General features: G+C 35.1%; 4 protein-coding genes across 15 annotated transcripts; 3 read left to right on the top strand and 1 right to left on the bottom strand.

Moving 5' to 3' along the window:
- Window positions 1-1,645: 1,645 nt before the first annotated feature.
- On the top strand, window positions 1,646-23,070 carry LOC106052336 (TATA box-binding protein-associated factor RNA polymerase I subunit B-like). 2 transcript variants are annotated; one of them, XM_056044808.1, is made up of 16 exons: window positions 1,646-1,841; window positions 4,838-4,940; window positions 5,546-5,649; window positions 5,800-5,912; window positions 7,497-7,638; window positions 8,762-8,911; window positions 10,655-10,758; window positions 11,553-11,649; window positions 11,769-11,898; window positions 12,303-12,453; window positions 13,505-13,551; window positions 13,678-13,774; window positions 17,647-17,759; window positions 18,249-18,341; window positions 19,654-19,767; window positions 22,694-23,070. In XM_056044808.1, the coding sequence occupies exons 1-16, from the start codon at window positions 1,752-1,754 to the stop codon at window positions 22,996-22,998; spliced, it is 1,953 nt and encodes a 650-aa protein (XP_055900783.1). In that variant the 5' UTR covers window positions 1,646-1,751; the 3' UTR covers window positions 22,999-23,070. The 2 variants fall into 2 exon arrangements, with proteins under 2 accessions (XP_055900783.1, XP_055900789.1); XM_056044814.1 differs by having other exon boundaries at window positions 1,647-1,841; window positions 7,569-7,638.
- Window positions 23,071-24,931: 1,861 nt separating this feature from the next.
- Window positions 24,932-35,082, top strand: LOC106052340 (sorcin-like). 6 transcript variants are annotated; one of them, XM_056044769.1, is made up of 11 exons: window positions 24,950-25,068; window positions 25,253-25,350; window positions 27,217-27,421; window positions 27,765-27,839; window positions 29,171-29,246; window positions 29,377-29,401; window positions 29,533-29,554; window positions 31,479-31,629; window positions 32,613-32,744; window positions 33,267-33,352; window positions 34,666-35,082. In XM_056044769.1, exons 3-11 carry the CDS (start codon window positions 27,218-27,220, stop codon window positions 34,690-34,692), a joined length of 798 nt encoding a protein of 265 aa, XP_055900744.1. In that variant the 5' UTR covers window positions 24,950-25,068; window positions 25,253-25,350; window position 27,217; the 3' UTR covers window positions 34,693-35,082. The 6 variants fall into 6 exon arrangements, with proteins under 6 accessions (XP_055900763.1, XP_055900744.1, XP_055900755.1 ...); XM_056044788.1 differs by lacking the exon at window positions 25,253-25,350 and having other exon boundaries at window positions 24,932-24,951; XM_056044780.1 differs by lacking the exon at window positions 25,253-25,350 and having other exon boundaries at window positions 24,960-25,068.
- A 10,730-nt stretch (window positions 35,083-45,812) lies between these two features.
- LOC106052335 (ecdysone receptor-like) lies at window positions 45,813-118,091 on the bottom strand. 5 transcript variants are annotated; one of them, XM_056044746.1, is made up of 9 exons: window positions 117,868-118,091; window positions 115,296-115,558; window positions 83,101-84,127; window positions 58,517-58,777; window positions 52,652-52,792; window positions 51,513-51,856; window positions 50,579-50,740; window positions 48,555-48,777; window positions 45,813-47,749 (listed from the first exon to the last, which is right to left on the bottom strand). In XM_056044746.1, the coding sequence occupies exons 4-9, from the start codon at window positions 58,758-58,760 to the stop codon at window positions 47,493-47,495; spliced, it is 1,371 nt and encodes a 456-aa protein (XP_055900721.1). In that variant the 5' UTR covers window positions 58,761-58,777; window positions 83,101-84,127; window positions 115,296-115,558; window positions 117,868-118,091; the 3' UTR covers window positions 45,813-47,492. The 5 variants fall into 5 exon arrangements, with proteins under 5 accessions (XP_055900721.1, XP_055900693.1, XP_055900701.1 ...); XM_056044718.1 differs by lacking the exon at window positions 83,101-84,127; XM_056044726.1 differs by lacking the exons at window positions 83,101-84,127; window positions 117,868-118,091 and adding an exon at window positions 117,090-117,203.
- Window positions 118,092-130,719: 12,628 nt separating this feature from the next.
- On the top strand, window positions 130,720-134,102 carry LOC129928787 (uncharacterized). 2 transcript variants are annotated; one of them, XM_056044687.1, is made up of 2 exons: window positions 130,720-133,508; window positions 133,966-134,102. In XM_056044687.1, exons 1-2 carry the CDS (start codon window positions 132,039-132,041, stop codon window positions 133,984-133,986), a joined length of 1,491 nt encoding a protein of 496 aa, XP_055900662.1. In that variant the 5' UTR covers window positions 130,720-132,038; the 3' UTR covers window positions 133,987-134,102. The 2 variants fall into 2 exon arrangements, with proteins under 2 accessions (XP_055900662.1, XP_055900655.1); XM_056044680.1 differs by lacking the exon at window positions 133,966-134,102 and having other exon boundaries at window positions 130,720-130,947; window positions 131,125-133,789.
- Window positions 134,103-134,530: the final 428 nt, after the last annotated feature.

Below are 134,530 nucleotides of genomic sequence, written 5' to 3'. Positions count from 1 at the left end.
ATGTCTCAGTACAAAACTACTGATGACCTTATGTCACTAGCTGCTCTTACTTTTTTTTTTAAATTCCCCTTTCAGACCTTGTGGTCTATAGGGCAGATGATGGAAAGATCATCTGTTTCTGTTGCCTATGGTTGACAAGGGTGTCATGTGGCCAGCACAACGACCAACCGCCTTTACTTTTCCCCAACTAATGTCAGGTACCCATTTGGACTCGGAGGAGCCCAAAGATCCCAAAATTAAAAATCCCAGTCTTCACCAGGATCCGAATCCAGGACCCCTGGTTTGAAAGCCAAGCGCTTTACCACTCAGCTGTTATAGCACAGTGCAGCACAGGCCACTGTCCTGTTGGCAAATATTTCTCACGGCTATGGCGAAATTTCGATTCAGGGTCCCTCAGCTGCGACGAAGAAGAGGAAACCGTGCCTCATATTCTGTTTGACTGCTCCAGACTTGCTGATCTCCGTCTCGACAGGTCTGGGAAACCAAAAATTCTCGAACTGTATGAATACACTACGCAATACAGCAGGGTTTCTGTCCAGGGCTTTAGCAAGAGAGCATTTGAGCCTCTCAAGCCCTCACTCAATGATGATGATGACAACTCAGCCACCTCGCCTCCGCTCTTACTTTAGTACCCTAAAAAAAGTGTCTATTTGGGAAGTACCATATCAATAAAAGGGACACGGTGGCTGAGTCCAAAGCATGATTGTCCCGTCCAAGTTAGGACGTCTGGTCACCTTAGGGTTATATTATCTGTTATGACATGATTAGGAATTAGGTATTTGTTTCGGGAATAGGGGGAAAGTTTTACTTAGTGACAAATGATGTGATAGATCTTTAAAAAGTAAGAACGTTCTTAGAGACACTAGAATCAAGACGCTTTCTCATTTACAGTAAGAAGAATTATATAGACGGATAAGAAATAGAGTACATCTGACGGTTCCCTTATTCAGTTATTGAGTATTAAACGTACTTTGTTGTTTCAACACCAGCATCGACTCCATTTATCGATTGTTGGCCTTTCGTCTGTGTTGCTGTTGAGTTCGGCATTACGGGACACACTTACTTCCTTTGAGTTTGTTTATAGTTCAAGCATGGTTCAAGTACTCATCACCATGGAAGTGCTTAATATATCTCACTCAATTTGTCTGATAAAAATTTTAAACATGTTCTCCCGCACCCATTTTTGGATCAATTAAGCCACACAATTATTTAGTGTAACTTAAAAATGATTAAATAAATTTTAAAAATACCAATCAATCAGTTAATTAATGGTGATTATTGATTGTGTTCTATACTAACAAAGAAAATTAATCTTTCATTATTAAGCCATATGGCTAAATATTTTGATTTTGGGTTTTGTTCCTTAGATAACTGTACATATTTCTCCCACACCCATTCTCAGATCTAGTTGAAACTTTCCACAATTATTATGCATAGTTAGTTTTTATGGTTAGGCTGGCCTAGTGGCACTGATCATTCTACAATTTCTTATAGCGCTAGATCTAAATATTCTGACAAGATGATTGATAAATAATTATAATATTATAAAAATATTAAGATAAAAGGCGAAAAAAAATCAAGTTTCATTAATTCACAAAAAGCAAAAATGAAATTGTATTTAATTTAAACGAAAAAAAAATCTTATCTAGACTAGAATCTTGTCTATATAGATAGACTCTAGTATAATCTATATAGATCTAGTACTATAGAGCTAGATCAGTACTGACAGTAGTAATTTTAAACTTTAAAAAATGCCTTTTGATTGTCACGTCTGTGGCAATAAAGATTACGATGAACAGGATGGGCTGTACTTTTGTACAGAATGTGGAACCCAGTCGCAGGTGAGAAACTTCAAAGTAAGAGGAAGAGCTGAAGAGGAATAAAAGATTATTAATATTTAGATCTAGAGTAGTTTATGCTATTCGGACACCTATAGGCCCAAATTTGAAAGTTTGACTTTGACAGCGCATTATTTTACAATGGTTTGACATAGAAAAGAAAATGACGTATCAAAATCTTCTTTAGTTAAAGGAGAATAAGGATGGCTACTTATATTTGTTCCTCAAACCTATATTTGTTATTATATTTAAGGTCAAAGAGGCCGTGTGTTTTCATTTAATTCGGACACATTTGACCCACATTATTTGATTCCGGACATCATAATTTATTTCGGACAGTCTCTATATTTAGGCATCAATAAACTCAGATTTTAATTCTATATTAACATTAACTAAATTTTAAGATCCCCAGGCATAGCCCCTCACGTGAAATCATTATGATGTTTTCAAACTATGCATAAATACGAACACAAAAAATAAAAATATGAACACACTTATTCTACCAAAATTAGGTCACTGGAATAGTGATTTCTGCACCGACTTTTAGACTTATTTTATGTTTGTTTATTTTATGTGTGTTGAATGTTTGGGGTTTGCATGATTAGATGTGTGTTGAATGTTTGTGTTTTTTTTTTTGTTTATTAATTTAATAAATTTCTAATACAGATGATCTTTTCTAGTATAGTAGGCCCCTACAGGTTACGATAGCCATTCTTGCCTAACTGAATCCTCTATATTCTCTATATTATATATAAATCTAGATTTATCTAGTAGGTCTAGATCTAAGCATTTAACTTCATTCAATGTACCAAGCTCACTCCAAACATTTGCCCATTTATTCTTTATTTTAAAAAAAAAAAAACAAACGAACAAATATAATATAAGATCATTTTTATTGATGTCCAAAACTGGCTGTCCGAAATAAATTTTGGTAAGAAAATCGTAATTTAATTCGGACACCGTATTAATTTTTTTTTTGGTATGGAATTAGAAAACTTGGCTTATGAATCAAATAAATTAGCTCCAAAAACAGAATAAATGTTGCCGGGCTCATTAGTATAGACTTAGCCAATCAAAAAATATAGTCTTAACTCTAGGAAGAGGTAAAGTCATCTGGGTAACATAGGAAAAAAACAACAACCTGACTAACAAATTTGAAATTCGTTTTTCTTACATAAAAAGACAGCTAAATGGAAGGAAATTGGGTTAGAATCATTGGAAAATGGACAAGCACATTATACAGCGCGCTAGTTGTATAATACATATTAAAATAATTATTTAATGACCACAAAAAAACAGCGAATGTCCGAATTCATGTAATGTCCGAAATAAATAAACTACTATAGAGCTAGAGTGTCTAGACATACCATAGATCTAGATCTAGAACTAGTAGTAGAAATAGAATGAGTCAATGACTAGAATCTAGACTGGTAGGCCTAGAGCTAAGAGTAAGAGTTAGAGTAGTCTACTTAACTTATATACTATATAGAGTTATAGACTTAGAATTTAGAACTTTGATTGAATCTGAACACTCAAAATTTTGATCTAGGACTCTAGGTAGTAGGCAGTAGGTAAGTCTAGTCTAGATCATTCAGTAGATGTATGAAAGATTGAAATGTATGGCTATGGACCACCAGTGACTCTATGGAGTATGGTCAGTATGGTAATTTTTGTCTTCCATCCATCGCATATTTACCATTATAATTTACAATTATCATCTTTAAATGTTTAGACACTTTAGACTTTATATCTTTATAAAATAGATCTATACCTCTGAAATTATTAGTCCTAGGAAACAAATTCAAACATCTATAAACTTGTTGATGTCATCTATTTTTCAATAGTATTAATAGATATTGATGTGTAACAATATATTAAATATATAATATATATATATTATTTATATGTTGTATTGTCTCACTCTATGCATATTTACAATAAAATGTGATGCCATAGACATTGAGGGTCAGTTCGATGAGGTCCAGCCCTGTCACTGATGTTATCAAACACTATTCCCTGCTTTGAAACTTGATGAAAACTCTCAGTACGCTAACGAACGATTCATAGTTACTTTATTTTATTTTAAAATGTTATTATCTTCAATTTTCTTTTTTTTACATCAGTTTCTTTATACACCAACTCAAGTTTGATGGGAGGTCAGTGCTACTTTTCCCACTCTCAATTGCTTGATTAGACAAGTTTTACTTTTAGCTTACCTGGTTAACAAAAAAAAAACACAAAAGGAGATACAGAATAAAGGTTGTGCCTATCACTGTGTTTGTTTGTTAATTGTAGAGATCATTTTTTTTTGCTTTGGTAGGCTTTAGATTGCCTACTACTTTGTCTTTTTAAAATTTGTAGCGCATTAGTGATTTGTGGCAAAATATTAATAAAATAATGTAAAAGAAAATGTAGCGTGGCTCCACAAGTCTAACAGCTCAATGTTTGTGGCTGACTCAGTATTTGATTTTGACCATGAAGGTCAAGAAAAATAAAATATTTTTAAAATATACCTCCTTTACACAACACATATCATATACATTGTAAATTAGTAGCGCATTTCTTTTTATCTTAATAACTAATGAATGTTAGATTTTTTTATATTTTCTTCATTACCCCCCCCCCCCTTGTCCCCCATCACCAACCCCAAGAAAGAATCCTGGTTAAACAAATGTAGAGATGTACTAGACTTTATAATATTCCTATAGGCTTTTAGATCTACACTTAGAAGATGATGCGAAAATATTCCTGACGTCGCATTAATTAACTAAACTCTTGAATGAATGTGGAAAGGCATGAAGACATGTAAAATCCGTTCAAGATAAATAGTTTACATAATTAAAGATAACTAAATTAGAATAATAATGCAATAAATTTTAAATAACATATATACATACTATTAAAATAATAAAACTTATTAATAATTGTTAAAAAAAAGAACTACCTGGCGTTTTCTACAGCTTATTATAAATATTATATGTCTTAAAAAAACTACCTAGGACCTCCATGTTCAAGAAGTTGATTTCTGTGCTGATGTTAATGCTATTCACCAAGTAAAATCATCACAAAATGATGGCGCCACAAGAGGAACATATAGACCTAGTAAGTATTATAGGTTCCTACAAACAAGATTACAGATGAAGCATTCAATTTTTTCTACAGTATGTGCACATGCATGATACATAGTCTACAAGAATTTAACTGCTTGACTTTTGAATCAAGGGTATGGTAGGGTGGTGTAGAGCCTTATATTTTGAAATATTGATATTTTTTAGCCATTGAGATGATTCAGATCCAATGGGTATACATTTATTTAGAAAGCAAAGAATTCTTACAAAGGACTTGGATCTGATATGCATTTATTGCTCTAGACACATCCAGAATGTTGGTCCTGATTGATGCTTCCAACAACCATCCAATGGGTTTCAAGATAACTTTATTTTACTTTACACATCCAAGTTAGGATGTCATTTTCTTCCTTGAGAAAATGTCTCAAACATATTGTGAAAATGGTAAATAAAAACTGATACTTTCAGGAGTGGTTTACATTTATTAATAAATATTCTATTATTTAAATATATACAACATATATTGAGCCTAAATGAAGGTCACCAGTATATATATATTATATACTCTTTACAATTGTACTTAACCCTAGAGAATTAGTTTCATCTAATAAAAGACATGCTTTATTAAACTATTTTCAGAAGTAGATTTGGGAAGGCCTTGGACTATATATGAAGCATATCAAATAATTATTATTGCTCAAGCTGAGGCTCTAGTTGGTTTAGGGGCCAAAGAAGAATTAAAGGTATCACATTCCATCTGAATTTTATGTGAACTAAAAGTTTGAAATTATTCCAGTTTGTGTTAAAATAAGACTTTTAAAACTAAATTCTAAGTTTTCTATTTTGTTTGTCTTGAAATATTGAAATAATTTATTCTTTTTAAATTTTATAAGGATATTATTTTTACCATTTGGGCTAATTATTTGTCTCTACTTGGCGTGGCCTTTTGTGATGATGAAAGGATTGTGCCAGATGTTGTTGAGAAATTCAGAGTAGGAAGAGCAAGGTAAGTAATGATATAATTTGTCATGAAATTATTTCAGTTAGCTTAGATTGTAAGCTATGCCATCACACTTTGTTAGGTTTCAAAATGCCTTTTAGAAAAACACCATAATGAATAAACATAGAAATAAATTTAACAATTTTAACTCTTTATCTCCGTAATTATTTTCCATGTTCTGACAGAATTGTTAATTTTTCACATATGTACATATGTACCCTGTTATGTTTAAACTTCAATAACATTTTTGTTTGTAATCAGAAAACATTACTTTTGGTATAGAATGCATTCTCATTTTATATTACACACATTAAAATTTATAAAACCAAAAATTAATTTAATTTAATGAGATCAAATCAAAGATGGTATCATTAATTAAGAGAGAAATAGTTAACAAAATCTTTGATCTAATGCTTTGTGAAATGGCAATCTTCATTTTATTTCAGTGCTACAGATTACTGTTAGGTTTATACATGTCTGCATATTTACACCTTTAGCTAACTGGGTTAAGGCTTTGGTAAAGTAAAAAAGTAAAGTACCCCTCTCAGACCTTGTGATCTATGGGTTTTTGTAAGTACAATTAATCATCATGTAATATTGGTCAATTGAAATAGACCAGTTTAAAACAGGTCACATCTTTATTTAAGTCACTTACACATAAAAGACAAAGTAGAACATATGCAATGACCAATTTTGTTTCTTGATTATCCTATTAGTAAATTCTGTTTCTAACATTTGTACATCTTCAAGATTCATTTTCTTTTAGTTTTTGAAATTCAACTAATAGTCCTGTGGGCTTTTTTTTCAAGTCTTCAACTATTGTACTAGAAAAAATATAAATTAAAATTTTGTACTTTATGATATATTTATAAGTATTCTGTTAGTAAACATTTTTCAGTGTACTTATTGTAAATTCCCAAAAATACATTTAACTCTTTGACTCCAGAATTATTTTCACATTTGGGCAAAACTAATATTTACCCCTTTTGGCTTGCAAAAAATGTACAACTGATGGAGTATGAACAAGTCAACAGCTGTAGCTCTAGGAAATATATTATGATCTAAATTAATTCAAAATATTTTTTTTTACTTATATTTATTTCTATTTTTATATAGTTTTATGTATAGCACTTTTAAAAACACATAAAATGATTATCTGGAGCTCATTATCCCACATCACAAAGATCTGGAACATCAATGTAAAGAAAAAAGAGCCTTTTTAATTTTAAGACCCCAAACTTTAAAAACATCTTTCTTGGTAGTAACATGTTTTAAAAAAAAAATTAAAGATGTTGCAAAGGGAAACTAATTTAGATAAAGTTTTAAGTATAGAAAAACATATTTGGGAAAAAAAATAGAAAAAACTAACTTTCAAAGCACTGATGATGGAAACATTGATCTGCACATCATAGCCAAGTGAAATCAACGCTGGGCGCATCGCTACAGAGTCAAAGAGTTAATTATTTAGTTAGCAGTATGAGTTCAATACTCATTAACATTTAAATACATTGTAAAAATCATATTCAGATTTTCAGAACCTGGAAACATTTGTACAATTCAAAATTAATAATTTTAAAGTTTTTTTAACAGCTGCAAATCGGATATTACTCATTTCCAACTACCAGTATCAGATATAAACAGCTTTTTTTTTTTCTTCACAAGAGAACTACGCCGAGGCTCATTTGACACTCCTCTTAACAAAAAAATGAAAAAGACTACAATATTAGAAAAGGTATTTTTTTTTTTGCTTGCTTATAAATCAACAGTTAATGTTTTAAACTATTCTCACAAAAATTATAAATATAAAGGTGAAGCTGAGTGCTGAAACAGTGATGCCTACAAATTACATAGATAAAGCAGCACTCAACAATTGTTAATTAAATGTAGTGAAATAAGAGAAAGTACTGACACTAACATTTATCTAGGAAAATAATCTTGAATAATGAATGTCAGCCTCAATCAAGTTTTGAAAGTATACCTAACTACTTCACTGTTTAATTATACTTGTGTCTTAAATTATCTTAATAATAATACTCTTTATTATCCGTGAGGAAATAGTGTCTTAAAGTTGTGTATTACACATAAAAATACACAAAAAGTGATAATGTTCATAACAGAGTTAAACCTTTCATGTAATGTTTACATCAGAAAGTTGAATTTTATTCAATGATTTAATTGCTAAGGGAACATGTGAATTCTTTTGTCTGTTTATTTTTGTGGTTGGTGTCTTGTATCTTCTCTGTTATGGTAAAATATTTGTGTCTATAAAATAACTTCTTATTTCAAGTTATTATTAAATTACAAACAGGTGAGAACACTCATATAATACAAGTTATACTTATCAAAATTCTTTTCTCTTTGCTCATACAGACAAAAGCCAAAAAACAAATAAAACACTCAAGACAAAACTATCGTTTAAAGTTACATTGCAAGTATCATTTATTGAGTTTTCTCTTCAGTAACAGTGTATATTGATAATGGTTGGTGCGCCACTTAGTGTAAATGTGAAATGGTGTGACAATACCTTCTCAACAAAACATAAGCATTCTAAAAAAAAATTTTAAATTTATAAACCTTCCCCACAATCCTCAAAATCTAGTGCTATTTTAAATGTGTACCTCTCAAAGCTTCTCGCTGACATCCACTACCTGGCAAGTTTCAAATCATAACTAAGTTGTTTGGTTTGGTTGCATAGCATTTTAGCACTGACAACTCTATTCAAAAGTCAATCTATCATACCTCTCAAAACTTCTCTCTCTTGCTCTTTCCTAATTTTCTTACAACTCTATTCAACAGTTATCTTAAAGGTGAAATATTTGTAACATTGGAAATGTTTAAAGATATTTTGTTAACAGGACAGTACAAAAGAGAATAGCTTATTTGATGAGATCCTAGAGAGTGAAGAAAATACTGATGATTCTTTTATTAAGAAGTTTGATAGCAGTGATGAAGGAGAATCAAAAAACAAATCACAGAAAAAGTTCTATAGAAAGCGCTACGAAAAGGTAAAAAATTTGCCTAAAAGAAGTTTGAAATAATTACAAAGAAAGTTATGAAAGAATGATTTAGTCGACACATTTTCATTTATTTTTATTTGAGAAGTATTTGTTTCCCTATGTTATTATTATCTATCGATATAACAGAACACAAGCAGAATTGTTTAATTTATCACCAAAGGGACACAATATCAAGTTGAAAGAAGTTTAATGCTTTCAAATTTAATCCACAGAATAACAATGTAAATCCCAACCATGATAGGAATTTAAATCATGGTGGTAAAAACAATATAAACTGCATACATTTTAGTACAATAATATGATTATAATGTAGCTTGATTTGCTGCACCAACAACTTTAATACCTGGTTGGGTGTTTCTTTTATAGTATATTAAACAGGTTTTTCTTGAGACTGCAAAAACTCTTAAAGCATTTCTTTGAATATTCTTTCAAGCTGGCTGTTTATAACAACAGGTCAAGGTCTCAACTTGAACATTCTCTGGTTTATTATTTCCTGTATGACTACATGTATGATTAATGATAAATGATAGAAATAGAAAATTACTGTAATACATCTAGAAAGAATGATAAAAAAACAAGAACAATAGTTCAACATATGTTGTCTGTCTGTCCTTTGTGTAGACCATCGTCTGTCCCTCCTTTTCTAGCAGGTCTCATCTTCTACTGTCACTAAGTCCCACCATAAACTACTCTATCACTGACCAAGACTGTCATCTACTGACTCAAGACTGTCATCTACAGACTTAAGACTCCACTGACTTAAGACTGCACAGGCTGTCACTCTAAATAACCAAATAACCAGGATATTTCTAACAACTAGCTAATGCGCAAATTCTATTTATTCTTAATCAACTACCTTCTAATGCTATAACTAATAAAAAAAAATTCTTACCCTTGTCCTTTAGAACTACTTCCTATATGCTTCAGTATCTGTAGCACACGACACATGCCCCTGCTAACACTAAGTGGCAGTGTGTCCTGGTCTGCCCTAAACATCTCTCAATATAGGCTTAGTATCTAGTATCTAAGCCATGCCTAAACTAACACTAATAAATTCTCTTTGTCTGTCCTGACCAACATATCAGACGCTCTACTTGACAAATATCTGACATTGCCCCAACCTTTGTTTGGTCTCTGACAAGTCTAATAGTGAGCCTTGATAACACCTAATCTCACTCACACACACATAACATTGACAATAACATAAAAGATCTAATGTGGCAACTCCAAATGACTCATAGTTTATAAATCCAGAATACAATTATTCAGATGGTAGATAGGGATTTAAACTAAGAATGTGTTATTTGGTGACTATTTCAACTTCAGTCATTTGATTCTTTCATACATTCATTAGTTTTATTATATTTCTAACAAATTCTTTAGACAACTCTATACAAATAACAAAGATTAAACTCATTAATCTTCATTTATATAGATGTTATAAGCTCCTTCACATGTAGGGTATTAAAAATGGTCTCTTTCTGCTGTCTAAGCTGTCTCTATTTTGTTTTATGTAAGTTGCCAAATGGATCTATTCTTTCCACCTTGTAAATTATAATCTCAAAAAAAAAATAGCTTTACAATACAAGTTGATAATTAAAAAAATGTTACATATACATTTGAAAAAAATATTTATGTCTTTACATATGCTTCAAGATAGAACAAAACTAATTTAGTATGGTATAACACTATGTTAATTTGATGTAAGATGATGCATTTGTTTTAAAACAGGCTAAACTATCACCAGAATGGATGAACTTAGAGAAAACCATTGCAATTTGTTTTATAGGTGTCTTGCATACGAATCCAGAAATTCTTCTCCATGATATTGTAAGGTAAAAACTTTTCAAGCAATAAAAACACATTGTTGGTATTTCATAAATTTTTATTTTTTTTAATGCAATACTTTAATGAGGTCAATTTGTTTGACTTTGTGTTGTTTAGCGGTGTTACATCATTAGGTCTTAGTGTTAGAGCAGGTGTTTGGTTTTAGTGTTAGGATTAAGCCTTGGAGCATGAGTTAGGTCTTAAGGTTAGTAACCTGTTGGACAAGTAGTTTGAGACAAAATGAAATTAAAAAAAAAAAAAAACTTGAAACACAAAATGTTTGTTTCAGCAAACCTTAAGTTTTGGACAATAAAATGTAATTTAATCATCCCTTTTAAACAAAAAATTGTAGTTCAACCATAATTTGTTAATATATATATGTTGTTTGATAGAATAATATATTGAAAAAATTATATGTTTTTGGTCTAAGTGATGAAATATTTAAAAATAACTCTGCTTGATATGTCAAGGTTAGATTAATATAATTTTTTCTACAAATTTACAAAATGCATCAGATCAAAAATATTTTCCCACTTTTCTTCACCATATATTTTAACCAATTTTAAAGACTTCTGTACCATTCTTGAGTAGTTAAGATATTTTCTGCCATAATATTTCTATAACATTTTGAGGTTGTAACTGTTTAAATATTAATCTAGATTATTGTACCTTTAGAGTATATCTTAAACTGCCTGTTTATTCCCTTGGGAATTCAATTTTTTAAATGTCATTCACATGCTTATTAGATTTATTGTATTTGTATTTATATGATTTCTTATTATATGTGGTTTATTTATTTAAGGTGGATATATGAAAGCAAAATTCCTTTTCTATCTACATCTCATCTCCTCCCATCCAACATGGTTCTGTCTGGAGGTGACCAGTCTCTTTTTAAAGTGGTGAGCTACACTATCTGAGCAGACTTTAGAATTTTAGGTTATGACATGTAATAAACAAGTTTATATTTAACATTTTTATTGCAAAGTAAAACTATTGTATTTGATTTGTATTTACACAGGGAAAGTTTGATACAAAGGTTCTACTGAAAGAGGTCAACAAACTCTGTACATATTTAGTATTGAAAAGTCTACCAGCTCCAGATATTAAAGAGCTAATTATGCGCTTTGTGAAGGAACTATATCTCCCAAGTAAACTGACTATTTCTTCTCAAATTAAAACAAGTATTTCATATTTAATTCCAGTGTTAACATTTATACTAGAATTAATACACAGGGTTGAAGAGAAATTGAAATCAAAGATAAAAGACTTATCCTTTGAGAGCTTCTTAAATGTCACAATCTCACTTTTACTGCTGATCAAGTGTTAAAAAAACAACAAACTGTTTAACTAAATTTTAATAAATCATTTCACAAGTATTCACTTATCCTATTTGGTTTTCATTAACAGAATTCAGAAATGTGATTTGAAAAATTGATTAAATGCAAAATGTCTCTTTGGTGTTTAAAATAAAAATGTCAAATGCCTACAGATGGAAATGTTTCTTGCGCTTGTTTAGTAAAACATCTTTTACCCTTTGATTTTGAATGTTCAGATGAAGTGATGCACATAAGCTGTAATTTAGCTGACAGAATACCTTATCTATCAAGTGCTAAGACACATTACATTCGACATGATCACCAGGCCATGGCTTATATCATTCTTGGTCTGAGGCTTGTGTTTGGAATTGATGATTCAACAGAGTAGTAAGTATTTTCAGAAGTATTTTTTGTCATCAGTGATTTTACAAAGAAATATTCTTTTACATTGTAAAGGAAAATGTATTGTTAGGCCTAACAAATAGTTGACAATATAGTAAAGAAGAACACAAATTATCTTACACCTGGGCAATATAATAGAAGTGGAAAATAAATTATCTTAAAATTGACAAAATAAAAATTGAACAAGCTTAGGCACGTCTGTGAACATTAATGTATTCTGTGTAGGAGGCTCTTTTGTCTTGTTTAATTTACTTCTAAATGGGTAATTTCCTAGCTAAAAATTAAGATTGTTCTAGATTTTGTTTGCCATGTTCTCTATGCTAGTATGTAGAGTTTGTTAATCATTAAATGGGTAATTTCCTAGCTAAAAATTAAGATTGTTCTAGATTTTGTTTGCCATGTTCTCTATGCTTGTATGTAGGGCTGAAATTTAAATTATTTAGTTTGTTAATCATTAGATTTTTTTACTGTGTGGTGTTGAGAAATCTACAAAGAACACTCCTGCATAAGATTTTGGTGTATTGAGATGCTTACAGAGCTGATCCAAAAGCTATAGATTGCATTACATTGATTACTTTTGATGAAGTATAACAAAAAATACCTTTTAGGGTAGCAAAGGAGAAAGTTGATATATTCAAGTGAAAATGTTGACAATAATTCAGACAATTTATTAGAGAAATTTTATTTTGCAACAGTCTGGGAAAACTTCTCTCAGTAATATTTAATATATATATTCTTGAAGCATTGTTAAAAACATATATGAAATTAAGAAATAAATTGGTAAAAAAAATGTATAACATTATGAAAATTTGAGCTAATTTTGTGTTCTAGAGAAATTAAAAATTAATAAATATAGGAAAAAATGGCCTGTTATGGATCTTAAAGTAAATTGGCATTCAAAACAAAAGTAATTTCTGTCAATGTAAGGATAATATCTAAAGCTAATATTAAGCAAGCTACATATCAGTGTATGTTCTAATTTGTACTAGGTACTATATTACTATTTATCATTTACATGTGCTCATCCTTTTTGCAGCTTGTTATCAGAATACTCTTCAAAACTTCAAGAATGTTTACACCCAGGTACATTTTTTTACAAAGTTATTTAGTTTCTAGTTTAACCAGATTTTTTTGTTTTTGTTTTCTTGTTTCAAGAACAATAGGAGTGTATTTCTTAAAAATCATGTGTTAACATTTTTTTTTATAAAGACACCACGAGGCTGTTTATCTGGACGGATTGGAAAAAATTACATATTTATAAAAGTTCTGAGGTCTTTGATCTGTACAAAGAATTAACTTGTGATGTGTAAGTCTAACATCGAAATGTTTTTTTTTCTATTTTTTTATTTTTGAATAGTTTGTCTCAGTTTAGCTTTGATTAACTTTATGTTCATAGACATAGCGAGGAATTCTGTGTATTTACATTATGTAAAAATATCATTTTTAAAATTTGTTCTCAGGCCTACTATTAAAAGACATTTGTAATAGATCAACAGATGAGTCACACAGAGGCTTCATGTTAATAAATATAGCAAAAAAATTTGACAAATAAGGATGTTTTGCTTTCTAAATCCATCCATCCCAGTGGCGCTACAGCCCATGGAGGGCTCTGGCCTGCTTTAACACATCCTTCCATTCAGATCTCTCCTGGGCCTTTCGTCTCCATGCCCTAACCCCAAGCTGCTTCAGATCTGCTTCCACGTCATCTATCCATCGCATTCGGGGTCTGCCTTTGGGTCGCCTGCCTTTTGGTTTTTGCCTGTATACAATTTTCGCCCCTCTGTTGTCTGACATTCTTTCAAGGTGACCTGCCCAACGTAGTCTGTTCTTTTTTATTTCGTTCACTATTGGTGGGTCTTCATATAATTGATATAACTCATGGTTAGTGCGTGTCCTCCACCCTGTTTCATCCTGTATGGCACCATAGATTTTCCTAAGAATTTTTCTTTCCCAAGTGTTAAGTAAATTTTCAGATGTCTTTGTCAGTGTCCAGGTCTCACTTCCATACATTGCTGCTGGTCTTATTATAGTTTTGTATATTATTTTCTTGGTTTTACTTGAAATCATTTTGCTCTTAAGTAAATGGTGGGTGCTATAAAATGCCCTGTTGCCTGCTGCTATTCTTTCTTTTATTTCTGTTAGTAGGTCATTTTTGAAATTAATAGTACTTCCTAGATATTTGAAAGTTTGGACGTTTTCAAATTCATGGTCTTTGATTTTGATATTTTGTCCCTCTGTTTGATTGTCTCTTGTCATTGTGATGTACTTGGTTTTACTGTCATTGACCTCAAGTCCTGCTGGTTGAGATGCTTCTTCTAGTTGTATGAAGGCTCTAGCGATGTCAGAGGTTTCTTTACCCAATAAGGCAATGTCATCGGCATAAGCAAGGTATTGTAGAGGTTGGCTGTATATCGTCCCTGTTGGTTGTGGACCCATGTTTTCTCTCCTGAAGTAGTTAGTAATAGTTCCCCTTGTGTTTATGTGTATATTTCTTATAACTCTCTCCAGTGTTAAATTGAAAAGCATGCAGGAAAGTGCGTCTCCTTGTCTTAATCCTTGTTTAATCCTAAATTCCAGTGAGTGTTCTCCTTGTATTATGACTTTGCTTTTTGAGTTGTTTAATGTCATATGTATAAGTCTTGTCAACTTGTTGGGTATTCCAAAATCCTGTAGTGTGTCATATAGGTATTTCCTTCTGATACTGTCATAAGCCATTTTATAGTCTATAAAGAGTTGGTGGATTGGTATGTTGTATTCATGGCATTTTTCTAGTATACATCTTAGTGTGAAGATGTGGTCGGTTGTGGATTTGTTGGGTCTGAAACCACATTGGTAGTCACCTAAGATTTCTTCTGAATATTTTCCAAGTTTCTTAGTTATAAGCCTAGACAGTATCTTATAAGTCACATTTAGTAGAGAGATTCCTCTGTAATTACAGCACTTTAACTTGGATCCTTTTTTGTGTATTGGGGTTATAAGAGCCGTTTCCCATTCTGTTGGTATTACTTCTTCTTCCCAAATTCTTGATATTAGTCTGTGTATTTGGGAATGTAAGTCTTTCCCTCCATATTTAATTAGTTCTGCTGTGATTTGGTCCTCTCCTGGTGCTTTGTGATTCTTCATGGTCCTAATTATTTCTGATGTTTCAATGAGTGTTGGAGGGTTCACTAAGGGATCTGCTCCCCCATGCGGCAGTTCATATTCTCCATTGTCTCCATCTTCAGTGGTATTTAGGATCTCCTCAAAGTATTCAGCCCATCTCTCAATGACCCTGCTGTTTTCTGTAATAAGCTGACCATCTTTGTTCTCACACATGTGTGATCTAGCTTGAAATCCGTTCTTTTCATCTTTAATTTTCATATACATTCCTCTCATGTCTCCCTCCTTTGCTAGTTCCTCAATTTGAGTGATCTTGGACTTTTCCCATTCCCGTTTTTTCTTTCTTAAAACTTTTGTGGCCCTTCTTCTTGCTTCATTGTATTGCTGTCTAGTGTTCCTGGTTTCTCTCTGTAGCATTATCATTCGGGCATTGTTCTTCTCTTCTATAGTTTGTCTGCATTCATCATCATACCACCCTATTTTCTCGTTCTTTTGTTTAAATCCAACTACCTCTTCTGCTGTTCTTTTGATAGCATGCTTTATTATTTCCCAATGCTCATTTATGTAATTTTCGCAGTCCTTTTCTAATGTTGTCAGTTGTGTTTGGAGTGCCATTCTATAAGTTTCTGCAACAAGTGGATCCTTTGTGAGTTTTTGACTATCATATTGCTGTGCTCTCTTTCTTTGGTAATTGTGTATGGTACTTATTCTTTGTCTAAATTTAGCTTTTACTAGTAAGTGGTCTGAGTCAGCATTAGCTCCTCTGAAACTTCTTACATCTAGTATGTCTGATCCATGTCTCTTATCTATGAGTATATGATCTATTTGATTCTGGGTGTTGCCATCAGGTGAGATCCAGGTTACCTTGTGAATATTCTTATGTTGGAATTTTGTGCTGCTGATAGACATTCCTTTTCCTGATGCAAAATCCACTAATCTTATGCCATTATTGTTGGTCTCTTCATGTAAACTTTCTTTGCCAATTATTGGTCTTAATGCTGGTTCCTTTCCAATTTTTGCATTGAAATCTCCTAGGATTATTTTGATGTCATGCTTTGGCGCTTCATCATAAATTCTTTCCAGTCCATCATAGAAGGCTTCTTTTGTGTTATCATCTGCATCTTCAGTAGGGGCATGAACATTGATAAATGATATGTTGAAGAATTTTCCTTTCAAACGTAGTGAGCAGAGTCTATCACTTACAGGTTTAAATCCAATGACATTACCTACCATTTCCTTTTTAACAGCAAAACCTGTACCTAAGTTGTTAGTGCTTCCACCACTATAAAATATAGTATACTCCTTGGTTCTGAGAATGTCCGAGTCTTTCCACCTGATTTCCTGTAGGGCTACAAGGGGTATCCTATATTTCTTTAACACTTCAGTAAGTTGGGCTAGCGCACCTGCTCTATAAAGGCTTAGCACGTTCCATGTCGCAAAACAAAAATCATGTCCTTTTCCAGGCCTAGGTTGTTTTCCGTTGAGATCTGTCCGGGTTTTCTTGTGTGTATTAGCTTTCGTAACAGTATTTTTTATATGACAGAGTTGTTAGCCCTGTGCATAACCATCTGAGGGGCTGCCCCTTTCAGCTCTCTGGATAGCTGCCTTTATTTTCAGGTAAGGTGCCCTAGCCTTTGTGGATCCCTCCACTTCCTGCAAGGCAGCAGGTTTGATTTTGGTCCACCCCAGGTATTTTATTTCCCCGGTACCCACCATATCTGGAGGGCATTCCCCTATCCGCCACCTGGGGAGGCGCTCGATGGGAGATCAAAAACTCCACACGAGTTTGCTTTCTAAAGCATTCTAGATTTAAAACATGTACCTGTCAGGTACAGGAAAGAAAACAAAACAATCCACAGTGGAATCTGCATTTTTTTTGTGTGTGCTTGCTTTGGATGTACCTTCAGAATTGAAGATTATTACATCCTAGCCCAAACCTCCTGGTGGCAGGCAGGGTTCAAACTCTAGATTCCACTGTAGTTTTAAATGCACCATTAGTGTCACCCATTCTATGTCTATCAGAAATCAACTCGCCTTCTTAGAGATGACTTGCTAAAATCATATTTTTCTTATATGCAGAAGCAGTGCTAAAATGAATCATCTTGATTCTCTGGTGTCATCTTATACTAATCTTGGATTTGACAAGAAAAAACTTACAACCTTTGCAACTTTAAATATACATCAGCGTCCAGGTTTTGTATCAGTTTTTTTTTAAATAAATATTATTAAATATTATTCAAAAACTAATGTACCATAATAATCCTTACTTTCAATTTGATAAGGCAGATGGTTGATTTAGTCCTTTTTATATGATATAAGCAACAATTTCTTTCCCTATTTTTCATTAGTTCATGCTTGCTTTTTTTTTTTAAACCTCTACCTTTGGTTTATTTCTCTGCACTTCTAGATTCTATTCTGTTCTTGCTTTGCTAAACACTATTGAATGCATTATGTTTTAAGGAGCTTAGCAATGTGGTTAATGACAGTTCTAATATTAATATTCCACTTTTAATATCCTGTTATCGGAAAACAATTTGGTGACATGTAAATAAAACCTAATTTTCTTTAGCACATTTTTTTTTTAGAATGTCAAGGTTTATTTCTTCATTTACCTTAAAACCATTTAACATTGAAATTCTTATGTTTCATTATAATTCCAAGTCTAAATTCTAATATTTCAGTTCGTTGTTTTGAAAAAGAATTTAGAGAAAGCCTGAGAAAACCTTTAGATGCAGCATTAGAAAGATTTGAAAATTTTAATCAAAAAATAATTGGCAAGTATTTTTTTTTTCTTGTAAATTTATAGCAGTGAAACTATTCCATTTTTTAATTCTTCAGGGTCATTACCAAAATATACTATGGATGTTATCTCATGGACAGAGTAATATTTGTAAACATTTGCAACCACTGTTACTGAGCAACAGTATTTTAGTTGGGTTCAACAGTATTTTAGTTGGGTTCAAGTTCTCCAATCATTTTTACATAGCTTATATTAAGTCACTCTGTCTTTCTGTATGGTAAAAAGTTTGTAAACATTATTTCTATGACACCCAATCTCGGATCATGCTGAAATTTTGCACAATTATTTCTTTTATTTTCATATGCACCTCACTAGAAGAGGTTAGTATGTTGGTTTGAGCCAAGAGTTTGAATTCAGGTCATTCCCCCTTTTTTATAGATACTATTAAAAAGAGGTTACGGTAAAATTCACCCAGATATCCCTTTCTTTCTCCCCCCTCTTATTTTCCTTAACTGGTCCAGATGAGTGATAGAATCATAGTGTATTGATAAAGCTAAAAACATGAAAAAATAATTGGTCAAATTATTTGTAATTGCACAGATTTATTATTGTTAGTCTGCATCTATTACAAACTTAATTACATGACTAATCCAAACTAATTGATACAATTACACTTCTTATTAGTTATGTTTTTTTTTTTTTATTTTTTTTTTTTTTATGTTATTTAATCGGATAAATCAAATTAAGACAAAGTTTATGTTCCTTAATAATCCACAATGATATCGAGTAAAAATAACAGAAAGGTGCTATTTAAGCAGTGCCTTTACCTTCATTATTCATTTCTTTATTATGTTTAGTCTACAAAGAGAGATCTTAGAAGTAGTGTCTGTCATATCATTATCCACAAGACAGTATTAAAAAAAACATCACTGAAATAGTGACAGAACATAGAAACATTTTATCATTCTGCTGTAGCCTAATCCCTTGGGGAGTACTTAATAAAATGTTGAAATGGAGGATTATTATTATTATTATTGTGGGAAGCGTGGTCGAGAGGCCAAGTGCGCTTGAACTTGGCTTGGCTTGGCTACCTAGAAGGGGGCTCGAGGTTCAATTCTCGACTCGGGCAGAGTTGTGTTTACTGAGCGCCTAAAGGCAGCACGGAAAACCAACTCCTAGATACCCCCTCCCCCCCCACTGGTCCACAAATGAGATTGGACCAAAAAGCGCTCTGAGCATGCTATATAGAAGCGCTATATAAAAGCTATAATAATTATTTTTGTGCTGTACATTTGTTTTTTATTCCTCTTGTTTTTATTTATTGATCTTTTAATTTTTTTTTTCAGATAAATCTGATGGTGCAGAACAACTTTGTAGATTAAAGGGAGAAAACTTCATTAATTCATCACTATGTCATATAGTAAATGTAGATCTATTTAAAAAACAGACCACAGATAGGAGTGAGTTTTTTTGTTTTTTTTTGCCACTGTTTAATTTCAGAATATCTTTGGAAAATGAAAATAAAGTGAAAAATATTTAGCACCTTCAATTTCCATCACATCTCCCCTAATCATCAGATAGATCTTGAGTCATCAAACCCAAAGAATAGATTAGCAGAGTACTGGCAAGTGGATGTGATGTTATAGTAGTGACTAATTGGTAGGCTAATGCACACTGTTTTCCTTTTCCCATTAGACTGTCACATACCCATTGGGGATCATGAACAAATGAATAGAAGAGGGGTCAGCATCTTCTCTTGATGTTGCTTCTTATATGCCCTTATTGCCTCTTTTTCTGATGTTCTCTTCATCTTGCAGACCTTCCAAGTTCTGAACACCTGTTTCAAAATGTCCAAGCTTTAATCCAAGTGCTGAGTCAGACTTAGCAGTCTGAGCTGGGATCAGTAGAGATGAGGCATGGAAACACATGGTGACCAGACAGAATAGTGGCATAGAAATGGCTACAGAGATTTAAGCATAGCTTTTAGATCAGTGGTTCCCAAACTTTTTTGTCTCGTAGACCCCTTGCCATGTTTTCTGGTTTTTGGTAGACCCCCTGCTTAACTTGCAAATTTTTGCAAATTCATCAACATTTTTTTAAAAACTAATTTCTGTTGTGAGTTGAAAAGTGAAAAAGTGATTTAAAGCTACATATAAAGTTATAGAGATCTATCTTTTTATTGATAAAATTCATAAAATAACAATATTTATTGAAGGAATCTCCAAACACACTGGAAATGTTTTTTTTTGTAGGTCTATCACTCGTTGCTGTGGATATTATATTTCAAATAGGACTTTGTTGTTCTACGAAGTAGTGCTTAAAACATTAAATATTAATTAATTTATATATTAATTTGCCTTAAGTATCATTGTTAAAGTTTTTGCAAAGAGCAGTTTCTCATGTATTTCTTGATTTTTCAAGTGTTGCTCAAATATTGAGTCCGCGAAGATGTTATCACTAACAAGAGCAGGGGCGAAGGCATGTAACTGTCGCATAAATCAGTAAGCTTCGATCAGGAAAGCCTTTTTAGCCTTGGCTGGCTACCCACCTAGCAGAAGTACAACTGAATTCAAAACTCTGCTGCCTTGCAACATGGGAAAGGTTTTGTGGGTCAACCCAGAGGAAAAATAAGGAGCCAGCAATCCTTAGACAGTTTGCAGCACACATCACTACTAGTAATTGTAATTGAGCCTGTAATACCGCTGATCCCAAACTGTATCCATCTCGTTTGCAAAGAATTACATTAGAAGCTTTTAATTTTATAACTCATGCCACCGAAATGACAGTGAGCTGTATTGTTGCTTAAAGAAATTCTTTTAATAATATCACATGTAGGTTTGTGCAAAACAGTTTTTAAAACTAAAATGGCTGGTAAAAAACAATCTATGGTGTTTTCCATATTTTGCCAAAAAAAAAAAAAAAAAAAAAGTAAAGTTCCCCTTTCAGACCTTGTTTTTTTTTCCAAGGGTTTACAAGCAGGGTGTCATGTGGCCAGCACAACGACCAACCGCCTTGACTTTTCCTAACTTAAGTCAGGTTCCCATTAGAGATGGGTGGACTTGGGAGCCCTAAAAATCCTGATATTCAAAATTCACAGATTCGAACCTATGACCCCAGGTTCGGAAGCCAAGCGCTTAACCACTGCCACCGCTCTTCCTATTTTGTTATAAGTAAACAGATTTTGTAAGACGTCCACAAACCATCATCTTCTCTATATGATGTCGAAGAGAGATTTTATGGGCCTTTTCTGAATTTTATCATTGAAATGCTTTTCAATATCTTTTTATCATGGTGACATTTGTCTCAGATGATCCTCCAGCGTAATTAGTTTCATATCATCATGAAAAATGGCAATTGGCAATTGCTAGTTTGACAAGGAAGGAATGAACAATTTTAACTAATCACACTATACAGTTTACATTTCTTTTTGCTAAACATTACTTACATGTAGACAAAATTAAGTTATTTAAATAAATATTGAAATTAAATACAACAATTTTTCGTTTGAATAGCAGGATAAATATTTTAAGGATTTACTTAGGTACAAATTAAAATTATATCTTAGTGTGAAGAACTACATTAATGGGATGTAAAAATTAAAGTCACGACCTGCTTAAATGAATATATTATTGTAGACCCCCGTAGACATCTCATAGACCCCCAATTTTTTTTTCGTAGACCCCTTGGAAGTCTTCGTAGACCCCTGGGGGTCTATATAGACCTTTTTGGGAATCACTGTTTTAGATAGATCACTGAATCATTGGGAGCTAGATCGCTGAATCATTGGGAGCAACTTTATTGGGCTTAATAAAAATAATATTAAAAAAAAGTATATGGCGGTGTTGCCATTGTTTGGCAATTTTAAGTAAATAAAGCATATCCTTGACAAGAACAGCCTTCTTCAAGTCAGTTTTTAAGATTTCAGACAATAGACATTGGCATTATTTAAAGGGAATGGATAAAGAAAAGTTACTCCTGTAAGGTAATAATAGAGACTGTCATTTGTATTTCCAATTTCCTGCTATAAGGTTCAGATCTGAATATTTCACTCGCAGTATCAGGAATAAGGATACAAGTTGGGGATGTTTTTAGTATTTATTAAAAAATTTTCCCCAATCTTTTCTAAAACATATCCTTTGGCTCTCACCTCGATACCACCACGTCATTGTTTTATGTGACTGCCTATTGTCTGGTTCTGTAATCTATTATATATATAGTTCGTCCATTGTGATGTGATAATGACCACTTTTGTCATCCAGGGGGCTGAGTGGGTAATCTATTAGAAGATCTTTGTCATACAGTTTTGTAAGTACATTTACCAATCATAATTCATTAGACTTAAATAAAAAATAATAATATTTATGTATTCTTTTTTTTTTTTTACAGTTCAGACCACTGAAGCTGAGATGCAATTAATAATTTCAAAATATCTACCCCCCAAGTCTGAAGTTAGTCAGTATAAATATCTTTCATCAGGGGATGACCTGATTCAGCATCGACATCAAAATTACTTATGGCTATTGCAGATGGCCAGTCAAAGTATCTGCTGCAAATTGATAGAATTAGACAGACTTGTTGTCAGATTCACTGATTACTTGATTGCTGCTTCCAGTAATATGGATATGTCTAATACTGTATGTACCACCTGGGGAACCAAAGTAGTTACTAAAAGAAAGAAAAAATTGTTTTGACATTTAATTAAGATATATATTAAGTTTCCTATTTATTGTCTTAAAATACCAATAAAAATGTTTCATAAATGATTCTTATGTTTTCTTGTGGAATTGTGATGAATGCTAATTGAGTTTAAGTCATTATAAAATTGTAATGAAAGATGCAAAAGTTTTCCTCAAAAGCACTTATATACTACTTTAAGGCTCATCATAATTGCTAGTTGTTTTTTAAATTATTGTTTATATTTATAAAGTAAAAAAAAAAATAAAAAAAATAAATTATATTGGAATGTAACAGCATTTGATTCAAACAATTTTGTTCACAATAGAATAGTAAAGATATGATATGAAGAACTTTTTTTTTATTATGTGAATATTATGTGGGAAGCGTGGTTGAGAGGCCAAGTACGCTTGAACTTTGCTTGGCTACCTATGAAGGGGGCTTGAGGTTCAACACCCGACTCAGATCTCGCCCCCTACCCCACCCCCCTCCCGGTCAACCAATGAGATTGGACTATAGCGCTATAAGCATGAAAGTAGCACTATACAAAAGCCATAATTTATTGGGAAAGTTGACTTTAAATTGGTTTGGGGAAAAAAAAAGAATAACTCAAAATCTATCATCATAATTAATGATCTGTGAAAGAAGAGGACTTGTAATAATAATTTTAAAAAATCACAATACCGGTAGCTAACATTTTAGAAGTATGTGTGATTGGTTTTAAGGTCCCATGATCAAGTCCTGGTGGAGACAAAGGGAATTTTATTTTTGAAGTAGGTTAAAACACCTTGAAGTCATCTGGCTCTAAATGGAAATTAGAGACTGCTGGGTAAAGTTAAAATTAGTTAAACAACTTTACACCCTTGTAATTCACAGAATAAAAGACCTAGAAGTATACTATGAGAACATGCTTGTTAATTTATACAAATCATACAAGCATAGCAATGTATGAACAACAAAACCTGATCCTTGGTTAACATGACACACTAAAATGCTTTCTTTTAGCACCAATAACACTCTGGATTCAATATAGATGATTTACTGTTGCAATACCAGTTTTTTTAGAAAGCTTATATCAGCTAATGAACTATTTGAAATTAATTTTGTTTGGTATCTTAAACAAGGGAAAGAAATTGTACTTGACTGATATGGTTGTGTAAGTTGAATTAGTCCCCTTTGTACTATAAAAACCTTCTATTTTATAAGCACTTCTCTGGTACAGTGGTTAGTATGTTGGCGGAGGCTTGAGCCCACAAGTTCGAATGCAGGTCGTCAAACTTTTTTTTTTTATAAATGCATTTAAAAATATATTATGGTAATATTCACCCAGATGCCCACTTTTTTTCTCCCCCATCCCTTTCTCAACTGGTCCAGAAAAGTGATAGGATCATAGCATTTTGACAAGGCTAAAAGCATGAAATTGCACTAGACAAAAACAATTGGCAATTGGTAAAATTATTTGTAATTGTTAGTTTAGATCTATTACAACTTGTAATTACATGACTGATCCAAACTAATTGATACAACTGCGGTTAATATAAGCTTGTTTTTTGTGTGTTTTTTTAAATATTTTTAAAATATTTTCTTTTTTTTTTAAAGAATGCTAATCCAAATTGTTACACGGAATAAATAGGTCAGTTTTATATCCAAGTCAAACATGAAAATTTAGGAAACATTTTTACAAAACTTGATGATTTGTTTTATTTATTTGGTGGGGAAGGGGATTGAAGAGGAAATGTTGTTATTGTCCAATCACCAATACAGTATCTCCCCACCTACCCTCCTGTGATGTCTTACAAAACCAACCATATTTCATGCGTCATAGGAAAAAAAACAAGATTCAAGATGCATAATAAATAAATAATTTATATAGGTTTATGATTAAGAATCTAAGCTCTTTTCAAAAAGAAATTTAAAAAAATCAGCTCTTTTGAAGTAAAAGTTATAAATATTGTATTATCCTAGCAAAGGTAAACAAACACCAATAAGGAAATCAAGGCATAAGCTGAAAAATCGTATTGATTCAACTGAATTCCATAATTACAAAAGAATTCAATTACCAAAATACTTAAACATCTTTATATCTGGTCTACTAGCATCTAGGCCTAGAATTTAGAGACTTTTGTTCTTAGCCTTTTTCTTGGATCTAGATCTATCATTTTTAAAATTAACTTAGACTAATCATTGTCACATGATTGTGATTGTTATATATTGATAATTTGATATTTTACTATTTAAGTATTTAGACTTATCTAGATCTTGTTTATCTAGTTGAAACTGAAAGTTTATTATTTGATTCAATCCCTTGGGTTAATTTGTTGCCTTTCTTCCTGGTGTAAGAAATAATTTATTATATCTAAATTTAAAAGGTAATTAAAATTAAATGTCTTTGATCTTAAATTTAGATGTGAAAAATAATAAATTTAAGTAATGATTAGACTCATTAAAGCACTAATTTTTTGCAGGGGAAAGTAAGAAAATCAACATATTTCAATAATAATATTTTTATATAGAATTAGATTTAGTTTAATTACCTTAGTAAAGTAGACTCTGAAATAAATTTCAATCGCTGTAAATGAATACATTGCTATCAAGTCTCAATCAGTTGAGTTAGAAAAGATTAAAGTGATTAATTAATCTATGTAAAAAATTTAAAGTATAAGTTAAAAAAAAAGAATACCTTTCAATGTTTTACTAATTTATCATCAATATTAATTTTGAGCTCAACTTTTCTGCATTACATAATTTTTAGAATCATTCTCTTATCCTTACCTTTAAGTTGTTCTTTAAATGTGTCTAGAATGACACTATGGCAGAGTGGTAAAGCACTTGGCTTCCAAACTGAAGGGTTTGAATCCTGGTGAAGCTGGGGATTTTTTAGCGGCCCCCGAAAGGGGAAAAGACGCTATTAGTTTTGTGCGAAATGTCTGTCCATCTGTCCGTCCGTCCCATTTAGATCTCGTAAACTAGAAAAGATATTGAAAATCCGACATCACAATATTTTAGACCATTCAAAGTTCTGATGCAACGGCTACTTTTTTTTTTTTCTAAACGCGAAAAATCTCATTTTTAAAATCAGTTATGCAAGCAGTTTTTTAAAGAGAAAAAGCTAATTAGTATGCATTATAAGTTATACCTAATTTAAAATGAATAGTAATCTTGTAAACTTCATTTTCCTGAACATTTTTTTTATTGCGGAAATGTTTTTTTTTAGCATTCGAATAAGAGATTGAGCCTTTTCAAAACAATTAGATCAATTATAAGACCAGGGGAGGAGCGGTGGCTGAGCGGTAAAGCGCTTGGCTTCCAAACCGGGGGTCCCGGGTTCGAATCCTGGTGAAGACTGGGATTTTCAACTTTGGAATCTTTGGGCGCCTCTGAGTCCACTCAGCTCTAATGGGTACCTGACATTAAGTTGGGGAAAAGTAAAGGCGGTTGGTCGATGTGCTGGCTACATGACACCCTTGTTAACTGTAGGCCACAAAAACAGATGAACTTTACATCATCTGCCCTATAGACCACAAGGTCTAAAAGGGGAACTAGTTAGGCCAGGTTCACATCTAACTTTACATTCACTTTCACCTATCCTTTGATCTGCGGGACCGTTGGGGCACTACACAAGATCTGTTAACCTTCTTTCTCCATTCTTATCTCTCATTTGTCTTTGATATAATTTCATTTGGATGTTCTTTCTGAAAATATTGAAGCCTGCCTGGGTGGACCACTTCAGGGGCCGATTTTGAGTTTGTGTTTCCACACAAACTGTCTTTTGTAACCTTGTTAATTTTAGGATCCTTAGGGTGTTTGAGCTCTAATGGGTACCTAACATTAGTTAAGGAAAAGTAAAGGTGTTTTGGTTATCAGGCTGGCCACATTACACCCTTTATAACTGTGGGCAAAAGAAACAAATGACCTTTACATCATCTGCCTTATAGACCCCATGGTAGAAAGGGGGAACTTAAATACTGGTATATCTTGATAAAGCGTTGATAAAATGTATCCAAATTATCCCTGTCTCTAGTAATTGATGACTGTAGTTTTTTTAGTCAGTTTTTTGTTATTTATAATGTTCATGTTCCTCTTTTCAAAATTAACTTACAGTTGTAGTATAAACTCAATGCACTTAAAATTCTTTACCTTAATATAGTGATGATCCTTTTTTTTTTAATGCTAAGATATTCTTTGATTCAAATGCCTTACAACAAATTTTTCTCATGGTATTAAATTATTTACAGAATGTCTTATTATCAAGCTAGTGGTAACTACCAGCCGCAGCCTGGAAACTATATGTACCAGGGAGGACAACATCAACAAACTATGTACCAGTATGCACCCCAACCACAGCCACAGCAATATCAAATGTACCAGCAGTCGAGTCAACATTATGGATCATATGGGACTTATTATACCAATAGTGTATTTAAAATTAATGCATGGGAGGTAACTGCAGTTTTATCAGTAGTCTAATTTTGATAGGAACTTCTTTCTTCACATTGAATTTATGTGAATTGACTATTGTTAAAATGTAATTGTGATACAAACTGTAATAGTAATTATCACCTAAAATATACTGCATCGCTGTCATAGTAATTATCTTATGAAAGATACATGCATTGCTGTAAATGTAATTATCACATAAAAGGTGCATTGTTAAGTCTTATAGTTAAAATATACTGATTGGTGAGACATTAAAAACAGAAAATATTTTTTAGGTAATTTCAAACATATCTTAATGAATGTTACCTTATAATAATGAATATTAATAAAAGCTTCATCTAATCAGGCATATCAACTAAGACAATCAAGTGATCTTGAAATGATTTTTGTTCAAGAGATGCAAAAAAATCCAGAAAATATGGCAAGTTTGTCTAAATTTTCAATTAAAGATTTGCATTATTTTATTTTACAACTTCTTATCTTATAGATTACAGATATTATTTCAAAAGAAGAGATAATTACGTCCTACACATTTCGTGTAATCTAGTCATGCATGTTAGTCAGTGATCTAAACTCTGCTAAGTCATTGGTTTTCCTGGCTGATTCAGGCAATCCATTCCATTCTCTAACAGCACTAGGGAAGAAGGAGTACTTGTACAAATCTGTCCTAGCAAATGAAATTTGCCTTTATCTTTGTATCTTTCTGAGTATTTTATTAGGTTATGTTTTTCTATGTGTAAATTATGATTCAGTGTTTTATTTATTATTGTTACTTTACGTGGCTGAGTGATTAAGCGCTTGGCTTCTGAACCTGGAGTCCTGGGTTCGAATCTCAGTATAGACTGAGATTTTGAATTTCGAGATTTTTAGGGTGCTCCTCATCCCGCTTCAGTTGGGGAAATTAAAGGCAGTTGTTTGTTTTGCTGGCCACATCACACCCTGCTCATTAACCTTTGGTCAAAGAAACAGATGACCTTAACAACCTCTGCCCTATAGTTCACAAGATCTGAAAGGGCAACTTTACTTTTTATTCTTCTGTCCAGAAGAGTCTCTAAATTTAGTGATTTTACTAATGGTGTTACTCTAATCAAATGGGATTATTCCTTTCTTATTAAACTTACTGCAAAAGGCAGTTCTTTTGGGTGAAATGAGAGTTGGTCAATGTAACAAAGGTGTCCCACAAAAATGCTTTAAAAACCAGCTTAGACGCCAACATGCTTTAACCAACATAGAAGAGAGCACCAGGCTGCAGGCAGCTTCAGAACAAGACAGCTGGAGATCATGCACAAAGGCTGTGGAATACACATTTGAGGAACGAAGAAAAGCCACTGCCAAGGATAGGCGAAGATGGTGAAAATAAAATATCGACCACCTGTGGAAAATGGTTAGGTCTGTGCTGGATGAGGCAAAATATGTATGTCACAGCTGGGGCTGCATAGCAATGGGAAATACTGCATTCCTCATTAATCTCAGACTCAAAGACATGCCTTATTATTATTATAATGTTATTTTGAGTTGAGGGGTCCCAAGAAGAGGATGCATATTCTAAAATTGGCCTAACTAGGGTTTCATGTTCTTGTTTGATTTATAAAAATTTCTTTTAATAAAACCTAATGCTTTGATTTTGTAATAATTTCATCAATATGGGGATTCCATGATAACTTGGCCTAGATGCTAAAGTTTCCTTTTATTTGTGTATTTTTTTTTTTTGTACATTTTTTTTATCCTATTGTCTTCAATTAATATATACAGATGAGAAATGCCATTCAAGCCGAGGATTTGATGAATGTTTTAAATAATACACCAAGCATCAGGAGCTATTTTAGAAGTGAGAATTTATAATCTAGCTAATTCTGAAACAAATAATAATGGATGAGCAATTTAATAAGAATAATTTTTTTTCTTCTTGCCAGCTGTAAAACAATGTAAATTTTATTGATACTTTTAATTATTTCCAGCCAACTGGAGTAGAGAAATGTGCAGGTAAGCTTTGTTATGAAGCTAGGACAAGATAGAATAGTTTGATAGTGTTTGTCCTGAGAAGATATATATTCTTACAAATGTTAATTTATATAAATTCTTGACTAATTTTTTTTTTTAAATTTGTTTTCTAGCATAATGATTGCAATGTTAGATGTATCCTTTTTATTCTGTGATGCTCAATGAATTGGTGACTTTGCTTATAAAGTTAAAATAGGAGTCAGCACTAAATGGTGAGAATGTCAAGGTCAGGGTGATGAGATGTCATAATAATTATTTATATATATATATTTTTTAATGTTAGGATGTAAATTCTGTTGAAATTTAGATTGAACTTCCACTTAATATCAGTTGAAAACATAATTTAGGATTTCTATTGATAAAAAAACAAAGGTATCAGAGTCTTCTATGTTCAGGTACATTTTATTAAGCCTTTTTTAAATTGAATTATAACAAAATAACAAAATATTCTTTTTTTAAAACCAATATCCCCCAATCAGCCCAAATTATGTCAAAATTTAATACAAATTGATCAAGACAAGATAAGATTCTTTCATTGATTCAAACTTAATGGAAATATAACTTTATTACAAGAAGTTTTTCATTTGTAGGTCTATAATTATTAAATTATAATAAAAATAAAAGCATACAAGAAATGACATAGAAATGACAATGATAGAGAGGCACCCAAAATTAGCCTCTGCATAAACTTGGATAAGACTAAACTTTTGCGAGTGGGATATAAGGCAAAGGGTTCCCCCATCAGACTTGGCGAGCTTGAAGAGTTGAACAAGTTCACATACCTTGGCAGCATCATAACAAATGATGGGGATGCATTTTCCAAAGGCTGCAGCCTATTTGGACAATCCAAGCCATTGGACTCGAGATAAAAATACACCTTCTCAACACAATTGTCATCCCAACACCAACATATGCATGAGAGACATGGAAGTTGTCTATCAAAATTGAGAAAAGACTAGATGTGGCTCAACAAAAATGGCTGAGACGGATTTAGGGAGTCAGTTACACAGATCGGGTCTCAAACAAGGAAATCTTATGCTGAACTGAGACTTGACCACTTAATGAGTTTGTGACAGAGCGTCGCATGAAGTTTGTGGGACAAGTCCTATGACAGAATGAATTACGCATACCAAGAGTTGTGATGACATGGAGGCCAATATGAGGGAAGCGCAAACATGGAAGTCCTTGTATAACTTGGGGCCACACTTTCATGGAGGACCTCAGAGCAGTGGACAACTGGTGGGAAAAGGCTTCAGACATTACAAGTGACAGATCTTTGTGGAGACAGCTTGCTGCCCAATGCGCAGAACAGTGCGGGAGGACCTAAGTCTAAGTAAGTAAGTAATAATTATTAAAACTGATATAATAGACACAGTAGATAATGCAATACAGTACTGTCTACTAAAACAAACAACACCTATGCTTTCAGAAAGATAATAGTAATCTTTAAGTAAAGATACTTTCACAATTTGACAATTTTATAACAAATTTTTATGGATGCAAAGCCACACCCAAATGTAATTATAAAATTAGCTATAAAAAAAAATGCATGATAGTTATGACTGATTTTATTAAATTTTCAGATTTTTCTGTGATGAAATAAGTTTTTGGAAAAAATTTCTTGAATAAAGAATTGGGCAGTAATCAGATCAAGATATCTTGTTTAAAATTGTCTAGTTATTTTTTCTTGGACATTAAATGTTTTAAAATTTAAACTCACTATAATTTTTTATTCAGCATCATTGGTAGATTTCATTGTTTCCTGATATTAGATCATCAAACTTATTTGTTAGATAATTAATATATTTCATTGTACTTATTATTTTACACTCTCAATAAATATTTGTTAGATAATTAATATATTTCATTGTACTTATTATTTTACACTCTCAATGACTGCACTTTAGAGATGCACTTCACCTACTCCATGGACCTCTAGCCTTTTAAATACAACAACTTTATACTTTTATTTAAAACTAAAATAACATTTTTAGACATTTTTATTCAAACAATTTTACAAACTATCAATGATCTCAATAATCAACTTAACCATATCTAGCGCTCTCAGGATGGCTTTATGCAATGGAATGAATTTTTAGAACTACAGCAATGTCTAGTGGCATGGTTCAAAGTTTTCTGCCAATATGACTTTGATAGGTCAGGCTTTATAGATTCTACTGAACTAATCAATGTCATTAAACAATTATTTGGTAAGTGACTTGTTAAGTACAGAGCTGCCATAGATAGTGATAGCTTATAGTTATGGATGTTTATGCAGAGTTATGGATGTTTATCCTCTGCATAGCTAGAACAGTAATGTACGTCAATCTTAATTGCATATAAACATATAATTACATATATCATTGCCTTTGTTTGTAGAAGCGCTAGAAAAAAATTTAGAGAAAAGATACCAAATGTTGTACATAGGCATTTATGAAATGGAATTAAGCCTAGCTAATTGAAAACAAAAAAGTTCAGATGCACAAGAGTAACATTTTAAAATAATAATGGCAATGTCTTGGATTCCGAAAATTAAGGATGTGTGCAGTGATTCACATGACTATGCAGACCCTGTTGTTACCTGCATATTTTGCCATATCTTGTGAAGACTAAGCCATTTGTCTGCTGGTGGTCTATTTAAGTTTTCTTTCCGTCTTCAATAATGGCTTTTCTTTAAGTCTCAAATGTTTGTCACACAGTCTTTGTGAAAGCTCTCCAACTGTTGCTTTCAGAGACCATCTGCTGCCAGCTACTTTCTTCTATGCCAGTGAGGGCAAAATGAGTTGATCTTTATATTGCTTACAGGGGGCACCTCTGTTACGACATCCTTACGCGAGCTTTTCTTATAAAATATTTTTAAAAACTGATATAAGCTATTTTATTAGCCATTAAATGATTACCTAACATCAATTTAAATGACATAGTATAGTATAATAGTAGTAGGCATAGTGGCATACTATTATAGCAATTTTTAGAAACTATTTATGGCATGTTACTTCTAGGCACTCTGGTAGTCTTGCATTGCTGAGTTCACTATCTTCTCTGGTCCTGCTGTACACGTTTAGCATATTCTTTGTATTCTATTTATATTTACAATAAATAATATTTCATATTTAAATTTCATATCATAATGAAATTATACAGATTCTTAAAATAATAAGTCATAAAAAAAATGTTTAACTACCATTTTTAGGTTACCAAATTCAGCCTGACACACTGGAGACTATTTTAAAAAGATATTCCAGGGTTGTTCCCCCTCACAGTCGCTGTATTATAGCTTTTGATGACTTTGTTGCTATTTCTGTTCGGCTGAGAGCTTATACAGGTAAATGGCTAATATTAGAAAAAATAAAATTATGTTTAACAGAAAGCTATAAAAGTCTGCAAAACTTTTGCAAGTGAAAGCAAAATAATGTGAAATTTAAACAAAAAATTTTTTATTTTAAGATTTTACTTTTATTTATTAAATGTTCAAAATGGAATGAATGTCCGCTTGAGATTACTGTAAAACATTCAGAACTTAAACATTTAATATCAGAAACTTGAGATATATTTTTTTAATCCAGAGTCTCTTGGAAACTGGACATGAGATTCCTTTCCACAAAAGCTAATGCAATGGAAATCATTTCAGTAATAAATGTGGGCAAATCATTACAAATAGGACTTAAAATTTTGTGTAGAGAAACCTGATTTTATTGTTTGAAATATCTTAACCAATGTAATATTATATGTATTATAGGCTTATTTGTAGAAAAATATTTATTCCATACATTCAGATCTATATTCTAGTTAAGCTTAATTAAAAAAAATGTATATATGAAAGTTATTAGTACTTTACTATTATAAGTTTGTTTTACAGATGCCTTCAGAAGACGTGATAGTTTAATGCATGGTGGACATGAGACTGGCAGTTGTACTCTAGGATATGATGATGTAAGTGGTCCATTAAATGAATCTGAAATTATATTTTTTTTAAATCTTGGGTTTTTACATTGCAATGTATTATATGTAACAAGAACATTTCAATTGCAACACATAAGGCCATTATATGGAAAAAAACAAATTGTTACTATATAACATTCATCTTTATTTGCAAAATGTTGAAAATTATAATGTCACGTTCCCATCAAGTGTACCTCTTTTTAGCACAGCATTTCTTCAATTGTTATGTGGTCAACAAAATGTTCAACCACTTTTACTTTCATCTCCTGATACCAGGAACCCAATTACAGATTGGCTAATTTGGGAATCTTTAATCCAGAAGTCAAATTATGTGCAAAATCCTAATAACTCTAACAGAACTCAAACCCATGACCTTAGTCTAGAACTTAGCCTCTTCACTTTAACATATCTTTACATTGTCATGAATATTATTTTTTACTTCTATGACACTAAAATTCGCCTCTGGAGATCTAAAGTTTGAAGTATTTATGATAAATAAATTATTGTAAGTTATAAATAAATATTTTGGTGCATCTTACTGTAAATTAAAGATGTGAGCTTGTTCTTGTAAATATTGTGGACCATAATGCCTTTAACTAAAATAAGTTCATAATTATTTGTTCAAAGGCATAGACCTAATAACTGTGTTTTTAATGTACAGTGAAGAAGACAAGAATAATCTTATCTTATATAATACAGATGTTACTTCAAAATAGAAGATGATTACGTCCTACGCGTCATGCATTCAGTCATGCAAATTAACCAATGACTTAAATTCTGCCAAGACACTGGTTTTCCTAGCTAGCTCAGGCAAACCATTCCATGCCCTAAAGCACTAGGGAAGAAGGAGTATTTGTACAAATTTGTCCTAGCATATGGGATAAGGAATGTGCCTTTATCTTTGTGTCTTTCTGAGTATTTTATTAAATTATGTTTTTGTATTTAAAGATTATGTTTCAGTGTTTTTTGTATAATTGCTACTTTACTTTTGAGTCTTCTGTCCTGAAGGCTTTCTAAATTTAGTGATTTTACTAAAGGTGTTACTCGAGTCAAATGTGAATATTTGTTTGTTATTAATCTCACTGCTCTATAATGTATGCATGTTATCACAACATTCAAAGTTAGAACACAATTTACAAAAACACATATCAATAATTGAAATAACTAGAAAAAAAAAACACTCTCCATCATGGTTCAAATACTCCAATCTTAAATTAAAAACAAAAATAATAAGGTAAATGAACTTTGCATTAAGTTTAAAATTATTTCATCTGTAATGATATTTTGTTTGACCTTCATTACAGTTCCTACGATGTGTATTGTGTTTGTGAGATGCTAGCTACAAGCTTGAGACCAGAATAACTGAAGAAATATTCAGAGTACTTTTTTTATTTCAAAAATAATATTCAGCATTTTCAAAGACAAGAGTCTATATTACTTTCCAGCTTAAGACAGTGAAAATTCATTAAATTAAAGTCACGTACATAAAACTTAAGATTGTAAGATATTTCAATAAAAAAAACTGTCTTAATGTATTCTGATGTTAGGAACAGTTGTACATCTTTTTTTTTTAACATTGATATATTAATGTAATAAATAGAGAACAAACTACGGTAAAACCATTGTTTCTTATGCTGGTTAGTTAAATTATAATTGGAATGTAAGCCCCAAGTTGTATATAGACCTTTTAAATATTTATTAATAAATTTCTTCAAAGAGAACATTAAGTCTGAGATTAGTTTTTCAATTGGTACAAATTAAACTACTATATATTTTCTCTCTATATGTAGAACTGTTTTTTATTGCCCCATTGTATTGCACCATTTTCATGTAAGTTTCACATAATATGTACAAGAATCAATGGTCATTTTTGTGTTTGTAATTGTACAGAAATAACCAAAGTAATCATCAGATACAACTTGTTACTTATTTAGGCAAACATGATGATTATTAAATAGTTACTTTAAAAAAAAATTAAGGCATTTTCTATACTTAGCTATATTTTTGCATTTTCTTTTTCAAAAATACTAAATAAGCTGGGGAATAGGCCAGATCAACATAAAGTTGGAAGTTTATAAAAAAAAAAAAATATTAAAAACAAAATAGCTAATGCCTATATTACTTTTATAAAACAAGACATTAAATTTTTATTATTTTTCACATAAATTATGTTTACACAAATTCTGTGACATTGTTTTTAGAATATGATGCCTACATTTCTTAAATTCACTTCATTTAGTTTGAATTTCATTTCACTGATCTTTTGAATGATTCCTTTAAAATAAGGAGATGGTAAAATTACCTTTATGGAATAAATATACACTGAACCAGGAGGGGATTGCCTGGTTATGCAGTATGCACACTGGAATGTCATCTTGGGTCCTGGGTTCAATCATGAATTGCTGCCATCATCCAGCAGGAAGTAGATTATCTTCAACTCCAAAGGAACATCCAAAACATGCAGACATTTTTTTAATCAAGTTTTTTAAAAATATTTTCCATGTTGTAGATAGAAGTCAACTTACACACCATCATCTATGTCTCTTTCTATCATGGTGGAAATTGTGGGTTTTTTTCCATATTCATAAAGGAAAATAGATCAAAGCCATTTTCACCAAACTCAAAACTTTCTCAAGTTTGTTTTTTTCTCAGTCCAACACATTCATTGAGATCACTGTGGTGTCAGTACACCTTAATGGATAACTTGTTTACAAAACTAGGTCTGGTCTCTGTTGACTTTTATGTCCACCTTCTCTCTCTCTTTAGTTCTTGCTATAATGAGGGGAGCATAGATTTACTTTGTTGCTTTGATAAGTGTCATGTACGAATTTTTTTTTTATGGTGGAGCCTTTAAATGTAAAAAAAAAGTTTCAGTATGTTAAGTGATTTAATTTTAACCATAGATAGAACTCTAGGCATTTAGAAGAACAGCAGAGCTTTTAAAAATCAATTTTCAGGTTCAACATTATTAGCATAGCGAAATATTGTATATAAGCAGGATATATAAGCAGTTTAGCAGGATTTCACTACCTCTCTGAGCAGTAGTGCTAGATTAGTAAACAGAAAAACATGGTACTATCTGCACTAAACAAATGTATTCAAATTAAAGTTAAACTATGAGAATTTCATTCTTGAGACAGAAATTGTTTCTCTATTACAACTGGTCTGTCTTTTGAGATAGATTGAAGAAAAAAAACAAATGCCTTTAAATGTGACTGATTAGATTTACTGGAAAAAAAAATGTAACAAAAATAAATGACCTTCTAGTTAGTGCCGCCCACTGAAAATATCCTTAGAATTTCTATTTCTTTATGGGCTATTAAGTTAAAGATATTGGGGGAAAAAAATCATCTTGGATTTCATAAGTGCTGTTGAACTCAAATAACCACAGATCATAAAGTTGGAAACATGAGACTCTATATAGATCAGTGGTTCTTAACCCTGTTTATGTCACACTTTATTGCATTCCCTTGTGTTTCGATGACCGCTCAAACCTTAAATTATTTTCATTTCTACTAAAATAGTTTTCTAAGTTAAACTATAACTCTCTGCTGTGCGCACTTTACTGGAGATAGTAAGAATAAACTATAACTCTCTGCTGTGCTCACTTTACTGGAGAAAGTAAGAATAAACTATAACTCTCTGCTGTGCTCACTTTACTGGAGATAGTAAAAATAAACTATAACTCTATGCTGTGCTCACTTTACTGGAGATAGTAAGAATAAACTATAACTCTCTGATGTGCGCACTTTACTGGAGATAGTAAGAATAAACTATAACTCTCTGCTGTGCGCACTTTACTGGAGATAGTAAGAATAAACTATAACTCTCTGCTGTGCTCACTTTACTGGAGATAGTAAAAATAAACTATAACTCTATGCTGTGCTCACTTTACTGGAGATAGTAAGAATAAACTATAACTCTCTGCTGTGCGCACTTTACTGGAGATAGTAAGAATAAACTATAACTCTCTGCTGTGCGCACTTTACTGGAGATAGTAAGAATAAACTATAACTCTCTGCTGTGCGCACTTTACTGGAGATAGGAAGAATAAACTATAACTCTCTGCTATGCTCACTTTACTGGAGATAGTAAGAATAAACTATAACTCTCTGCTGTGCGCACTTTACTGGAGATAGTAAGAATAAACTATAACTCTCTGCTGTGCTCACTTTACTGGAGATAGTAAGAATAAACTATAACTCTCTGCTGTGCTCACTTTACTGGAGATAGTAAGAATAACCTATAACTCTCTGCTGTGCTCACTTTACTGGAGATAGGAAGAATAAACTATAACTCTCTGCTGTGCTCACTTTACTGGAGATAGGAAGAATAAACTCATCACGAAAACATATATTTGTTGAACCCTAAACATTAATAAAACTCAGCCATGTTTCATTTACATGTTCCGGATGGTCATTCAGAAAATTATTACATCATTGCCTAAACCTCTCGAAACACAACAGAGGAAGCAGAGAACGTCGTTATGCTGGCCATATAACACCTAGCTTGTTAACCTTTGGCCATAGAAACATGACACCTTTACATCATCTGCCCCATAGATTGTAAGGTCTGAAAGGAAAACTTTACTTTACTATCACAAACGAAGAGATTAGAGACAGGGTTACTACAGCGTTGGGACCCCAACTTGACATGGTAACTATTGTTAAAAAACAAAAAACGCAAACTAAAATTCAAAGGCCTACGGAGCTCGCAAAAACCTTCGTTCAGGGAACAGTACCAGGAAGATTAAGAAAAAGCGACTGGAAGACAACATAAAATTATCGACGGTCCTGACATTGAAAGAGGTTCTATCCAAGGCAAAAGACAGGAATGGAGAAATACGGTCGACAAATCGTGTGTGGTGCTCCAACAGACTAAGGGATAGGTGAAGGTGAAAAAGGCCTACACACACACACTTCCTAACAATGAGTTTGCAGCAATGTTGTCATCCAGATAAGTTAGAGACGTAGATTTATTAGACATTGAAAATTTATCTCGATTCTTAAGACCAACGAGGACTGACTTGTTTTTGGTTGGTTATAGGCAACCCTTAGGGTTCTCCGATGAACACCAAAATGGTTCTTCCAGGTTTAGAACCACTGCTTAAATCATGGACTAGAAAATGTATGCCGTGTTCTTGTGTTTCATTAACACATTCTCTGGTGCGGAACTTTTATGCGTGTGTGGTTTATCCTTACTTATTCACTCAGTTCACCTTGACCCCAAATATTAAACAGAAAACATATTAGCATTAAGTGTAAAGCTTAATGCATGATTGATCTTTCTCATAGTGCATTGAAGAATTATACACTTACCATAGTTTCACAAACAGCTCATTTATTTGTTGGCCTATAGATCTAGCACGAGGACTGTCGTACCCCTAACATCCATTTTGGATGCATTTTAGTGTAGCAAGTACACATAGCATAGCAGTTACTACCGCGTTCTCTATAACCAGTTGGCGTAGTTTTTCCTAAAATTTTTACGTAAGACGCTCCCAAGACTGTAACCCCCTCCACTCCCCCAGCTAGGGGGTATAGGCAATAAGTCTGTCATCTCACTCTTCGCCTTGTCAACAAGTGTTTGTAAGTATCCAGTGCTTCAGACATTCTCCTGCCGTTTACAACGCATCATTTTCTCCTGCTAAGAAGCGCACAGATCACATAAAAATTAATTAACAAAGGAATTGTATGGCCCGATGCTTAAGTGTGAGGAACATTTGATGCAGTCGGGAAATTAAGTTTGAAATGGTCGTCGAGATGATCAGCTAGTCGTCTTACAACAGGCCTGTTCATTCAATAGAACAATATATAGGGGACATCATTCAGGCGAAATTTGACAGTTATGACGTATGAGAGACGTGTTCTACAGGGTGGCCAAGAGGCCCTGGGTCATGCTGAACTTGACATTTGAATCGAGCGCTCGAGGATGTATCAAATGCTTAGTATGTTGCTATTCATAATATTCTATTTATATTATTTTTAAATAAAAATTATAATATAATTTACTTTTCGCTAAGTACATCCTGTATGTACTGCTACAATCATACCAGACCTCTTATCTTGGCTACCTCGTATAATCGGATTGTCTAAGACGTAACGAAATTTTTTTAAAGTTCATATTGAATCTGGTTGCCGAGCCTCTCGTGAAAACAGAATGAAAGGTCCTACTTAATTCATTTATTTTTTATAATGTGTTTTTACCCAGCAAAAATGGGGTTAATCTGAAAAGCAAATTCAACGGATATTTGATCCTTTATAATAAAAATAAAACAACGCCTGTTTGACAAACGCTGAGCAAAAGAATTTCTTTGTAAACCAGTGAATTCAAAGGCCGATACTTGATCATTATGAAGGTGAATCTGTAGAAGCCAGTGAATTCAAAGGCAGATACTTGATCATTATGAAGGTGAATCTGTAGAAGCCAGTGAATTCGAAGGCAGATACTTGATCATTATGAAGGTGAATCTGTAGAAGCCAGTGAATTCAAAGGCAGATACTTGATCATTATGAAGGTGAATCTGTAGAAGCCAGTGAATTCAAAGGCCGATACTTGATCATTATGAAGGTGAATCTGTAGAAGCCAGTGAATTCAAAGGCCGATACTTGATCATTATGAAGGTGAATCTGTAGAAGCCAGTGAATTCAAAGGCCTATACTTGATCATTATGAAGGCGAATCTGTAGAAGCCAGTGAATTCAAAGGCTGATACTTGATCATTATGAGGGTGAATCTGTAGAAGCCAGTGAATCCAAAGGCCGATACTTGATCATTATGAAGGTGAATCTGTAGAAACTAAGCAGAACTAAGAATACTTCAAAAAAAAAAAAAGTTGAAGAAAAAAAAACCTGAAGATCACTACAATAGTTTATTATTTGACCGGGTTATTTACACAAACTGATGTGTAACAAAACAATGAAACAAAAAGCCAGCACAAAATGTATATAGGTCATGTCCAACAAATGTACATGTATATCTCTAGGACAACTGATAAACAAAATAGCTGAGTCCAATAAGAGAGTTATAAAGTGATGACACTATCCTAGTTCACAAGTGCCCAGGTCAATGGTGTACTAACAAAAGGATGAATTTATTCAACATGCTGTTGATGATTAAAAAAAAAAACTTGAACAACTAAGAAGGTGTAACCTTGCTAAGAAAATCTGATCAGTCTAGAAAAGCTGTAGCAATTATTGATGTTAATTGAATATGGTCCAAACACAATGAAGCAGAGAGAGAGCTTTGCCCACGAGACACATTAATTTGGATGTTTGTTTTAATTAACCTTAAACACAAATAGTTTAACCGGGGAGGGGGGGGGGGGATCTCGTAAACCAAATTAAATAATTACACAGAAAATTGGCCAACTGGTAATGTCATCTACATTTCAGCAAAGCTCTGATTATCTACTGTCAGTATCAAAGGTCTCATAGCTATATCTTGTGACCATATTTACTCATTTTAAAGACATTTAAAAAAAAAAGTTAAATCTCTGAAACAAAAACTGGTCACATGATTCATCTTTGAACACAGCAAGTTCTTATTTTAAATATTCTAGTCACACACAATGCTTAGATATGCACTTCTAACCTTTTAGCTGCAAAGTCATTATGTCATAAAAATATTCAAAAACGCATACATTGTGTGGCATCTATTTAAAAAAAAAAGTCTTTAAAATATTGTAACATCTCTGTTTACAACTATACAAAGAGGAAAGTATTGGCCATTAAAAATGTGTACATGATAAAATCCATTACAAAATAAAAATATCTGCTTTTAACATTGCCACAGGCTCAAAAAAAAAAAAAAAAAGAATAATTAATTCTCTACAATAACCAACAAAACAGATTAAATTAGATGTCTGCAACTACAAATAGGATGTGCACTATCAAAATGATGATGAACTGTTTAGGTCAACACATGTACATATTTACACAATAAAGCCCACTCAGGTAACACTATTTTCTTAGGACTTCACTTGGAGAGGAATGATAACATGGTGAATTAGATGTGGTGAACATGGAACCATAAAAAAAAAATTCACCTTGAAGAGAGTTGAGACAATACACAATCGGATGTACAATGGCCAAGTAGAACAACAACATATTTCCTCAATACACAATCTGATGTACAATGGCCAAGTAGAACAATATACTTGAAAACCAACCTTTTTTTTTCTTCTAATAGCTGCCCAAACTTCACACATACGAACTTACACATTCCATACAGTGTTTTCTTTCAATAGAATGGTTTGTTTCTATCAATGTTTTAGTTCTGCTTCTATAAAGTGTTATGCTTCTATAGTGTTTCTTTGTTTCTATAAAGCATTTTGTTTCAATGAAATGTTTTGTTTCTGTAAAGCACTTTATTTATGTTTCCATAAAGTATTTTGTCTATAAAGTGTTTTATTTATGTTTCTATAAAGTGTTTTGTTTCTTTTCAGTTTCTAGTGTTTGTTTCTATAAAGGGTTTTATTTCTATAATGTTTGTTTCTGTTTTTCATAAGTGTTCTGTTGCTTTAAAGTCTGCTTCTGTTTCTATGAAATGTTGAATTTCTGTAAAGTGTTAGCAGTGTACACTACAGCATCAGTTTAAAGAAACAACTGCATAACAAACACTTTAGGACAATGAAACATAAGGCACAGCCCAAATCTTGACATTGAAAAGGACACACAATTCTAATGTTCCCCAGCCTGGAGACAATCTATGACCTAAATAGTTTCCCCTTCCCCTTGTTCTCTTTTCAAGACTGGCAAGAACTTTAATGGTTTTTTGATAAGAACTCAAGTCCTCTATTTACATACAAAGACAAATATTATGCAGCACTGGTAGGCTTCAACTAGAGCAGAACAAATATAAACATAGATATCACAAAGAAGAAATGTTGAATCATTACTACCAAGAAAAACTGAAATAAGCCTTTTGACCACTAGAACAAAAAAAAAAAAAAAGAAGTGGTTTTCATCAACAAATGTAAACAATTTCTGTCACTGACTAAATGAACTTAAAAGAAATATTCTCTATAATCATTTTAGTACCAATCAAAAGAACACACTTTAAAAATAAATGTTATAAATATATATATAAAAAACTACAACAATAATTTAGCAACTTTTTCTTATAACAAGTGATACCAAAAATATAACAACAACCGAGAAAACAAAACATCTAGTTTCAAATCTGCAATGGACCAAAACTATTCTTCCATTTTTTATTGACACTGAACACAGCAACAAATTGTGACACATTCAAACTCAATGATTTTGTCCAACAACCAAACCTTGACATTGATGCAATGTTTTGTACAAACAACTTTCAGCTCAACTACCCAATAATGACAATGATCAATGAGATAAGAAAAAAAACAACTAAAGAATAATAAAATTAGACTGATTTTGAATAGTAGCGAAAACAAGAGAAAAAAAAAAAGGCTTTTAACGGAAAGGCACAGGTATTAAAACAGTCTATATACAAAATAAAATTAAAAAAAAAAAAAAAAAAAAAACTAGTTTAAACAAAAATTAAACTGAAATGAAAAACAATTGCTGGAAACTGCCTATTTTAAGTGAGGACTTCACTACTGGTAACTATTACAATGTGATGAGCACATTATGCATTGCCCCCCCCCCCCAACTTTATTTTCCTTCCTCCCTAATATTTCTTCAGGCTGACATGATTGGGTTCAAAATAAATTGCAGCTGCCAATACATACAAATGTGATGAGTCAGACTTACTTTAGCTCAACAATGTTTAATCCAAAGGTCAACATATAAAATTTGAAAGCCCAAAAAACTCCTTTAGTAAAAGTAAATATTAACTATTACTTATTCTAATGTAAGGTACCGTAATAAATGTTTGCAAATTCTTTTTATCTATTTTTATGACTTTGACTTCAAAAAACTAATTTAAAAATGCAGTTATATTTTGTTGATAACAAATATTTTAAAAGACAAATATCAAAGACACAGAAGTTTATACAGTAAGAGAACCTCCTTACTTTAAATACAATTTCAGAAAACTACTAATGACATACTCTGTTAGCCCTTAAAACTTCAATATTTCTTTTAGGCTTACCTTAAATAAATGAGCATAAAATTGCAAACATTAATTTAAAAAAAACAACATTTTATAAACATTACAGGGCATACTTCATAGTAAAAATATTAATCAACCATTTATGAATTAATGACATAGCATTTATTTTTCACACAAACATGTGTAGATAATTGATTTGGGTTATATAGAACCATCTGATTGGCTAACACATTTTGGTTCATGTCAAGAATTTAACATTTGCATACAACTAAACAGCAATGCAAGTATTTTCAATTGTTGATAATTCTGACTTTAAAACTAAAAATAATTTTTGTTTAACCATTCTGGAATTTAATTGTAATTATCCTATAATTTCACTTCCATAAGCTATAGACCACAAGAGTATTGGGTAGCCCTTTGAAAGAATGTCAGAGCATAGAGAGAAGGGACATAGTGTACCAAGAATAAGCTTGAGGCAGGACCAAGGCAGACCACAAAAAAGATGGCTTGATGATGTAGATGTAGGTTAATGGCAACCCCAGGTTCTGGCAAAGCTTAGACATCTGAATGGATAGATGTGTTGAAGCAGGCTAGAATGTCCCATGAGCTGGAGTGCCACTTGGATGAAGGGATAATATGGCCAGCACAATACCCAGTTCAACAACTAGCAACTTTTAATTTATCCAGATATGTTTCTTTTTCTCCTTATGAGACCTAACATTCCATTGTTTTACACAATCTCTAGTAATAATGAAATGGTTATAACATGAGAAGTAACTATGTGAGGGTAGATAACCCAGCGCTTATATAGTTTTACTTAATACACACACTTACTTATGTGTTTACACACAGACACTAAAAAACAATGAGTTGAATGTTTCTATCACATGGACACTTTAGGCAGTTGTCTAACTTAAGAGATCATATTCTAAGATAAATTCAATTAGATTTGTTTGACAAATTTTTGGAAGGGTTTCTAAATGTAGAAATTGAGTACCGGTACACAGATTTCTTTCTTGATTCAATTCTATCCGTGAACGTTGAGACCAAAAATGGTTCTAGCTTGGAATTTGGTTGAATTAGTTGTTTCTTTTTAAGGGTGCCCTCATGTTTTGAAGATTAAAAATGGGAGCGCTCATGTTTTGAAGATTAAAAAGCATTACATCCAAAGTGACAATAGGAAGGGCGAGAAAGACATGAAAGAATCATAAAACAAATGAATTTGAGCAAACATGTTGAACAAAGTATTTTATACATGAACAGACATTTTCATTTCCTGAGCTTATAAAAACACACAACAGAAACTAGTGACTATGATCTCTTCAGCAACTCAGATCTCACAAACTGTAAATAGAATAGAATACAACCTTGTATAAGGAGACTTGCTGATAGCACTCAATCTTTTCACAAAATGATTGCAGTCTCTCCCCCCCCCCCCCTTCCCCAAAGTTATTTTGTTTTATTTATGCTATAAACAACAGGGATGTACCAGTCATAGAACAAACTTTGGTGAATGTTTAAAGTCAAACATATAGCACATGATCAACATGATAGAAAAGTATAAAGAAAGGACTTTACTATCAAAGTTTTGTAATAGCCAATGACTTAGCCAGGACACAGTTTTATTTTGAAAGTAAATTAAGTATTTGAAACAAAATAGCACATAAATTCTTAAATTTAAAGTCTTGATATAATAGATTTAACAAGATTGAAATTTAACCTCCAAGTTATTTATAAACTATTGAAAACCAAAAAATGTAAAATAAATTAATTACAAATAATTTTTACAAAAGGGGGAATGTTTTAGGTGACAGAGTATTCAGTTTTTATTTCTAAAGTGAAGATAAAATAATTAGTATAATGTTCACATGACTATAATACACAGCACACCTCTGTAATATAAGAACTGAAACTAATTCAAATCTTGTAATGACAATTAATGTTTCTTCATAATAAAACAATGACACAAAGTGACACAAAAGAATTTGAACCAGATATGTTTCTTAAAAATGTTGAACATACATTGGCATTTATCCAGAGTTTTTTAAATACTATGAGCCTTTAATAAAAGTAAGCTATATATATTCAACAGAAAAGCTTGAGTGAATTTCTCACTGAATCTGTATTATGTCAAGGATAAGAATTCACACAGTATAGGAACTGAAATGCGTAAAAATATAATATAGTCAAGTCCAAGTAAATTCCTTTTAAGACCTAAAGATTAAAAAGATTTCCTGTAGCTCAGGGTCGTGTGTGGCCAGCACATTGATGAGTAACTTCCTTAACTTTTCCAAACAAATATGCAGCTAGTCTGAGTAGACTCAGAAACATCCTGAAATAAATATCCCAAGCCTCCACCGGGATTTGAAATGACAATTTAGTTAGGTAACGAAGCCCCACCATGCATCAGAAAATATAAATCAATCGATTTTAAAATACAAAACAAGTTGTAAAAAATAATTTTAACAGAATATACAAATTTGAATTATTGCAAATCTAAAATTTAGAAAAAAAAAAACTATTAAAAAACTTTAAAAGACCGGACAGATAGAATAGTTAGAAAAAAAAAGGGGGGGGGGGATAGAAAATGATCTACAAAAAAAAACATTTTACCAATAGACTCTGCAAAAGCCTAAAGAGTAATATCTAACAGTTTAAACATTATTACTGCATCATAATAGGAGCATGAAAAGGCATGTTTATAAGAAAACATTATTGATTAGGTGAAGATTTTCAGTCTACTGCCTTGTCGCTAAAGTACAGTATAGTACTGTAGACCAAAATAAACATAACACTGACAACAAAAATGTATATACAATTGATGACTGATGGTAAAGCTTCTATGATGTGAATGAAGAACCAAAATTGAGTATAGAGTTTGCTCAAACAAAGCGTACTAGACCTGATAACAACATAAGCCAGTCTGTTGAAACAGCTAGTCACAACACTGACTACATGGAACTCCAAGACAAAGTAAAAATAGGAAATATTTACTAGCATTATTGAATACACAGGATCAAACTCAAAGAGAACATTATTCTCATAACCATATTCACATCACAATGTTTACATTAGAGTGATAGGGTTCACTAACATTTGACTGGGTTATATATAGTTTTTATAAGTCCATATTTATGCCATACATATTTTTTTTTATTATACTTTTATGTACAGCCTGCACAATTCTAAGTTAACAAGAATGTTTTGGTTCCACTAAAATGTAGGATGAATATTTAAAAAAATGCTGCCATCAATATTTTATCCAATATACTTTTTTTTTTAGTTAAAAACAAAATCTTTGAATCTGACCAAAACAATATACTGAGGTAAAAGTGCCTATTAAAATGAACCTACTTTATTAGTGCACAATGTTAGTGAGCCATTTTCTTGAATCACAATATCCCAAATGATACATGTTCATATTTTAAAACTGCAATAGACAAACTCAAAGCACTCATGTAAAAAGGCAATATGTTAGTTTGTATTATGCAAAGGCCATTGAATAAAATCTTCTACAAAATATGCAGTAGTTTGGTTGTACAAGTCAAAGAGATGAGAAATAGTTGGCAAAGTTTTTCTAGAGACACAAAATCTCTTTCAATTCAATTTCTGAGAACCACCAGCTTAAATTTTGTTTTCGCTATCTTTCCTAGCTGAAAAAGTGAGTGCTGTCTGTCACAAGTTTATCAGCTTAGAATTTCTGCCATCACATTAATAGCAGGCCACTCCTAGTCTCTCAATAGGGGAGAGTATATCTCCATTAAAGGAAATAAGCACAAACATGGGCTAGAGTCCTTCATTTCACTAAGCTGTGAGACTGTTGAATCCATTAACTTATGTTGTACAACTCAGTTTAAATGTTTTTGGACATCTTGTTATGCATACTGCAACCACAGTTACTTCCACTAGTAGAGTCTGTGCTAACGACTTGAAGGAATTTTTCAGGCACACTAAACCAATGTCCCCACCGCAGATAATCCTTCATGCTACACAATGAATCAAAGAACAAAACATTATTTACAAACTCTGAAGCAGGAAACTGTTGAGCTGAAGTACATTAGAAATATCTTGTGGTAGTTATAAAGACATTGTTCTTAGTTCCCTTCAGGAGGTAGGAGAATGATTTCCTTAATGACTGATGGGATATCTGGTCCATCCTTCTTGATGTCCAACTCCAACAAAACTTTGGAATGTTCCACACTGATGGTTCTTAGATCTGACAATCGAGACAAAAAGCGAGCTAAAGCATTCCCACCTTTGCCTCGTTTGGCATTCTCATAGGCCTGCAGTAACTCCACATAGTCCCCTTGTATTTTCTCTACCTTTTGCTTGGCCTCCAGTCCAGGACGCTCTGTTGGACAAAAAGGAAAAAATATTATTATAATAATTGAACTCTGAACATAACATTGTGAGAAACTAGTGAGAACAATATCCCCACATATAGACACACACACACCAAGGTCAAGGTGAAATCATTGAAACAAGCCTTTACTCAGCTAAAAATAACCTGTCTGGTTGCCAACTGTAAGAAAAAAAAAAGGAGGGGGGGGGGGGGCGCTCCATAGTCTTATGCTTTTCCACAAACTCTGTACTGTAATGGAAAGTTGCCCCATTTAACAGAATGACTTAACACATGTGATGAATGCTGAATTGACATTTTGGTCAAGTGCAGCATAAGTGATAAAAAAAAGATGTGAACATTAGAGAACTATAATCAGAGAAGTCCAACTTTTGTAAGACTTCTAATAAACAAGTCAAAAAATTAGCAATGCCCAAAGTGACCCAGTGACATATTGTTATTTTATTCTCAGAGGAATTATAATGCCTGAAAATCAGATGAATGGCTGAAATCAGGTAAATGCCACATCAGTAGCTAGGTGATAAGTTCCTCTTAACTAAATGATTGGAAAAGGAAGAAAAAACTTTTCAAACACAAACAATATTATAAGTCAGTTTGTCAGATGATTTAAGTGGGACAGCATCAAACTTGTACAAATATTTTTAATCCACACACACACACATAAAGTGAAGAAAATATTTGTAAAACAGTGACAAGAACTTAAGAGTTGCCAGTTATTTATCATGTTTCCTTTAGTTGTCTCATTTTTTACTTCTCTATATCTGCTAGTACTGAACTTCTCCAGCTAAAGACTCACCTGAAAAAATACAGATAGCTGTAAATAAAGTATATTCAGCATTGTCTGTTTTGACACTGGCCATATTGTGACAGAATTCAAACAACAATTCAGCATAGTGTCCCAGGCCAGCAGCCTTCATGTTATCTACACTGCATGGCTGCCCGTTACCAAATACAATACAGCGTGATTCCAGATCATAGCATCTGGCTGCTCTGATGGTCATCACCTCAGTAGTTGAGGACTGCAAACAAATGGAAGAGCGATTTAGCTAGGGTAAAATATGGCACATTGATAAGGTAAAACTTTTCATATTAAATAAATACAACAATTCACAATGCCATTTATACAAGAACCATCTAATCTTAAGATATTTCTAATTCAACTATATAACCCTAGACTTCAATGAGTTAAATCGGGAATCATAAAAAAAAATATATAAAAAATTCCCTAGACATTTTATATAAAATGGATTCTATATTACAGAAAAAACAACACTTCTATTACATTACATTATTAAGTACCGTATCATAAAAAATTTACTGTTAGATTACAAAATCCTTAAAAAAAATAGAGAAAAAAATGTCTACTTCGCAATTTCTAGCCAACAAATCATTGAAAAGGACCAGTGTTTTTTTACTTCTTGATGTTACTATTACGAAATAGTTAATTGTTTGTTTTTTTTTTACTTAAGTGACATTTTTCTAAAGCCAAGCAGCATAAGATTGCTGATAATTTTTCCAAGGACCATCTTACCAGTGGTAGTATCTACTCTTAAGAAAGTTTAAGCCTGCCTCTGCTATATCAGCTCTAACAAACATTGAGAATGAAAGAAAGTTTAGGATTTACATCAATAGTTTAGTGTGGAGATTTTCCTGTCACAGCACTCCTTAAAAGTTTAGATAGTAGAACAGAAATAAGATGGGCGTGGCTAATCCCCAGGACTTGTGCTCTCAACCTATCTATACAGTTGACCTGAAAATTTGTTGGGCTCTGGGGCATTCTCTCTTGGTGTTTATGTCTTATTCAGCCGCATTTCTTGATACTGTCTTCCCATGCATTCTTTGACATTTTTTAGCTTCCCCACCACCTGAAGTAAAATTTTAAACTTGGCTATAGTTTTATGACTTGTTTAACCCAAAGTCTGACCCTCGCCAGACAGGCTGATGAGAGGGAGCTCTTGTTCACTTTTACTGGCCTTAGGGTTCAACTTCCAAGTGCAATGCACAACTCTATACAACAATTTCAAATGGTGGAAGTCCGCCTGGGCATGCTACCCTGCCTCATAGCGGCACCCGGATGGAAACAGTTAAGAAGAAACTATTAGGTCAAATGGGTAGCCAAACAAGACTCCCATAGTATTTTTCTGAGCAGGCTGGCAGATTTTTTTAAAGAAAAATACAAAAAGGGGGCAGTAGGCCAAAAAAAAACAGTTGAAGACTACTGATCTAGACTAACAATAATAAATATGTGCAATTTTACAAATGTTTCCACCAATTGTTTTTGTTTAGCACAATTTCATGCTTTAAATTTTCTCAATAAGCTATGATTCTATTACTTATCTGGACCAGTTGGAAAGGGGGGGGGGAGGGGGGGACGAAGAGAGTATCTGGATGATCACTTTTAAATAAAAATTAAGATGAACTCAAACTCGGCTAAAACCTCCTCTAGCCAGTTAACTAGCCACTGTGCCGGGAAGTGCTTATGAAAATAGAAGGTTTTATATATATTTATTGTTAGTTTCAAATTTTTCTTTCTACAAAGTATAAAGGGGACAAATTCAACTTAAACACCTTATCAGTCAAGTACAACTTCTTTCTTTCAAAATACCAAATAAAATAATTAATTACCAACAGTAAATTAACTAATTGTTTAATTTTTTTTTTTTTTTATTGATTCTTGTTTTGTCTGGTAAAAAAAAAATAATTGTGCAAAATTTCAGCTTGGTCCAAGATTGGGTGTTGGAGAAATAACATGTACAAACTTTTTACCAGACAGAGAGACTGAGTTGATATATGCTTTATAATAAAGAAATGTAAACTTACTTTGAGGAGAGTGATTTGATCAGCTTTAGACAATGAAAGAAAACCTGGTAAACATTTGGCATATTCTACAATCAGCTGGGTAATTATAACAAATGTAGAAGCCATGGCACTTATGAATGATTGTGGATCTGATGATTGCTGCTTCCGAGAGTCAAAACCATTCTGTAAATTAGCAATTGAGAAAAACTTAGTATATAGATAAAGGTTGACTCTTGCAAGGTCTTAAATTAAAAATACACCGCTAATAAAATCTCTACAACAAACTTGTACATTTCAAGCCTACTCTAATGTTTTTTGATGCACAAGTTTGACTGGTTCAAGAAAATGATGTTGTAACTTGCAATGCCATTTTAAAAACGAAAGTTTGAAGTTGTAAGCACTTGAGTAAATTTCAAGAGCACAGCCTGACAACTTCAATTAATAGTGAAGTACTGAGATGACAAAACATTTAATTTAATCATTAAAAAAAACTACAGCAACAGGTTGTAGCCCATGAACTCCTCTCTTTGGTTTAATGCTAGCATTCTCTGAATTAAACATTCAAACATCTTTTTATTGAGCCCTTCTGTTACTCCAGCCCTTTAGATTTCTGTTACTTTGTCAAAAGAAGTCTCTTAGTAAATCCACACATCCTTTTTTACACAATCATTTAAAAAACATTGCTTTTGTACAGCGCATCCTGCACGCTTTTGTCTATTGTGGATTTCTCTTTTGTGGATCAGTGGGGGGAGGAGGCATCTAGGTGAAGGTTTCCATGATGCCTTTAGAACGCTCAACAAACACTATCAGTTTATGCCACTCTGTTACACATAATTAAAGTAAATTTATTATGTAGCAAGTAACAAATTAAAAACAGACAAAATATGTGGTGCTGAATAAGTATAAGAAGGTCACATGAACAGATTTATTGAAGTATTCTATTTAAAATACTCACTAAGGCTTTTTCATAAGATTCTGAATCCGCAAACTCATATTTATCTTGTAAGGCTACCAAGGTTTCAATGGTCTCACGCTGTTGGTCACTTAACTTTTTCATTGGGTAACAGCATTCTTCTGTCACTGAGCTGGGAGAGCCGCCACCAGAATGGGAGGATGAGGACGAAGGAAAGGAAAAGAAATTTGGCTTAATGTCAATGGGTGGCATGTAGGGGACAGTATCTGTCTCAGAGCTGTGTCCACCGTAACTATCAGGACTCTGAACTTCTTGCTTGGGCTGAAACCTTTGCTTGGCTTTGCGCCGTGCATCTCGAGCCTTGCACTGATCTTCCGACAAAAGGCCTGAAAATGAAACACGAAATCTCAGATACTTGTAGCTAATATTGAATGAAGGTTGAACATGTGAAAAATAGAAAACAAGTCTGGGAAGTAGTTAGTGGAGAAATTTTCTTTGAGTGAAAGGGTCATTTTCTTTAAATAGACTTTTTATAGGTCAAGTCTCCTTCTGTGGCTTAGAGCTTAAACAGGCAGTTAATGTGAAGTTCAGTGAATAATGAAACCAGCACAAAAAACCCCGCCCACCCCACATACTTTCCCTCCCATTAAAACTTGGGAGAGTCAGGTCACCCTAAAATACTCAAGTCATAACCAGAATTTCAACTACAGCTCAGAAATAAAGCATATTTTCCCTTAAAAACCATGTCCTGTCTTTCTATAGTGGTAGTGTTGAAGTTAATTACTGTTGAATCCTGGCTGTAAATACACATGTAAACTTTTTTTTATATATTAAGAGGAAATGTTAAATGTTATCAAGCTGGTACCTGGAATGCTCAGAACATCACAAAACTTAAGCAATACATAGCAACAAAACATTACAACACATTCTTTTATTGTTAAGTTTCAGCAAAAATCTATGCATCTGTAAGCAGATTCCTATTTAGTGTTTGTATTTAATCTCCTAAAACTAATACAGAACAAGTACAAGCATAAAAAGATGTAAGAACTAGAGAAAAAAAAGTAGAGCCACAGAAAATAGGCTTAGAGCTACAGCAAGAAAAAAGAGCTCAAAACAGGTAACATCATTCAAGAGCTTAATTATTATTAGCACATGCACAAAAGTTGTACTAGATTATTTACATTCTTCCTTCATCCCCACTTCTCTGCATCGCCGCAATCGACAAAACTGACACTTCCGGCGCATCCACATGTCCATTTCACAATTTCCACCATATTTGCAGTGGTAAGAAGCTGTCTTGGTGATGCTGCGTCGGAAGAATCCTGCAATTAGAAGAAATATTTTCACCTCTTTAGAATACATAATATCCTATCCTATAATATTTGTTGTTTAAAAAGCAGTGCTTTTTTTGTAAAAAAAAAAAAAAAAATAGGTGCTGGTACTCAGTGATTAGGTGCCAGCTCTCAGTAGTTGATTGCTTAAATTTTAACTACTAAAAATTACCAATTTTGTACCATTGCATACCATCACATAAAAAGCCCTGCTAAAAAGTATATAACCTTAATTGAATTGTATTCATTTAAGTACAAACAGCACAACTATTAATGACATGAGTATGTGTAATGGATGGTTGGGATAATTTAAATATAATAGAGTCATCTCCTTTTATTGACTCTGTTGCGGCTAGTCATTTGTGGGCTAGTTATATAAAATACTGTATTGTTTCCAGCCTGCGCTAAGTATTAGTAAAAAGATAATTGAGTCCGAAAGAAAATCCGCTGCCGAGGACAGATGCAGACAGCAAAAAGAAAATCTTAATCGACCACCAGCAGACAATGGTTATGCTTGCCCTGGATTTGGCAAAATATGTAGGTAACATCTGGGGCGTACTGCATTCCTTATTAATCTTCACTACTGCAATCTTCATTAATCTTCAGACTTTGAAGACAAGTCTTATTATTAGTATTTAATTATCTCCTATTGGAAACAATTTCCTATTAGAACACTGGAAAGCTCAGTAATTAATTGTGCATTTAAAGTGGAAGAAATATAAACACAACTAAGAACATTTATCAGTAATAATTGCTTGAATACAATAATGTGTTACAGTAGTACAATGTAGGAATAACTAAATATTCCATCTAGAAACACTTCTTAAGAATTAATAGAACCAACACTTTCAACTAATTTATATTATCCCCTTTTTAATAATCTTTTCACTTTTGCAAAATTTTTCTTAGTTGTTGGCAACAGTTTTTTTTTTTAAGTTGTTTCATTAATTATTATTACTATTAAAAATACTACAATTACTTTTTTAAACATGACTTAAAGTTATCTTAAAGTGAAACAACAATATATGTTTCTCATTCTAATATAAATTGATTTATCTTTGGTGGTTTACATTAAACTAAGAGAATAGTCACAAAAGCTTCACGCTGAATGTGAGGTGAGACATTCAGGCCTAAGAGAGGACATGCTAAAGCTTACTGGGTATATGATACCAGCATGGGCGTAGCCAGGGGGGGGGTTTTGGGGTTCAAACCCCCCCCCCCTTGGGGATCGGAATTTAGTGAATTTTGCTTAGATTTTGTTTATTTTAGGTGAGATTTTAATACTAAACCATCAATTGCCCCAGCACAACCAATGGGGTTTTGAGTTTAAAACCCCTTACCAGGGGGTTTTGAGTTTAAAACCGGATACCAGGGGGGTTCGAGTTTAAAAACCCCTACCAGGGGTTTTGTGTTTAAAACCCCCTACTAGGGGTTTTGAGTTTTAAACCCCCTACTTGGGGTTTTTGCAGTTAACTCCCCCTCTTCTATAAAACAAAACAAAACAAAAATGCAAACGAAAATCCCCTAATTCCAAGAGCACAGTTTTAAAACCCCCTCCAAAATTTACAATAAACCCCCTCTTCAATATAAAAAATAGTTAATTACGCACTCAAAATGTTATGAGCGTAGCTAAATGGGATTTGACTTAGTTTTTAGTTTAAACCCCACTTCAGCAGGTTTGAAGGTAAAATAAATACCTCTTTAATAATAAAAACAAAGCAAATTATACACTAAAAATGTTTTGAGTGTAGTCAAATGGGTTTTGAATTTAAACTCCCCTCCAGTGGAGTTAGAAGCTAAAAAGTACCTCTTCAATATAAATAAAAGCAAATTACTCACACTAAAATCTATGAACGCAGCCAAAGGGGTTTTGAGTTTAAACCCTCCCGCCAGGGGGGTTTGAGGCTAAAAAATACATCTTCAGTGTAAGAAAAAAAGCAAATTACGCACTCAAAATGCTATGAGCGTTGCCAAAAGGGGTTTTGAGTTTAAACCCCCATTCAGAGGGGTTTAATGCTAAAAATACCTCTTCAATATAAAAAAAAAGCAAATTACACACTAAAATTATTTGAGCGTAGCCAATCCAATCGGGGGTTTTGAGTTTGTTTAAAACCCCTCCAGATAGTTTTGAGTTTAAGATCCCCCTACAGAGCATTTTGAGGTGGAAAACCCCCAACAGATGATTTTGACGATAAAACTTCTCTTTTCGATATAAAATCTAAAGCAAACTATAGTCACTTAATTCCAAGAGCGTATTCAAGAGTGGTTAAACATTTTTACCAGTGGCAGGGCTCCCTTAATAAACTGTAGTGACTAGTGACTAGTCATCTGCCGAAATTGAAAAACACTAAATGTGGCTCAACAAAGATGGCTAAGACAGATTTTAGTAGTCAGTTATAGAGATCGGGTTTAAATCAAGGAAATCCTATGCCGAACTGGGAGTCGACCCTTTAGTAAGATTGTGACAGAGCGACGCATGAGGTTTGCCGGACATGTTCTCCGACTAAATAAATTACGCATAAGAAGAGTTGCAATGATATCCTAGTACAACTTGACGCCACTCATTCATTGAGGTCCTCATGGCAGGTGGGAAGAGGCTTCAGACATTACCAGTGACAGATTTTTATGGAAACAGCTTGACGTCAAATGCTCCGAACGGCGCGGTAGGGTCTAAGTCAGTAAGAATAGCACATTAGGTTTTTGAAATAAAACTTTTTAATAGCAGGAAAATGCACTGTAGATACCTCAGAATATGCATTTTGTTGGCTTTCAATATCAGAAATAGTGCTTGGCGGCGGGGCGAACCCCAGACCCCCTTGCTAGTATTGGCGGGGAATCTACAATTTTTCCACTAACTCATGGAAGAACCTATTCTAGGGCACAATAAACGTCTTCCGAAAGAATGAAGGGTCAGAATGCAATAAAGATTATGTACGCACACACACACATAAATACATAAAAAAAAAATTTTCGCCCGTGGATACCAGAAATAAATTGGTCATATGCTAATAGATCAAACTTGGGAAGGGAAATAGGAGAAGCTTAATGTTGTTTAGTGACAGAAGATACTTTCTTGGCTAATTATATATCATCCATCATGGTGCCAAAGTTCAAACAGTCAGAAGCAGTCAGAAAAGATAAAAGAAATGCTGAATCTAAGCTTTTGATACAGCTTTTGATACAACAAAGTGATGATGATGATGACAATGACATAGAATTCCAAAATACACAGAGCAGAATACTACTTCTTGATATTATAGTCTAGAACTGTGTTTCTTAACCCCCTTTTAATTCATGTTTTATGAATGCACATTAAATCATTAGGTTTAGATTTTTTTTTTCTAAATTTGATGCAACTTACTTAATCTATTAAAAATTAAATATATATTAAAACCTATTTTGACCTAATAAAAAGCTCTTTTAAAAATAAAAAAAAAGTTACTAGATCTACCAGGCATACAATAAAAAATATAAACCTATGTGACCATCTCAACACCAAAAGCACATTCTAATAGACCCAAAGTCATGCATAAATGAGTGCACTATTAACATCGTAAAAATTCCACTTCTATATTTTTATGCGTGTGATATATAGATGTCTACACAATTATTTAGTTCTATGTTCAACAAATTAAAGCCAAGGTTTCAACTAGTTGCAGAAACTCAAAGGAGGCCAAGTGGTTCTACACTTAAGAAACAGCTGTTTGTGTTTACCAACATTAAGTCCTATCTTAAGAGAACAACAAGATGCTTCACATAACATCTAATTCAAGGAGAAAAACTTTATCTGCAACATCTGAAATTCATCAAATAAAACACAGAGCCATTTTTTTTTACAATTGTGCTGTAATTCTAAAATGGGTTTAACACACACCTTCCCTCCACTAGAACTTAAAGAGTGTCTGGATTGTTTTGAAGAATAATAGAATTGGTGGTTTACTTTTCTTGAAGAAAAAATCAAGGTAATGAACATTCAAGAGGCAATGTTTGTTTCTAGTGTGAAATCTCTCTCTCTCTGATGACAAGAACCTTATTTCTACAAACTAACTTCTGGATAGAATTATAATCAGTTCCCTGTATCTATAACCCTCTTAGTACTATACATGTACTCTCAGTCCAATACTTTAGGTTTACAATCACCACAGGCTGAGAAGTGGATTAAAAGTGGAGAAAAGTTGTGAAAGTGAAAATGGGAAATACTAATTAAAAAAAAAAAAAGAAACGGGGAGGTTTGGTGTGTGTGTGTGGGGGGGGGGGGGGGGTTAAGATCCAAATAATTTCCTTATATTTTGAGCAGTTTCTAATGAAACATGCCCTTGTCAAGTGTCCCAGAGCTACCTCCATTTTATCAAGAGGTCTGATATACTTGCCCCAGAACACCCCCTTTAGAAAACAAACTATGGAGAACTGCCTGATCTGAAAACCACAGCCCAGTTTATCTCAGATATAGGACTAGTTATTTGAACCCTCCAACACAATAATAAAAATACCAAAGAAAGAAGAACAGATTCTTTTTTTATTTATAAAATAATAATTTTTCCCTTGTCAGCACAACTGGCCAGGTAAGTTGAGCAGTGTCAGAATGACCCATGACTGGACAAAGTGAGACTGAGCAGGTAACTCACAAATTAAACTCTACTCATTAAAAACTAATGTGTTGATACAGTTTTAAATGTGCTGGAAATGCTATCAGAAACTCTATACACAAATGCTACCTACTGTTACTGTTTATTAAGCAGACAAAACTATCTTTAGTATTACAAGTCTCATATTAACCTTGCTGTATTGTAAGTAATGAGTTTACATGACCTAACTCTCTGCACTGAGCATGCACTTCTAAATAAATAGGCCATTGATAAAAAAAACAACAACATCACAAAAAGACAGTGACCAATTTTTTTGTTGACACTACATGAGGAAGAAGATGACTGCCTCCTGCAGGGTGGGTAGGGAACATCATGGAGGCAGTCAAAGATTAATCCTAGTTGTAAAGCCTATGAATCTTCCATGAACAAAAATTGTGTTAATATTTCTGATGTCATTACATAAATTGAAAACAAGACTAGTGTCCAATATTAATGAATAGATCTATAATTTTAAAAAAATACATTTTAAAACATTCATTTATATAATAGCAATAAGGAATGAAATAACTTTTTTGTTATTTTTATTCAAAGAAACAAATCCGAAAAGACATTTTTATTTTGAATTGAATTCTTCCTTAAGAGGCAATTTATTTTTATTATCATTGTTTAGTGTTTTTTTTGTTTAAACTTTCTGAGTTTTATTTAGCAAATTTACTAAATTAAAAGCTTTGATAGACTATACTTTTTTTTTTTTTCAATTTTTCAAAGTGCCAGACCCCTTCAGGAGGAGTAGTCCTTCCTGCTCTGAAACTAATCCAAGTTCATCATAGAAGAAGAAATGCTTTTTAGGGGCTTAGCTAATGCGTCTAAAGTAATTTAAAATTTCTTCAAACAAGATTTGAACTCAAGCCCCTAAAAACAGCAGCAAAGCAGAGTTTATGCTACATAGCCACCTTAACACAGAATGCTGAAATGGTTCTAAGTGGACAAAGAAAGTCATAATTATAAATGTCAATAGCAGTTTACAGCTCAGTGATATAAGGCACCAGGACATGGGTAGGACAATGCAACAACCTAATCTATATATTAATTAACAAGTGTTTTTGAAATTAAAGACGGCATGACTAACCTTTACACCCTTCACAGCTGAGTGCATTGTAATGATAGCCCGAAGCTCTGTCCCCACAAATCCGACACAGCTCCTCCTCTATGCTCTTGCCCTCTATACCATTGCCCTTCTTTCTTTTGGAGTCTGATGGTCCTCCTAACTCCCCAGCAGTGTCCAATGGGTGGTAAGCACTGCTGCCTGCACCAGGAACAAAATTCATCCGATCAGCTAGAGACAAGTGGTTCTGGCCGCTGTCTGGGGGCATCTCACCCTCAGGGAGAACTGTGGAAGAAAACAAAATGTCAACATGAGCTGAATGGAGAGATAGGATGATAGAGAAATAGGATATTAATTTAGTTGACTGATAGGATAATAGTTTGCATATCAATGTAGTTGACTTGACTGATAGGATACTTGTTTGAATATAAATTTAGTTGACTTAGGAAATAGGATAATTGTTTGCAATGTGACTAACACATAGACATATCAAACTTTTAGGTGATTTTTACATCATAAGTGTACATTCGATCTGTTATTTGTTTCAAGCAGGCCCACCGTCCTAACGTTTATGTTGCATATAGAATTAATGTGGTAATACAAGTGGTGATGCATAAAGAGTGCTCTATTGATCATGAATTCTCTTACTGTTATCTACGTGGAATCAAAGATGAAAAAAAAAGCACTCAACAAACAATGCTCTCAAGGTCTGCACATGGTGATATTGTTTGACTGAGATAACTCTTGCTACAACAATAGGATTTTCCTCCCCTTACTTGGCTACCATGTTTCCATGCATGTGTACTTTAGAAGTGCTACACTTAAATTCGAAGTAGAGAAATCGGATTGAGGAGCTCTGAGAGAAACCCCTGTACCGTTGATCTCCCCCTCACCCCCTCCAGTTAAAGCTCAATGCTGTACATTGAGGATCAGGTGGCAGCAGAGACTAATCGATAGAATTATTCAGGAAATACTTCGCAAGTTGGAAGAAACAATGCCAAAAAATAAGACGACCAATTATAGACACAATACTCGCATGACATACATATTCATTGCTCCTCCAGAGAGAAGTAAAAATAGTACTGGAAGCAATATTGGTCTTTATTGCCTCAGAGACTGCTCCCACGCGAAGACACAGAATCTCCAAGAAACTGATCCCGGTGCCTGGGATTTTCTGTCTGCGAAACTATTGCTGTCACACAAGACACTCCCCAGGGCCATGTCGACTAGAAACTGCTAATGAGCGGCGAGGTCAACTATTTGTCAACTCGGTATTAAGTAAATCTAGATCTAAGTGCACTAACGGCACGACACTAAAACACAATGTTAATGTCACAACTTCATATCAATATAGGATAGAGATCGAAAATAAGAGAGAGAGAGAGAGAGAGACCCCGTGGAGGAAGGTTTATTTTTTTTATACTGATCTATAAACCTGTTAGAACTATAAACATATACATATATATACTTGGGTGTAATGTGAATAGAAGTTGAGCTCCACAAGATGAAACTTGACAATTTGATTGACCCCAAAACGTAATGACACTATCTAAACAAGGAGCTCAATCAAAGACATGTCGATGTAAGGGACACGGAAAGACAGCTCAACTGTCGGGTGTGTGTTCATTTCGTCTGCAACCATTACCATGAAGTCCAGACCAGATATTTCAGGAGAGCACATAACTCTAGTTCAAAAACGATCAGAGTGAAAAGTTGTTCGCCTATTAGTGAGACTTCCTCTCATTAACTCATTTACAGTGCATCCTATGCGTCAGCAGCAGGCCATTATCAGACATCAGTGTTCATCAAGATAGTGCACTGAAGCCCTCCTTACCAAACTGGGTCTCTCGTACAACTTTTTGTTTTTCAAATAGCCAGTTTGTTCGACTTCTTTCGAAGTAGTGCTTGAACTATATCCGATCACTTGTGGTATAATGTACCAATGATATAACGACACTTAAATGAGAACATAGAACTTTAAATGATTTTTGGACACTCCTCCATTCCTCGGGCAATCTGAGACTTCAGCAACAGCAGACGTTGGAACTATATTTGAAAGCAATCCAAGTAAATGTCCTATTGAAAGCATTAGAATTGTAAATCTTTGCCTATGAACACGGGTGACAGGCAGTCGTCTTGTTAGACAAGTCCAGAAGATAAACCAAGCTGTTAGCTTTGCCGACTTCCTTGTTCCCGGCGATTACGTTTCACAGCTGTGTGCAGTAGAATTAGTAAGATATTTATATAAAATTATCTTCTTTTACAGTTAAGAGGTATGTGCTTTCAAACCAAAACAGAAAAAAAAAAACATGCGTCTAAGCTGCAACGGGAAATTATTCATGAAATCTGAAGAGCTCTACTTAAGAAAACGAGAAAAATGACCTTTGTTTGACCGATCTTTTGAAGCTTTCCGAGCAACTTGATAGAGATGAGAATACTCACTCTAGTCAAGCTTATACTAACTAGATACTCTAGTACTCCACTAGAGAGTAATGATTACTCAAGAAATAGCAGTTCTGCAGAAATACAACCTTCTTACAGGTAACAAGAATGTGGTCGATCTATATATGATCTTAGTGTCCGAGGTATGGATTAGACTCGAATAATCACAACCGATAATGACTTTCCGCATAAGGGACTTAGTAAGGTAGCCATCGGCCCGGGTTCAAGAAAATGATGATGGGCCCTCTTAAGTGGGAGAGAAGGAAAAAAAAGCCATACTATATGTATTCGTACATTTAAAAAAAAAAAAGGAATTCCATTCCAATGCAAGTACTTCAGCAAAAAACTGCCATTACTCTCGATACAGTTATGACTTCCTACCAGTAATAGTGTCATCAAGCTCGATTTACTTATAACTTCCTACCACTAATAGTGTCATCAAACTCGATTTACTTATGACTTCCTACCACTAATAGTGTCATCAAGCTCGATTTACTTAAAACTTCCTACCAGTAATAGTGTCATCAAACTCGATTTACTTATAACTTCCTACCAGTAATAGTGTCATCAAACTTGATTTACTTATAACTTCCTACCACTAATAGTGTCATCAAACTCGATTTACTTATAACTTCCTACCAGTAATAGTGTCATCAAACTTGATTTACTTATAACTTCCTACCAGTAATAGTGTCATCAAACTTGATTTACTTATAACTTCCTACCAGTAATAGTGTCATCAAACTCGATTTACTTATGACTTCCTACATAGTGTCATCAAACTCGATTTACTTATAACTTCCTACCAGTAATAGTGTCATCAAACTCGATTTACTTATGACTTCCTACCAGGAATAGTGTCATAAAACTTGATTTACTTATAACTTCCTACCAGTAATAGTGTCATCAAACTCGATTTACTTATGACTTCCTACCAGTAATAGTGTCATCAAACTCGATTTACTTATAACTTCCTACCAGTAATAGTGTCATCAAACTCGATTTACTTATGACTTCCTACCAGTAATAGTGTCATCAAAATCGATTTACTTATGACTTCCTACATAGTGTCATCAAACTCGATTTACTTATAACTTCCTACCAGTAATAGTGTCATCAAACTTGATTTACTTATAACTTCCTACCAGTAATAGTGTCATCAAACTCGATTTACTTATGACTTCCTACCAGTAATAGTGTCATCAAACTCGATTTACTTATAACTTCCTACCACTAATATTGTCATCAAACTCGATTTACTTATAACTTCCTACCAGTAATAGTGTCATCAAACTCGATTTACTTATAACTTCCTACCAGTAATAGTGTCATCAAACTCGATTTACTTATAACTTCCTACCAGTAATAGTGTCATCAAACTCGATTTACTTATAACTTCCTACCAGTAATAGTGTCATCAAACTCGATTTACTTATAACTTCCTACCAGTAATAGTGTCATCAAACTCGATTTACTTATGACTTCCTACCAGTAATAGTGTCATCAAACTCGATTTACTTATAACTTCCTACCAGTAATAGTGTCATCAAACTCGATTTACTTATAACTTCCTACCAGTAATAGTGTCATCAAACTCGATTTACTTATGACTTCCTACCAGTAATAGTGTCATCAAACTCGATTTACTTATAACTTCCTACCAGTAATAGTGTCATCAAACTCGATTTACTTATGACTTCCTACGAGTAATAGTGTCATCAAACTTGATTTACTTATGACTTCCTACCACTAATAGTGTCATCAAACTCGATTTACTTATAACTTCCTACCAGTAATAGTGTCATCAAACTCGATTTACTTATAACTTCCTACCAGTAATAGTGTCATCAAACTCGATTTACTTATGACTTCCTACCAGTAATAGTGTCATCAAACTCGATTTACTTATGACTTCCTACGAGTAATAGTATCATCAAACTTGATTTACTTATGACTTCCTACGAGTAATAGTGTCATCAAACTCGATTTACTTATGACTTCCTACATAGTGTCATCAAACTCGATTTACTTGTGACTTCCTACAAGTAATAGTGTGATCAAACTCGATTTACTTATGACTTCTTACATAGTGTCATCAAACTCGATTTGCTTATGACTTCCTACATAGTGTCATCAAACTCGATTTACTTATGACTTCCTACCAGTAATAGTGTCATCAAACTCGATTTACTTATGACTTCCTACATAGTGTCATCAAACTTGATTTACTTATAACTTCCTACCAGTAATAGTGTCATCAAACTCGATTTACTTATGACTTCCTACCAGTAATAGTGTCATCAAACTTGATTTACTTATAACTTCCTACCAGTAATAGTGTCATCAAACTTGATTTACTTATGACTTCCTACAAGTAATAGTGTCATCAAACTTGATTTACTTATGACTTCCTACAAGTAATAGTGTCATCAAACTCGATTTACTTATAACTTCCTACCAGTAATAGTGTCATCAAACTCGATTTACTTATAACTTCCTACCAGTAATAGTGTCATCAAACTCGATTTACTTATGACTTCCTACAAGTAATAGTGTCATCAAACTTGATTTACTTATGACTTCCTACAAGTAATAGTGTCATCAAACTTGATTTACTTATGACTTCCTACAAGTAATAGTGTCATTACTCATGACATGAAGTCATGAACGACTTCTAACAAATAACAGTGCCATTATAAGTAAATCGAGTTTGATGACACTATTACTGGTAGGAAGTTATAAGTAAATCGAGTTTGATGACACTATTACTGGTAGGAAGTTATAAGTAAATCGAGTTTGATGACACTATTACTGGTAGGAAGTTATAAGTAAATCGAGTTTGATGACACTATTACTGGTAGGAAGTTTTAAGTAAATCGAGTTTGATGACACTATTACTGGTAGGAAGTTATAAGTAAATCGAGTTTGATGACACTATTACTGGTAGGAAGTCATAAGTAAATCGAGTTTGATGACACTATTACTGGTAGGAAGTTATAAGTAAATCGAGTTTGATGACACTATTACTGGTAGGAAGTTATAAGTAAATCGAGTTTGATGACACTATTACTGGTAGGAAGTCATAAGTAAATCGAGTTTGATGACACTATTACTGGTAGGAAGTTATAAGTAAATCGAGTTTGATGACACTATTACTGGTAGGAAGTTATAAGTAAATCGAGTTTGATGACACTATTACTGGTAGGAAGTTATAAGTAAATCGAGTTTGATGACACTATTACTGGTAGGAAGTTATAAGTAAATCGAGTTTGATGACACTATTACTGGTAGGAAGTTATAAGTAAATCGAGTTTGATGACACTATTACTGGTAGGAAGTTATGTTTATACAGATTGTGCAACTGTTGAACATTGAGAAAATACTGTTATTTTACTATCATCTATCCCTGTTGCCCGTCGTGGCGCAATGAACCACTTTCTCGCTAGAGCTGCTACGTCGATGTCGTCTTTCCCTCTATTCCTTATCAGATAATAGAAAGTAACCGTGAACCAAGCAACAAGAATTGTCCTAAAACTTGGTATCCAATTGACTCCGGACATTTTTCTTGAGCTTGCCAAGTGCAGCGAAGTTTTGATGCGATTTATTTCTCAACACATAGACTTGTAGCGAAGCGAAACTATTAGGGACAAATGTCCGCCATGCTACACAGCACACACCAAAATAATGATGAATGTAAGCCTGTATGACAACTATAAATCTCATCAGATTAACGCCCATAGGGCATGTATAAATATGTCGATGTAAATACACACACACTCAAACAGTGGGAATAGATGTAAGCAAATTTGTTAAAAATTCAAAAACTGAAATAGAGACTTGAGGAATCGTGTGTGGACTCAAAATACAATATATATATATTTAAAGAATGAAGAAATGATCTTGTACGACATTTGACTCGCTGGATCTAATTCTAGTCAGTGTCAGGTTTTATTCGATCAAGTTCGTTTATTTATTTCTTTAGAAACCTCAGACACATTCATTAAGATTCATTTGGAACGAGTTTGGAAAAGGTTTGAAACGGATTAAATTTTTTGTTAGTACTCTGAGCTACATTTTGTAATTAGTAAAAATAGTGTCTAATTCTCCAGCCACAGCTACATTTTGTAATTAGTAAACAATGTGTCTAATTCTCCAGCCACAGCTACATTTTGTAATTAGTAAACAATGTGTGTTATTCTCCAGCATAAGCTACATTTTGTAATTAGTAAAAATAGTGTCTAATTCTCCAGCCACAGCTACATTTTGTAATTAGTAAAAATAGTGTCTAATTCTCCAGCCACAGCTACATTTTGTAATTAGTAAACAATGTGTCTAATTCTCCAGCCACAGCTACATTTTGTAATTAGTAAACAATGTGTGTTATTCTCCAGCATAAGCTACATTTTGTAATTAGTAAAAAAATGTGTCTAATTCTCCAGACTAAGGCCTCGACCTGTGATTGAAGAAAGCAACTCTGCCTTTGACGTAACGTCCTGAGCATAAGTCCACAATTGTTATAGTTAGGAAGTTAAAAAGTAAAATTGCAGTCACTGTCTGGCATGTATTAGAAAGCTTTCAGAGACTCCGGGAACACTTCAATGTGCCCTTTGGCGCACTTGCTAGACCGAAGATCCTTTACTTGGAGCATCAGAAAAACAACCCCCCCCCCCCATGACCACAAGTTGGCTGGCTTCACACGTGCTTTTGGTCCTTCCTGAGACCTTCATTTAGGAAACGTTGAGAGACCAAAAACTTGTATTTGAGAGAACAAGAATAGGATCGCTTACACCCACCAAAAGCTTGTATTTGAGAGAACAAGAATAGGATCCCTTACACCCACCAAAAACTTGTATTTGAGAGAACAAGAATAGGATCGCTTACACCCACCAATAACTTGTATTTGAGAGAACAAGAATAGGATCGCTTACACCCACCAAAAACTTGTATTTGAGAGAACAAGAATAGGATCCCTTACACCCACCAAAAACTTGTATTTGAGAGAACAAGAATAGGATCGCTTACACCCACCAAAAACTTGTATTTGAGAGAACAAGAATAGGATCGCTTACACCCACCAAAAACTTGTATTTGAGGGAACAAGAATAGGATCCCTTACACCCACCAAAAACTTGTATTTGAGAGAACAAGAATAGGATCGCTTACACCCACCAAAAACTTGTATTTGAGAGAACAAGAATAGGATCCCTTACACCCACCAAAAACTTGTATTTGAGAGAACAAGAATAGGATCGCTTACACCCACCAAAAACTTGTATTTGAGAGAACAAGAATAGGATCGCTTACACCCACCAAAAACTTGTATTTGAGAGAACAAGAATAGGATCCCTTACACCCACCAAAAACTTGTATTTGAGAGAACAAGAATAGGATCGCTTACACCCACCAAAAACTTGTATTTGAGAGAACAAGAATAGGATCGCTTACACCCACCAAAAACTTGTATTTGAGAGAACAAGAATAGGATCCCTTACACCCACCAAAAACTTGTATTTGAGAGAACAAGAATAGGATCGCTTACACCCACCAAAAACTTGTATTTGAGAGAACAAGAATAGGATCGCTTACACCCACCAAAAACTTGTATTTGAGGGAACAAGAATAGGATCCCTTACACCCACCAAAAACTTGTATTTGAGAGAACAAGAATAGGATCGCTTACACCCACCAAAAACTTGTATTTGAGAGAACAAGAATAGGATCGCTTACACCCACCAAAAACTTGTATTTGAGAGAACAAGAATAGGATCGCTTACACCCACCAAAAACTTGCATTTGAGAGAACAAGAATAGGATCGCTTACACCCACCAAAAACTTGCATTTGAGAGAACAAGAATAGGATCCCTTACACCCACCAAAAACTTGTATTTGAGAGAACAAGAATAGGATCGCTTACACCCACCAAAAACTTGCATTTGAGAGAACAAGAATAGGATCCCTTACACCCACCAAAAACTTGTATTTGAGAGAACAAGAATAGGATCGCTTACACCCACCAAAAACTTGTATTTGAGAGAACAAGAATAGGATCGCTTACACCCACCAAAAACTTGTATTTGAGAGAACAAGAATAGGATCGCTTACACCCACCAAAAACTTGTATTTGAGAGAACAAGAATAGGATCCCTTACACCCACCAAAAACTTGTATTTGAGAGAACAAGAATAGGATCGCTTACACCCACCAAAAACTTGTATTTGAGAGAACAAGAATAGGATCGCTTACACCCACCAAAAACTTGTATTTGAGGGAACAAGAATAGGATCCCTTACACCCACCAAAAACTTGTATTTGAGAGAACAAGAATAGGATCGCTTACACCCACCAAAAGCTTGTATTTGAGAGAACAAGAATAGGATCGCTTACACCCACCAAAAACTTGTATTTGAGAGAACAAGAATAGGATCCCTTACACCCACCAAAAACTTGTATTTGAGAGAACAAGAATAGGATCGCTTACACCCACCAAAAACTTGTATTTGAGAGAACAAGAATAGGATCGCTTACACCCACCAAAAACTTGTATTTGAGAGAACAAGAATAGGATCCCTTACACCCACTAAAAACTTGTATTTGAGAGAACAAGAATAGGATCGCTTACACCCACCAAAAACTTGTATTTGAGAGAACAAGAATAGGATCGCTTACACCCACCAAAAACTTGTATTTGAGAGAACAAGAATAGGATCCCTTACACCCACTAAAAACTTGTATTTGAGAGAACAAGAATAGGATCGCTTACACCCACCAAAAACTTGTATTTGAGAGAACAAGAATAGGATCGCTTACACCCACCAAAAACTTGTATTTGAGAGAACAAGAATAGGATCCCTTACACCCACCAAAAACTTGTATTTGAGAGAACAAGAATAGGATCCCTTACACCCACCAAAAACTTGTATTTGAGAGAACAAGAATAGGATCGCTTACACCCACCAAAAACTTGTATTTGAGAGAACAAGAATAGGATCCCTTACACCCACCAAAAACTTGTATTTGAGAGAACAAGAATAGGATCGCTTACACCCACCAAAAACTTGTATTTGAGAGAACAAGAATAGGATCGCTTACACCCACCAAAAACTTGTATTTGAGGGAACAAGAATAGGATCCCTTACACCCACCAAAAACTTGTATTTGAGAGAACAAGAATAGGATCGCTTACACCCACCAAAAGCTTGTATTTGAGAGAACAAGAATAGGATCGCTTACACCCACCAAAAACTTGTATTTGAGAGAACAAGAATAGGATCGCTTACACCCACCAAAAACTTGTATTTGAGAGAACAAGAATAGGATCGCTTACACCCACCAAAAACTTGTATTTGAGAGAACAAGAATAGGATCCCTTACACCCACTAAAAACTTGTATTTGAGAGAACAAGAATAGGATCGCTTACACCCACCAAAAACTTGTATTTGAGAGAACAAGAATAGGATCGCTTACACCCACCAAAAACATGTATTTGAGAGAACAAGAATAGGATCCCTTACACCCACCAAAAACTTGTATTTGAGAGAACAAGAATAGGATCGCTTACACCCACCAAAAACTTGTATTTGAGAGAACAAGAATAGGATCGCTTACACCCACCAAAAACTTGTATTTGAGAGAACAAGAATAGGATCCCTTACACCCACCAAAAACTTGTATTTGAGAGAACAAGAATAGGATCGCTTACACCCACCAAAAACTTGTATTTGAGAGAACAAGAATAGGATCGCTTACACCCACCAAAAACTTGTATTTGAGGGAACAAGAATAGGATCCCTTACACCCACCAAAAACTTGTATTTGAGAGAACAAGAATAGGATCGCTTACACCCACCAAAAACTTGTATTTGAGAGAACAAGAATAGGATCCCTTACACCCACCAAAAACTTGTATTTGAGAGAACAAGAATAGGATCCCTTACACCCACCAAAAACTTGTATTTGAGAGAACAAGAATAGGATCGCTTACACCCACCAAAAACTTGTATTTGAGTGAACAAGAATAGGATCCCTTACACCCACTAAAAACTTGTATTTGAGAGAACAAGAATAGGATCGCTTACACCCACCAAAAACTTGTATTTGAGAGAACAAGAATAGGATCGCTTACACCCACCAAAAACTTGTATTTGAGAGAACAAGAATAGGATCCCTTACACCCACCAAAAACTTGTATTTGAGAGAACAAGAATAGGATCGCTTACACCCACCAAAAACTTGTATTTGAGAGAACAAGAATAGGATCGCTTACACCCACCAAAAACTTGTATTTGAGGGAACAAGAATAGGATCGCTTACACCCACCAAAAACTTGTATTTGAGAGAACAAGAATAAGATCGCTTACACCCACCAAAAGCTTGTATTTGAGAGAACAAGAATAGGATCCCTTACACCCACCAAAAACTTGTATTTGAGGGAACAAGAATAGGATCGCTTACACCCACCAAAAACTTGTATTTGAGGGAACAAGAATAGGATCGCTTACACCCACCAAAAACTTGTATTTGAGAGAACAAGAATAGGATCGCTTACACCCACCAAAAACTTGTATTTGAGAGAACAAGAATAGGATCGCTTACACCCACCAAAAACTTGTATTTGAGGGAACAAGAATAGGATCCCTTACACCCACCAAAAACTTGTATTTGAGGGAACAAGAATAGGATCGCTTACACCCACCAAAAACTTGTATTTGAGGGAACAAGAATAGGATCCCTTACACCCACCAAAAACTTGTATTTGAGAGAACAAGAATAGGATCCCTTACACCCACCAAAAACTTGTATTTGAGAGAACAAGAATAGGATCCCTTACACCCACCAAAAACTTGTATTTGAGGGAACAAGAATAGGATCCCTTACACCCACCAAAAACTTGTATTTGAGAGAACAAGAATAGGATCCCTTACACCCACCAAAAACTTGTATTTGAGGGAACAAGAATAGGATCCCTTACACCCACCAAAAACTTGTATTTGAGAGAACAAGAATAGGATCGCTTACACCCACCAAAAACTTGTATTTGAGAGAACAAGAATAGGATCGCTTACACCCACCAAAAACTTGTATTTGAGAGAACAAGAATAGGATCCCTTACACCCACCAAAAACTTGTATTTGAGAGAACAAGAATAGGATCGCTTACACCCACCAAAAACTTGTATTTGAGAGAACAAGAATAGGATCGCTTACACCCACCAAAAACTTGTATTTGAGAGAACAAGAATAGGATCCCTTACACCCACCAAAAACTTGTATTTGAGAGAACAAGAATAGGATCGCTTACACCCACCAAAAACTTGTATTTGAGGGAACAAGAATAGGATCGCTTACACCCACCAAAAACTTGTATTTGAGAGAACAAGAATAGGATCCCTTACACCCACCAAAAACTTGTATTTGAGAGAACAAGAATAGGATCGCTTACACCCACCAAAAACTTGTATTTGAGGGAACAAGAATAGGATCGCTTACACCCACCAAAAACTTGTATTTGAGAGAACAAGAATAGGATCCCTTACACCCACCAAAAACTTGTATTTGAGAGAACAAGAATAGGATCGCTTACACCCACCAAAAACTTGTATTTGAGAGAACAAGAATAGGATCGCTTACACCCACCAAAAACTTGTATTTGAGAGAACAAGAATAGGATCCCTTACACCCACCAAAAACTTGTATTTGAGAGAACAAGAATAGGATCGCTTACACCCACCAAAAACTTGTATTTGAGGGAACAAGAATAGGATCGCTTACACCCACCAAAAACTTGTATTTGAGAGAACAAGAATAGGATCCCTTACACCCACCAAAAACTTGTATTTGAGGGAACAAGAATAGGATCGCTTACACCCACCAAAAACATCATCAGGGCTCTTCTACTACCAATTGGGTTGTACATTCTATGAATTTTGAGACAGGTGATGACTAGCTTATTCAGCACAAGTTCTAGGTTGACTTTGTAAGTCAACAAATTACAAGCTCGAGAAATAGTTGACAAAGAAATGATCCAGTTACTGTTATACTAAGTTAAGATTTTTAAAAAATACATTACAAATATTTGTACAAAACAAACCTTTTAGAGGAGTGTTCTAAAACAAAAAAGTAAATGGTATAAATAAATAGCATCTCAATTAAAATGATACAGAAGTATCCTAGGTATCACATTTAAAGACCGCATCACAAACGAAGAGATTAGAGACAGGGTTACTGCAGCGATTGGACCCCCATGATGACCTGCTAACTAGCGTAAAAAAACGCAAGCTAAAAATCTATGGCCATATTACAAAGTCTTCGGGGCTCACAAAGACCTTCCTTAAGGAACAGTACTAGGAAAAAGAAGAAGAGGTAGACAGAGAAAGCGATGGGAAGACAACATAAAAGAATGGACGGGCCTGCCACTGAAAGAGGTTCTAAGTAAGGCAAAAGACAGAGAGGAATGGAGAAAGACGGTCGACAAATCTTACATGGTGCCCCAACGGTCCAACAGACTAAGGAACAGGTAAAGGTAAAATAAATAAATAAAAGTGTGAAGCACTTAATCCCAATCCAAACCTTCGATTCTGAGGTCAGGGCGTACGCTAAAAAAAAATATTTCTTGAAAAAAAAATATTTATAAGTCCAAAGGTTACCACAAAATCACTGCCATATCTTTCAATGGTACTGCAAGGTTTAACTCCCAGTTCTATAAAACAACATTAATTAATTACCACTTATTGATTAACTAATTGGTTAATTATTTTTTTTTTACTGATTCATGTTTTGTTATCGACTATGAATAACTGCAAAATTTCAACTTGATCCAAGATTGGGAAGTGGAAGAAAAAACGTATACACAATAGGTACCAGTTAGACAGACAGACAGACAGACGGACGGAGTGAGTTAATAGAAGCTTGGTTTTAAAAGAAACAGAAACGTGCTTTTCAAGAGGAAGGCAGTATTTGGAAACTTGCAGAAATTGCAGACTAAGAAACATAAAGCTAACATTTTCACTCACATGCTCGATCTAAGGAATACTAGGAAGTCGTGCGTTAGACATTACGTCACGACACCCAAGCAGACGGACAGAAGCAGGATTGATCTGGTTGATTACAATGTGGTCACGTTACATTTTATTCTTGGACAAAACATACACCTGCTACACGGCGACTTAACTGGACACAGTCACACCTGATACACAACGACACTGACACCGACACACCTGGACACTTGAGACACATTCCCTCACATACCTGTGGTAATATTCCACTACACGTGAACACAGTAAAAAAAATGTTTTGTTTTGGTGTGATTCTTAACACAATCATACCGAGCACAATCATACTACCGAGTACACGGGAGCAAAGGCTAACACCAGTCTTGAAATAAATGCTAAGCTGACATTAAAAAAAAAACATCATTTGAGGCAGAGCGTTTGTGTAGATTACATATTTCATTCAACCATACAGTCAAAATTTCTATGCGCTGCATGGAGAGAGAGACAGAGAGAGAGAATGAGTGAGTGATGAGAGAAAGTGAGAGAGCAAGCGAGACTATCCCAAACGAATCTCTCACACACTGATACATGCCATTTAAGATAAGATGAACTGGATAGAAATCGGTCAAGACAAAGTAAATAAATGAGATAGTGTTGAGATTCTGATTGAAACCAAATGTAATGTTGAAATATTGCTTACACAAAGACAGAAATTATATACATACAATCTTTATTTAAACCCAACAACAAAACACCACACTTGCGCGCGCTTATCACGTGACGTGAAAGACACACACACAAACACACACACACAAAAAGAAAAAACAACTCACCGTCATTCTTATCTGGCTTAAGTTATTTAAAACAGCTCATAGAATCTAGGTCTCGCTGGGTCAGCGTGACCTCCGCTGACCTCATTTCACAGCGGCAATAAATAAAAGCATCACATTCGCGGAGAGCACGTGAGTTGGACAAAAAGGTGGCTAGAGCCCCATCGTCACTTCACCATCCAAGCCAGCTGATCTAAGGTCTTCACGAAAACATGGCTTCACAATAGTTTCTTAGTTGCTATCCGAACGTTCCGGAGCGGGGGAGACAACGAGCGGGGACTGTGTGATAACATACTACCAACAGGCATGCAACGAGTCCGCAGACTGAGAGTCCACCACGCGGCCTTAGAGAAACAGCTGTAAACAGCAGAGTTTGGACGCCACAATGTTATTCCAACCCTGAGCTTTGTGGTGGGCCGACAGAAGAGGGAGACAATGAAACACAAAAATATTACCTTTCATTACAAGTAATGCGCTTCTAATTTCGAAAAGCAATAATCTGGTCTAGACGAGACTCAATGTGGAAAAAGAAAACAGAAAACAAAATCAAGGAGACAATATATATGGCAAAAGGGGTGGGGGAGTGTCTATGACTTCGCTACAATAATAGAAACTTTCACCATCATTCTAGTCGAACTCCGCTAATACAAAGGCGTTGGTTTTCATGTAATTAGACAACAAATGGAAGATTAAATTTCCAGTGACATTTTAAAACAAGTAATAACATAGTTGAGAAAATGCTATCCGCTTAAAGCAGAGGTGGGCGAACTAGGGGAGATATTCTAGATAACCCAAAAACTGGTGTGAAAAAACAACACGAAATCTAAAAGTGGTCTCGAGAACTTCTGTCTCCCATGTTGATGTTACGCCATGATCTGAGACCTGCTCACTTTTAGAAAAATTGTTTCAGAAAGAATATAATGAAATTCTATCAACGGCAAATGACAGAAGAATGGAGAAAGAACGTTGACAGATCCTGTGTGGTGCCCCAAGGTGAAGTTAGAAGTGAACCTGGCCTAACTGATGTCATATAATGATGATCTAATTGTTTCGTACAGGGTGAATCTCTTATTCAAAGCCTCAAGAAAAATAATTCCTTTACATTAGTGTTATATGTATATTGTGTCGCGCTGCAATTCACGCGATAATATAAAAAAAATTACTTATTAATAGTTGTTTTAAATTATGTTCCACTTATATGCATATGTTCCACTTATATGCATATTAAAAAGATTTTGTTCTCTTTTTTTTTTAAACGTAAACATTTTTATGTAAATGTAGTAGTTAATATGACAGAACTTACTTAACTTAGTAATACTTTTGTAAAAAAAATGTCTTTTGACAAAAAAAAAAATCTAAAACCGTTGGTATAAATGAATAGTTGTAAAAATGGTGTATTTCTATTGAAAAAAAAAACAACAACTGCTTGTATAGTTCATTTTAAGAATAAAAATTTTTCGCTTTCAAAAAAAAAAGGTCTAAAATATTATGATGTCGGATATTCAATATCTTTACTAGTTTGTAAGATCTAAACGGGACGGACGGACGGACAGACAGACCACACAAAACTAATAGCGTCTATTCCCCTTTCGGGAGCCGCTAAAAAACGCGAAACAAACAGCACATGGTAACCCAAACGGCGCTTTTAAAAAGGTACAAAGACCTGAGGGTCATGAATGTCCAGTTCAACTCATTCTTGCTCCCAGTTGCCTAGACTCTGTGCTGCCACTGTGTACAGCAGGGAAGGAGACAGCAAATGAGACTGACGAGGCGCATTGCTCCCAAGCTAAAAGAGTCAAATCTAGCTGTTATCTATCTGACTGTAGGTGTGCTGTGAACAAATACATTATCAATACCGGTAATTCAAATCACTTTCAAAAGCTGCAATAGGTTAGTGACCCATGCAACTAATGGTTACCGGGTACAGAAGTGCGCAATTGTTTCTTCGTACTTTTTTGGATATTTTGAGCTATCGATTATTTTTTAATATGGAACTTTAGAACTGAAAAGTGCAGACATTTGATATTTTGGTGTTGTTTTTTTTCATATCGGCACAATTTAGGCCATGTCGTGCCCATAAACCCCCAAGGGTTACTTCCCCTTTAAAGATCTAAATGTTATATAGCTAAGTTATTAAAAATAAAGGTCCATTCATAGCTCAAATAGTAAAAATAGTAACAATGTATGTAATTGAATACAAATCTGTTGTAAATATATATTCTTACAATTACTTTGCCCTTTGTCTAATCAAATTTTCGTAGTCAACCCCACCTCCCATTAAAGCCCAGTATTTTCCCAGGGGTGACAATCAAACAGTGTTTTTAAGTTTTCCGCTCCAAAATATTTTCCTTTAATATCCTTGTATCTGGGGCGATCAAGGAAGATATGTTCCACGGTGAGATAAGAGTCACAGTACTCACACAATGGGGCATCATCTCTCTTTAGCACAAAGGAGTGTGTGATGGTGTGGCCAATCCTAAGCCTGGACATGGTCGTACCTTTAGATGTGGACAGCCACCTGACATCCGCCACAAACCATCGAAGTTTGTTGTGGGCCTCAGCCTCCCACCGATCCTGCCACTCTTGGTAGGTGGCAGAGGCTATACTCTGTCTCAGGTCCGAGCAGGGAATTTGGGTTCCTGACACGGCTCGATTTAGGGCTCTCTTTGCTTCTCTGTCTGACGTTTCGTTTCCATCTATGCCCTATGCCACATGGGAGGGGATCCCTATGGTCAGATTTATCTGATCTAAAAGCTTTAGAAACAAAAGTGCAGTGCAGTGTATCTGGTCTTACTAGCATCACAAAGTCAGTGCCCCAGTGCTGTCTGTGTAGTGTATCTGGTCTCACTAGCATAACAAAGTCAGTGCCCCAGTGCTGTCTGTGCAGTGTATCTGGTCTCACTGGCATAACAAAGTCAGTGCCCCAATACTGTCTGTGCAGTGTATCTGGTCTTACTAGCATCTCAAAGTCAGTGCCCGAGTGCTGTCTGTGCAGTGTATCTGGTGTCACTAGCATAACAAAGTCAGTGCCCCAGTGCTGTCTGTGCAGTGCATCTGGTCTCACTAGCATAACAAAGTCAGTGCCCCAGTGCTGTCTGTGCAGTGCATCTGGTCTCACTAGCATAACAAAGTCAGTGCCCCAGTGCTGTCTGTGTGGTGTATCTGGTCTCACTACCATAACAAAGTCAGTGCCCCAGTGCTGTCTGTCAGTGTATCTGGTCTTACTAGCATAACAAAGTCAGTGCCCCAGTGCTGTCTGTGCAGTGCATCTGGTCTCACTAGCATAACAAAGTCAGTGCCCCAGTGCTGTCTGTGTGGTGTATCTGGTCTCACTAGCATAACAAAGTCAGTGCCCCAGTGCTGTCTGTGCAGTGCATCTGGTCTCACTAGCATAACAAAGTCAGTGCCCCAGTGCTGTCTGTGTGGTGTATCTGGTCTCACTAGCATAACAAAGTCAGTGCCCCAGTGCTGTCTGTGCAGTGCATCTGGTCTCACTAGCATAACAAAGTCAGTGCCCCAGTGCTGTCTGTGCAGTGCATCTGGTCTCACTAGCATAACAAAGTCAGTGCCCCAGTGCTGTCTGTGTGGTGTATCTGGTCTCACTACCATAACAAAGTCAGTGCCCCAGTGCTGTCTGTCAGTGTATCTGGTCTTACTAGCATAACAAAGTCAGTGCCCCAGTGCTGTCTGTACAATGTATCTAGTCTCACTACCATAACAAAGTCAGTACCCCAGTGATGTCTGTGTAGTGTATCTGGTCTCACTACCATAACAAAGTCAGTGCCCCAGTGCTGTCTGTGCAGTGTATCTGGTTCCTAACTCCAGAGCTTCACCAACACAGTCAGAACGTGCTGACTAATCTTTGACTAGTTCACGTCACATTCTCACACCTGACTAAATATACTGGACAACGAAACATATACATCGTTACACTACAGGTAGGTTTGAACTAGAAAACCAATTCTTGTACCACACTCTCCTTCTCTGTACAGTATATTATGGATGAATAAGACGAATTTTGGTATTGAAAAGAAAATTCTTCTTAAACTGGATCTGGGATGAAATTTGACATTTGACAAGTCTAATATTACCAAAGCATCTTTAGCAAAAATGTGTATTCCCCAAGAGAAGCTGATCAATGTTATTGACAAAATATGGAGGATCTTAAAAAACAACAACATAATTCGCCTAGAATGACTGGGTGTAGAATGACTGGGTGTAGAATGACTGCGTGTAGAATGACTGGGTGTAGAATGACTTGGTGTAGATTGACTAGGTGTAGATTGACTGGGTGTAGAAAGACCGTGTGGAATGACTGCATGTAGAATGACTGGGTGTAGAATGACTGCGTGTAGATTGACTGGGTGTAGAATGACTGCGTGTAGATTGACTGCGTGTAGAATGACTGCGTGTAGAATGACTGGGTGTAGAATGACTGCGTGTAGAATGACTGCGTGTAGATTGACTGGGTGTAGAATGACTGCGTGTAGATTGACTGTGTGTAGAATGACTGCGTGTAGAATGACTGCGTGTAGAATGACTGCGTGTAGAATGACTGTGGTCTACCAGAAACGTTTGTTATCACCATTTGCATCTCCTTCAAATATCATGGTCATATTCGTAAAAGTTGCACCAGAATACATGCGGCACAAGTGGTCATTCTTGATCATTGGTCAGCATCATTTTTAAATGACTAGGTTGTATCTAATATATTTGCACTACACGCGAACTACACGTGGCAATCCTCGATCAATAAGCCATAGCTTGCTGACATAAAATACAGAAAAAACAAATCAGATAGGTACGAAATTTAGATCTAGATCTTACTAACATTGTATGATGTGTCAACAATGTTATCTCATTTTCTAGTCTACACCTGTGCGGTCCAAAGATCAAACAAACAAACAAACAAAAAAAAACGTAAAAATTGGTTACATTAGCCTAAAATTCAATGCCGCGTGTGCACTCAAAACTTTGTCACGACAAAATTAAACTCTGGTCATCATATATATATTTTAAAGTAAATTTCAAGAATGGAAGGATTCAGGCTTCCGTGACAACGCATCAAACTATGATGCTGGCGGAATAACGATTTGCCCCCGCAGCTAATGGCATATGAGAAGATGAGCACATTAACGTAACTGTTCAGTCGGTCTCCAGGCCAATCAGATACAAGACACAATCACAAATAGAGCCAGATATTGGAACACGTGACCCCTATACCAACAGGTAGTGGGTTACAAAAAAACTGCATTTTTGTTAATGAACACTTGTTTTTTTTCCTCGAGAAAGTTCGAAAACTAACGCCAGACCCGTGAAACCCAATTGTCTATTTTACCAGAAGCGGTATTTTGGGTGGCAAATGGAACGGCCGTCACAGAACATGCGCTTCAATTCCCTCATCAGCTTAGCCAGTTTCAGTAGGTCAAGTTTATTCTTAGATGAAGCTCGTTGTCTGTTTCATGTACTATGTACTAAGTTCTAAGTTCTTTAATATAAAAAAAATGTTTTATGTAGTATGTGAAATAGTTCATATGAACTAAATGGACAAAGTTACACATTTGTTACTCAATTTGGTTTCCAACGTGTCAAGTCTGAATATGAAGCTGACGATGTTGTCATCACTGGATTAAGTTCAATGCATCACAAGCCTCGTTCAACTTCAAAGAGTTGCTTGATAGTCTATGTAAGGTGTCATCTTTTCATAGCAATTTGGAACTTTTTATTGTGAGCGGCTATTTGTTTTGTGTAGTCCGTCTGTCAAGATTAATTCTCAAAAACCAGGACTTCAATATTGTCATACATAGATGATCATGTCATCACACTCACAAGAACTTCTATATTGTCATATATAGATGATCATGTCATCACACTCACAAGAACTTCTATATTGTCATATATAGATGATCATGTCATCACACTCACAAGAACTTCTATATTGTCATATATAGATGATCATGTCATCACACTCACAAGAACTTCTATATTGTCATATATAGATGATCATGTCATCACACTCACAACAACTTCTATATTGTCATACATAGATGATCATGTCATCACACTCACAACAACTTCTATATTGTCATACATAGATGATCATGTCATCACACTCACAACAACTTCTATATTGTCTTACATAGATGATCATGTCATCACACTCACAACAACTTCTATATTGTCATACATAGATGATCATGTCATCACACTCACAAGAACTTCTTTATTGTCATACATAGATGATCATGTCATCACACTCACAACAACTTCTTTATTGTCATACATAGATGATCATGTCATCACACTCACAACAACTTCTTTATTGTCATACATAGATGATCATGTCATCACACTCACAACAACTTCTATATTGTCATACATAGATGATCATGTCATCACACTCACAACAACTTCTTTATTGTCATACATAGATGATCATGTCATCACACTCACAACAACTTCTATATTGTCATACATAGATGATCATGTCACCACACTCACAAGAACTTCTATATTGTCATATATAGATGATCATGTCATCACACTCACAAGAACTTCTATATTGTCATACATACATGATCATGTCATCACACTCACAAGAACTTCTATATTGTCATATATAGATGATCATGTCATCACACTCACCAGAACTTCTATATTGTCATATATAGATGATCATGTCATCACACTCACAACAACTTCTATATTGTCATACATACATGATCATGTCATCACACTCACCAGAACTTCTGGTCATACATCTACTTGCCACTGAGTGTGTGATAATTTCTTTGTTATCTTGTTCTGCGTATAAATGCTCTTGTCTTAAAAAGAATCGCCATCTTGCTACCCTACTAGTTGTGCAATGTTAATGGTGAGCCTAAAACTATTTGAACGTGCGCATTGATTACAGAACTCTCTAGTTAGTTTTCTCATGAAGAGTTGCAGTACATGCTAGACATCTACAGGCTCACGTGACACACACACACACACATTCTCAGTGAAACACAAGACCGGAAGTACAGAAATGTCACGAAAAATGCGAAAGACACCGATCCAGATGCTCGAGAGAGGAAAAAGGGGGGGGGGGGAGAAAGAAAGAGAAAGGGGGTGGAATTAGTTAACAGAAAATAGTACAGACATGACTTGAGATGTGTCACAAAACAATAATAAGTTTTACGCAAACCAAAAAAAAAAAAAAAAATGTCTCCATATCTATGAAAACATTACGATGATATATTGAGGTGTTAGTCTGATGGCTCTTATTCAATATACTGATTTCGAAATTAGTTTAAAAGAACAAGCCCTGACCCTAACTAATATCAAAGGCTTTTCTTGAATGTAGGGAAGTGTTAAAAGTCTCGGCCACAAAATAGGTTACTAAGCTACAAGTCTCTTGGCAGCTGTCCTAACCACTTCCGGGTTGTTGACAAGTGACCTCAAACAACGAGAGGAGTTAAGTTATAATCATTTCAACTCAATTCATCACCCATAGTGTATTTAGATAGGCTGATACGTGTCGAGTGAGCCAAGAATGATAACAGAGAGACAGAGAGAGAGACAGAGAGGAATTGAGCGGGGGGGGGGGGAGCATAAGCACGGACACTACAATCCAAACATAACAATTGAGTTTCAAGGTTTTCCACTTTTTACGAGTTTCACAAACTCAATTGACCAGCATCAACGTTTCTAATATTCTACAAACAAAAAAGTATATGGACTGGGTATCAGTTCTCTGTTTGAGTGTATTAACTAGTTCTAGTGGTACATGGACTGGGTATCAGTTCTCTGTTTGAGTGTATTAACTAGTCCTAGTGGTATATGGACTGGGTATCAGTTCTCTGTTTGAGTGTATTAACTAGTCCTAGTGGTACGACTTTTAAGGACATACAAGCACAAACACTATTATAACTTTGAGCACACCAAACAAAAAATAATAGTAGAGATAAATACGTTTTAAATACTTCCAAATAAAAACAAATAATTTTGAGAAATGAACAGATCAGCAGGGAACACACACCTAAACTGTCCAGGAAGTTAGGCAGTCAAATAAGAAGCACAGAAACCAGAGACCTTACTGAAGAAACGTTGAGACAAAAGATCAGCGATTTTTTTTTATTTGGGGGGGGGGGGGGCGCTTAACAGTACTACTGAACAGTACTACTGGTGCCGATAAGAACATACTTTAGTTCTACAGTAGCATCTCTCTACTAACCAACCACACTACAAAAATGTGTCTAAGATCCTTAAATTTTTGTGTGTCTGTGCAGTGGCGTCACTAGGGTGCGTGTCATCCTATGCGGTCAGCTCATGGTGTCATTACCCCCCCCCCCCTTAAAAAAATTCCCACTGGTTTATTTTCTTGAACATACATTGAGCTAATTACCAACATCCATTGATAGTAAAATGATTGTCAATTTTTTTTATTTTAAAAAATCGGTGTCTATTGGTACTTTAACTACAGTTGTGCTTTAGATGTATTAAATTATAAGATTATTAAATTTAGAAACAGTTTTAACATTAACATCTTTTTATTTCCCTGTTAGACTTGAATGAGTTTCTTACGGAAGCTGTTTTACATTCTACTGTTAGGTTTATAATGAATGGATGATAAATGAAATAATGAAAACGTTCGTAAAAAGGACACCCACACACACAAATCTGAAAAAAATAAATATGGTCGAAAACGTAACATTTTAGCAAACAAGAAGTGAAAACATACAAGAAGTGAAAACATACAAGAAGTGAAAACATACAAGAAGTGAAAACATACAAGAAGTGAAAACATACAAGAAGTGAAAACATACAAGAAGTGAAAACATACAAGAAGTGAAAACATACAAGAAGTGAAAACATACAAATTACAAATTTGTTTTCTATTCTGGATTTCAAACTTATCAAAGCCAATAGTAAGAAAGGAAGGCTTAGTGACAAGATGAATAGAGATTCTTGGAAGTCCCAATGACCTATCATTGGTAAAATACAAAGCTGTTAGTTTCTTCAAGATTAATTTTTGCCTCTCAAATGTCAAACTTTGGTAGATCACCATTCCACTACTAATATTGGAAAGATCAATGGTTGCTGAAATACTCCACTATAGCTACCATCTCAATCATTTCTTCTAATGAAAGTTTAAGCTCAGACTAACAAGCGAACTACAATATTTCTTTACTGGAATAGTGAGTCCAACATATTAAGATAATTCTTCTGATACATTTTCTTGTTTCTTTTTATTTCTTTCAAAATAATATACTTTTTTTTTTACTATCTGAGAAGAACCTTCTCAATCACATTTTGCGCTAAGGTGTCATGCTTTTTGTAGTAAAGACAACGTTTGAGCGTCTCTACCTTGAACGCCATAGTTTGATGCTACTCTTATGTAGTGTTGTAATTCATTACATCTACACAAAAGAAAGTAAAGCAAAGATGTGTAAAATTACAGACTTCTGACAATTGTCCTTGAGCACGCCTATGGTAGCAAAAAACAACAACATTATTTCATTCAGATGCATTAAGGGTATTTTCCGAAAAAGAATATTCAACACATTGATAAAGTGAATGGTATACACATCCATTTGGAAAACAAACAAACTTGTCTCATGATTTCTAAAATTGCAGATCGTAGATGCACTTGACTGTCACATCCCTGGACTCGAGACATATTTCTCATCGATCTTATCATTTTTTCCCTTTTATTAACTTTGGGTGGGCAGTGATTTTTTTTCCGTTCACCGTCAAATGTGTGAAAAGATCCATAAATGACTCCTGAAAACAATTAATATCGCCCCCCCCCCTTTTCCTTTTTCTCTTTCTAGGTAAAATGTGGAATGCCATTTCCCTCTCTCAGTCCAGATGACAACACATGCAGTAGTTTACAGCACGACAGTCACACCCTCATAATATTGAGATGAGTTGGGAAGACAAAAGCTCTATCTCCCTTGTACCTTTTCCTTCGGTTATATCAAACAAGTGTTTTCGTCCCTGTGAGTCTTATAAGTCTGTTTAGATAAGCGCAGCCTTTTCGTTTTTAACACCATCCGTCAAAGTGAAACATCGCGTATTTAGTTCGCGTGGCTTTGCTTTCTATTAAATATCGACATTCTATTTGGAAGCAAGATAAAGTTCGTATGTTTACATTCTAAAGTATGAATGCAGCTAGCTGTGATTAACTCGCTGGTGTGTCTGCTGCTAAGCTAGGAGGAGGAGTAGAAGAAAGAAAAGTTGAAGGAAGGAAGTGTTCGACGCTCATTTCAAATTCATAACAATGAAAGATAATCCACTTCCAGTTGAAAGTATATTCACTAAGTAGGTACTTAGATCTACTACTATTCTAATATGCCAACATACCTCTGAAATAATTTGAAGACAGCACCTTATTTAGGTTCACGCATTGACAAGTTAACTGCTCCAAAGAGTGAAAACCGGATGGTCCCACCGTCACAAACGTAAAGCGGGTACATGTGCAGGGGAGAAACAACTGACCCAGCGCCCCAAACGGACCTGCTCTTAGTGTTGAAAACACCCTACCACCCCCGTCTCTCTTCTATCGTAGGACACCACTCCAGCCCCACTCCATACAACAGTGTTAGTCCTCCCTTTCACCCCCCCTCCCCCACATACACATTCTCCATTCATGAGTAGGAAGTTCAGGCCTACTCCGCTTGGCCAGCGTCAGTCAGTGAGTGACCGCTAGTTGACCCGCCAGTAACCCCCATACCTTGCTTGCACAGTGCAGTGTCAGTCGACGTGTATGCCAATCCGGTCAGCAATGAAGGGGAGGGGGGATAAAGAGGGTCAAGTCTGGTGTGTTGGGTAATGGAAGCCTCCAGAGCTGCTTTTGGTGTGTTGAATAACTAGCAGACGCGACTCGTATTCGTTTTATTTCCAAGGATTTTTAAATTCAGCAGTAACAAAATATATCTCCATATTCTTTCTTTGAATGCATAGAATTCCTTCCAATAAGAATGTAGGCCAAAAGTTTTCTGTTACACAGTAAAGCTGTCCCAATATGGTGTATGAATTTCGGAAAAAAGGCCACTGGAAATTTAGCGGAACAGTAAAAAGCCACACGGAAAGGGCATAGAAAAATGGGTGCTCTTCAATAGCGATCTTAATATTTAAAATAATTTGATTTTTTACGTAATCTAAGGATATGACGTTATACAAAAAAAATACCCAACTCTAATGATTTTTCACTGTATTTTCATCAGAGAAAAACTGACAAAACGGAAAAAGGTACTAATGAGAAGGCACCCATGGCACCCTTCTCTGCATCATCCAGGCGTTAGTGATGTCTGTATTATATAATGACACTTTCTCCATTTTGTTTTTCGCCTTCTTAAACTGGTCCACATCAGTTTTTGGAACGAGCATTCTGCAAGCATGAAAGTTGCAATAAATACAATTTATTAAAACATTTCCAATAGCACACATTCACAAATTTATTATTGCTGGTCAAGATCTAGTAAAAACTCACGATTGATTCAAAATAATTGTTGCAATTTAACTCAATAAAAGCTTTGTTGTTGTTGCTATTGTTTGCCCATTTTTACTTGTTTGTATTAAAACTATTTTCAAGGCTTCATTTCTATCACACTTGTTTTCTGCATTCATCACTGACACACACACACTTTGTTTTCTGCATTCATCACTGACACACACACACTTTGTTTTCTGTATTCATCACTGACACACACACACTTTGTTTTCTGCACTCATCACTGACACACACACACTTTGTTTTCTGCATTCATCACTGACACACACACACTTTGTTTTCTGCACTCATCACTGACACACACACACAATGTTTTCTGCATTCATCACTGACACATACAATTGGTTTTCTGCAATCATAATTGACAAACACACACTTTATTTTCTGTATTCATCAGTGACACACACACACTTTGTTTTCTGCATTCATCACTGACACACACACTTTGTTTTCTGCATTCATCACTGACACAAACACTTTGTTTTCTGCATTCATCACACACACACTTTGTTTTCTGCATTCATCACACACACACTTTGTTTTCTGCATTCATCACTGACACACATACACTTTGTTTTCTGTATTCATCACTGACACACACACACACTTTGTTTTCTGCATTCATCACTGACACTCACACACACACACACTTTGTTTTCTGCATTCATCACTGACACAAACATTTTGTTTTCTGCATTCATCACACACACACACACTTTGTTTTCTGCATTCATCACTGACACAAACATTTTGTTTTCTGCATTCATCACACACACACACACTTTGTTTTCTGCATTCATCACTGACACACACACACTTTGTTTTCTGCATTCATCACACACACACACACACTTTGTTCTCTGCATTCATCACTGACACACACACACACTGTTTTCTTTTAAACATTCGCTGGATAAAGATTATTGCACCGACCCTCACAACACAACCCCCCCCCCTTTCATTTCGACACTAATCAAGTCTAAGACAGGATACTTCAAAACTTCAAGAAACTTTGAGTGACAATAAAACTATTTGGAACACAAATGAGAGGCTATGAAATGGACGAGTGTTCTAGAAACTATAAGTCAAGGGAGACTCTTTTTCAGCCCAGGGGCCATATATTTTAGACACGTGTCACGGACCGCATTACCGCCAAAATGGCAGAGACCAACGGCACCGAGCTTATGCTGCTTCATTGTGTAGTGTGGGCAAAAGTTTAGAGGGGCTGTTCAGCACAGTGTCATGGGCTGGATATGGACCGCGGGCCGTAGTTTGAGCAAGTGTGCTTAAGAAAACAGTGTTTCCCAAACCTTTCCCTCAACGGAACACTTTACATATTCTGAATATTTAGCGGAACACTTTGCTTATTTCTTATAGAAGTTAATTCACGTTGTGGCCAAATAGTTAATTATTCCAGTAGTTCGTGGAACACATATTCAGGCCTCGTGGAACACATATTCAGGCCTCGTGGAACACATATTCAGGCCTCGTGGAACACATATTCAGGCCTCGTGGAACACATATTCAGGCCTCGTGGAACACATATTCAGGCCTCGTGGAACACCTATTCAGGCCTCGTGGAACACATATTCAGGCCTCGTGGAACACATATTCAGGCCTCGTGGAACACATATTCAGGCCTCGTGGAACACCTATTCAGGCCTCGTGGAACACATATTCAGGCCTCGTGGAACACATATTCAGGCCTCGTGGAACACTAGGGTTTCGCGGAACAGTTTGGGAAACACTGCTTTAAAATATTGGTAAACCAGAGTTCTTGCAATGAATAAAAAAACAAAGATTTTTAGTATTATATTTAAGTTTACAATGTACTACTAGCTAAAGTTCAACTTACAGCTTCTATTGGTATGAAGCTACAAAACAAGCTACATGCTAGTGACACAGACTTCCAGAACATACAAGAAAACAAAACACGTTATTCACGTCTTTGCTTTACAAACACAAAATTTAAAAAAAAAACACACTTTTTTTCTGACTCCCATACATGAATAAAGATCATCAAGTAGGTATACATAACTTTGTAGCACTGTCAAGACCTGAAGATCATTAAGTAGGAATACATAACTTTGTAGCACTGTCAAGACCTTAAGATCATCAAGAAGGAATACATAACTTTGTAGCACTGTCAAGACCTTAAGATCATTAAGTAGGAATACATAACTTTGTAGCACTGTCAAGACCTTAAGATCATCAAGAAGGTATACATAACTTTGTAGCACTGTCAAGACCTTAAGATCATTAAGTAGGAATACATAACTTTGTAGCACTGTCAAGACCTTAAGATCATCAAGAAGGAATACATAACTTTGTAGCACTGTCAAGACCTTAAGATCATTAAGTAGGAATACATAACTTTGTAGCACTGTCAAGACCTTAAGATCATCAAGAAGGTATACATAACTTTGTAGCACTGTCAAGACCTTAAGATCATTAAGTAGGAATACATAACTTTGTAGCACTGTCAAGACCTTAAGATCATTAAGTAGGTATACATAACTTTGTAGCACTGTCAAGACCTTAAGATCATTAAGTAGGTATACATAACTTTGTAGCACTGTCAAGACCTTAAGATCATTAAGTAGGTATACATAACTTTGTAGCACTGTCAAGACCTTAAGATCATCAAGTAGGAATACATAACTTTGTAGCACTGTCAAGACCTTAAGATCATCAAGTAGGTATACATAACTTTGTAGCACTGTCAAGACCTTAAGATCATTAAGTAGGTATACATAACTTTGTAGCACTGTCAAGACCTGAAGATCATCAAGTAGGAATACATAACTTTGTAGCACTGTCAAGACCTTAAGATCATCAAGTAGGAATACATAACTTTGTAGCACTGTCAAGACCTTAAGATCATCAAGTAGGAATACATAACTTTGTAGCACTGTCAAGACCTTAAGATCATCAAGTAGGAATACATAACTTTGTAGCACTGTCAAGACCTTAAGATCATCAAGTAGGTATACATAACTTTGTAGCACTGTCAAGACCTTAAGATCATTAAGTAGGTATACATAACTTTGTAGCACTGTCAAGACCTTAAGATCATCAAGTAGGAATACATAACTTTGTAGCACTGTCAAGACCTTAAGATCATCAAGTAGGAATACATAACTTTGTAGCACTGTCAAGACCTTAAGATCATTAAGTAGGAATACATAACTTTGTAGCACTGTCAAGACCTTAAGATCATCAAGTAGGAATACATAACTTTGTAGCACTGTCAAGACCTTAAGATCATCAAGTAGGAATACATAGCTTTGTAGCACTGTCAAGACCTTAAGATCATCAAGTAGGAATACATAACTTTGTAGCACTGTCAAGACCTTAAGATCATCAAGTAGGAATACATAACTTTGTAGCACTGTCAAGACCTTAAGATCATCAAGTAGGAATACATAACTTTGTAGCACTGTCAAGACCTGAAGATCATCAAGTAGGTATACATAACTTTGTAGCACTGTCAAGACCTTAAGATCATCAAGTAGGAATACATAACTTTGTAGCACTGTCAAGACCTTAAGATCATTAAGTAGGAATACATAACTTTGTAGCACTGTCAAGACCTTAAGATCATCAAGTAGGAATACATAACTTTGTAGCACTGTCAAGACCTTAAGATCATCAAGAAGGTATACATAACTTTGTAGCACTGTCAAGACCTTAAGATCATTAAGTAGGTATACATAACTTTGTAGCACTGTCAAGACCTTAAGATCATCAAGAAGGTATACATAACTTTGTAGCACTGTCAAGACCTTAAGATAATCAAGTAAGAATATATAACTTTGTAGCACTGTCAAGAACAAAGATCGCCAAGTAGGAATACATAACTTTGTAGCACTGTCAAGACCTTAAGATCATTAAGTAGGAATACATAACTTTGTAGCACTGTCAAGACCTGAAGATCATTAAGTAGGAATATATAACTTTGTAGCACTGTCAAGACCTTAAGATCATCAAGTAGGAATACATAACTTTGTAGCACTGTCAAGACCTTAAGATCATCAAGTAGGAATACATAACTTTGTAGCACTGTCAAGACCTTAAGATCATCAAGAAGGTATACATAACTTTGTAGCACTGTCAAGACCTTAAGATCATCAAGAAGGTATACATAACTTTGTAGCACTGTCAAGACCTTAAGATCATCAAGAAGGTATACATAACTTTGTAGCACTGTCAAGACCTTAAGATCATCAAGAAGGTATACATAACTTTGTAGCACTGTCAAGACCTTAAGATCATCAAGTAGGTATACATAACTTTGTAGCACTGTCAAGACCTTAAGATCACCAAGTATGAATACATAACTTTGTAGCACTGTCAAGACCTTAAGATCATTAAGTAGGAATACATAACTTTGTAGCACTGTCAAGACCTTAAGATCATCAAGAAGGAATACATAACTTTGTAGCACTGTCAAGACCTGAAGATCATTAAGTAGGAATACATAACTTTGTAGCACTGTCAAGACCTTAAGATCATTAAGTAGGAATGCATAACTTTGTAGCACTGTCAAGACCTTAAGATCATTAAATAGGAATACATAACTTTGTAGCACTGTCAAGACCTTAAGATCATTAAGTAGGAATACATAACTTTGTAGCACTGTCAAGACCTAAAGATCATTAATTAGGAATACATAACTTTGTAGCACTGTCAAGACCTGAAGATCATTAAGTAGGAATACATAACTTTGTAGCACTGTCAAGACCTGAAGATCATTAAGTAGGAATATATAACTTTGTAGCACTGTCAAGACCTTAAGATCATCAAGTAGGAATACATAACTTTGTAGCACTGTCAAGACCTTAAGATCATCAAGTAGGAATACATAACTTTGTAGCACTGTCAAGACCTGAAGATCATTAAGTAGGAATACATAACTTTGTAGCACTGTCAAGACCTTAAGATCATCAAGTAGGAATACATAACTTTGTAGCACTGTCAAGACCTTAAGATCATCAAGTAGGAATACATAACTTTGTAGCACTGTCAAGACCTTAAGATCATCAAGTAGGAATACATAACTTTGTAGCACTGTCAAGACCTTAAGATCATCAAGTAGGAATACATAACTTTGTAGCACTGTCAAGACCTTAAGATAATCAAGTAGGAATATATAACTTTGTAGCACTGTCAAGAACAAAGATCGCCAAGTAGGAATACATAACTTTGTAGCACTGTCAAGACCTTAAGATCATTAAGTAGGAATACATAACTTTGTAGCACTGTCAAGACCTGAAGATCATTAAGTAGGAATATATAACTTTGTAGCACTGTCAAGACCTTAAGATCATCAAGTAGGAATACATAACTTTGTAGCACTGTCAAGACCTTAAGATCATCAAGTAGGAATACATAACTTTGTAGCACTGTCAAGACCTTAAGATCATCAAGAAGGTATACATAACTTTGTAGCACTGTCAAGACCTTAAGATCATCAAGAAGGTATACATAACTTTGTAGCACTGTCAAGACCTTAAGATCATCAAGAAGGTATACATAACTTTGTAGCACTGTCAAGACCTTAAGATCATCAAGAAGGTATACATAACTTTGTAGCACTGTCAAGACCTTAAGATCATCAAGTAGGTATACATAACTTTGTAGCACTGTCAAGACCTTAAGATCACCAAGTATGAATACATAACTTTGTAGCACTGTCAAGACCTTAAGATCATTAAGTAGGAATACATAACTTTGTAGCACTGTCAAGACCTTAAGATCATCAAGAAGGAATACATAACTTTGTAGCACTGTCAAGACCTGAAGATCATTAAGTAGGAATACATAACTTTGTAGCACTGTCAAGACCTTAAGATCATTAAGTAGGAATGCATAACTTTGTAGCACTGTCAAGACCTTAAGATCATTAAATAGGAATACATAACTTTGTAGCACTGTCAAGACCTTAAGATCATTAAGTAGGAATACATAACTTTGTAGCACTGTCAAGACCTAAAGATCATTAATTAGGAATACATAACTTTGTAGCACTGTCAAGACCTGAAGATCATTAAGTAGGAATACATAACTTTGTAGCACTGTCAAGACCTGAAGATCATTAAGTAGGAATATATAACTTTGTAGCACTGTCAAGACCTTAAGATCATCAAGTAGGAATACATAACTTTGTAGCACTGTCAAGACCTTAAGATCATCAAGTAGGAATACATAACTTTGTAGCACTGTCAAGACCTGAAGATCATTAAGTAGGAATACATAACTTTGTAGCACTGTCAAGACCTTAAGATCATCAAGTAGGAATACATAACTTTGTAGCACTGTCAAGACCTTAAGATCATCAAGTAGGAATACATAACTTTGTAGCACTGTCAAGACCTTAAGATCATCAAGTAGGAATACATAACTTTGTAGCACTGTCAAGACCTTAAGATCATCAAGTAGGAATACATAACTTTGTAGCACTGTCAAGACCTTAAGATAATCAAGTAGGAATATATAACTTTGTAGCACTGTCAAGAACAAAGATCGCCAAGTAGGAATACATAACTTTGTAGCACTGTCAAGACCTTAAGATCATTAAGTAGGAATACATAACTTTGTAGCACTGTCAAGACCTGAAGATCATTAAGTAGGAATATATAACTTTGTAGCACTGTCAAGACCTTAAGATCATCAAGTAGGAATACATAACTTTGTAGCACTGTCAAGACCTTAAGATCATCAAGTAGGAATACATAACTTTGTAGCACTGTCAAGACCTGAAGATCATTAAGTAGGAATACATAACTTTGTAGCACTGTCAAGACCTTAAGATCATCAAGTAGGAATACATAACTTTGTAGCACTGTCAAGACCTTAAGATCATCAAGTAGGAATACATAACTTTGTAGCACTGTCAAGACCTTAAGATCATCAAGTAGGAATACATAACTTTGTAGCACTGTCAAGACCTTAAGATCATCAAGTAGGAATACATAACTTTGTAGCACTGTCAAGACCTTAAGATAATCAAGTAGGAATATATAACTTTGTAGCACTGTCAAGAACAAAGATCGCCAAGTAGGAATACATAACTTTGTAGCACTGTCAAGACCTTAAGATCATTAAGTAGGAATATATAACTTTGTAGCACTGTCAAGACCTTAAGATCATCAAGTAGGAATATATAACTTTGTAGCACTGTCAAGACCTTAAGATCATCAAGTAGGAATATATAACTTTGTAGCACTGTCAAGACCTTAAGATCATTAAGTAGGAATACATAACTTTGTAGCACTGTCAAGACCTTGGAAGATCATCAAGTAGGAGTACATAACTTTGTAGCACTGTCAAGACCTTGGAAGATCATCAAGTAGGAATACATAGCTTTGTAGCACTGTCAAGACCTTAACATCATCAAGATGGAATACATAACTTTGTAGCACTGTCAAGACCTTAAGATCACCAAGTATGAATACATAACTTTGTAGCACTGTCAAGACCTTAAGATCACCAAGTATGAATACATAACTTTGTAGCACTGTCAAGACCTTAAGATCATTAAGTAGGAATACATAACTTTGTAGCACTGTCAAGACCTTAAGATCATCAAGAAGGAATACATAACTTTGTAGCACTGTCAAGACCTGAAGATCATTAAGTAGGAATACATAACTTTGTAGCACTGTCAAGACCTTAAGATCATTAAGTAGGAATGCATAACTTTGTAGCACTGTCAAGACCTTAAGCTCATTAAATAGGAATACATAACTTTGTAGCACTGTCAAGACCTTAAGATCATTAAGTAGGAATACATAACTTTGTAGCACTGTCAAGACCTAAAGATCATTAATTAGGAATACATAACTTTGTAGCACTGTCAAGACCTGAAGATCATTAAGTAGGAATACATAACTTTGTAGCACTGTCAAGACCTGAAGATCATTAAGTAGGAATATATAACTTTGTAGCACTGTCAAGACCTTAAGATCATCAAGTAGGAATACATAACTTTGTAGCACTGTCAAGACCTTAAGATCATCAAGTAGGAATACATAACTTTGTAGCACTGTCAAGACCTGAAGATCATTAAGTAGGAATACATAACTTTGTAGCACTGTCAAGACCTTAAGATCATCAAGTAGGAATACATAACTTTGTAGCACTGTCAAGACCTTAAGATCATCAAGTAGGAATACATAACTTTGTAGCACTGTCAAGACCTTAAGATCATCAAGTAGGAATACATAACTTTGTAGCACTGTCAAGACCTTAAGATCATCAAGTAGGAATACATAACTTTGTAGCACTGTCAAGACCTTAAGATAATCAAGTAGGAATATATAACTTTGTAGCACTGTCAAGAACAAAGATCGCCAAGTAGGAATACATAACTTTGTAGCACTGTCAAGACCTTAAGATCATTAAGTAGGAATATATAACTTTGTAGCACTGTCAAGACCTTAAGATCATCAAGTAGGAATATATAACTTTGTAGCACTGTCAAGACCTTAAGATCATCAAGTAGGAATATATAACTTTGTAGCACTGTCAAGACCTTAAGATCATTAAGTAGGAATACATAACTTTGTAGCACTGTCAAGACCTTGGAAGATCATCAAGTAGGAGTACATAACTTTGTAGCACTGTCAAGACCTTGGAAGATCATCAAGTAGGAATACATAGCTTTGTAGCACTGTCAAGACCTTAACATCATCAAGATGGAATACATAACTTTGTAGCACTGTCAAGAACAAAGATCGCCAAGTAGGAATACATAACTTTTTAGCACTGTCAAGAGCTAATATCACAAGTAGGATTACATAACTTTGTAGCACTGTCAAGAGCAAATATCACCAAGTAGAAATACATAACTTTGTAGCACTGTCAAGAGCAAACATCACCAAGTATGAATACATAACTTTGTAGCACTGTCAAGAGCAAAGATCACCAAGTAGGTATACATAACTTTGTAGCACTGTCAAGAGCAAAGATCACCAAGTATGAATACATAACTTTATAGCACTTTCAAGAGCAAATATCACCAAGTAGGAATACATAACTTTGTAGCACTGTCAAGAGCAAATATCACCAAGTAGGTATACATAACATTGTAGCACTGTCAAGAGCAAAGATCACCAAGTAGGAATACATAACTTTGTAGCACTGTCAAGAGCAAATATCACCAAGTATGAATACATAACTTTGTAGCACTGTCAAGAGCAAAGATCATCAAGTAGGAATACATAACTTTGTAACACTGTCAAGAGCAAATATCACCAAGTAGGTATACATAACTTTGTAGCACTGTCAAGACCTTAAGATCAATTCATAGCTGCCCGATAGTTGCAATATGTTGCTCAACATTAAATCATAAGTTGATCAAAGTATCATGTTACCAGTGCTGACAATACTTTGCACGACGATACTTCGCAATGTTTGGCTTTAAGATGTAGATCTACCTTGTAATCGAGTTTGAAATTTAATATATAAAATATGGAAACGAAAATAAAGTATTAAAAAATTAAGTTTAATATTCTCCTGTCCTTGTTTTAAATATCAAGTGTGGAATTAAAGACATAAAAAATGAAATCATAGAACATTAGACTCAAAATGAGAGGAAAAAAAAAACATTTTTCCTTGGTTTTAATTTTATCTTTATTAGCTTCTAAAATGTATAGCGAGATTATGTATCCAAATGTTGTTTTATTTAGAGAAACATTTTTACACAAGTTTTTATTTTCAAGAAACTGTTGCTAGGTGACAAACGAGATCTTCCTCTTCCGTCTTACGTAACAAGATTTCAAATCCTGGGGAAACTGAAGCACTAGTGCAGTACTGGTACAATACATCCGTCTTAGTAACAAGATTTCAAATCACGGGGAAACTGAAGCACTACTACTGCAGTACTGGTACAATACATGCGTCTTACGTAACAAGATTTCAAATCATGGGGAAACTGAAGCACTACTGCAGTACTGGTACAATACACGCGTCTTACGTAACAAGATTTCAAATCACGGGGAAACTGAAGCACTACTGCAGTACTGGTACAATACATGCGTCTTACGTAACAAGATTTCAAATCACGGGGAAACTGAAGCACTACTACTGCAGTACTGGTACAATACATGCGTCTTACGTAACAAGATTTCAAATCATGGGGAAACTGAAGCACTACTGCAGTACTGGTACAATACACGCGTCTTACGTAACAAGATTTCAAATCACGGGGAAACTGAAGCACTACTGCAGTACTGGTACAATACATGTGTCTTACGTAACAGGATTTGAAATCATGGGGAAACTGAAGCACTACTGCAGTACTGGTACAATACATGTGTCTTACGTAACAGGATTTCAAATCATGGGGAAACTGAAGCACTACTGCAGTACTGGTACAATACATGTGTCTTACGTAACAGGATTTCAAATCATGGGGAAACTGAAGCACTACTGCAGTACTGGTACAATACATGAGTCTTTTCCTATTTCATTAGATTAACGTTCCCTTATAACGGCCTGTCACAAAGTGGTAGAAACTAAAAATTATGAAATAATGCGCCATATTTAAGTACTAGAAACTAAATGTATCTTATAATGTGCAATCCAAAAGTGGTAGAAACTACAGTTATATTATAATCCACTATCCCAAAGTAGTAAAAACGTAAGTTCTCTAAGAATGCACTATCCCAAATTGGTCAAACTAAATTTTCTAATGCACTATCCCAAATTGGTCAAACTAAATTTTCTAATGCACTATCCCAAAGAAGTAGAAGCTATAAAGTTATAATATCCTAGCTCAAATTTGGTAGAATCTTAAGTGTCCTAAACCACACTCTCGAGATAAGCGGCCTAAAGCAAGTGGTAGAAACTTATCTTCATACTGCACAATCACAACGCCAGGGACGTTTGTTACACACTGAGATACATGGCCAGTTCATCATTAGTTGAACCCAAATGTGATTAGCAGCGGTGATAAGAGTCAAACATTTGCATTCACAGATTGATGACATTAGACGTAATACAGAGAGTGGACAAGTCAAGTAACTACAAGCAGGTCTACTTCGAAAGAAATGTCAGAAAACCAGTTTTTCTTTGAACATAATTTATCTTCTAGTCAAGAAGGAAAGCATAAAGCATTGGTTTCATTCACAGCAAGATGTATTCACGTATTGAATATCTCCATGGATACAGAGAAACACACACACACAAATTCCACCTCGCGATGTATTTGAAGACCAATTTGAAGCCGGAGCTGTCAATGTCCTTATTTAATACACCATTTGCTCTCACTAAGTAATCAGTAAACAATGTTGGGGGGGGGGATGTTTATTCTAATATCTGTACTCGTGTGTGTATATGGGCTCGACGAGTCTAGACAGGGGCGGTGCAGTTCTCCATATTTGAATTAGGCGTGTCAGCTTGCCTTGAACTCAATTCAAATGATCCGCCGCTCACAAAATTTCTGATCTAACACTCCGTCCACGGACTGAGTACTGACCAGTTGAACTGAAGCATATGCCGTATACTGATTTAGACTATTGGTACAGTTTCTGTTTTGGTGATCAGGTTATTTGACTGTTTCACCAAACCTAAATAGGTTTAATTAAAACTATGAAGACGTCTCTTCTTGAACAAGCATCACATATTTATTGATGTTCTCTTTGATCATCTCGAAAGGGACGCTGTATCGGACTTTACATTTTAACAGTTAATTCATGACAAGACATCTAAATATGCTAAACAAGCAAAATACAAAAACATACTCATTTTAGAAAAACAAAGCTTATATTAAGTGTAGTTGTATCAAATAGTTTGGATCAGTCATGCAATTAAATTTGTAATAGATCTAGACAATACGATTAGAAATATTGTTACTAATTGTTTTTGTTAAGCGCAAATTCATGCTTTTAGCCTTCTCAATATGATCCATTCACTTGTCTGGACCAGTTGGAAATGAATTGGGGGGAAATGGGTTATCTGGGTGATCGCTTTTTAAATGTATTTCTTTTAAAAAAGTGATCGACCTGAATTCGAGGGTCAAGGCCTCCCTCAAGCCAATACGGTAACCACTGGGCCAGGGAGGCTGCTCATGAAAATAGGTTTTATAGTTATTTATAAGCTTTTCTTTCTACAAAGAATAAAGAGGACTAATTCAACTTATACCACCTTATCGGTCAAGTAAAATTTCTTTCCCTTGTTCGAGATACCAAATCAAATGATTAACAAAAGTTAATTAACTAATTGGTTAATTTGTTTAATTGATTCTTTTGTTGGCATGTAAAAAAAAATAGCGCAAATGTTCAATTTGATCCGAGATTGGGAATGGGAGTACACACTTTGGACCAAGACAGACACAGTGAGTTGATGTCAGCTTTGTCTAAAGATATGAAATTCAAAAGCATTTGTATTATAACACTAAGCAATGTCAATGACGTTAAACTGACTTCAATAGTGCCAACGAAATTAAAAAAAAAATAAAATAAGATTGTGCTACAAAAGGAAGAGTTTCAAGAAATGAGATTGCTAAGGAATGCACACACCAATGATCATAGGACTTGAGATGACCAACACGTCTTGACTTCTGTACACCGGATACACCAAGAAGCTAGCTATTTATAGTCTTGCCTCCACTAATGATCTCTATCTGCTGTACAGTATGACAAATCAACAGCATGGTTTGCCATCATGAAAATCCTATTTAATTCCAATCATTATAGGGTCTACCCGGTCTAGAGTTACGGGAAAGGCGAACAGAAGGGGCTATACTATAAAATGAAGATTTTCCAAGTGGACAGAAAAAGAATGACTATTCTTTCAAACAAAAGTACACGCTAACAATGCATTGGGAGAGGGGAGAACATATTTCATGCCAACAAGAGTTACAACGATTGTTCAGGCTAATTGATCTAATGCTCTTCACGGCAAATGTTGTCAATCTGCCATTCAATGCAGTTATATCCACAAAGTTACTTTGGTGAACTTAATTGCGTGACAAAGTATGAAATAGCCTCTCAAGCACCGTTTGAAAACAAGTCTTGTCTATTCAGTTGATTGCCTGACTAGATCTACACAAGACATTAGCCCTACCATTAGTCTAATAGAAACATGCCGCAATGCCATTAAGTTTACAGATTGAATTTTCTGCTCCATACACTCCTCCCGCACCACCATCCCCCCCCCCCTCAAATTGGCCACATTACAGACGGTTAGACCAACAGAATCATGTTACACAACAGACAGTTCTGGTTTTGCATTGATTCGAGACTGCAGGAGATTGCAAACTAAAGGCATGTCCTCGAAATGACCTTCAGGTGACCATCTGTCAGACGAGTTTAAACACCCCCCCCCCTTTTTTTTACCCCTTCTAATACACACTAGACATGTCCGTCATGCTTGAAAGAGTTCTCAACGCGACACACACACACACACACCGTTACTCAGACACACAGAGATACAATTTTTTTTGCCACATTTTCGACCTCCAAGATGACAGGAAGTGGAGCAGAACCGACTTCCTTCTGAGACATTCTACGATGCGCAAGGAAGAGGGCAAAAGAGGGACTGCGGGCCTGATTTCCTCCAGTCACGGTAGTGGCCATCTCACTGATGACTCTCTGTTTTAGGCAGTATTAAAAGCAGCATCTGTGGTTTATGTCTGAGCAAACGTTTCTCCAGCACGAGACAGAGTCCTGCAGAAATAGCAGCAAGTACATAAACCTTCAGGTCTTCTCTAATGACTACTGGATAACTTTTTGTTTAGTAGACTTCCTGACTTTTAACTTGTCTTCAAACGTATCTTCTCTTTAAAAAAATATACTTCAACAGAGTCACATTTGAATATTTGATGAACAGTCTGGAACGGTTAATCAAGTTCACCACAACGACCTTTCATCAGCTTCTATTCCAGTAAATAATTTCAGATGTATATTAGAGTAAACTCGCTAAGTAAGCAGCGGTTCTTGGCCAATGGTCAACGAGGGCGTCATGTGGTCAAAACAACGACCAACCGTTTGATAAACATGCATGGCTGTGTAGGGCGTTGACGAATTATATCCCATCCTTCACGAGGATCTGATCTCGAGCCTTTAGGCTCAAAAGCCAAGCGATTAACCACTCCCAATAATAGCACACTGATGAACACACATAAAAAAAATGCACACGAACAAGGCAAAATAAATGAACTGTTAAATGTATCTCTTTCCGTTCGATCTCGTCCCGACATCCCACAGTTCATTGCACTCTAAGGCAATATGTCGTTCAACTCGTCCAACAGTGCCTTCAGGTGACATGCTTCATCAACCCCGTACAAAATATATACCCGCTCTTTCCAAAATATACATTGGTTTTTTTATTTCAAAAATGTGTGCACTCGTGATGTTAAAAGTCTAATGCAACGGAGTACAAAATTATTAGCTGACTTAACAAGAAACTGCATGTAAAGCATTGACTTCGAGGCCCGAGGCCCCCACAAGAAAAATATATAACAATTTCGAGGGGTCAGAAACTTTTAAGTATTTTTTTTTTCATTTCTAACGCTAACACTTTTAATCTGACGTCGGGTGGCAACAATGTCACGTATTTAAGAAGTGCCAGCTTGTAGTTGTAGCAAGCTCGGAATATGTAACTACAGGCCCAGCTTCAGACTTTAGGCAGAGCGTCTACCAAGGGCCTTACCCTTTACAAACGTAAATATATACTTTTTGTTTAAAGTAAACTATATATATATATATATATATATATTAAATATTTAAAAAAAAAAGGAAAATGAGATCAAACTTTAATGTAAAATATTTCTTTCTTCTAAACTAAATCATGTTTTCAGATGTAAGTATTTTATTTATTAGTGGATCTTTAATAAAGTTTTCGAAAAAGTGTTGGGGCCTCCACATACTTTAAATCCGGCCCTGTTAGAGCTAGTCAAGGGGTGTTGCGTGCAACTGATAGACAATGAAGTGTTACGAAAATCTATAGATCTTTTCGCAAACATTTTTTTTTTTTGTACTTTACAAACATCTTTTTTCAGTAAAGGACTCAATTATTGTAGAGTTTTAGTATTTGAGTGTTTACAGTACTTATACTTGCCTGCACATGAAAATTCTATTTACACTACAGTTTGGTGGATTCAGAAGATCAAGTCAAAGACTCTGGGGTTATGGTTGAAATACAAGTTAAAGCAGAATACGAGACTGCGATATATATCTGGTCTTAGAACTCGATACAGGAAAAAAAAAGTTGCTGGGTTCTTCACGCTCCAATTCTTGTTCTACTAACTAAAAGATTAATGACTAATTGACTTTTTTTTTTTCTTACCACATAGAAAAATGTATGAGTCTGTGATTAGCGTTGATGCTATAAGCACTAACAATGTTACGAGACCTAAGCACGTGTTTAGCGTTGATGCTATAAGCACTAACAATGTTACGAGACCTAAGCACGTGTTTAGCGTTGATGCTATAAGCACTAACAATGTTACGAGACCTAAGCCGGTGTTTAGCGTTGATGCTATAAGCACTAACAATGTTACGAGACCTAAGCCCGTGTTTAGTGATGGTATGCTCGAATCTTAACAATGTTACGATGCCTTTAGAATACCCCCCCTTTTTTTTCCATTTTTTTACAAAGCTTACACAAATTCTGTCTGGTAAAGAGTTTGAGCACGCTTTTTCTGTCACACCCATTCACGGATCAAGTTCAAACTTTGCACACTTATTCATTAGCAACGATAACGAATGAATCAATTTGTAAAAAATCAATTAGTTAATTATATACAGGTAATTAATTATTTTTTTTGATACAAAGGGAAACAACTTCTCCATTATTGAGTATATAGCCGTATATGCGGAGTTCTTCCCATTAGAAAAACGTTTTTATGAGCATAATCACTATACAGGTAGAGTATAACATATAATATCAAGTACATTTCCTTGTTAACAGCTTGTACAACGGGGGGGGGGGGGTCTTTTTTATATCCTCCCAACGACGCACTGCTAAGGTTTTTGAAACCTTTCCACAACCCACCGCAACGCCATTTCAGATACTTCTCAGATACGATGGACATTGTCCGGCAAGGAAAACGCCACTGAACCAATCTTGGTGTTCACTCAACTCGTATTGACGCTGATCTCTAAATCAGCAGCGGTCCATATAACGGACACCTGTGTCTAACTTTGTCAAAGTTTGACGCTTTTTTTTTGTCTTCGTTATCATAGATCCAGTTACCAAAGTTTCGTGTTACTTGCTAGGGGCCATACAAATACGATAGTCTGAACGCAACTAAAGTATTCAAGCAATGCATATCTCTAAACATAGACCACAGCTAGATCAGCACCACATACAACTAACTATCACGGGAATATAAACTGTAGCCTTGTTAAAGCTATATCTAGTTAGAATACTTAGACGTGGACTACTCTGTTAGACATGGACTACTCTGTTAGACATGGACTACTCTGTTAGACATGATCTGTTAGACATGGACTACTCTGTTAGACATGGACTACTCTGTTAGACATGGACTACTCTGTTAGACATGGACTACTCTGTTAGACGTACTATTTCAGGGCCAGTATATCAAACTAGAAATAGGGGAAAACAAAACCACCTATTTGGCCACACAGTGAAAAAAAAAACTGTTTTGACTTCTAATTTTTTCAAAATAAGACTTTTCTTGACTTGATTTAGTCCATTTGACACAAAGTGGTGCACAGTGCGGTACTTCGAAACAGTACTACGAAACAGTACTTCAACATCGGACTCTGTTCTGGGTAATTCCCCTCAGTTCATCCTGCCATCTTTGCTTCTTTTCAAAATAGAAATCATCTCAAATTAAGGTTGTTGTTACCGCACTCGATTGGAATGTTTATTTTTTGTTGTTGTTGTTTTTCTTGTATTCAAATCCTTAGCTGGACCGAAAAGACTTCATGTAATAATGAAGCATTACAAACTCCAATAGAATGAGATCTTATAGACAGACCATCATCAGCTTTCTACAGGAGGAATAGGGTTAAACAAAAACGTTGTTACTTATTTTCTTAAACAGCCATAAAATAAAACCGTTTGCCTGCGATGGACCAAAAAAAAAAAATAATTTTCAAATCAGAACCGCATGGCGTGCACAGTTCAAGCTTTTTTTTTTTGTTTTTAAATACCATTGTTAAAACATAAAGTATTAGGAAACGCTTGTAAAGCCAATGCTACAAAACGGCCCATACTACCAAAAGTTATTCACAATCATTACCTCTTAAGTTTATATGGTTATTTCTCAAACCCAGTTTAGGCAATAAAATACAGTGAGAGAGAAAAGGAAATAAAAGCCACATTTGGTGACGATATAATAAAACTTTAGAAAAAAAAAAAAAAAGACAATTAAAAGAGATATTTATAAACAATATAAAGGTAGCCATAATGAAAGATCACCGTTGCCAACTAAGAATTTAAAAACTACTTTGTGCTACAATCGTAAGAGCTCAGACATTCAATTCTGCATTGAGAAATAAATTGGACATGTTTTAACAAATATATGGCATTTCATTAACTCCGTAATCTGATATTTCGACAAATAACCAAAGTTATATAATATATACATTTATCAACTCACTCTGTCTGTCTATTAGGTACAAAGCTTATATCAACTCACTTTGTCTGTCTATTTGGTACAAAGCTTAGATCAGCTCACTTTGTCTGTCTATTTGGTACAATGCTTCTATCAGCTCACTTTGTCTGTCTATTTGGTACAATGCTTCTATCAGCTCACTTTGTCTATTTGGTACAAAGCTTCTATCAACTCACTTTGTCTGTCTATTTGGTACAAAGCTTATATCAGCTCACTTTGTCTGTCTATTTGGTACAAAGCGTCTATCAACTCACTTTGTCTGTCTATTTGGTACAAAGCGTCTATCAACTCACTTTGTCTGTCTATTTGGTACAAAGCTTAGATCAGCTCACTTTGTCTGTCTATTTGGTACAAAGCGTCTATCAACTCACTTTGTCTATTTGGTACAAAGCTTATATCAGCTCACGTTGTCTGTCTATTTGGTACAAAGCTTATATCAGCTCACTTTGTCTGTCTATTTGGTACAAAGCGTCTATCAGCTCACTTTGTCTGTCTATTTGGTACAAAGCGTCTATCAGCTCACTTTGTCTGTCTATTTGGTACAAAGCGTCTATCAACTCACTTTGTCTGTCTATTTGGTACTAAGCTTATATCAGCTCACTTTGTCTGTCTATTTGGTACAAAGCTTATATCAACTCACTTTGTCTATTTGGTACAAAGCTTATATCAACTCACTTTGTCTATTTGGTACAAAGCTTATATCAACTCACTTTGTCTATTTGGTACAAAGCTTATATCAGCTCACTTTGTCTGTCTATTTGGTACAAAGCTTAAATCAGCTCACTTTGTCTGTCTATTTGGTACAAAGCTTAAATCAACTCACTTTGTCTATTTGGTACAAAGCTTATATCAGCTCACTTTGTCTATTTGGTACAAAGCTTATATCAGCTCACTTTGTCTGTCTATTTGGTACAAAGCTTAAATCAGCTCACTTTGTCTGTCTATTTGGTACAAAGTATGTACACGTTATTTATCCGACGCCCAAACTCAGATCAAGCGTGAAATTGTGCACAATTGCACAAAAATGAACCATTTGGTTAATTAATTTTTTTTTTTTTTGGTTTGGTATTTTGAACAAGGGAAAGAAATTTGTACTTAAGAGGTTAACTGAAGTGGTGGCCTAATTAGTCGCCTTTATAGGGCGACGCTCTAAATTGAAACAGGTTGTTTGTATAACTATACAATCTTCTCTAGTCATAAGTACTTCACTAGCTGAGTAGTTACCACGTCGACCCGAGGAGGCGTGAGTCGTGAGTTCGAAATCAGGCCGTTCTTTAAAAACCAATGACGGTAAAATCCACCCAGATATCCATTTCGTTCGTTCTTCCCCTCTCTCCACTTTTCTCAACTGGTTCAGATAAGTTAGGGGGTTCTCAACCTGTGGTTCGCGACCCCCTTGGGGGTCGAATAACGATTTGCCAGGGGTCGCCTAAGGCCATCGGAATGTCCCAGCACTATTGTGACAAATATGAAAGTGAATATGTAAAATAAATAATGCTACTCAAAGATAAAATTTCATTTATAGGTTGTTTTTTTTTTAATTTGAGAAATGTATATTACAAGAATATAATTAAATATTATTTCGTGATTAAACATAAAGCTTTGCCAATGCCTATCAGATATTTACATTGTAATTACGATTACTATGGTTTGTGAACGAAAATAATTTTACGCGGCAAGAGGGTCGCCGCATAGTGGGAAATTGTAAAAAGGGGTCGCCGAGCTTAAAAAGTTCGCTGAGATAAGTGATACAATCATAGAGTATTGAGATAGCTAAAAGCATGAAATAGCACTAAACAAACAAAAATTGATAAAAAAAATATTAATTGCATATTTATTGTTGTTGGTATAGATCTATTACAAATTTATTTACATGACTGATCCAAACTAAATTGATACAATTACACTTAAGCTTTGTTGTTTGTTTTATTTTGTGTGTGTGTGTGGGTTTTTTTTTTCAATTATATAACAACATGACAGAGCGACAGATCCATAAACCACACCAAAACAAAATGCTTTTCCCCTTTCGATAGCTGCCAAAGTTTAATTTGAAACAACGTTATGAAGAGGTACACAAAATAGCCCGTTTTATATCTGAAATCAAAGTAACTTTCAATATGCTTATAAAAATAGTGGGAAAATGTTATCACGCGTCCAAATAAGAATATAGCATCTTCAATGACATACAATTACGGTACTTTAATTAATTATGCACTAGTAGTTCTAGATATATGTCGACTAAATGTTTGTTTCATTACCGATAGTGGTATATACATTGAAAGTAAGGACATGTTGGCCTATGCTATACAAACTTAGCTCCTCCTGTAATTAATACTAAGCTAAAGGTAAAATAGATTTAATAAATAAACGTCATTGGAGGACAAGGACACCAAGTTACATATCCTTAGAATCTGTGAGTGCTATTTCTGTTTTAGTTCCAGCAGTTTGAATGAATGAAAAGAAAAAAAGAGCAATGTTTTGGTACGTACAAAGTAATTGATACTTCTAATCGTTGTTAACTCTTTCTCTCCGTAATTATTTACCACATTCTGGGGGAATCAACGCGGGTATCGTCAGTTAGGAGAGAAAGAGTTAATATGTAAAATAATATAATAATAAAGTTTACACAGGATCAAAATAGCCAATTTGAGGCGCATTTAAGCACACACATTCATACATCATTGTCCGGCATGTTTTCATAGTAAATGCCAATGTATTTCGTTTCTAAACAAAGACTTACCTTGGATCGAATCTAGGAGGCAGTCATTTTGCAGTAGGTCCTGTTCCCACTCCGCTGGCCACATTTCCAAAGCTCGGGTCAACGAGGATTCTCTAAGAGAACTAGTCACTATCTTCAATCTCAAGTCTGCAGTGCTTGTCTCGTGGTACACAAGCCAGCCCCTTTAATCAAAGCCGCGGACCAGGAACACAAACCAGAAATCCCTTTCATAAACATTAATTGTCATCTGGTTGTGTCCAAAGACTGAACCGAGCGGCATCCCAATGTATTCCCCCCCTGTTTCCTTCACGCCACGCAGGCGGTCATTTATACACAGATATTACAAAGCAGAGCATTCATTACTGACAAAACTTCTAGACGAGGCTGGCCAGTTCAATGTTAAGTAACTAGAGACCAAGAAAAAAAAACAAAAAAACAAGATACATATGTATGGCTTCATTATGGCGCTTTGATCAACAATAGCCCTGGACACGTGACCAAACATGGTGTTTTTTGTTGTTTTTTTTTTTGGGGGGGGGGGGGGTTGAGGGGGGGCGTTGTAAAGTAAAAACTAAATCTACACGATGAGAGAAACTAGCAACGCTAACAAACAAGTAACGCTAACAAACAAGTAACGCTAACAAACAAGTAACGCTAACAAACAAGTAACGCTAACAAACTTGGAAATGTCTCCATTGCGATGCATTTCCATTTGAAACAGGAAAGGCGGAAGCTAAAGACAGATTTTGTTGCATCGAGCTCATATTTCAGCAGGAACAATCTGGTCATGGAGCTTTGAATAGAAACAAAACAAAAACTATTTGCAATTCAAGAACTTGTCCAAAACGTGCCGTTTGTTTTCAAGTAATTCTATTCAGTCATCTTGGACACGTATCCAGGATATTTATGTACAAACTAATATAAATAGAGCTATCAACTCTAAAACACAAGCCGAGTCCGGAAATTGAATAGGATACTTCTATATCTACTTGATCTATTGTTGCCTTTGGCAGAAATACATATCTAAGTATTACTTTGAATCTGCATCCTATGTAGGCAATGTTGGAGGCGTAGACAGTATGGGAAACAAATAGATGTTCCCATTTTTTTGAAGGGTAATGTCAAACGTACATTTAATTAAAGGTTAGGAGGGAAAGTTTCAATTATTCATTACAAAGATTACTTTGGCGGGTATATGGTTACGTGTAACAGCAGAAGGGGGAAACAGTGAAAAGTAAACTCATCGATTCAAAAGGCAATTATTAAAATGAAAAATAACCCAGACGATGGGAAAAAAACAAACATAATTACTTAATTTAGAAGTTATAGAATCAATTGATCTTATGGAAGTCAAAATTGTCCAGTCCTAGTTAATTGTACACGTTAATGTGATGTTTTAAGGACATGTAGTATACAGATAATAACTTATTGGGACATGAATGTACACTGAACAGAATGGTTGTAGTATACAGATAACTTATTGGGACATGAATGTACACTGAACAGAATGGTTGTAGTATACAGATAACTTATAGGGACATGAATGTACACTGAACAGAATGGTTGTAGTATACAGATAATAACTTATTAGGACATGAATGTACACTGAACAGAATGGTTGTAGTATACAGATAACTTATTGGGACATGAATGTACACTGAACAGAATGGTTGTAGTATACAGATAACTTATTGGGACATGAATGTACACTGAACAGAATGGTTGTAGTATACAGATAACTTATTGGGACATGAATGTACACTGAACAGAATGGAACACTAAGACAATGCTAAGGGTTGTGAAAATGGCGTTTTTCCTGTCAGGACTACCACGTGACCTAGAGCTATCAAACATTGACAAGTAGCATCTACAGGGAGATTTCAAAGGTCCGAAAGGTGTACTACAATGCCGTGGTCCACTTTACTCAATCCTAATCTCACGTGCACTTTCATTCTCGCTGTGTAAGGTGTACAGGGAAGTTCACGACATCATTTGACAACAATGTAGATAGCAATTACGTTGGGGGGGGGGGGAGGAGGACAAATTGAAAAACGTAAAACTAGAAATTAGGTCCCAGTTCATGCACTTAGCTTAAAGCAGAAAGCTTTTATAAATTATTAGGATTTTCTGCAAACAAGTCAACTGCTTGGTTCGAGTCTAAGCTTCGAGATAAAACATGAACTGCTCAGGTAGGCCTCTGATAAAACATGAACTGCTCAGGTAGGCCTCTGATAAAACATGATCTGCTCAGGTAGGCCTCTGATAAAACATGAACTGCTCGGGTAGGCCTCTGAACATAACCTGCTCGGGTAGGCCTCTGATAAAACATGAACTGCTCGGGTGGGCCTCTGATAAAACATGAACTGCTCGGGTAGGCCTCTATAGAACATAACCTGCTCGGGTAGGCCTCTGATAGAACATAACCTACTCAGGTAGGCCTCTGAACATAACCTGCTCAGGCATGCCTCTATAGAACATAAACTGCTCAGGTAGGCCTCTATAGAACATAACCTACTCAGGTAGGCCTCTATAGAACATAACCTGCTCGGGTAGGCCTCTAATAGAACATAACCTACTCAGGTAGGCCTCTATAGAACATAACCTGCTCGGGTAGGCCTCTGATAGAACATAACATACTCAGGTAGGCCTCTGAACATAACCTGCTCAGGCAGGCCTCTACAGAACATAAACTGCTCAGGTAGGCCTCTATAGAACATAACATACTCAGGTAGGCCTCTATAGAACATAACCTGCTCGGGTAGGCCTCTATAGAACATAAACTGCTCAGGTAGGCCTCTGAACATAACCTGCTCAGGCAGGCCTCTATAGAACATAAACTGCTCAGGTAGGCCTCTATAGAACATAACCTACTCGGGTAGGCCTCTATAGAACATAACCTACTCAGGTAGGCCTCTATAGAACATAACCTACTCAGGTAGGCCTCTATAGAACATAACCTGCTCGGGTAGGCCTCTGATAGAACATAACCTACTCAGGTAGGCCTCTGAACATAACCTGCTCAGGTAGGCCTCTATAGAACATAAACTGCTCAGGCAGGCCTCTAATAGAACATAAACTGCTCAGGTAGGCCTTCAGGTAGGCCTCAGAGCATAACCTGCTCAGGTAGGCCTTTGGATAACAAACATTAACTTTCACAGCTGTAGCCGATGTCCTCTAGCTAGTTTGGGTCATTAGGTTTTGCAGTCTCATTAGTACAGGATCAATAAAAAGGAATGTAAACATTATTTAAATCTATGTACTTTAATCTGCTCAGAAGATACTAGATTATTTTAAATTCCTAATGAAATGAAGCAAATAAAAGGCAGATTTTAAAAATGCTGTTTTGATTTCAGTTTTCAAAAGTATGAATGTAAAATAATCTGTACACTTCCTTTAAGTGTGTATTAGTTTTATTGATCAAAACACGAAGACGAGACGAAATTCAATCCCCCCCCCCCCCCCCCGGTATTTCCTTTTATTTTCTTTTGCTAATCAAACTGTTCACAATATTGCAAACAGACAGTGAAACAGTCAAGTAGTCATTGTTTATAAACTGACTTATGATTTATCGCACTCAGCAGACGCTGAATGAGTTAGGCAAAGAATATGCGTCATTGTAATTCTACCAAGGCCAATGTGTGGTTTTAAGTAACAAATTTACTACTGAACACAAGTAGCAAACATTCACACACACACACACACACGGGTTTGTGACTTGTGAGGTGGGGAAGAGAAGAACTAAAATATTTTGAAGATACTACAAGCCAGCCGGTTGATAAAATCTAGTTGGATCCAAGAACTTTTCTTCCAAAACTCATTACAATTCCATTTTGTAAAGAGATTTCAACATGTCACTATAGACAGTTCCCAACAAGTAATCATAAACATCATAATCATTTCACCGAGTTGAACAGGCCTGCAGTTGAAAGTTAGTGTGATAGTTGACAGCCCTAACTACCGATTACAGTAACTAACCTGATTTTGGAGAACTTAATCCTTTATTATCAATCAAAACCGCCAATTTGATTTCGAGTTTAATGGCTACTAATGATAATAACGCAATTAATAAGAGATGGAAATATTACAGGAACAAAAAAAATCGACTTTGCTAATTGGACAGCCAAAAGCTCAACAAGAGATAATATAGTGAATATTGAAAGAAGTTAATGATTCATCAGAGATGCCTCACTAGAAATCCAATATTGAAAGAAGTCACAGATTCTTCAGAGCTACCTAACCTTTTTTCAGACTGTGGATCTTATAAATTTCCACTTCACCCATGAAACAAATCGTCGACCCAATGCAACTACTGCTCTGCGACTTTATCACTGTGGACAGCAGGTTCCAGCAGCCACGTCACGGGCAGGACATGAGGGCCACAGTTTGGACATCACTTTATCAAGTTAATGATCCGCGGGCCGTAGTTTGGACATCACTGATTCAAGTTCATTTCCTAACAGAAAAACAATCCTGTAGTTTTATTTCAAATGTTGGCTTACACATTTTTCTTGACAATGCAACAGACTATTGGGGGGGGGGGGGGGAGAGAGGGAGAGAGAGAGAGAAAGCATATTAAAAAAAAAACGTGAACGGATTTGTTTCTTCGTGTGTAAACTTTTAAAAATATATGTCTTGAATGTGTTTGTGACATAGACATACCTTCACGTCAGGCTGTGAGTTAACATTAAACATAGATCTTGTCTGCATGGACAGGCTTTTTTTTATGTCAATGGTGACCGTGTCACCATAAACTTTCCGTCTCTTATGTTAGCACTGTTTAGAGACACAGTGCTTATAGACACATTGTTTATAGACTGTGTGTATAGGCACAATTTTTACAAAGTTTATAGAAATCTATGTTTATAGACATAGTGTTTATAGACACAGTAACCCTCGTATCTGTCCTCTAATTGTGCTGCCATTATATTTTTAGTACTAATAAACACCCAGAAGATGGCGGTCCAATATTCACCTCTTACACTCTCTAGCTTAATAAGCAAAGAACCGTACACCTATGTTCTAATTTGAAATTAATGTACATTTGACAGGCCAACACGAGAGATGTAGAGACTAGCGCCCTGGGACCTAATCAAACAAATGATTGTGCGCTGTAAAACGTTTAATTAAGAACTCGAACCCAAATTTTGGTCCAACTTTGAATGACGCTAATCAGAGAACACATTGCCTTGAAGCATTCAAAGCTCTGGACATTCAATCAACTGAATCAATAGGGAAAACAGAAAAGCTGCTAATAAAAATATGTTTTTGAGCTAGTATATTAAAAGCTACACAAAAATACAGATCTAGATCTAGGCGAGCATTATAAAACAAAAAGTAAGGGGAAAACAAACAAAATGAAGCTGTGCACTCCGTTCAACTTTGCATACAAGCATAACAATTAAAAGTGAATACATGCACTACTGTATGTGCTCGTATAATAATACAGAGACTTCGAATGATCAGAGTATCGAATCTCGTTGTCAGTGCTATATACAAAGGAATACACAATGTTTACTTTCGATTAGCTGTAAATACGGAAGTCCAATATCAGAATTAAAAAAAAAAAAAGTTTGCGCACATTTTTAGGTAAAGAGCCTTGACCTTGAAACTTCTTTTCAACCAGACCCACTACTTATTACTTAAGCATGTCCACACTGTCCAAGATAAAACAACATTATCCAAGTGAATCACTTTACGCGCGAGTCAACCAAAAATACCAGCAGGTACCGCTATGAACACATGTAGCAATAAAAAAAAAATTCCGCTGTGAAAATGGGCTGTTTAAGACCAGCGCTACGGTCGAGACACACAGACACCTCCAACAGTTCACCGGTCCACTGATGATAGCAAAAGGTTTTTAAAAGGGCTGTCCTCATAAAGCGCTCTTCAATAGAGCGCTTACATAACTCCGGAGGTTATTGACACTGGTGGCTGTATTGGTCAGCGCTATCACGTGGAGAGAAGGCGATTAGTTTGGACGCAAACAAGGTCGAGGAGAATGAGTGGTAAGGATGACGGTTGGAGGGAAAAGGGGGGGGGGGATAAAAATCATTAAAAGCAGTGGGTACTTTGAGATTAGTCAGGAGCTCAAACTACGGCCACTATCGAACTGTCAGCACAGGGTGGCATGCATTGCCCAACATGTTGACGGCATGTTCGATGCTGCGCTATGGGCTGCTGACTGGTTGGTAACGCCAATACACTTTTGGGGTGAACTGGTCAAGGCATGAGAATACAAGGTGCGGAGCCTGCGACTTCTCTTGAAGCGATACACTGTGCTTACAGCCAAAGTTACAAGGGGGATTGGTGTCAAACACACTAGTAGTAACATGCTTACCATAATATTAATATCAATGTCATATTTCCCTATTTGCAATTAATTATATTTCCTCAGAAGTTTTTTTTTAAATTAACAAGAAAATATACAAAATACTTTTTTAAAATTACAAGCTTTTAAAAGGAAAAAAAACTCCACATTTACAATCATAAATATCTAAACTGTGATATTTATTTCCCCTTTTCTGTATAAACAAATTTAATTAATTACCATTAAATAAGCTAATTAGTTTTAAAAAATGTTTGATTCGTCTTTTGTTAGGAACAATGAATAATTATGCAAAGTTTCAACTTGACCCGAGAAAGGGAAGTGGGAAAACTAACGTGTACAAAATGTGTACCAGACAGACAGACGGAGTGAGTTGAGAGAAGCTTTGTAAAAAAAAAAACAAAAAAAAACAATGGTTTTGAGGAATGTTTATGCTTAAGCATGAGTAATAATAAGACGAAAAAGATCACGAGAGATGTAGCCTTAGTTTTAGGCACAAGACAATGGTGAAACTATTGTTATTTTTTTTTTAAATGTATGTGATTTCGAACTATATGTGTATGGTCTCCTACAGTCGCGAAGCAACTGAAGATCATCTCATGGTGATTGGATGAATGCCTAGACATTAGCCACTAACTACAGAGGAGGCTCTCCTGATATCATATAGTAAGCCGGCATCACGATCACAAGAATGAGCTTGGAATGTTTTTGAGACGAATGCCACTAATGTAGTAGTGGCTCATATTATGAACAACGGGTAAGCCTACCTTTGGGTTATAAAAAAAACACTTTTATGTGGGGATATCAACCATGAAGTACAAACTATCAAACTACCGTAGCCATCCATATAAAAATGTACATTTAGAACTTGATTGCTCACGAATACAGTATATACTGAACTGTTAAAAATGCCCCTCGACTGTCTGAATAGGTCCAGCGTGAACACTGCAGAGGTGTAGACAGATGGTGAAATAAACACAACAATTGAATAACACCCACTACCTAGTACAAACTTGAGATGTAGACATTTTTAGATAAAACTGCAAATTTTCGTTGAATTACAATGCACCTGTTGCACCGCGAACCACACAGATATGTATAATTACATTTCTGGACAAATAACTAAACTTTTGATATATTTATACACATCTCATTATTATCCCAAAAGCTTCTTTTTTTTTATCTTTATACTTAATTCCTTGATTCTATTGTTTTAAAATGGTGTGTTAGTATATTTTAAAAAAATGGTTAGAATATTTCATTTAAAAAACATGACACGAGTTCGATTTCAGAAGTAGCAATTTCACCTTTTCTTTTTGCAGCACGCTTAGGAAAAATGTGAACTCTTATTTTCATTAGCCTGTTTTGGGTTTTTAGATCTAAATATGCTTGACTTTTGAGCCCCCCCCCCCCCTTTTTTTTTTCTTTGTTTCATTAAAACTATCTGGTTACGAGAAAGCTGGTTACATTGCATAAAGCCAGTTAGCTAGCTACTCTGATGTCTTATGATAATAGGCCTAGTAACCACCGTTCGAGGCATGTCTGAGACAATGATCCTTTAAACTTCCCCACCAGCATTTCTCGAGTTTCCCGATAAATGACTTGATCTAGTAAGCCCTACGGGTGAACATGTAAACGCCCTTAAAACCATCTAGTCTTCAGAACTATAGAATTCGAACTGTAGACCATCAGTTTCGGTAGCAAACTGCGCTACCTCAGTCACTATCTATTTTTTTTTTCCTCTTTGCAAAAGCATGTTCGAAGCGCCAGTTACCCAAACAAGTGCTAACCACCTCAAGTCAGGTGATGGTTTCATCAACCACCTGCGTCTCGTGCAGAAACTAGAAAGTCATCAATGTCTCGTGCAAGCAGAAGGCAAAATGATGGATTTGAGAATAAAAGAATTTTACATAGGTATGATAAGTGGGGGGGGGGGGGGGGAAGGTCTAGAATCTAGACTCTAGTAACTAACTTTACTAACTTCTTTTATTTCCCTTCACGGCTGTACTACAACTTCCAATAGATGGGTGACCAAACAATATTCAAGCTTTAATGGCGTAGGCATAATAATACAGCGTGCACCTACTTTTGTTTTCCCCAATGGAAGCCCATTGCTACTTCTTAGAAAAAGCAGCCAGATCTAATTACCGTATTACTTGAGCACAAAACATTATACATACATGTATTTTATAGAGCGTTGCTGTTAGCCAGGTATGACGAAATCACTTCAGTGGCAAATACTAATGTAGAATCAGAGATAAGGATGTATATTTACTAGCTAGATCTATCAACATATAGACAACACAATCTGGTGAATCTAACCTTACTTAAAAGTGGATTATATCTTGCTCAAGTACTGCCAATTTAAAGAATAATTATAATACGTCTAATTTCACCCAATATTGGTGTTTAAACAAATATGTTTATATAACGAAAATAACGGAGTAAAATCCATTAACTTCCGTTAACCACCGGCTAAACACCAAGTACGTTGATACAAACATTGAAACCAAACTACAAATGTAGCCTATTGGCCAAGAACTGAAGCCCGTTGTGATTGTAGTCAGTCCAGTTGAAAGCCTCCAGTTTAATAAAAAGAAAAAAAAAGGGGGGGGGGGAGTATTACACAGTCAAAGTTGGACTTGTAACTTCTTCATATATGTATATACACTTTTTTAACAGCCCCACTTAATTATGACATGCTCGGACATGCAATATTGGTACACTCCACCATTCACTACCGTTGTGTTCTAGTAGGCCTACCACCTGTAGTCATTGTGGGACACACAGGGACATTAAAATGCAACTGATACACATCAATAGAAAGTGACCTAGAAAGATTACAAAGGTCTAAGTGTTCAAATGTGTGCTGTTTAGATATGCTTACATACAAAAAACATTCAACTGGGATGCTTTGGGTGAGAGTACTGTTCTGGGCTCTACAAAGTGGGATAGTGATCTAGCATACTGTATTCAATTCTAAAACCTATCAAAATAAATAAAAAATCTGATATGTTTTTTTTTCTTTTTCCATTTTTTTTTAAAGCGGATATCTATAATCTATACAGTTTGTCATTTTCTGTATAGAAACAGGAGAGGTGAAGCAAAAAAAAAAAGTGGGACACTATTGTCATTCACATCCACTTGATGTCTTCTAAAATAGTTTGAAATTGGCAAACACCGCAAGGATCGGGGAAGAGTGTTTCAAGCTTTTTAATGACAGAATGTAACTTGTTTACTTAATTACATACAAATGTAGTGAAAGGTCGATAAATATATTAGTTTTAAAATAACAATATATATATATAGCAAATATTTGAATACAGTCATGATTTAGTGCTCCACGATTTTATTTTTTTGTTTCAATTCACTTGGGAGTGAAATGAGATATTTGACATTAGTAAGTTTTTAAAAAATGTGTCTTAGATAACAGGTGCAAAAGTATAATAGGATTTATCCCCGAGTCAGTAGATAATATAAGAATGTATACAGGCATGATCAGCATTGTTGCTTTATTATGGTTATAAATAGATTATTTTAAAAAAAGTAAACAATGGTGAAAAAAAAAGGGAGCAACAAATTCACCAAGTTAAATAGCACACCGTTAATAGTGAATTATAAAGGTTTGGATCATAATATTTCAATGTAGGCCTCTAACATGAGTAACCCTTTGCCAAACAAGAGAAAAACAAAGGTTGCATAACACAAAAAAATGGCTAATTTATAATTTGGAACAAATAATTGTAAATTAATGTATAAGAATGTAGAGTTTCTTAAGGGAAGTATCCACCATTTACTTAGAAAGTATCTGTGACGAGCGTGACTATTCAATCAATAATTTTGTTGATTTATCGTGACAGATATTTATAATGTTCTATTTGACTTTTTATAAACTTTTAGCTTTAAATCATGAGAAACATATGGTGATGCTGTGTGTAAAGCCAAAATAATTTAAACAGGTGAACAGGTTTTTAATCAATGCAAGAGACCTTTTTTTAGTGGATTATCCTATAAGATTGTTATAGATGAACAGGTTTTTAATCAATGCAAGAGACCTTTTTTTTAGTGGATTATCCTACAAGATTGTTATAATGGTGGTGTCTCTTTTTTTTTTGCCCCGAACTTCAAGCAATTAGAATTAGACAATATTTAAAACTCATTAGATCATTTCTTTTAACTATATATATATATCATATACTAGTTGCATCAGTAGGTATAACATTTATATAAGGGAATAATTTGAAATAATGTTTTATTGATATAGTGTGGTTTATCTTAAATTGTAGTGGAGTCTGGATACCTTTGGAATTTCAGTCATGAATGCAATGGTTATCAATGGTATAAAAAATAATGAGCATTGCTGTTCAATACAAACTAGTGAGGACATCATAAAAAAAATTCTTACCTTTTCCCATGCTTGAAGGTACAGCACCTTGAGCTGATTTACTAAAGAACTGAGGCAGATCTCCGTGCATACCTTTGCAATAAATCCAAGCTCTGGCACATTTCAAAGTATGTTAAAAGTATATCCATAAGCTATATACAGTATCCTTCGGTAACCAAAGCCATAGTAATGAAATCACTGTTAGTAATACTGTACCGGTTGAGGTGATAAGTAGTTAATAGAGGACTTAAACAAGGGTCTACTTGTATATTTTTCCGTAAAACCTACAATGTGTTGATAAAATATTTTAACTGATTATACCTTTGATATGTGTAAAATAAACAAAAAACATCTTGTTTTTTTTTCACTTAAAATTACACAGTCTTATATTTATATTTTACTAATTGTGTATGCCTCCATGACCTTTGTTCCAGAATTATCACTTTTTACACCATCCATCTAAAATAATTTAATTGAATTGTGCACAGTAGGGACTAAGACTTGTGCATCGAAAACAGCCTATACTCTTATCCATAAAGCTAAAACATAAGTATAACTAAAGGCCATAGGGCTAAAGTTTTAGTGTAAAGCGTATAAAAAAAATGAAATTGGCCTTGGTAACTATTCAGGCTTGTAGACTACAGCTACAGTTAAAAGTAATTTAATAATGTCACACCTATGGCATGTAACTATAAAACACTTTCAATAATCATACAATGATACAATGTTATCCTGACATGCATAATGTGGTAATAGCCCAAAACAGATAGATTAGATTATCTAGATCTAGACTGGATATATCATACTATAGACTATAGACATAGTCAATAATCTATATCTAAGACACTCAGACTCAAGAAACTTCAAGTGACTTACAATTAGAAACTTTATTGATAAAAACAAAATCTAGTCTACATACTAGATCTACTTCTAGCTTTAAATCTTTCTATATACTAGATCTACTTCTAGATTTAAATCTTTCTATATACTAGATCTACTTCTAGATTTAAATCTTTCTATATAAGATTTCTGAATTTCTTTTTAATTATTAATTTGTTATATAAAACTACATCTTTATACTTTATAATTATTAATATAGATTATTCTAAGCAAGTCACTCTTTACAAATAACTATAATATCCTATATAGTATGAGTATGATATAGTCATCCATAGTTGATTGTATAGATCTAGATCTAGAATTTAGATTCTTTTTTAAACGAATATAGATATATAGATCTAGACTCTAGACTCTCTAAATCTAGAAATATTAAATTTTATTAATGCATTGATTGTGAAGATTAAAAAAAGACCAAAAAACTATATATATTGTTTCTATATTACTAGATGAGTAGATCTATGTCCTATGTCGACTATATCTATTAAATATTATAAAGATTTCTAAGTCTAGTTCTTAGTCTTCTAATGTACTCCTAAGTCCTAAGTACTAGATATAGAACTAGATCTTAGATCTATAAATATAATGTAATAATTATAATGGCCATAATACTATGCCTAGATACCTGTCTAGATCTATGTCATGTGTGTATAGTATAATAGCTAGATTAGCCTAGATTTAGATTATTCTAGATTAAAATATTATAATATTATAATCTATTAGTAGATCTAGAATCTACATAAATTATAATTCTAATCTATAGTATCATCTAGATCTAGACTCTAAGATAAATCTAATAAGTAGATTTGATTTTTATATCCCAGACAGTAGACCTAAGATTAAGATTAGAATTAGAATCAGTTTCATCAGTAAATCAGTAGGAACATTACATAGTTTTAAGTTTAAACAGTTACACACTTCAACTTCATCAGTCCTCACTGTGCCTGGCCTATGGCAGGCTATGGGACAGTACTCTAGATCTCTGTAGACAGTGTAGTCTGAGTGTAGACTCTACTCTATGATAAATCAAATAAGTAGTCTAGAATCTAAAAAATCTAGATTTAGATCTAGATTTGATTTTTGTATTCTAGACAGTAGACCTAAAACTAAGATTAGAATCAGTATCAGTAGAGTAGGCTTGAGTAGGAACACACTAGACTTAAAAGCTTACACAGTTACACACGTCAAGGTTGTCTTCATCACTGTGCCTGAGACACAATACTTTAGATCAATAGTAGATCTAGTCAATCTAGATCTAGAATCTAGATTATTTACTCTAGTCTAGAATAGTCTAGATTCTAGATAGTATTAGATTAGTATGTAACTTAATAAACTAACTATACTATTAGTATGTATACTAGTATACTCGAATATCTAATCTAGATCTTGAGTATTTCTAGAGGCTAGATGATAGATAATCTGATAGATCTAGATCATATGATCATTTTGTGATTTATTATGTCCAGGGTAGATCTCAGACTTAGACTAGTCTTCCTACTCTACTGTGTTATGACGTACAAGTAACAAAATCTAATCTACATAGAACTCTAGGTCTACATACTATTATACTATAAAATGATACTTAGGACTTAGATCTAGATCTATGTCAAGATAATGATACTAATTACTAACACTACACTACAATCATCAATGTCTACTACAGTCTACACTACAGTCACAACAGTAACACACTTACACTACACAGGATGATAGATCTAGACTCTAGATCTAGAATCATAATCTAGCCTAGTATCTAATCTAGACTAGATTCTACACAGTTCAAAAACGTTTAGAACGGAATATAAAACAACGGTGTGTTGTTGACTAAACAGTCAATAAAGATCTAACTACTATAAATAGGTGAACTAATTTGATTCCCAGGTCCCCAACAACATGTACAACAATCACACTTTACACGTCTTCCTGTTTAATGGCTGAAGTTGTCCTTGAACTTTTGAGGTCATGGCAAGAAAAATTACTTTCAGTTTGCGGTCATAGGCAAGTGTGTAGTGGGAGTATGATGCATTGCACACAATGCAAGTGTGTTTGTATGTCTGTTAAATTTAATTTGTGTTGTTTTAGAAACTTTGCACCACTTAAAGATTAATACAAACGATTTATATCTGTAAGAATACGTCATGAATAATAATAAGCCCGACAATTATTTTAATTTTGTCATAGAACAAGTAACTAATTAATTAATTATATTTTATAACAAAGCTTAGCCTATATATTGCCTTATGTCATCTCACTCCGTCTGGTATGTATACGTTATTTCTCCGCCACCCAATCGAGGATCAAGCTGAAATTTTGCGCAATTATTTCTTTTATTGAAAACACAAGAATCAATTTTAAAAATTGTATTAATTATTTTGTTGGGTATCTCGAACAAGGGAAAGAAATAGTACTTGACTGAAGTGGTGGTATAAGCTTAATTAGACACCTTTATAGGTCGCCGCTCTAAATTAAAAAACAATATATAACTATACAATCTTCTCTAGTCATAAGTACCTCACTAGCAGAGTGGTTAAGCATGTCTTCTTTACAGGTCGCCGTTTGTAAAATAAGTTTGAAACTAACAATAGATAACTAGGCCTATACAATCTTCTATTTTTCAAAAGCACCCCTCTATAGCACAGTGATAAGTATGTTGGGTTGATGATACTTGAGCCATAAGTTCGAATTCAGGTCTTTCCCCTCTCCCTTTTTTTTTAAATGAATGCTTTTAAAAGGCGATTACAGTAAAGTTCACCCAGATATCCCTTTCCCCCATTTTCCCAAATGGTCCAGATAATGAATAGGATCATAGCGTATTGAGAAAGCAAAAATCACGAGTAATAGCGCTAAACAAAAACAATTGGTAAAAAAAAATATAATCGCACAGACTCCTTGTTGTTGTCTAGATCTATTACAAATTTAAGTGCATGACTGGTCCAAACCATTTACACTTATTAAGCTTTGGTTTTTGTTTTGTTTTGTTTTTTATAAAATATTTTGTATATTTTTCTTGTTTGCATTAGTCCAAATGAAATAGTCCTATAAAAAATAGGATTTATAAATATGCCTAGGCCTACTTATATTTTTCACAGATATCATATTTTAGATAGGCCCTATATAGGCCTAAATTCATGTAAAATTGATTTTTAGAAATATAAATCTACAAAAAAATGATTGACTTATTCAATTTAAAATAAAATAATCTGTTTTTAAAAGACCCTCTAACTGACCAACAAGTAGTAGGCCTAATTTTTTCCTTACATAAATAGTCAAAAAGAGCACTTTTTAATACTTCAGCCGAAATTTAAGCATTACAGAAAGAGAATATAATGATCAGCTCTTTCCTAAATCTTTGGTGAAATATGCGTCAGACGAAATTCGACGTAGTTCTAGGATTAATATAGCCTAGGCTACTCTACTATTTCTAAAAATGGCACATCTAAAAGAGGAAACGAAAGTATCATTGGGCCAAATTGAAGCAGCCAGATGTAAACCTAGTGTTTTTACGTCATGAATAGTTGATTCATATATTGAAAAGAAAAAAACGTTTAGCTTGATATCTGACGCTGGCAATAACTCTAAATCCTACTGGCTGTTTACATTTCTAATTATAAACAAAAAATGTTTTCAAAGAGCAATTTCCACACAAAACTCAAGATCGACCCCCAAAGTGGTCCAATAAGTCTGGTAAAAGTCAGAATATGAGAGACTATATGAGCTACATTCTATCAACAACTACAGCCCTATCTCAACCAATACAAAAAGTAGAGACATGTGTGTTACGAAAAGTATTGCCGATACTATTGTAATTTTAGTCCGACTGACGACATGATACCTCAGAAGTCAGAATACGGAGATTTATTAATTAATGTTATTATTATTACATTGTTAATATTCATATGTAGGTTATTCAATGAATCGACAGTTATGAAGATGTGGCTTAATGTGAACTTGATCTAACCGATGTTATTGAATGATTATCTAATTGATTTACTTGTTTGTAGAGTGTTAGTCTCTCACTCTAGGCCTCAATGAAGACACTTTTCCCTTTTGTTAAATATGAATTTAATATTTGATTGATTGCATTATACTTGCATAATATGAAACATTGCTTATTAATTGTTGGTTTAAATTAGGTTCAACTTATATACATACTACATGCATTCTTTCTCTTAAAAAAAAAAACACATTTTCTTCAAAAAGCATGTAGCTTGTATGACCTAAAATATTTAATTTAGTAATTTTTTATAACATTATTTTTAGAAGAAAAAACGTTTACACAAATGTGCTAAAAAATACAGTGAGTAATTGCTCTCATTGATATAGTCCTGTTCTCCATTCATTCACTATTAATTGTCGTACTTTAAAAATGGTGTACTTTTATGGGAAAAAAAACAACTGCCTGCATATTTCATTTTTAAAGTTAAAAGTCATTGCATCAGAACTTCGAATATCTAAATCTTGCATGATATAGGATTTTCAATATCTTTTCTAATTTCTGGGATCTAAAAGGGACGAACGGACAGACAGACCACAACTAACAGGTAAAAAAAAAAGTGTGGAATTGCACCTTGCTTGAACTAATTATTGTTCATGTGACCAGTTCTATTTATACCCCGTTTAAAATTTACGATAAACCCCCTCTTTAATATAAAAAAAAGCTAATTACGCACTCAAAATGTTATGAGTGTAGTCTATGGGGTTTTGAGTTTAAACTCCCCTCCAGTGGAGTTTGAAGCTAAAAAGTACATCTTCAATATAAATAAAAGAAAATTACTCACTCTAAAATCTATGAGCGTTGCCGAAAGGGGTTTTGAGTTTAAACCCCCATTCAGAGGGGTTTGGTGCTAAAAATACATCTTCAATATAATAAAAAAGCAAATTACACACTAAAATTATTTGAGCGTAGCCAAGTCAATCGGGGGTTTTGAGTTTCTTCTACAGATGGCTTTTTTTTTTAACAGAAGATTTTGACGATAAAACTTCTCTTTTCGATATAAAATCTAAAGCAAACTACAGTCACTTAATTCCAAGAGCGTATTCAAGAGAGGTTACACATTTTTTACCAGTGGCAGGGCTCCATTAATGAACTGCAGTGAATAGTCATCTACCGAAATCGAAAAACACTAAATATAGCTCAACAAAGATGGCTAAGACAGATTTCAGGAGTCAGTTATAGAGATCGGATCTAATTCAAGGAAATCCTATGCCGAACTGGGAGTCGACCCCTTAGTAAGATTGTGAGACAAAGACGCATGAGGTTTGCGGGACATGTTCTCCGACAAAATGAATTACGCATAAGAAGAGTTGCAATAATATCCTAGTACAACTTGACGCCACTCATTCATGGAGGTCCTCATGGTAGGTGGGAAGAGGCTTCAGACATTACCAGTGACAGATTTTTATGGAAACTGCTTGACGTCAAATGCTCCGAACGGCGTGAGAGGGTCTAAGTCAGAAAATCCCCCCCAACCCTCCCCGAAAAAAAAATCCTGGCTACGCCCATGATATATATATATATATAAGTCTGAGGGCCTAGAACTTCTAACATAGAGTGTAATGATAGTATTATTGCTGCTAATGTTCCGTTTTTTATCAGGGCTATGTAAAGATCAAGTCGCATTGCGTTTGCGCAATCTGTCTCTCAGTCTGTCACTTATGATATTGAAAATCAAAACGCTTTTGAAAATCTATTTCATGTTATTAATAAAGGTATAATAATAGTTAATTTTAGGTTACTGTTATGAATGTATTTTTTTTTTACTGAAAATATTTTAATCTTACGCTTGGCAACACTGTCGTAGTTGTAGCATGCTCGTAAATCGTAATATATAGATGTTTCCGAATTTACGACAATGCGTCAAACCAGCTGGGGCGTAGCTAGGAATTGGCCATCATTTGGAGGCCCGATGGCTTGATATCTTTGGGGGCCCATGCATTTTGCGTAATATTTAATATTTAATGTAAAAAAAAATTAATTCGAACACTAATTTGGGGGCCCCACTCTAGTGGGGGCCGGGGGGATTTTCAAATTCTCCCCCTACTACCCCACCCTAGCTACGCCACTGAAGTCTTACATAAAATCTTTTTATTTATTTATTTATTTATAAAATATGAATATTAGAATACTGTAAAAAAATGGGTTTAATTTGTGGAATCTGAATGTATATCACCAAAAGAGGCCGAAGACTGACCTCCAAGGAATAGCCTGAATATGTTGACCAAGAGAGGCTAAGAACGAATAGCTTATTTCATATGTTAGTAGGCCTACTCTACAACAATCACCGTGTGGGGCTTTCTTAAGGAAACTCTGGCCCCCGTGTGATACGGCTTTGCGAATAAAACATGGCACTCTTTGATCCGCGCTATCCTATAAACTTGGAACTTTTAGACTCAATTTTTGTTTAAGCGAAATTTAATATAAAACCATACGTAACGGTTGGTATAGGTAACAAAGAAATTCCTAGAGAAATATTGAACGAGCAAAATATTTTTAAAAAAAAGAACTCCACATCTACAACTATATATCTCAAAAAATGTTGAAATTATTTTCCTTTTTCGAGATCAAAGAAAATAATTTATTACCAATAAATAATAGACTAATTGTTTAATTAAAAAAAAATTGATTCATGTTTTCTTAGGTATAATAAATAATTGTGTAAAGTTTTAGCTATATCCTGGAATGGGTGTGGGAGTAATAACGTGTACAATTATCTAGGGGACAAACCCCACATATATAGCCATATCCCTTAATAAGTAAGGATTAATCTCCCTTTTTGGCATCAAACAAAATAATTAATTACCGGCAATCTTTGGTCGATTCGTGTTTTGTTAGGTATAATGAATAATTGTGTAGAGATTCCATTTGATCCAAGAATGTGTGTGGGAGAATAAAAGTTCTTGTAAAATACAGCATATGTAGGCCTAAATTACATGAATACACTTGACCACACATTGCGAAGCATTCATTGACATAAACTGAGATACGTGTTTCCAGGTCACCCACCGGTCATCGATCAGTCAGGAAATATTTCCCCAGCTCAAAAATATTTCAGACGCGGTTTAAAACTAACGATCTTGTCGATAACTATGGTGACGGAACATGGGTCATTCGTGTTCTTTGGTCCCCATTGACATCAATGTGGTATTGAACGCAATTTTGTCTCTCTACTTCCTTATGGATAGTATAATGCTTTGGGCATTGATCTGTATGCTATGACCAGTGGCGTAGCATATCCATGGCGCGAGAGGGTTCAATGAACCGGGGCCCACGACCATTAGGCGCCCACAGCCTGTGTCGTGGCAACGATGGCACAAAGGGGTTCATTCTACTTGGGCCCATGACTCTTGATTAGTTGTGGCCCACGTGAGAACTTACGAATGAAAGTCTTGACGTTCACGAATTAAAATTTCGACGCAGCTGCTAATTATTCAATTTTCATAAAGCTAAATCTGATTTTTTTCTGTATTTAAAATGATTTATAGCAACACTTCGCACCTTCCAGAGATATTTGCAGAGACTTCAAGTTTTAAACTGAGTTTGCTCTCTTAATTGACTTTCTACTGTGTTTGATGAGTAACAAACAGTCTCAACAATTGTGATGCCCAAACTTGTGTATCCGAGCCAATGAAGTAGATACTGTAAGATAATGTAAATCATTCAATTTGGACGACAGCGTCCTCGGAAGTCTTTTCACATTGTTTTGTTGTCTTCTGTGTTGTGTAAAAAATGTTTATGTAATCATTAGAACGGATCTTTAACTCTTTCTCTCCTAACTGACGATACCAATGTTGATTCTACCAGAATGTGGTAAATAATTACGGAGAGAAAGAGTTAAAAAAGGAGATGAAATCTAAACAAATAAAATTAACATTAATATTTAGCACGCAAACGAAATATCATAGTAGGCCCCTATGATTCAGGTGTATTGTTAAAGGTGAATATGTTTCTTCTGTTATAATGAATGGCGAAACCAAATTGGGGAGCAGATTTTTTACAAAGAGAAGATATAGAGATGTCCAAGTTAATCATGGAATAGTGTCTTTCTCTGACCAATATTTAGTATTTGGCTCTTAGTTCTTAAAGAAAGTTAACACCATTATTTTTATAAAAAAAAAATAAACCAGGCTTTATTTAAAATTGTTATGAATAATTGAAATTTGACAGGGAAAAAAAAAGCCCAACAGATTCATAACGAGATAATAGACCTGTTGGGCAATGCAGCTCTGACTAAATACTGAGCTCCAATCCGCACCGTTTTTCTCATTGTTGAGAGCATTAAAAACATAAAGTTGATCAAATTAGCATTACTTTTTTTCAAAAACTGTTTTGTGGTCTCCGTTTACGGAATATCCGATTAAAATAGAGATTAGAGAGTTATTTCTAGGATTTCGTATATATGAGAACCAGACGTCTGCAGAATTGTCTGAACAAATGCTCCAATTATCCCCAATTATCTTTAAATAACCTGCGAGGCTAAAGCTATGGTGGTGCTTCTAATATAAGTGGATAGTTGGGCCTACAATGGTCTTCGGGTATTGCTTCATCAAAAGAAGCCGCTTGCTTATTATGTTAACTGTGCAGACTACGATTTAAACTTGGTCCTAAATGATTCCTTCAGCTATGTTCAAAAGGTTGCAGATTTCTATTTCTGTTTTTTTGCTTACAGCATCTGAAGAAGGGTGCGTCTAGAATCCAATAAGAAGAGCATAGTTTATAGTACTCTCAAATATTTTTGCCCACAAGGTGGTCATCAAGGAAGGATGCTCTAACAACAAGATTCATATATTTTGATGTACTAAAACTGTTAACACTAATTACTTTGTGTTGCTCAAAGGAAAAAAAAAACGCCTGAAAGCCTGCAGCGCTTGGAGGAAACTTAGAATCCTTCGATAACATTGTTCAGCTTATTGTCAGCGTTGTTTTAGTAAATGTCGGAGCAGCAAGATCCACATAGGGCATCCGATTGGTGGCACAGGACTCTTAAACAATTTTTAGAGAAGAAATAGCGAAACTTGTTCTTAATATTATTGTTGGAATACACTATGTTTTTAATAAATGGCATCATTTTATTTTTTTCGCTGTATTTTTTTTCTCTATTTCATTTATGAATACCAAATTCCCTTCGCCTAGGCCCCTAAGACATCTTAGGCCGGCCCTGCTACGACAGCGGCATAATTCATTGATAACATTATTCAATATTGTAATATCGAATAGTAGACCTAACAGTATATATTTCAAACAGGCAACTTGTTCGAAGCAACAATGTTTTTTGTTTTTTTTTCCCCAGATGAACGTTTGCACTCTTGCAAGTAATTATTGCTGTCAACTTTTGATAAGACGATGCCGGCCGCTCATGTTGACGAAAGCAACGTGTTTATTAAAGAAATTACGAAAACGTTTGGGAACAAAAGTATTGACATTTATAGACACTTTCATAAATAATCTGGACGCTCGTGACTAAGACTTGATAACAAATAATAGGGAGGGGGGGAGTATTGATGTGTTGTATTTATTGTTTAATGTGCAGGTGTCTTACTGTGAAACGATGTGACATGAAATATTTTGAACAAAATGAGACACGATTCTTGGACTAAAATTATACAGGAAGTACAGGGAGCTCGCTAACCAAGGAGCTGAGTATAGAGTCAGTGATAGACAACGGGACAAAGTGGATAGACCTATGAAATGTAAATCACATCTGGCTGCCTGTGAAATGTAAATCACATCTGGCTGCCTGTGAAATGTAAATCACATCTGGCTGCCTATGAAATGTAAATCACATCTGGCTGCCTGTGAAATGTAAATCACATCTGGCTGCCTATGAAATGTAAATCACATCTGGCTGCCTGTGAAATGTAAATCACATCTGGCTGCCTATGAAATGTAAATCACATCTGGCTGCCTGTGAAATGTAAATCACATCTGGCTGCCTATGAAATGTAAATCACATCTGGCTGCCTGTGAAATGTAGATCACATCTGGCTGCCTGTAAAATGTAGATCACATCTGGCTGCCTGTGAAATGTAAATCACATCTGGCTGCCTGTGAAATGTAAATCACATCTGGCTGCCTGTGAAATGTAAATCACATCTGGCTGCCTGTGAAATGTAAATCACATCTGGCTGCCTGTGAAATGTAAATCACATCTGGCTGCCTATGAAATGTAGATCACATCTGGCTGCCTATGAAATGTAAATCACATCTGGCTGCCTATGAAATGTAAATCACATCTGGCTGCCTATGAAATGTTGATCACATCTGGCTGCCTATGAAATGTTGATCACATCTGGCTGCCTATGAAATGTAAATCACATCTGGCTGCCTGTAAAATGTAAATCACATCTGGCTGCCTATGAAATGTAAATCACATCTGGCTGCCTATGAAATGTAGATCACATCTGGCTGCCTATGAAATGTAAATCACATCTGGCTGCCTGTGAAATGTAAATCACATCTGGCTGCCTATGAAATGTTGATCACATCTGGCTGCCTATGAAATGTAGATCACATCTGGCTGCCTATGAAATGTAGATCACATCTGGCTGCCTATGAAATGTTGATCACATCTGGCTGCTGTGAAATGTAAATCACATCTGGCTGCCTATGAAATGTAAATCACATCTGGCTGCCTATGAAATGTAAATCACATCTGGCTGCCTATGAAATGTAAATCACATCTGGCTGCCTGTGAAATGTAAATCACATCTGGCTGCCTGTGAAATGTAAATCACATCTGGCTGCCTATGAAATGTAGATCACATCTGGCTGCCTATGAAATGTAAATCACATCTGGCTGCCTATGAAATGTAAATCACATCTGGCTGCCTATGAAATGTTGATCACATCTGGCTGCCTATGAAATGTTGATCACATCTGGCTGCCTATGAAATGTAAATCACATCTGGCTGCCTGTAAAATGTAAATCACATCTGGCTGCCTATGAAATGTAAATCACATCTGGCTGCCTATGAAATGTAGATCACATCTGGCTGCCTATGAAATGTAAATCACATCTGGCTGCCTGTGAAATGTAAATCACATCTGGCTGCCTATGAAATGTTGATCACATCTGGCTGCCTATGAAATGTAGATCACATCTGGCTGCCTATGAAATGTAGATCACATCTGGCTGCCTATGAAATGTTGATCACATCTGGCTGCTGTGAAATGTAAATCACATCTGGCTGCCTATGAAATGTAAATCACATCTGGCTGCCTATGAAATGTAAATCACATCTGGCTGCCTGTGAAATGTAAATCACATCTGGCTGCCTGTGAAATGTAAATCACATCTGGCTGCCTATGAAATGTAAATCACATCTGGCTGCCTGTGAAATGTAGATCACATCTGGCTGCCTGTGAAATGTAAATCACATCTGGCTGCCTGTGAAATGTAAATCACATCTGGCTGCCTATGAAATGTAGATCACATCTGGCTGCCTGTGAAATGTAAATCACATCTGGCTGCCTGTGAAATGTAAATCACATCTGGCTGCCTGTGAAATGTAAATCACATCTGGCTGCCTGTGAAATGTAAATCACATCTGGCTGCCTGTGAAATGTAAATCACATCTGGCTGCCTGTGAAATGTAAATCACATCTTGCTGCCTATGAAATGTAAATCACATCTGGCTGCCTGTGAAATGTAAATCACATCTGGCTGCCTATGAAATGTAGATCACATCTGGCTGCCTGTGAAATGTAAATCACATCTGGCTGCCTGTGAAATGTAAATCACATCTGGCTGCCTATGAAATGTAGATCACATCTGGCTGCCTATGAAATGTAAATCACATCTGGCTGCCTGTGAAATGTAAATCACATCTGGCTGCCTATGAAATGTAGATCACATCTGGCTACCTGTGAAATTTGATTGATATTTGAAGACCCAAGTTAAGTAAGTGAAAATCACTGGGAAAAGATATTTATAACTTTAAATATAAATTGTGAAGGTTTATTATGGAGTGCGTGTGTGAGTATGAGTATAGGCTGATGCAATACTGATGGTGCACGTGCGACCCCTTGAATTCTGATTAGCCATATTTCATCCCAATGTTTCACAGCATCAAATCAATTAATATTTTCTACTTAACAAGAGATGCTTTCATGGATGTTCATTTTTACGTAGCCTAACTCTTTTAATTCGCTAGCTTGGGCTGTGGCAAAATTGATGACCGACCATATTTGCTTTATTATAAGCTTGCAAAAGTGTGAAATATTCAATGCAACTTAAGTCTACGTAATGTTTTTTTTTTAATTTGCAGATAAGTGAAAGTAAGTTAAGACCAGAAGGTGATGTTTTTGTTTGTTTTTGCCTATGAGGAGAAACCCTTGCCATCTCTCTATCGATGTGACAAATGTGAAAGTTTCTTTGAACAAGAGTGAAGAGTGCAGTCATCTGGGTAAATTTATTTACGTCTTGCAAAGTTTTGGTCGGTGTTAGCGCTCAATAAAATGGCATTTTAAACACGTTCACCAGTCAGAGGAGGAAAGAAAGTTCGTCACATTCATTCGTCAGAATCAATCCGATGATTTGGATCAACGATGCACTGTAAGCAACAAGAAACCCCCCTAACGGGTGTCACCCGGTGCGGACCGCACCCCCTAGTGACGCCACTGGGTCTAGGTCATTGCTATGTTTATGCTTTTTTTTTTTTATTATCTGCATGTCTTACAGAGTACATGAAAATTACAACAGCGTAATAACTGCAATCAAATGTCAACTGATTTTCTTGGTTCACCTTTCAAGCATGAAATGTCATCTGATTGGTTTGTTCAATTATATAGCATGAAATGTCAACTTATTGATTGGTTCACTTAAACAGCATGAAATGTCAACTTATTGATTGGTTCACTTAAACAGCATGCTTCACTGTCCTGCCCCGCTGTCCAATGGAAACGTTGACCAGCATGGACGTGAGGCCTACTTTCAGTTTATCTATTGAGCTACTATTCAGCAGAAAGGCTGCGGGAGTCAACCCTGAGGAACAATCAGGAGCCGGCTACCCTTAGACAGTTTACAGCACACATTGCTACACCCTGGCAAAGCCTGCGACGCCGCTGATCCCAAACTGTATCGGCACTTGCCGATCCTTTGGATACATCAGCTGCGTGGAGAGGGGGGCGGAAATGCTGTGTGAGTCACCTCGTTCCGACCATAGTTAATTCCCAGGCACTCATCTCGTTCAAGACTGAAGGAGGCCATAGTCATCAGAACGAAACATTTCTGTTCAAGTATGAGCTTAATTAACTGTACCAGAAAAGTCATAATGACCTCTCTGTCTGTCCCAAGTCAGGATAAAGGAGGAGGGCTGGGCGTAGTGCTAGCCACCCCCACCCTTGAAACAAAAAGCCAACAAGAGATAACTGAAAACTTTGTCCAGAGAGCAGAAGGTTCTTTTACCCAAAGAATCATGAAACAAAGTGATGAAAGCCGAAAGGAAGCTGCTAAGCTGAATATCTTTCTAGCGACCAGGAAACCAATACATATAGGAACATGGAATGTGAGGACCATGTATGAAAGTGGAAAATCAACGCAGGTGGCAGCATAAATGTGAATGAAGAACATCTCAGTAATGGGCCTTAGAGAAACAAGATGGACCCAGGCCAAACAGCTTCGACTGTTGTCAGGAGAACTCTTATTGTAGCCTACTCTGGGCATGAGGAGATTGATGCCCCAGTATAAATAAGGACAGAAAAGATAACACAAAGCAAATTGCAAGGAAGCAGAACAGGCAGCATACTATGGCAACTTACCACTAAACGTCTAGCGGGAAAGTTTAAGAAGCCAGAAAAACATGAAAAAGACAAGCTGGGCAACATAACGAATAGCTTTGAAAAGCAGACGAAGAGATGGGTGGACTAATACCATGAGTTATTGAATAGACCACAACCTCTGAATCCCTCTGACATAGAACCGGCTATTGGTGATCTCCCAATAAACTGTGATAAGCCTACTAGAGAAGAAATTAAAATGACATTTCATCAGAAGCCTTGAAAACAGATCTAGAATGTTCAGTAAAAAATGCTCTACCAACTTCTTGAAAGGATATGGGGGGAGGAGGAGGACATACCGATAAAATGGATACTTAATAAAGCTCCCCCAAAAGGGTAATCACAGCAACTGTAATAATAACAGAGGAATCACACTTCTTTTAGTGCCAGTAAAGTCTTCAACCGTATCCTCTTAGAAAGAATTAAGAACCTAGTAGACTTAAGTAGACCCTAAGCTGAGGGATGAATAGGCAGGTTTTAGAAAAAATAGATTGTGCACAGACGAAATAGTTACACTTAATAAGTATCATAGTAGAACAATCGCTGGAATGGAGTTCCTCACTGCTTGTTAGTTGTGTAGACTACTAGAAGGTTATTTACAACCTGGACTTCACAGATGACGTTGCACTTTATTCCCACAACCAACAGTAAATGCCGGGAAAAAAACAAACTTAGTGGAACAGATGCTGATGTCAAGACAAGAATTGGAAAAAAAAAGGTTGCCTTCAAACAGCTTAAGAAATCTGGATGGCTAGAGAAATTTCCCTGATGTGAGCTTGCGCTCCCAGAGCTATATTTTTATATATTTTATTTTTATAGGCTAGTGCCAAACTTATTATTTCTACTTCCGCTTTTTGTGTATAAAAAGTGATGCCACGCTGTTTTAAAACAGTTCAGTGTACAGTTGACCAGTGGTCAGTACCATATCTGTCTGTGTGACAGCTGAATATCTTTGTGGTCTGTCGTCTAATTATATTTTTATTCCTGTACCTGGGACGGCCTGTAAGTGTAGAAATATTTTATATTTTTTACTAGATCTATATTATGTGTAAAGTAGTTAGTTTATTTTCTACTGGACTATTTGTCATAATAGTTGGCAACATGCTGTATGGAAGATGGCGGCGTCCATCAGTCCTAATAGAATATTTTATAATATAGTTTTGCATTTATGTTTTGCAGGCTATTATTACTGCTGTGTAACTGCTGTGTTACTGCTTTTAACTGCTGCCTTTTAGCTGCTGTTGTATATTACTGCTTATAGATCTAGCTGCTGTTTATAGCTGCTGTTGTTAGATCTATTCTAATTCTAGGGAATCTAGAATCTAGTGTTATTTTGTTTCTTTATTATCACCTTAGTAAACTTAGTTATATTTATTTATAGTCTGTTTCTCAGTTCTGTTCTTAGTGAATAGTAAGGTACTGAGCCTAAGGATAGGATATTCTTGTTTTAGTGTTAGTGTTATGAGTGTAATAGTAGGATATTGTAGTGTGTTTATTGTAGATCTAGGTCTAGTGTAGTAGTTTTAGTGATTTAGTTAGATAGTTGTTTTGATCAGTTTGTGTCAGATAGTTGGTTTGGTTAGTTTGGTAGTGTTTGTAGTGGTGTAGATTTAGAGGGTAGTTTATAGTAGTTAGTGTATATATTATATTTTATTATTGATTTATTTTGTATGTAAATAAAATTTCTTTTTGTTTTATTTATCGTAAACTAAAGTTTATCTTGTCTCCATTTAGTTTAGTTTAGTATGTCTGGTTACTTAGGTGACTCTAGCCCCTTGGTCACCATACCGAGGTGCACAGATTGAGCCCACCCAGTAGCGCAAACATCTGCCTACTGTTAGGTAAATTTTAATGTTGAGCGGCAGAGAATAGGTCCTCTCTCTCTATCCACTCGCGCCTGCCTGACCTGCTCACATTTTTGGTGTCAGAAGTGGGATCTGTGCTTGAGTGACCAGACTTGTATTTTTTTATTGGGATAGATTAGGTTTGCGTAGGAGTTTAGGCATTGATAGGAAGTAGTGTATAGTTCAGTTTTTCTTTGGGCGTTTGTTAGAGAGGTTATTAGGCTTTAGTTTTGTTGAGTAGTTACGTAGATGAACAGCGAGGCAGCAGCAGCAGCAAGAATGCAGCCGTCTCAGACAGTTATCTTGGTGCCTAGGACAGAGATGAGTATCCGGCGCTTCCATGGTGATGGTCCTGCCAGGGAAATTGAAGAGTTCCTTCAAAATGTTGAGAGAGCTTGGAAGTCTCAACACATGGTGCATCCAGAGGAAAAATGTGACTTCCTCTTTGCACATCTAGGTGAGGCAGTGAAGGCCGAACTTAGGTGTCACCCTCAGACGACAAGGGCATGTCCAGATGCCCTTGTACAAGTTCTACACTCCACTTATGGAGAAAGGCGGAGCATCAACTGCCTCATTGGGGAGCTGTTCCGAATAAGCCAGCACCAGTATGAGTCTGTCCGCGCATACTCACACCGTCTCCTTCAAGCATTTGAAGCACTCACAGACAGGCAGAGAGCTCTATCTGAAACTCCCTTCAGCAAGTCTATCCTGAGGGACCAGTTTGTAGAAAACCTCAGTGACAGGATCCTAAGGAGAGATCTGCGAGAGAGACTACTTGACAGGCCAGAAACTGAATTCCTGGCGTTAAGAGACATGGCCATCAGGTGGGCCCAGGATGAGGATGTCGCACCGCAAGTCAACGTCACATGCAGTGAGATAAAGATTGAAAGCCAGCTAGCTGCGCTCTCCAAGCAAGTGGAGGAGCTTGCAGCCCAGATTGTGCTCCTACAACTTTCGGGACCACAGAACTCTAACTGTCCCCACTGCAACCACCATCAACCTGATCACATTAGCGGCAAGGTGAGACAGATTGTCTCACAACCAAAGCGCACTCTTAACCATAAGAGGCCAACGATGAAGAACAGGAAATGCTACACATGTGGCAAACCTGGCCATCTTGCAAGAAATTGCAGGCTGCAGAACAGGTTCCAAGGTCAGCGAAAGAAGCCAGGGAACCGGGCTTACCAGCAACACCCTTCTAGAAGCAACTGCTCGAATTGTGGAAGCCGGGACCACTTCACCCGAGCTTGCCCTGATGTCACTGCAGCAGTGAATCGCGTTCAGGTTGCCTCAGTGGAACAACCACAGGCAGTACAACTGCAACCTGCTCCCAAGCCAACAGAATTGTCGGTTGAGGTGCCACCGAATCCTAGGCGATCCAACACTGCTCCTGATTCAATTGTTCGCAGAAACCAACCCGCAGTGGCAGAAATGATGTCGATGCGTACAGAAGTCGCCTCACCTGACACTTCCAGTAATCATGCAGAAGGAGGTAGGGAAACAAATCCTTTCCTACAGTTTCATCCGGTCCAACCAGAATCCACATTGCTTTCCCATGAGGTTCCTGAGTTGCAGAAGAAAAGGAACGACCTTCTGAACATTGGGTGCAGAGTTCTTGTCGAACAGAGAGTCAGAGGCCAGGGAAGAATGTTCATGCAGTATGAACCGTCATGTTTTGTAATTACTGCAGTACCCAAGTATGCTTCTGGCTGGTACATGGTTAGTATTTTGTTTTGCGAGGACGCAAAAATTTAAGGCGGGATGAATGTGAGCTTGCGCTCCCAGAGCTATATTTTTATATATTTTATTTTTATAGGCTAGTGCCAAACTTATTATTTCTACTTCCGCTTTTTGTGTATAAAAAGTGATGCCACGCTGTTTTAAAACAGTTCAGTGTACAGTTGACCAGTGGTCAGTACCATATCTGTCTGTGTGACAGCTGAATATCTTTGTGGTCTGTCGTCTAATTATATTTTTATTCCTGTACCTGGGACGGCCTGTAAGTGTAGAAATATTTTATATTTTTTACTAGATCTATATTATGTGTAAAGTAGTTAGTTTATTTTCTACTGGACTATTTGTCATAATAGTTGGCAACATGCTGTATGGAAGATGGCGGCGTCCATCAGTCCTAATAGAATATTTTATAATATAGTTTTGCATTTATGTTTTGCAGGCTATTATTACTGCTGTGTAACTGCTGTGTTACTGCTTTTAACTGCTGCCTTTTAGCTGCTGTTGTATATTACTGCTTATAGATCTAGCTGCTGTTTATAGCTGCTGTTGTTAGATCTATTCTAATTCTAGGGAATCTAGAATCTAGTGTTATTTTGTTTCTTTATTATCACCTTAGTAAACTTAGTTATATTTATTTATAGTCTGTTTCTCAGTTCTGTTCTTAGTGAATAGTAAGGTACTGAGCCTAAGGATAGGATATTCTTGTTTTAGTGTTAGTGTTATGAGTGTAATAGTAGGATATTGTAGTGTGTTTATTGTAGATCTAGGTCTAGTGTAGTAGTTTTAGTGATTTAGTTAGATAGTTGTTTTGATCAGTTTGTGTCAGATAGTTGGTTTGGTTAGTTTGGTAGTGTTTGTAGTGGTGTAGATTTAGAGGGTAGTTTATAGTAGTTAGTGTATATATTATATTTTATTATTGATTTATTTTGTATGTAAATAAAATTTCTTTTTGTTTTATTTATCGTAAACTAAAGTTTATCTTGTCTCCATTTAGTTTAGTTTAG

Source organism: Biomphalaria glabrata, chromosome 1 (genome assembly GCF_947242115.1).
Source record: "Biomphalaria glabrata chromosome 1, xgBioGlab47.1, whole genome shotgun sequence".
Taxonomy (NCBI): domain Eukaryota; kingdom Metazoa; phylum Mollusca; class Gastropoda; family Planorbidae; genus Biomphalaria; species Biomphalaria glabrata.
Note: the sequence above shows the minus strand (reverse complement) of the source record. Positions and strands in the feature narration are given on the sequence as shown.

What these genes read in the sequence shown, in the direction of transcription:
- LOC106052340 (XM_056044788.1), top strand. Translation starts at nt 27,218, where the DNA reads ATGTCTTATTATCAAGCTAGTGGTAACTACCAGCCGCAGCCTGGAAAC. An exon ending in CATCAGGAGCTATTTTAGAA is followed by an intron (nt 29,247 to 29,376) that starts GTGAGAATTTAT and finishes AATTATTTCCAG; the next exon opens with CCAACTGGAGTAGAGAAATG. An exon ending in TCGGCTGAGAGCTTATACAG is followed by an intron (nt 32,745 to 33,266) that starts GTAAATGGCTAA and finishes TACTATTATAAG; the next exon opens with TTTGTTTTACAGATGCCTTC.
- LOC129928787 (XM_056044680.1), top strand. Translation starts at nt 132,039, where the DNA reads ATGAACAGCGAGGCAGCAGCAGCAGCAAGAATGCAGCCGTCTCAGACA.
- LOC106052336 (XM_056044808.1), top strand. Translation starts at nt 1,752, where the DNA reads ATGCCTTTTGATTGTCACGTCTGTGGCAATAAAGATTACGATGAACAG. An exon ending in TTCAGAGTAGGAAGAGCAAG is followed by an intron (nt 5,913 to 7,496) that starts GTAAGTAATGAT and finishes TTTTTTTAACAG; the next exon opens with CTGCAAATCGGATATTACTC. An exon ending in AAAGAATTAACTTGTGATGT is followed by an intron (nt 13,775 to 17,646) that starts GTAAGTCTAACA and finishes TCTTATATGCAG; the next exon opens with AAGCAGTGCTAAAATGAATC.
- LOC106052335 (XM_056044718.1), bottom strand. Translation starts at nt 115,365, where the DNA reads ATGCACGGAGATCTGCCTCAGTTCTTTAGTAAATCAGCTCAAGGTGCT. An exon ending in CAGCTGTGAAGGGTGTAAAG is followed by an intron (nt 52,793 to 58,516) that starts GTTAGTCATGCC and finishes TTCTAATTGCAG; the next exon opens with GATTCTTCCGACGCAGCATC. An exon ending in ATCAAATCACTCTCCTCAAA is followed by an intron (nt 48,778 to 50,578) that starts GTAAGTTTACAT and finishes ATTTGTTTGCAG; the next exon opens with TCCTCAACTACTGAGGTGAT.